This window comes from Glycine max, chromosome 2 (assembly GCF_000004515.6).
Source record: "Glycine max cultivar Williams 82 chromosome 2, Glycine_max_v4.0, whole genome shotgun sequence".
Taxonomy (NCBI): Eukaryota; Viridiplantae; Streptophyta; class Magnoliopsida; order Fabales; family Fabaceae; genus Glycine; species Glycine max.
In genome coordinates this window covers 40966498-41104704 of record NC_016089.4, presented here as the reverse complement: position 1 = coordinate 41104704, position 138207 = coordinate 40966498, and the positions used below count along the sequence as shown (strand labels likewise).

At 32.8% G+C, this 138207-nt stretch overlaps 18 protein-coding genes, 2 long non-coding RNA genes and 1 other non-coding gene across 43 annotated transcripts; 12 read left to right on the top strand and 9 right to left on the bottom strand.

Moving 5' to 3' along the window:
* Positions 1-180: 180 nt before the first annotated feature.
* LOC100798792 (5'-deoxynucleotidase HDDC2) lies at positions 181-4265 on the top strand. Its single transcript, XM_003518185.5, has 8 exons — positions 181-517; positions 808-932; positions 1058-1095; positions 1577-1687; positions 1779-1858; positions 2563-2599; positions 3452-3493; positions 3949-4265. The coding sequence occupies exons 1-8, from the start codon at positions 317-319 to the stop codon at positions 4017-4019; spliced, it is 705 nt and encodes a 234-aa protein (XP_003518233.2). The 5' UTR covers positions 181-316; the 3' UTR covers positions 4020-4265.
* A 3052-nt stretch (positions 4266-7317) lies between these two features.
* LOC100798266 (AFG1-like ATPase family protein) lies at positions 7318-13553 on the bottom strand. Of its 5 annotated transcripts, none has more exons than XM_003518184.5 (15): positions 12918-13553; positions 12342-12642; positions 12161-12240; positions 11881-11975; positions 11637-11759; positions 11376-11445; positions 10903-10989; positions 10745-10810; positions 10545-10637; positions 10280-10336; positions 10063-10191; positions 9881-9971; positions 9485-9573; positions 8652-8845; positions 7318-7799 (listed from the first exon to the last, which is right to left on the bottom strand). In XM_003518184.5, the coding sequence occupies exons 2-15, from the start codon at positions 12574-12576 to the stop codon at positions 7703-7705; spliced, it is 1506 nt and encodes a 501-aa protein (XP_003518232.1). In that variant the 5' UTR covers positions 12577-12642; positions 12918-13553; the 3' UTR covers positions 7318-7702. The 5 variants fall into 5 exon arrangements, with proteins under 5 accessions (XP_003518232.1, XP_006575334.1, XP_006575332.1 ...); XM_006575271.4 differs by having other exon boundaries at positions 13183-13553; XM_006575269.4 differs by having other exon boundaries at positions 13265-13553.
* Positions 13554-14588: 1035 nt separating this feature from the next.
* On the top strand, positions 14589-16758 carry LOC100500677 (uncharacterized). 3 transcript variants are annotated; one of them, XR_005886668.1, is made up of 5 exons: positions 14589-14820; positions 14926-15099; positions 15209-15293; positions 15897-16004; positions 16111-16177. XR_005886668.1 is itself a non-coding variant. In XM_041005796.1 (5 exons), exons 1-5 carry the CDS (start codon positions 14621-14623, stop codon positions 16355-16357), a joined length of 618 nt encoding a protein of 205 aa, XP_040861730.1. In that variant the 5' UTR covers positions 14606-14620; the 3' UTR covers positions 16358-16556. The 3 variants fall into 3 exon arrangements, 2 of the variants coding, with proteins under 2 accessions (XP_040861730.1, NP_001237807.2); XM_041005796.1 differs by lacking the exon at positions 15897-16004 and adding an exon at positions 16265-16556 and having other exon boundaries at positions 14606-14820; positions 16111-16176; NM_001250878.2 differs by lacking the exon at positions 15897-16004 and adding an exon at positions 16265-16758 and having other exon boundaries at positions 14639-14820; positions 14906-15099; positions 16111-16176.
* A 656-nt stretch (positions 16759-17414) lies between these two features.
* On the bottom strand, positions 17415-18755 carry LOC100797737 (probable aspartic protease At2g35615). The gene has a single exon (XM_003518183.5). It carries the CDS (start codon positions 18753-18755, stop codon positions 17415-17417), a length of 1341 nt encoding a protein of 446 aa, XP_003518231.1.
* A 615-nt stretch (positions 18756-19370) lies between these two features.
* TRNAM-CAU (transfer RNA methionine (anticodon CAU)) lies at positions 19371-19442 on the top strand. Its single transcript has one exon. It is a non-coding gene; the product is annotated as a tRNA-Met (tRNA).
* Positions 19443-20279: 837 nt separating this feature from the next.
* Positions 20280-25336, bottom strand: LOC100794908 (autophagy-related protein 18b). 2 transcript variants are annotated; one of them, XM_003519122.5, is made up of 11 exons: positions 25135-25336; positions 24983-25056; positions 24843-24916; positions 24591-24700; positions 24178-24269; positions 23872-23984; positions 23243-23362; positions 22672-22817; positions 22164-22280; positions 21846-21911; positions 20280-20823 (listed from the first exon to the last, which is right to left on the bottom strand). In XM_003519122.5, exons 1-11 carry the CDS (start codon positions 25191-25193, stop codon positions 20688-20690), a joined length of 1107 nt encoding a protein of 368 aa, XP_003519170.1. In that variant the 5' UTR covers positions 25194-25336; the 3' UTR covers positions 20280-20687. The 2 variants fall into 2 exon arrangements, with proteins under 2 accessions (XP_003519170.1, XP_006575330.1); XM_006575267.4 differs by having other exon boundaries at positions 22164-22277.
* A 1659-nt stretch (positions 25337-26995) lies between these two features.
* On the bottom strand, positions 26996-32713 carry LOC100797186 (probable LRR receptor-like serine/threonine-protein kinase At2g23950). Of its 3 annotated transcripts, XR_005887784.1 has the most exons (12): positions 32081-32713; positions 31869-32001; positions 31709-31780; positions 31370-31513; positions 31055-31126; positions 30848-30907; positions 30626-30726; positions 30409-30540; positions 29972-30316; positions 28821-29200; positions 27190-28077; positions 26996-27155 (listed from the first exon to the last, which is right to left on the bottom strand). XR_005887784.1 is itself a non-coding variant. In XM_003518182.5 (11 exons), exons 1-11 carry the CDS (start codon positions 32166-32168, stop codon positions 27688-27690), a joined length of 1917 nt encoding a protein of 638 aa, XP_003518230.1. In that variant the 5' UTR covers positions 32169-32713; the 3' UTR covers positions 26996-27687. The 3 variants fall into 3 exon arrangements, 2 of the variants coding, with proteins under 2 accessions (XP_003518230.1, XP_040863901.1); XM_003518182.5 differs by having other exon boundaries at positions 26996-28077; XM_041007967.1 differs by lacking the exon at positions 31055-31126 and having other exon boundaries at positions 26996-28077.
* Positions 32714-40292: 7579 nt separating this feature from the next.
* LOC102662955 (uncharacterized) lies at positions 40293-41188 on the top strand. The gene is made up of 2 exons (XM_014773292.2): positions 40293-40975; positions 41083-41188. The coding sequence occupies exons 1-2, from the start codon at positions 40402-40404 to the stop codon at positions 41115-41117; spliced, it is 609 nt and encodes a 202-aa protein (XP_014628778.1). The 5' UTR covers positions 40293-40401; the 3' UTR covers positions 41118-41188.
* A 9584-nt stretch (positions 41189-50772) lies between these two features.
* LOC121173288 (uncharacterized) lies at positions 50773-53385 on the bottom strand. Of its 2 annotated transcripts, none has more exons than XR_005887779.1 (3): positions 52367-52849; positions 51726-51892; positions 50773-51434 (listed from the first exon to the last, which is right to left on the bottom strand). It is a non-coding gene; the product is annotated as an uncharacterized lncRNA (long non-coding RNA). The 2 variants fall into 2 exon arrangements; XR_005887778.1 differs by lacking the exon at positions 52367-52849 and adding an exon at positions 52881-53385 and having other exon boundaries at positions 50774-51434.
* A 5596-nt stretch (positions 53386-58981) lies between these two features.
* LOC100795603 (uncharacterized) lies at positions 58982-60377 on the bottom strand. Its single transcript, XM_006575992.1, has 2 exons — positions 59834-60377; positions 58982-59070 (listed from the first exon to the last, which is right to left on the bottom strand). The coding sequence occupies exons 1-2, from the start codon at positions 60375-60377 to the stop codon at positions 58982-58984; spliced, it is 633 nt and encodes a 210-aa protein (XP_006576055.1).
* An 11789-nt stretch (positions 60378-72166) lies between these two features.
* Positions 72167-74765, top strand: LOC102663535 (uncharacterized). Of its 6 annotated transcripts, none has more exons than XR_005887777.1 (5): positions 72167-72452; positions 73019-73078; positions 73236-73310; positions 73423-74466; positions 74590-74765. XR_005887777.1 is itself a non-coding variant. In XM_014768641.3 (4 exons), the coding sequence occupies exons 1-4, from the start codon at positions 72902-72904 to the stop codon at positions 73635-73637; spliced, it is 267 nt and encodes an 88-aa protein (XP_014624127.1). In that variant the 5' UTR covers positions 72486-72901; the 3' UTR covers positions 73638-74074. The 6 variants fall into 6 exon arrangements, 2 of the variants coding, with proteins under 2 accessions (XP_014624127.1, XP_014624124.1); XR_005887775.1 differs by having other exon boundaries at positions 73185-73310; positions 74590-74763; XR_005887773.1 differs by lacking the exon at positions 72167-72452 and adding an exon at positions 72486-72907 and having other exon boundaries at positions 73185-73310; positions 73512-74466; positions 74590-74762.
* Positions 74766-76180: 1415 nt separating this feature from the next.
* On the top strand, positions 76181-77918 carry LOC100793869 (uncharacterized). Of its 6 annotated transcripts, XM_006575264.2 has the most exons (5): positions 76201-76581; positions 76905-76967; positions 77291-77407; positions 77480-77534; positions 77636-77918. In XM_006575264.2, exons 1-5 carry the CDS (start codon positions 76510-76512, stop codon positions 77650-77652), a joined length of 324 nt encoding a protein of 107 aa, XP_006575327.1. In that variant the 5' UTR covers positions 76201-76509; the 3' UTR covers positions 77653-77918. The 6 variants fall into 6 exon arrangements, 5 of the variants coding, with proteins under 5 accessions (XP_006575325.1, XP_006575327.1, XP_006575326.1 ...); XM_006575263.2 differs by having other exon boundaries at positions 77480-77918; XM_006575260.2 differs by having other exon boundaries at positions 77291-77534.
* A 1404-nt stretch (positions 77919-79322) lies between these two features.
* Positions 79323-82452, bottom strand: LOC100793339 (AP2-like ethylene-responsive transcription factor At1g16060). Its single transcript, XM_006575259.4, has 8 exons — positions 82029-82452; positions 81804-81886; positions 81636-81644; positions 81465-81553; positions 81262-81335; positions 81090-81140; positions 80891-80967; positions 79323-80217 (listed from the first exon to the last, which is right to left on the bottom strand). The coding sequence occupies exons 1-8, from the start codon at positions 82190-82192 to the stop codon at positions 79667-79669; spliced, it is 1098 nt and encodes a 365-aa protein (XP_006575322.1). The 5' UTR covers positions 82193-82452; the 3' UTR covers positions 79323-79666.
* Positions 82453-90547: 8095 nt separating this feature from the next.
* LOC100792813 (heptahelical transmembrane protein 2) lies at positions 90548-93620 on the top strand. Of its 2 annotated transcripts, XM_006575258.4 has the most exons (5): positions 90572-91031; positions 91142-91216; positions 91329-91401; positions 92727-93126; positions 93251-93620. In XM_006575258.4, exons 1-5 carry the CDS (start codon positions 90832-90834, stop codon positions 93358-93360), a joined length of 858 nt encoding a protein of 285 aa, XP_006575321.1. In that variant the 5' UTR covers positions 90572-90831; the 3' UTR covers positions 93361-93620. The 2 variants fall into 2 exon arrangements, with proteins under 2 accessions (XP_003519166.1, XP_006575321.1); XM_003519118.5 differs by having other exon boundaries at positions 90548-91031; positions 92727-93620.
* A 2074-nt stretch (positions 93621-95694) lies between these two features.
* Positions 95695-98433, top strand: LOC100795073 (nuclear pore complex protein NUP43). The gene is made up of 5 exons (XM_003518181.5): positions 95695-96504; positions 96661-96730; positions 97355-97580; positions 97930-98003; positions 98140-98433. Exons 1-5 carry the CDS (start codon positions 95888-95890, stop codon positions 98191-98193), a joined length of 1041 nt encoding a protein of 346 aa, XP_003518229.1. The 5' UTR covers positions 95695-95887; the 3' UTR covers positions 98194-98433.
* A 1430-nt stretch (positions 98434-99863) lies between these two features.
* On the top strand, positions 99864-101353 carry LOC100500515 (uncharacterized). The gene is made up of 3 exons (NM_001248540.2): positions 99864-100173; positions 100248-100411; positions 101132-101353. Exons 1-3 carry the CDS (start codon positions 99948-99950, stop codon positions 101183-101185), a joined length of 444 nt encoding a protein of 147 aa, NP_001235469.1. The 5' UTR covers positions 99864-99947; the 3' UTR covers positions 101186-101353.
* Positions 101354-102134: 781 nt separating this feature from the next.
* LOC100305559 (50S ribosomal protein L35) lies at positions 102135-104882 on the top strand. Its single transcript, NM_001250151.2, has 3 exons — positions 102135-102496; positions 102575-102691; positions 104460-104882. The coding sequence occupies exons 1-3, from the start codon at positions 102248-102250 to the stop codon at positions 104535-104537; spliced, it is 444 nt and encodes a 147-aa protein (NP_001237080.2). The 5' UTR covers positions 102135-102247; the 3' UTR covers positions 104538-104882.
* A 1775-nt stretch (positions 104883-106657) lies between these two features.
* Positions 106658-111363, top strand: LOC100794550 (uncharacterized). 2 transcript variants are annotated; one of them, XM_006575257.3, is made up of 6 exons: positions 106676-107343; positions 107779-108063; positions 108154-108327; positions 108438-108544; positions 108870-109201; positions 110514-111363. In XM_006575257.3, the coding sequence occupies exons 1-6, from the start codon at positions 107206-107208 to the stop codon at positions 111083-111085; spliced, it is 1608 nt and encodes a 535-aa protein (XP_006575320.1). In that variant the 5' UTR covers positions 106676-107205; the 3' UTR covers positions 111086-111363. The 2 variants fall into 2 exon arrangements, with proteins under 2 accessions (XP_006575319.1, XP_006575320.1); XM_006575256.4 differs by having other exon boundaries at positions 106658-107343; positions 107779-108327.
* Positions 111364-112386: 1023 nt separating this feature from the next.
* Positions 112387-119053, bottom strand: LOC100794018 (autophagy-related protein 11). Its single transcript, XM_003518179.5, has 5 exons — positions 117004-119053; positions 114865-116551; positions 113861-114081; positions 113142-113355; positions 112387-112973 (listed from the first exon to the last, which is right to left on the bottom strand). The coding sequence occupies exons 1-5, from the start codon at positions 117945-117947 to the stop codon at positions 112575-112577; spliced, it is 3465 nt and encodes a 1154-aa protein (XP_003518227.1). The 5' UTR covers positions 117948-119053; the 3' UTR covers positions 112387-112574.
* A 9907-nt stretch (positions 119054-128960) lies between these two features.
* On the bottom strand, positions 128961-131468 carry LOC102662551 (uncharacterized). The gene is made up of 4 exons (XR_005887763.1): positions 131341-131468; positions 130506-130553; positions 130311-130425; positions 128961-129577 (listed from the first exon to the last, which is right to left on the bottom strand). It is a non-coding gene; the product is annotated as an uncharacterized lncRNA (long non-coding RNA).
* A 1747-nt stretch (positions 131469-133215) lies between these two features.
* LOC102662412 (uncharacterized) lies at positions 133216-134490 on the top strand. The gene has a single exon (XM_006575990.1). It carries the CDS (start codon positions 133216-133218, stop codon positions 134488-134490), a length of 1275 nt encoding a protein of 424 aa, XP_006576053.1.
* The last annotated feature ends 3717 nt before the right edge of the window (positions 134491-138207 follow it).

The following is a 138207-nucleotide window of genomic DNA, read 5'->3' as shown; positions in this document are numbered from 1 at the left end:
TCCTTATACGAGCAGAATAAGGTTATTTATTTATTATCAAGCAAATGAGGTTGGATTTGAAACAAGTAAACATTAGTACTATTTTCTTTGGTATAACTGTGTGAGAAAGGAAGATTTTTCGACACTCATAAATGCGTATCCAACAAAACCATTTACAAATACAATTAATTACATTTGACAAGTGACCTTATCCTAGCCCTGTTTCTTGAGATGCCAAGCACAGACTTAGGTCTCTACTCACTAACCTAGTAGTACATTATTTTACTACTAGCATACTGTTCTAAGTTTGAAGTTTCCACAAAATCCAAAGGAATTAATGCGATTCACTCTTCTATCCCGTGCGCCTGTTCCTTTTCTTTCTGCCGCCTTCCTTAAATTCAAACCCGTTGCACCTTCCACAGCGACTTTCACTAGGGTTTCTTGCATGGCCGCTTCACCTTCTTCCGCGGCGGTTCGCGACGGCGCTCCTTCTGCTTCCTCTGCCATTGATTTCCTCTCAATCTGCCACCGCCTCAAGGTGCTTCTTCGTAAACCAGCTTTGTATTTTGAAGTTATGTACTTATTCGTTTCTCAGAAATGCCGCAGAAGTTAAAGAGATAATAACGGCTGTTTAATTTTGATTGCTAAAATTGTCAGTGCGTGTTAACCCAAGCTTGATTTGAGAATGAAACACAGTTTTATTTGACTGGCGTTGTGTCACACTGATAAAAGCTCGATTGCACTTGTGCTGTTTCGTTTTTTTTCTTCTTCCTGCTTTTAATTTGTAGTGCTGTAACTTGTTTGAATTCTGTTTGGTATCTGAGACAGGCAACAAAGAGAACAGGTTGGGTACGAAAAGATGTTAAGAATCCTGAATCTATAGCCGATCATATGTATCGAATGAGTTTGATGGCTCTGATTGCGTCAGATGTCCCTGGTGTAGACCGAAACAAGTTAATCCACCTTCCTTTTGAATCAGCTGTATATATGTTTTATTAATGACTATTTCTTTTTGCAATGCACCTGTTAACATTAGGATGGGAGGTAGGTTTTCTGAAACTTGTTTTTTATTTTTCAGGTGCATTAAAATGGCTATTGTTCATGACATTGCAGAAGGTATGCTAATATGCTGTTTGCTTTGTGTTATTTGTCTGTGCCTGGTAAAAGTGGTTCTGCATGCCTAAAGTATTGTTTATGAATAATGATATAATATAGTGGACAGGTTTGGCTGAATTCAGCTGGAAAGTAATAATTTGGTGAAATGTAAATAAACCGAAACAATGGATGAGACCGAGTGAGTACAATGGCCAGTTTAGGTTTGAATTTTGAAAATAGACTAGTTATGAATGCCTAAAAGACTAGAAGTTCACAATGAGTGAATTTGAATTACTTAATGCCAGCTGTCGATTTGATGCATGCAAATTTACAATGCTTTTGTATCCCCTATTTTGGTTTTATTATTGAAGCAGATTTTGGGTTTTCAAGTTATTAGGAGCTTTAATACCAGAGTATTATAATATCATCATATATCTCATGCTCTCATGTGAAAGTTCTGATCTACAATTTCATTTGTGCACTTTGGTGCTTTCTTTAATAGCAATTGTTGGGGACATAACTCCATTGGATGGAGTTTCGAAAGCAGAAAAGAATCAACGAGAACAGGAAGCACTAGATCATATGTGTAAAGTACTCGGAGGAGGATCTACAGGTACTTTTTTTCACTCTGTACATGGGTTTGTTAATGAGATAATAACAAAAACTCACATCTCTTGTTTTTTAATTGAATTGTCATATTGAAGCAAAGGAAATAGCTGAGTTGTGGATGGAGTATGAAGCAAATTCTTCTCCAGAAGCTAAATTTGTCAAGGACCTTGACAAGGTTTGTGGCCATACCTTTTGACTTGTGCGTGTGTTTGGTACAATGCCCTGCTATGGCCTAGGGAGGCCCCTTCACTACATTGGTAATGGTGCCTAACAGATCAAGAGGTCCCCACTGGGGGCTGGGTGGGTGGGTTGGGGGGCAGAGAGTGAGGGAGAGAAACTTGGGTAATGGGAAAGGGCTTTTCCATTGGGAGGGAGTATTGAACCTCCTCCCGAGAACTTGCACTGTCCCAACCAAGTGAGCGAGCCTTGGGTTTTTGACTGATAATAATAAGGTATGGTGATTCATGAATTATGGACTTTTGTTTTGGATTTTAGCGATATATTTCCTTGTCTATTTCAGCTTTTTTAAGAACTGTATATCGGTTTATACAGATTAGTTTATCTGTTTCATTAAACGGGAGAAGATGCTATGGTGTGAAGATGCTGTTCAGCTATTGTTTTCCTTTGCTCCGAATCTTTTCACCATCATTTTTAATTTAAATCTAATTATGTAAAATACTTTTGTTTTTCCCTAAGGGGTTGGGATAAATTGCATTTTTGCCTTTGTGTATTTGGCTTATGGTTAAAAGGAATAAACAAAAATAATAAGTAGCTCATTTTTTGTTAATATTCTGTCAGGCAGATGATTTTTGATTCATTTACAACTATTATGTAACATTTTGGCCTGTATTTTGATTCTTTAAATTTTGTTCTATACAGGTGGAGATGATACTCCAAGCTTTGGAATATGAAGATGGTGAGAGAAATTTTCAAATTTTATTTTTCTTCATATCTTCTCATTTTATTATGATCATATACAGTCCTTGTTGAATTGTTTGTCAATTCTTCAAACAAAACATATTACAATATTTGATTGTTAAGGAATTTATGCAAGTGATGTTAAATTTAAAGCATGTTAAACTTTTGGCACCTTGGTCTTCCTGGATTGGATGGGCGGTCTCTATAATTAAGACAAGGTGGGTGGAGGGTCAGAGGTTGTGATAACTGATAAGTTTTAACATCTTTGGCAACAAGTTGACTATTATGTCTAATATTCAAGCTAGGAATTTTATGGAATTTTTTGTGTATAGGGTATGGTTAGTGACAACTGATAAATTATATTACAATAAGGATGATGAGGATAAACAACTACTAAACTGTGCATTCATATTTTTACAGATGTCTCTGTAATCAGTAATTTTATGTCATGTTGTGCCTTTTTGATAGAATGGCAAAAATAACTGCCTTATATGTCTCTTGCACTAGGTTTGTCTCCTCTGCTGTATACTTATATCATATGACAAATATTGATTTTGACCACTCAGTTGTAATAATCTAATTTTGTAAAAGTGAGGTGTGGTATGTTGCAGAATGCAGGATGCATCCTCCTAGTGAAGATTATTAACAAAAATTACCTAAGTACAATGTCATTAAGTGTTTCAAATTCCCGTAAATGATGCATTTAGAGTTTAAAATCTATACTAATAAGCTACAAGCATTGGAATGAGTGGGTATTTTGGTGATTGTCATTTTCGTTTGTAGATTTGTTTCAGTGTAATTATCCATATGGCTTAGATCTTCTGAAATTTGTTCTCCCGTGACTTTGCAGAGCAGGGGAAGGATCTAGATGAATTTTTCCAGTCAACTGCTGGTATGATTTTCTTCAAAGTGTGATTTATTAGTTTGTGTTCTGAAATTGAATGATGGAGGCTGGATATCGTGTTTGTTAACAAAAAGAAATTCCACATTAATGATTTTTTTACCTGCCCCTTATTTTGTATGTGTGGAACAACATGAATAATCCTCAGTAATCAGCAGTACCTGGTTGCTAACATGAGATGGAATGTCACATGACATTTCAAAATATAGCTTTCAAAGTTCGTACTTGATTTGGGGTTTGATCCTATGGATTTGATCTTCTAAATATTTTTTTCAGTTGGTAAAAGTTGAGCACCGAAGAGGTGCCTGGAATTATTTGATCATGTATTGGAGAATTTTTCACTTGTTTTTTGATCCATAATTTTTTTTCCCATTTGTTTACGAATTATCAATTATCTTCTTTTTATGATTTGATAATTTATTGGAGAAAATTGTATCCTTTTGCAGGGAAGTTCCAAACTGAAACTGGCAAAGCCTGGGCATCAGAGATAGTATCGAGAAGGAAGAATACTAAATAAATCTCCCAGTATGGATCTCCTTGTCAATGGGATAGGGATAGGGATAGGTGGGGTTTATTTGGTTTGTTGGTGTGGGTTTTCTGTTCTTTTGGTCACTGGCATGAATGGGAGTAATAGGTGGTAGAGGTATAATAACAGCTGCTAGATGTACGGACCAACAAAAAACAGAGAAATTGAAGCTGTGCATGAAGCAGCGTATAGTGAATTTTACTAGGAGATTTGAACATAATCAAATTTGTTCGACTATGTCTAACCATCATTAGTTGTCTCATTCAAATAAGTGGACTGAAACTATTTTTCAACTTTAAAAAGAGAGATTTGATCTCACCATAATCAAATTTGTTCAACTATGTCTAACCATCAAAATAAGTGGACTGAAACTATTGTTGAACTTTAAAAAGATAGATTCCACGGGCTTCATATAGGTGGATTTTTCTTGCTCTGGACTAAAGCAGAGTAGTCGGGATCATTCTCTTCCCGTGTGCTTCATAGAAGTATTTTTCCCGATATTTATACCCACAGTATCTTTACTTTTATAACATCAGAAAAGTCGAAATGATTCTTTTTTAAAAAAAAAACAGAAAAGTCCAATGATTAAATCAGCAAAATATTAAATAGTAAAGCCATGCTATTCCTTATTACTTCATGTTGAATAATCCCTCTTATTACTTGTCATTTTCAATACTATAGAAAGATTAAATTAGTGCATAATATATGTAATTATTAATATATTTCATAATAAAAATATCTTTATGTTTACCAAGAAAATATTTAAATTTATTATAAAATAACTATATATATATATATATATTATAATTTTGTAAAATAATAATAAAAGTTAATAAAGTATGCTAAAATAATAATGTGTATGAAAAGAGAAATATAAATAGAAAAATATGTATAAAAAGGATATAAAGAAAATCTACTACACAATAAATAGTATAAATTTTCCAAATTTCGCAGTCTTTTAAAACTGTACAGGAAAAGGTTTTGATTAACACTTATCCAATTGGGGATAGATGTCAACTCTATGAAATTTTCTTTCACCCTTTATATATATATATTTATATTCTTTTTCTTGTGAGATAATCGATCATTTAATTTATTAATTTTATCATCATCATGTAAGCATGGCCTCACTTTGCAGTACGTAATTTTATTTTATATTATAAATCATAAAATATAAATTATAATTTTTTTAATTATGAAATTGAAGTTTTTAATTTGAAAAGTGAAGTTCTCATTTTTTTTTTAGATTTTCTTAATTAAAATTCTTATTAATTTTTATTTTTCTTTATTGAAAGATGTATTTTACACATTATTTTATAATTAATTATAAAATATTTTTCTTAATTATATCAAACTTCCTTATTTTCATATTTTATTTTTTCATTTTTATTCAATTTAATTTAAAAATAATTTTATATCATAATTTAAATTATTTATTATCAATATAAATATAATAATATATTAAAAATGTTTATTTATTATAAACAATAATTATAGGTATATAATAAACACCGATCCCGGCTGAAATATTGGTTATATTGTTAATATATATTTATTTATCTTTCATTTCACTTGTTTATATAAATTCTAAAAGAGTCTAACTCAATTATGGTAAATTTCATGGTATGATAATTTAATTTGTATGAATAAAAAAAAAAGAACTCGGTCTATACATACAATTGAATGTATAGCATCATTTTTGTACTTTTCTTTCATGGTGCATTTACGGGTTGAGTCACGAGTTTAGATTTATAGATCCGATCAAAATCGAACTCATCAAATTTTTTAAAGTTATTTGATTTGGTTTTAAATATTAATTGATCATATTTTATTTATTTATTTTAGCAAATTTGATTGAAACAAATCTAGTTGTCACAAATTTGGTTGCAACAAAACTTATTACAATAAATTAATTTGTTGGAAATAATTATGATTCAAACTATTATAGTAAATTTCGTTGAAGAATATTTTATTTTAATTTGTATTAGTCTATTTTAGAATATTATGTTAATGATATTAAATGAATCAATTTTATTACTTTCAGACATTTCATACTATTGTGTTAATTGTATTGAATATTTGGATGAATTATAATATAAAATAATAGTTCTAAGAAAAAAAAATCAAATTTAAATTGGTAACCTTTTGATTTAAACCGAATCAAACCGTTCATGAATGGTTTGAGTTGGGTTTAGTTTAAAAAAAAATTATAAAAACCAAACCGATCAAATTTAGTTGGGTTGGATCTTGAATTTGACCAAAACCGATCCGAGAACACCCCCTATAATTATCAACATAAGCATAGGACAACAAAAAAATCTTTACCTTAATAAGAGTCTTTTTTATCAATGACAGATGAGGTTGATCAATTAATGAGAAAATAAGTGTTGAATCTGCTTTAGTCCAAAAAGACTTTGACAAACCAACATTAGAAAGAGCATGTAACGAACTTTCTCCACTATAGTTCTATTCATTCGTTCTGCAACATCATTTCACTGTGGACTATGGCAACTTGTGTGTTGTTAATAATTCCTTCGACCTTGCATAAAACATCAAACTTCGTAGAACAAAACTCTAAATCATTATTAGTTTATAGGTGTTTTATTTGCCTTCATCTTTGCTTCTCAATCATGATCTCCACTCCTTGAAGGTAGCAAAAATGTCATCCTTTTTCTTCTTCAAGAAAACTGCCCAAACTCATGGAAAATTCATCAATGACAGTCAACATATATCTAGGGCTTCTATTAGATGGTTCCCAAAGATTAAAGTGCAATCAGTCAAATATTCCCGAAGTATTATGAAACCTTTCAATGAATTTGACTCATTTCTTCTTGCCAAAAATACAATGCTCACAAAACTCAAATTATTTGGCACTTTGCCCATTAAGAAGTCTTCTTTTGCTCAATTTAGTCGTGCCATTTTCATTCGTATGTTGAAGACAAAATATGTCATAATATAGTAAAATTGTCATCTCACAGAAATTGCATCTTTGCTTATTGTTGCAAAACATAGTTTTTCTACCCCTTTTACCATTATTAGAGCTCCATTGCTAAACTCTAATATATAAAACCAATGAAGAAAAAAGAGAATATATTCTTAGGTCCATCAAAATTCAGGCTAAATCTGACCAAAACAAGGGCATATGTATGTGCTGGTCTAGGCACCTTTCATCAGCACTTAATCTAAGGTTCCATCTAGCATGTGTCAAGACTAATTTGGCGAGAGGAATATATTTATCAGGACTCTGAATGTAATGATCAAGTCTTGCAAAACATTTATCAACAATAAATGCAGTTAAAAGACCTACATTCTATTTAAATTGTTTGAATTTTTGCATTACATCAAATCAATTATACAATATTTTTGCAAACACTAATAAATATTTGATGCTATCTAACACATCTCTCCCTGAGCTGGTGTCAAATCTAATGCTCTGAAGATGGATGTTTTTTTGTTTGAAATTTTGGTTGTTCACAATATTATTCATTTTGCCCCACTTTCACTCTATGGTACAACAATAGGAGCCAAATTGAGCCAAATCTAATGCTCTGCCGATGGATGGTTTTTTATTTGAAATTTTTGGTTGTTCACAATAATTACTCATTTTACCCCACTTTCACTCTGTGCTACAACAATAGCAACCGAACTGTGATACGAGGTTTTGGATCCTTTCTTCAAGCTTCAACGGCATTCTGATCCACTCTTTCTTTCTTTTCTGCTAACATGGCAGCATGGTGCTGTAAGTATTCCTTGCTGTTAATCTCTGTCAGTCTGCATCAAATTTATGTCATAATCAGTAATTGCAACAAATATATACATTTACATATAGGAATAATGGTGGTTCTCTCTAGGTATCTTGTAAATTATTTTTCCTTGCTATTATTGCTTTTTAGTTCTTAGAAATGCCAAAACAGAATATGTTTTAAGCTTGTTAACCTGGCCCAGTTACCCGACCAATGCCAAAACCTGCTCGACCCCTATTAATCTGCCATAATGATGGAGACATTACCCCCACAAAGCTGTGCGTGCAACCTATGTAACTGAGCCACTAGAGGCCTCTTAGCTACTGACACCATACCACCTTATATAGAGGCTACTCTCCAGGCAAATGCACTTTCAATTCTACACACTCATACACCAGATTCTGAAACTCAGATGCGGGAGTGTCATTTCAGGCACACCCCCTTCTCACTCTGCCAGTTACACTACCATAAATGGTGACCCTTGTCTACCAACACCTTGATATAAGATTCCAGCCATTGGATGTACATCTCAGATTTAGGTAAAAGATTTAATGTTGGAATCTTTCTAAATTCTAAGACAAAAGATACAAAGAATTGTTTTCAATGAATCAAGTGGCTGTTTTCTCCGAGTATTGCACATCAAATAATTATCCAATTCTCTAAGCATTCTCTATTACACAAAATGAAAAACAACTGAGGGAGCAATTTTAATTGCATTGCCAGTACCTCAATCTCTAGAGTTGGTTCCTGATCTTAGATGGTCATATAAATAATATTAAGATGAGAGATTCCAACTTGCATCAGTTGATCAGGCAACACCAAATCAAAATAGTTACAAAAATTTATTACATTAGTTGTTTTGTATGCAGATATATCGTACCTACTAATGGTGCGGTCTTTTGCAAACCCCAATTCATTGTCCACGCAAAGGTTAGAATCATCATTTTTCCTCGATCTTGAAGAGGTTCGGGGTGCCATATTTTTAGCCTCAGATATTGTTAATATTTTTTCAAAGAGATCTTGAGGGCTCCCTTCAGCAGTACATAATAGTCTGGCTTTGTTCTCATACATCACCTGTAATCACAGTGAAACAAAGCATCATACTTATTCTTCTCTCACTGTAGGAAAAACAAATGCAGAGGATAATACAAAAAGCATATGATTATTCATTTCAACATCTCATCACAGTGGCCTAAGCTTCAAGTTCTTAGAAAATCTATAAAATTTCAACTTCAGGTATGAAACTTTCAATCATAAATTTTTTTGGCTGTTGGATGTTTTTGGAAACATATGCAAAATTTTATTCTTCAGTTTTTCTAGTCAAAACTCAACATCCTTAGGCATATTTATAAATAGGAAGAAGCAAGGTAACAAACTCAGTCAGATCAAGAAAAAACTCACTAAGTTATACATATAGCAAACAATTTGCATAATAGATAGCAACATACTTGATACACTTCCAATACATAATTTAGTGGCACCCCCATAAAATACACTCAATAAAAAAGAGTGGGTCGCTAACTTTTAAAATGTGCTTCTAGCATTCATCTTTGTATAGTAGCAGAGGCGACAAGCAAGGGGCTGGCTCATCGCTAGGCCATTCCTTGAGCAGAAAATAATATTAAAATACAAAGGTTTTGATAAAATATGTTAATGAAACTCACAGACAAAGTTTAAACATGGGCAACCCATTTAGAATGGCAAGGGACTTACATCAACTAAAGTGACAAACCTATGTGCAGCTGATTTATTGTGAAGCCCAAAAATTGGAATGCCATCCAAGGCTAGCGTATGAAACTTCCCTGTGAAAACAAAAAAGACATTCTGTGAACATTGATTTATAGATCTTATATACATTAGCAGTTGGGTAAAAGTATGATAAATATCAAATATTTAAAAAACTACCACAATGAGAATAAACGAAGTTTACAGAAAAATGAAATCATTATCTGACTTTTATCACATTCAAAACTTAGTTACTTTTATCATCCCCATATGCAATTCCCAGCAAACAACAGAACTGTATCCTTTGTCTTTAGGATAGACATAAAAGATGTATGTATGCCGTATACATGAATGCATGAGAAAATTCACTCAAAAATGTCTTACTGAATAGCCCAAAATAGTCTGCAGCCCCAACAGGTCTCTCACAAAGTTCCTCAAAAGGAAAATAGGCACATCCGTTAGCTCCCAATGGAACCTGATAAAGAAAATGAACACAACTTTAAATTGATAATAATAGTGATTGTATGCTCAATATGTGTCTGTGTCAGATCAGATTTAACACATACATGCAGTGTCCTTCCCATTACTACTTCTACTTCTTGGGGGGTAGCTGTTCCTTCTCCAATCAACTGTTGAAACTTCTGCTTAAGAAAGCCAGATAAATCAGTGCCAACCAAATAGAATCCTTGCTCACCCTGCAGTCCAAATTTGCAGAAAATAAAATTATAAAACTAACAATTTGATATTAGCGCATTTACAAATATAAGATTTTTTATGTCATACCGATGCCATTTTGCGGTAGTCAACTGATGAACCAATCTCATGTACAACACACCTTTCCTACAGGAATATACTATATTAGGAAATTACAAAGAGCATTAAGAAAAATAAAAATGCATCCTGGAGTCTTTACTTTCTTCTACAGAACACAGATGAAAACATTCCAGAAAGCAGAGGGCATCAACATTCAGTAACGAAATTATTTAACAGTAGAGACTTGAAGCTAATCTAACATTTCTTCCAACTAAGGAAACATCTAGAACTGTACCTTCAATGCTGCAATGAAGGGTAGAAAGAGATCCCTCTGCAATCCACCCTCATATAGGTTATCTGGTGCACGATTTGATGTGGCCACTAGAATCTATACTTGTATCCAAGCACAATGAAGAAAATGAAAATTTGAAATTAATTAGGCAACAATTCCATAATTATTGTTTAGAGAGGCTACTAATCAGTTATATCACTTACAATGCCTTTGTTGAACAAATGTCTAAACAAGCGATTTAGTACCAATGCATCTGCTACATCTGTTACCTATAGAAAAAACAAATAACAAATCTCAAGATCATCAAATAAAATATGCATGATATATTATCAAAAGAAATAATGTTATACTAAAACTTTACCATAAATTCGTCAAGACATAATAAAATTGCATCATCAGAAATCTCCCCTGCAACCACATCAAGTGGATCTGACAACCCCTTATGCTTCTACAAGGATACACAACAGGAAATCTGAGTTAGGCTTCCTCTTATTCTGTTGGCCAATTAAGCATACAAGATAACATCATTCTGGAAACTGCTAACAAACAATTAATGCTAAAAGCATAAGACCCCTTTTATATCGCTTGATTATAAACAAATTCATCCTTCAAAAACATACATAATTATTGGATCTGTCCCCTACGGTATATAATGATTTTCGACTAACAAGATAGTCACAATGCAATTCGATATTAGCTTACTTAGATTTATTATCAGCCGTAACTATATTGGGCAAGCTGCAGTTTAACATGTATTAGAAATACATAGATCGTCCTCTTTTATCTAACAAAAAGAAAAGGAAAAAAAAAATATAACAGGTTTGGTAAACTTACTTGTAACATGCTATGCACATTCAACATAAAGTCATGAAAATGAATCCTCTTTTTCCTCCAATTAGAAGGCCTGATAAGATATAGCCAGTGAAGACAGTCAGAGTATAAATCCTCATAATAACACACTTCCATAGCATATTCTAAAAATGCTTCATATTCTTCCTATATTGAGAGTTGAAAAGGTATGACAACTAAATGGTATAAGACAACAGCAAGTGAGAAAACAAAAATCAATGGAAAAGAAATTCATTTCAAACTCACAATTGATCAAAAAACAGGTCCATCAGCATAGTTTTACCGGTACCCACTCCTCCATAAAGATATAAACCTTTTACAGGTGAGTAAGAAGGATGTGACAAGAGACGAGACCACAGCCACCCACTCCTGCAAAACCAAAAGCCAAATTAAATTCAGAAACCAAACAAGACGTGAATAATAGGCTTCAAGATTTAAGCAGACATATCAGCACGAAGCAGGAGAGATACTGGAAGGAAGAAAAGCATACCTTACAGGTTTTTCAGAGTTGCGGTCCAATTGGCAGGTGTCAGCAGACTCAACAAGCTCATCATACAGTCTCTGAAGTTCTGTCAGAGTGTCTACCTGTTTCAAAAGAAAAGAAAAAATGCTTAAACAGAGGAAAAGAAGATTAAGTGGAACAATGACCAATTAAGTGCCATGAAAAATAATTAAAATAATATTTAACAACATTTTTACCAATAAAACAAGCTAGTAAAATCCATTTCATCAATGAAATTAGGCATTAAAATGAAGTGTAGACACTCTACCTGGCAAGCATCGCCTTCAACAAGTTCACCATTATCAATTCTTCGTTCATACTCAACAAGAGGCCCAGCTTTGCTTGTTTCTGTAACCGAAACCAACAAATTGCAAAACAAATAGACATAAGAGAATGAAGTTTCGAACCCTCCTGAATCTAGCACACTGCGAGCGAAAAAAGGTGAGAACCTCTATTTGTGAGTTTTGCAGCATCATTTGAGAGAGGTTTCGTGGTTGTTGTAAACAAATGGTTTTTAAAGTTGGTCTCAGCATGATCAACAACTCTGAAAGCTGAACTATGGATATGACAGCTCTTTCCAATGTGACATGGAGGTTCTTCTGCAACATTAACACTGATCAATACACAATCTTGCCTCTGAAAGGCTGGTCGCAAATGTCGCAGAGAACGAAGCACGTTTCTCATCTTCAACTACTCCCAACTCCAACAAGCTTCAGACCAATAAACCCCACTAAAAAGTTTCAATTACCCCTGAAATCAGAGACGCTAATCACTCAATTTTGAATCATAAAGATTCCTCAATAACAGAGAAACCAAAATTAAATAAAAAGAAAAAACAACAATCTTGACATGCGATCAATAAGGCCTTTGAGCTTTGACATTCACCAAGAATTATAAATGAAAAAATTTCAAGAAATCGATGAAATCAAAGACACTAATAAATCACAATAATTTCTCAGAAACAAAGAAACCAAAACTAAATTACGAAAATGAAATCATGATGCTAGATTTAAAAGGTCTTTCACTTGTACGAAAATTGAAGCCGGAGAAAGTGTAATTCCGGAACTTAGTGAGAAGATTGAGATAAAACAGTGCATCGTTTTAATCTCCCAACAAATGTGACAGACATGCAACATGCAACAAAAGCAGAACTTGTTAAGTCCAGATAAAACGCCGTACTTCCAATTCGTTCCAATATGTTAGGAAAATTGCGAAAAAGGGACAAAAAAAAATAAAATCTTGACGGCGTTATATTAGCAACAGGATGAAAACAACATAAAGAAAACTCACCCGAATAGGTAAGACCACTCCCACAAAACAGGAACAAGTAAAAAGGAAAAACAAGTTTTGCGTGAACAGAGAAAGAGATTACGATGATATTGATAACAGAGCCCACTTTGTTCACACCTCACAACGTTGGTGTTTCACCTTATCTCGTTGCGATTCCACGTTGTTTTTTTTTTTCTTTTTCCTTCTTGTGCCAGAAAATCACACGTATGCTTGCAGCACCTTTAAAAAAAAAGGAGAAACTGAGAAAAAGAGAAGACGCTGATGATGCAAGTTGCTCAAAGCATGGAACAATGCGGTAATGGGTGATGCGTCGACTTTAATACTATTTTTTGTTTATTAAATGTCTCAACTAATTGTGTTGATCAAATGTGGGAGATATTCACATGCGATGGAACCCATAAGCTAAGGTCAGCACCGTGTTTTTTACTATTGGCATTGTTATTTTGCTATTGGCATTAGGGATCAATATTGTTTCTTTCGTCGCACCTTTTTATTTCTATCCTGGACCCACCTTATTCCCAATTCGCAGGTCCCGCTGCTTTTCTATGTTCTTGTTTATTTTGAATATATTATATTTTTTTCCCTTATGACATTTGTCTTGATTTTATGGAATCTGATTTGGCTTTGGAAAATACTGTAAGATTCATTGTATTTCTTTTTATTTGTTCATTATATATCTCATATGTGAAAAAATGTCTTCTAATACTTGGATGTTGTTAATCATTCTCTTTAGAAAGCTCGTAAAAGATTTAACAATAGATTTTTTTTTTTATTAAATTTTATTAAAGATGCATTTATACTAGATAGCATTTGTTTAAATATTAGAGCCAAAAACTTCTTGCAGGAGGCATCTTTCACGTGGTCCAACTCCAATGAACTTGTTTTCACCATTACCAATAATGCTATTAAATTTATAGGGTAATAATAAAAAACTTTTCATGTTATTCATATATGTATTATACTAGTATTTATTTATGATCAAAATATCACCTTAAAAAATGATCAAGATATGTATTATATTAATTTTAAAGCGCATCATCGTTTCTTAATTTGTTTGAAGAAAATTATAAGGTATGAATATCGTGTGTTTGCAAAGAATGACAAATGAGCAATTCCCGGAAGCAATAAAACATTGAATTGAAAGTGGTGTCCTCATCGATTCCAACCACAAGTCGAGGCACTATTATGAGTAGGAATCCCAGGTTAAGATCAAATTCTCCTCCTGGACCCCAACCCTATTCAGAAAATAGGCAAAATAATAATAATATTACCTACACGTTGCTTTGAATCTTTAATTATTGTTGTTTTGTCATGCATCCGTACTTTTCATTATATTTTAATCCAACACGTAGTTAGTTTAGTAGCACACGCTTACGTGACGTGGATCTATATCACGGAAAGAAAGTCAAAAGTCTATTGGGCTACAATATATGGCCCAATGAAGAATGTTGGTCCTGTTGGCCCATTATCGAAGTTCGGGTGTTCTGTTCCAGCAAGCAGAAGCAGAAGCAGAACTCAGGTAGCGTGCGGTTGTTGGGGGAAAAATAGAAAGCGATGGCGAATCAGGGTGCTAAGAAACGCAAGGAAGAGAACGCTCGTCACATGGCGAGGCTCCGCCAAATCATCATCGCCTGCAACGTACTCTCTCTTCTTCTCTTCAATTGTTTGTGATACTGTGGATTGGTGATCTAATTCTATGGTTTTCTTTTGAATTGATAATTAGGTTATCTATGTTTTGCTTAGAATGTTGGTGTTCCATTCGAGCTTCACCTGGAAGCACTGGATTGGGTTGATTGTGACTTCTTTGGCATATGTTATTCCCTATCAACAGCTCGCGAAGATGGCAACCCCTGCTTACGCTGAAGATGGTGAACTTTTAGATGGTGGATTTGATATGTCTACTGGTGGAGTTTGTGGGTATGTCTTTACTATTGTCTTATTTTTAGATCAGGATTTTTAGTACTCAACTTGTTCCTATGTGATATTTATATTTTGTTCCTCTCTTATTGTGAGTCGTCTTTTGCAGGTATTTACATGATGTTATCTACATAACATGCTTTGTGCAAGTCATGTCCATCGTCTCTGGAAAGTTCTGGTACACATATCTTGTGGTAAGCTGCATAATCTGTTCACAAATGTGGTATGCTTTTAGAATATTGGGTTTGTAATTGTTAATGTTATAGCTTTGCACTAAGGCTACTTCAAATAATGCATAAAGAGGGAAGCTTGGTGGTGTGTATATAGATGGTCCATCTTAGTGAGATGGTAGGAGTACTATCCAAGAAAGAGAGATTGGTCTTGAACTGTTAGCTAAGGGATGATGTCGTTAAACCTGGGAAAATACTTTATGAAATGGATGGGGTACAGAAAATAGCAAGTAACTATCATCCAAAATGCCTATACGAACTCAATTCATTATTTCAGGATGTCCTTGGTACACAGGCACAAAATTAATCACAAGTAACTATTGTTACCCCAACATATTAGTTTGTTAATTCAAGGATTATATTAGATTAGGTATTAGGTATTCCTATGCAAATTCAAGTGTGCTTGGCACTGGACTGCAATCATCTGCAGTCTAAATAGAACTGCACACTATCATGACCCTTATAATTATTCAACTTCATAACCAAAAGAAAATTATAAATTTGGTTTAAAAGTTATAAGCTATTGGATTTGAAACTACAATTGTGTCTGTTCTTTCTGAACTGCAGACCTGTTGGGACTGTGGACTGGTTGAATTTTGACTCTGTGTTGCCCTTTTCTGCCCCAAATATATATACATTTGCGGATAGAGTTTGATGTTGTTGTAATCAGTAACTGTATGTGCTTGACTTAAGGAATTCTGAAACCCTTTAAGCATTAGAAAAAGCGACAAACTACAGATTAAGTCAGTGACACAATTGCCCCTTGCTTGGCATTTGACAGATACCGGCTTTTGGAGCATACAAGTCCTTTGGTTTCATTAAAGGATTTTTGCCAGGGGGTTCAGAGGTACGGTCACCTTTGTTGATTAATGTTTACTTTAAGACCACATATAGAACCATGGTAACGTAAATTTCGTATGTCTTTTGTGAATTAGGAATCATTTGAAGATGAAAAGACCCGGAAGAAGAGGGAAAAGATGGAGAAGAAGGCATCGAGACCCAAGTTTGCCAAGACAAGAACTAGATAGTTTAATGTACGACACCCAGTTACACAATGTATCACAATATTCAAGATTGATGGAGGTTGCCCGGAAACTTTCAACTTTTGCGAACACATGCTACACAAAGTCTGAGATGTATTTCATGTATAACAAATTAATTTACTTTTTTATGCCCTCCAAGAACATGTATACTTACAAAGTTTAGAAAAGTATTTGGATAAGCTAATCTCTAAGGGATATTGAGATTAAGAGTTGTCAATTACGGGAAGATTCATCATCTTTATCAAATGACTCAACGTTAGTGAATGACGTGGAATTGCATAAATGGAGTTTAACCTTGTTGGAAATCTTACGTGGGTGTCAAAAATGAGCATTATGTACGACAGACAGGTAGCTAACAATAGCATATCAAAATCTCATACTATGGCACTTAATGTTAACGCACTATCATCTATTAATTTATTGCTGTACCAAAAAAGCCAAGCATGATATTGTGGGGATGAAATGATAAGACCTCTAATTACCCTTTACGCCTTCTAGGTGTTGAATTAATTCCCATGTAGATGTTACCTTTGCCTAGTTATAAGGTAAAGTGTTTGTGTACCAACGTAAAGTTCAGGCATATTACGTGATAAGAATAAGAAAATTCAATTTACTCAATAAGACATACGTGGCGTTTAGTTGGGCACATTTAAATATTCTTTTTGTTTTAGTATGCATGGTACAAGTATTATCCTCCATGAATCCACTAAGATTACTGGTGATGGTCGTAAATTTTTTATTTTGTAAAAATATATTAGTATAGTGACAAGACTTTGAGTAGTTTTTGTGTGTGTGTATATATATATATATATATATATATATATATAAAGTTCAAACTAGTCATTGCCAAAAAAAAAGTCATCTATGTCCTATGAGTTCTAATCAGAATGGAGGTATGATAAAACTCTCATTCCAAATTCAAAGGAATACATAATTGTTAAATCATACAAAAAATAAAATAAAATAAAATAGGACCTGAAAACTGCTAGAACCTGAAAAATGGACACTGGATAATGGAGACAGAGTTAGCACTAAGTTAAGCTCACCCATCAAGAAGTTCACAGTCAATCCTCTGAAAGTACACACGCATCCTATTTAAGTCATAGCCAACATTATAATTCTGTTGAGCCAACATTCCAATAGAAGAAAAGCTTTCATAGTCATCTCCAAAATAGTTCCCTGGAAGCATAGCCATGCAAAATTCATTCTCTGTGGTCTGAATAAACATACTTGTTACATCCAAGTCCAAAACAGCACCCTCAGCAAAATGAAATGTCACCAACGGAAAGCCACTTAGGTCCTGGCTTACCACACCACTATAGCACAAAGTATAAGGATTGTGCTTATCTTGTTGGGCCAAAACCAAAACCCCTTCAAGAAGATTCTCAACTTCAAAGCTTAGCACTTCAAATCCATATTTTGTAAGCCATGTGTGGTCGGCTCCAGAGTCAATTATCACTCCACTGTTATTATCTGTTATTGATCTTTCAAACAATGTTGGATCAATATCAAGCTTTCTCCCTCCTATACTTATAGCTTCTAGATTAACATAATACAAACCATTGATCACATTCAAAGTAGTTGAGTCACCTTGCATATTTGCTTTGTCCCCCAAGACTAATCTGTTAAACTTATAATTAGTATTTCTTAAGTTACCAATACAATATGAAAATTTCTTACCAAAGCTAGGTAGCAAAGAAAACCTTCCACTACCAAGTCCAAACACCCCATTGATTCCTTGGTAGGGGTATCCATTGGATGATATACTAAACTTACGACCACATCCAAATATCAAACTAGGAACTTTGATTATGCTTTCATCTATGGTCTCTAGTGTTAATTGTTCCCTAGCATAGATCCCTTGTGATGAGCCACTCCCAACATATTCAACACTGTATGGACACTCACCATTCACCACATCACATTTGTTACATTCACTGCATGACAAGTTAGAATATGTGGAAGATTTTGAAGGGTCAAATATTGGAACAGATTGCTGTGAACAAGATGAACAAGGATGACACATAACCCATGTAAGGCTGCTGCCAGTGTCCATGACAGCAAGTTGTGGAATAGGTGGTTCACCTATGGAGAAATTCATCAAGAACACAACATATCTGGGGCTAGGAACAAGATTGGAGATATAATCATTACTAAAAGTTTGCTTCAGAATTTTATGAGAGTAATGATCCCAAATGGTGTCTTTTGAATTGTAGGGAGATAATGATGATTCATGGTGTATGAGCTTAATCACTAGGTTAATAGTTGAGGTTGTGATGGTGGCAGTGGTTAAGGAGAAATGAAATATGAAAGGCAGTGAAACAAGTGTATAAACAAGTGGTGTTGCCATGACTACAGTTTCTTGAGCAAGTTTCAAATCCATTTTATGGAGAAATTGAGCTGCATTGACTAGTTAGTGAGTAGTGACTATTAGCTTAACTCCTTACGTGAAAACAACTTTTTCATGAGATGAAATAGTTGCTGAACTATTTTTACATGACTCGAACGGTTAGTTACTGAATTCTTTTCGCATTGAATTTGTTACCAAATTAGTCTTACTACACTTGTTTAATCTTCACTAAATACATTAGCTTCAATAAGTTTAGACACTAATAAATGAGATTAATGCCCAAACTTATTTTTTTACTTGGTATGTGCTGTTTTTTTTTTTTTACAACTTTTTGTGTATGTTCTCAGAATTTAGAATTTTGATGTTCCTCAGATCAGCTTAATCGGTCAATTTGCAGAACATCATTGTCAGTGTGGGAATTTGATCTCATGATGCGTTACTTTTTGTTTTTAATTCTTAATTTGTTAGATGAGAGAGAATTTCAAATGAAATTTTCTTCGCTTTGACAAAGAAAAACCGAAGGATTTTTTTAATAAACTATTTACCGTATGTTTTCCTTTGGCAGCAAAACATTCGCAACAGGTCACAAAAAGTTATTTCTAAATTCAAAAAGTAATATATTACATGAAAACACTTATATATCAACAAATCAGAGTGGCGCAGCGGAAGCGTGGTGGGCCCATAACCCACAGGTCCCAGGATCGAAACCTGGCTCTGATAAAGAGTGGCTTCCGAAGGCTATTATTTTTAGTTTTAATTGTTTTCCTTTAAATAAAACAAACTTTTTGTTTAGTATTCTTTATATTACTTTGGTTGCATAGTATTTTTTTTTTTACATACACCTGCATTATCTTTAATCCATTTAGATAAAATATAAATCCAAAATTCATCTAAATGCTTAAATTATAAAATTATTTTTTCATTAATTCATTAATTATTTATATTTTCTATTTCATGTGATTATATATAATCATATTATCCTTATTTTATAATATTTATTTAATAAAATTTTATATTATATCAAATCAGTTTTTTCTACAATTATTTGTCTAATAATAAAGATGTTAAACATTTTTAATTATTTTAAATAATATTTATTTATAAATTATAACTTAATAATTATGATCATAACATTCAATCAAACTTCTATAAAAATTATTCAATCAACCTAGATTTATTTTGTATTATAATCAATTCTATTCAAACTTCAAACATTTTTAACATAATACGACTATTTTTTCGTGGATTTTTTTTTTCAATACACAACTCAAATTCAAAATGTTACTTGAATCAATTTCTTTTTGTCGTTGTTTCTTTTTTTTTCATTCTACCTAAATAATTTATGTAACTGTAATAGAGTTTTTATGCATAAATTACAAAACCACACTTGGATTAATTTAATGAATAACTTGATGAATAAACTAATGTGTAAATAATCATATCTATTTACAATTCAAAAAACATTTCAACTTTGTATGTGGTTTTTTTATAACATATTTTCAAAAAAAATATTTCACGAGTAGATCAATTTTGTTTTCATTCCCGAGGAAGGGCATATTTTATCAGAATCTTTTCCCTGCATATATAATGATATAACTGCGAACATATTTATCAGTAATATATAAGACTTTTCCAATTGGTTGACACTACATACTCTATGTATATACTACTCTTTTTTTTTTTTAGTGAAACTACTTTATAAAATAAGAATATTCTATCCCAAATACACCACTAATTTACATTTTTTTTAATTCATTCCAATAATTTACATTTAAATGTTCTCTAATTTGGACTCATTGTTTCCTCCAAATAACACATTCATGTTGGCAGCCTCGACAGCTCTACCAGTTTCTTTGATTAACACTTCAACATTGGCAGCAGTAGTAGGTCTGGAAGTTTAAGTGTAGCATGTGATTCCTCAAGCTTCACAGTTATAGTTGGCGCTCTAAGAACACTTTATGTCACTCATGATGCCTTATCCATGGTCACAGTCAAAAGATTGAACTGGCGTCCTAAAGACCAAGATAATTCATTGTGAGCATCAATGCTTAAGTTGTATTCCTGGAAGTAACCGTTATAAGTTATTACGGACATAATGGCCCTGGAAAATTGAAAAATATAAAATTTTAGCAAACAAATAGATATCAAAAGTTTTCTGAAACATGGGAAGAACATAAGTTATGAAGAGCATTTCTGGAAAAGTTATTTGTGATAAATTGCTAATGCCACACAGCTTACCACATTTCAATGGCCATAGCTTTGAAGGGACCATTTACTTATCTTGTTTATAACGGTTTTGACTTTTGATAATTCTACACCTTTATATTGTACCTTGATTTCTATCAAACCACCCCAATTAATGTTTGGATTAAGATTTAAGAGTACTGTACTTATTTAATCGGAGAAACCTATAGAGACCCTAAGATTGGGCAGTTCTAGTTTCGAAATCTGAGACATGGATATACTGATATCAATGTCAGCAAAGTAGAACATAGTCCAAGTGGAATACAAAAATACAAGGCATGGCATTAAATACAATGACTTGGAGCCAAATTATTTCAAATTTCAATAGCTGCACCTTTAACATCAATAACAGGAAATGTAATTTTTACCCAGTAAAACTCAAATTTAATCCTAAATAAGTAAATATTCGATCCAACAAAAAATAAAGCTTCGATTTACGTAGTCACACTGAGCCTCACTTTGAAGGCAATAATGAAACATTAAAAGTTTATACTACACTCTGAACCCAATATCAGCAGAGGAGGAGATTCCAAAATTTGATCAGTATCCATAGGAAAGAGTCTCCTATCTAGAGCACAATTAATTATGTTCACTATATCATCTTTCATCTATTAATCTACAACATCCATCACCATGTATTTGTTACGGTTTCTTAATTGATTGTTGGCGTGGCTAAACAATGGTAGAATTGCAAAAAAGCATGCATGAACATACAAGCATGAGAAATATTAACTTCGTATTAATAATAGCCAAGAAGACATGTGCAGATGAGGCTTAAATCACATGTGCAGATGAATGGGGTAGAACGGGACATCAAATAAAGAGTTTCCAGTGGACTGTCAAAATCTGAGACCAATAGGTAAATAATGAGGCACTCACCTACAAGCTAGGAGTTCAGATGATGAGGAGTTGGTGACATTTTCAACCTTGCGAATTACAGCATAGCTGTATGACAAACAGCAGATTTAAAAAAATAATTTTAAATATGCAAATATTCTTACCAATATATAATAAAAAGTCCTCAACAAGGTTTGGTTAACACAATAAAATGTCAAGGTAAACAAAGTATTTTAGATTATGGAAATAAAGATCATATGAAATAGTTCCAAGGTTTAAACAGGTCAATATAAAAAAAATAAAAATAAAAAGATCTTAAATAAGTCATGAATCTAGATACATAACATCAAAATACTTCACCTTTTGACCCCTGCAGGGACAGCATTATGTAGTACATGATGATGAGCAGGATCCAGCACATCATGCACAGCATCAGGAATTATTGATCCAAGAAAACCACTTGATCTCTTGCTACTGCTGAAGTCATCAAATATACATAAGCTGACTTCCCAAATCCACTTCAGAGGAATCAAAATAATTAAGGGAAAAAAATATCACATTTTTTTCAAAGAGAAAAGGAAGCTTGTCCAAAATCAAAATTATATGGAAAACTAAAATCAGCTACAGCAAAGGTTGCACTTGTACACATTTATCACACAATAATTAATAGGACATCCACATCTTCCATTCAGTACTATTTGGTGACTAAGTCAAACGCAATAATTAATGTTTGCTTTAAATTTAAATCAGGCTGGCTTTACCTTCAGTAATCCACAGCAACCTAAATTTACATGACATATTAACTTGAGTTGAGTAGAACAATAAAGTAGTCTAATAGATGGGAAAGAGGGGGGGAAATTTTAAATACCTTGGACGTGAAGCAAATCCAAGAGTGAAAAGATGAATAGAACCAGAAGAACTTGAGGCTGCAAGAATATCTGGAAGCCGCTTTGATGGTCCAAATGAAACAGAAAATATAGTAGACGGATATGTCCCCCTTCTAAAGCTATATGACTGCGGAGAAAACATCAGTCTGGTTCTACACTTGATGCAAAATTGAACACAAAATTAAAAGATAAAAAACGGCTACAAGGTATATAATCAATCCATAAAGAATATAACTCATGTATGAATTACTTCAAAGAATGATGATGGAAAACAAAATAATAAAGAGCACTATTGACACAAAAATATTTGGTCCCATGAACAAACAAATTAGGGACTGGATTCTCAAGGTAAAAACTGAGTAAAAGGCCTGTGTGTTTTGACATGATATTAAAGGGACCTGCCAGATAATTGTATCATAATCTGATCTTTTATAACCAAAATCATTTTGTTTTCAATTTTAAGGAGAGAAAACACAGAAAGATGCAAGAAATAATGGCTGATACCATTAATACTCCCTATCAGTATTTACAAAATTGACTCTCATTCATCACCTTTGTTGCATCTGACACCAAATGGACTCTGATTATGGTCCCTTGCTCAGATGCTGTAGCTATGTACATTCCATTAGAAGAAAGAACCATTGCAGCTAATGGTGAACGATGAGCCTCAATCTGTAATTCAGGTTTTATAATAATGTTCATGAATATAAGTAAAAGATATAAACAACCATATATTAGTTCATATGTAGTATTAAAAAGAAAATATTACTGCCAGATAATAAAACAATGAAATAAGTCAATTACGGATGTGCAGTAAAACCCAAAACTTTTTCCTACTGTGCTCCCTAAAGAAGGAAATCCCACAATACCTCAAGTAGGCATTTACAGCATACAGTCCATGTCAATGACGAATATATTAACATAACTAGTTTTTGAAATTCCATAAAATAATGACAATAATTTTCATTCAAATAAACAAGAAATGCCAAATCATGAAAGCATTGAATAATATAAATTATTATTAAAAATTGAAAACCATGAAGCAGAATATTTGTCAGTTTTCATCATCTCACTAGGCTATATGATAGAGAAGGTAAAAAGCAAAAGAATTAGCGAATATTATGGTAACAAAGTCATTTATTTATTATATAAAACTATTCAGAAGGAAATTTATGTATAACCTCACAGTGTAAATGGCATTCCATGACATTATATAGCAATGCAGATCCTTTGGTAGTACTGGCAGGAAGAGCCAAGTAACATGCATCCAAACTAGGGGAAAAAGCGCAAAGTCCTGCAGGGAAAATTGCCTCAGAAAAGTATATGCATAATATAGCTGTTGGTTGGCATAATTAAAAGTTTAATTCACCATGTTTGTCACACTCCAATTGAGAATAGAATAATAATCTAACAAGTAAGAACTGCAAGTCAACAATTAATGTCTCCTTATTGAATGAAATAATATCACATATTGGTTCCAGCCTCACCTTTAATATTTGGCACTGTGTCAATAGTATCCAAGATTGTGAGACTATTTATTTCATATATATATGCTTTGTCTTGTAAAATGACAATGAGTCTGCATTATAGAGAAAACGAGAGATTAGAGTAATCTTAGTGACCAAGAATTTGGCAGTGCTACACTAAGTATTAGGAAAATAGCGTGATGCCCTAATCATAATATATTCATAAATAATCAGAGTGTCAAGCAATCAACTTCATAAAACCACCCCAACCCGAGCTTCATTTCGTTTGATGCCCACTTCATATTCCAATAATAAAAACACAACATAGTTGAAAGTAATGTTGTTTAACATTTTAATAAGGAAGCATTGGTAAACCTAAACCGAGACTAAACTAAAAAGAAGAAAAGTGCACTAGTGAAGATGGGAGGTTTGACCTTTGTCTATTCATGCGAACAGCAAGTATGGAAGTTAGAAAATTCAATTCTCTAAGAGCAGCTCCAGTGGTTGTATTGAATAAACAAAGACGGCGAGGAGACAAAGATGGCTGCACGTGCATCATGCATCAGTCAAAACAACAACACACTATCAGAGCCCGAGCCCGAGCCCAGGCCCAGGCCCAGGCCCAAGCACACACGGTAAGGTAGATAGTAGCCATTAGCAAAGCTAGTTTGATTACAGTACAGTACCTGATGACCAGCTCCAACGATAGCAAGAAGGTTGGAGCTAAACAGCATCTCAGCAATAACAAAAGCTCCAACCGCTACACGAAGGAAGGGGGAAAAAATTAACAAGAAAAAAGGTGATTAATTAAAGGAACTGAATTTACCTCTTTCATAACAAAGCCTTCCTGTATTAGCATCAAATATTCTAACACCATCTCTGGTGCCAACGGCAAAGTAACTGCAGTGAAAAAAGAAAGATATCAAGCGAACTTAAAGGTAAAATCAGGATTCATGATTTGAAAGAGAATTGACCTACCTGTGGTCCTGGTTGAAAGAAGCGCAAAGTAAAGAGGGCGAAGAAGATTGGTTGGTCATTGAATTGAATTTGATTAATAATTAATCATTGGGGTTCAAACAAGTTTTTTTTCACTGCTGCTCATCGATTAGTTTCATCACCTTCCCAATTCTTATGAACTTGTACTTATCCCACCCGACTCTACCCAATTCTTTTTCTTAATGGGGCATTTATAGGAAAATTAAATAAAACTAAATTGGGATTTTTTTATAAAATTATTAAACTCTATTTATTGGTTGTAACTTGCATTTGCATTTATCTTTTAAAACTTATTTTACTCACTTTAAACCAAATAAGTGTTAGTAATAAGTCATCTTTTGAAATCAAATGATAAATCATTTTAAATATGATTTTAATCTTTAAAAATAAGATGATATTTGTTTACTGTATCAAAAAATCATCTTTTAATCTTTTTTTATTTATAATAATGTGATGTATAATTTTTCTATGGTGTCATCCTTTTTGCTCTCTATTCTATTTTATGTTTCCTCTCTCTACTCTTTCTCCCTCTCATCTTTCTCCTTGTATCTTTTTCTCTCTCACTTCTCTCTTTCTTCTCTTTATGCACCATCATTATAAAATATTTTTTGTTGTCAATCAATAAAAATTATTGGTAATATAACTTTTAAAAATTATTATAAAAATTAACAAATTTATTATATTAAAAATTTATAATTAAATAATAATATAAAATATTTTATATTGTCAAAGCATACATCATTTACCAAATACGTGTTAAACATTAAGCAATCTTTAATACTTTGAAGTTAAATATTAAATACTTGTAAAATGTAAATTCTTCTGCCTTTAAATTATCAATAAGGATTAAATTTGGTTTTAATCTTTACAAATAGATGATTTTTTTTATTTCCTTAATAGATGATAAGTATTCAGTTTTAGTGTTTAAAAAAAATCATCTTTTAATCATTTATTTATGATAATGTGATATATGATTTTTATTTTTATAATTTTTTTTAATGCAAGTTAGGGACTCAATTTATGTTTTTTTTCTCGTCATTCTTTTTCTCTCTATTTTCTCTTTCCTGTCTTTCTTTTCTCTCACATCTTTCTCTTCTCCTTATGGTTTCGGCTTCACCTTTAATGAAGGGGATCCATACCACCATACCAGTACCACGCCAACAAAAAAAAAAAAAACTATACCAGTACCACACTGAATTTTAATACGTTCCAAAATTAAATTTTCAGAAACGGTTTGTAAATTACTCTGAAATAATATGTTATGTAATTAATTTTTTTAAATAGTTTGTAAATCACTTCTGAAATTAAAATTTTAGAAATAACTTTTAAATCAATTCCAAAGTTAAACAAACATAATTTTCAAACAACAGTTTAAAAATAGAGGGATGTCACTTAAAAAAGGAAAAAAGAGCAGACAGTGAAAACTTTCATGATGAAGTTGATGTTTGGGTTGGACGGTACTTTAAAGTAAAATCCAGAGGCAGAGATTCTATTATAAGGTTGTGGTTTATATTCTGCATCACGATCTCATTGTAGGTTAGCTTTCCTCGTATCTTCGTTAGTTTTGTATGCTTGTGTTTTTGAGCTCCATTCAAAAAATAAAAAATCTACATTCTCCAAATTCAAACATAAATCCCCACTCAATAATCACACTTAGCATACTTTCATAATTAACCATTTAAACCACTTGTTGTAAACAAAAATCAATTACTTCATCTTAAAAGTATTTCGTAGAAGGTATTACGAGTCAAAGGAAAAGAAGCATAGGGGGAAAAAAGGAAAAATTGCACTATACGAGTAACTAAGACAGAAAGGTAAAAAGAACATAGGAAAAGACACCAAATTGAGAAAAAGAGCAAGCGTGACCCTGCAAAGCTATCAGATCGACAATGACCTCTAACAGCTCAAAAGCTCTCAGACCGTGACCATCACACACTGATGCTTTCAAGTTTGAACATACATATTGAAACTGATGCTTTCAAGTTTGAACATACATATTGAAACTGATGCTTTCAAGTTTGAACATACATATTGAACAAGACAAACTGAGAGGACACTGCAAGATATGCATGCCCATCTTCATCTTCAGTCAAATATCATTCTGTGGAAACACACTCTCTTGCCTCTGCTGCTGCTTCAGCTTCACAATCGATAGGAAAGAATCTGATGATGTTCCCTGTCCACCCTATACAAAGTCTACCGTGCGTATTGCGCACCCACCTACCCCATTTTCTACCATTATACATATTTTCCACCCAAATGCAGCACAACATGAGTACAAATGCACTAATAATACTAAATTGTTTATTTACAATATTACAAACCCAAATGACAAAAATTTTAGAATATATATACATTTGATTTGATTTATATATATATATATATATATATATATATATATATATTAATTATCCTAGAATAAGCAAAGCTAATTAAGAAGAGGAAAAGAAAAGCTAATTAAGATTTATGGCAAAGAAAACTCCTTTCTTTCTTTCTCCTTTTCTATCTTGCTGTTTTCTTTTCCACATTTACTGTTTATCTAGGACCAGAGAGTTCCATTGCATAGGATTCCAAAGACTGTTCATCATCATCATCCATTGTCATGCCAAACATACTGGAACGGTCATGAACGTCATCATCATGTTTTGAAGCAGAGGTAGGGCGGGATGAAGTATTGCTATTGTTGCCGTGGCTGGGGTTCATGTCTTGATTACCGTAATTATGTGAAGATGCCCACTTCTCAGCAAGCCCATCACCTTCAAGCATTCGAACCACTTCAGACATTTTAGGGCGGTGGGCTGTCAAATATTGAGTACACAGTAAAGCAACTTGCAGCATCTCCCCCACCTCTATTCTATCATAATTGTCTCCTAGCTCTTTGTCCACCAACACTGCAACCCTCTTTTCGTGTAGTATTTTCCTAACCTGCCACACAAAAATAGGGACGAATAACGATCTCCAGTCTCTGAAGTGTGAACAATTCTTTAAACCAACCTTCAGATATCTATTTTAAGGATCTGTACTAGCAGGTTATGAATCACCTGCTAAGTATCAACAACTCTCCAACACTCACAGTAGCTTTTTTTTTAGGGGGGGGGGGGGGGACAAGGGGGTTTGGTTTACAGATAACAAAGAAACTATATTCACTGTATATTCCATTAATATCATAGTAAATACTAAAGGAAAAAAAAAAGATTCAAATCATCCTTCATTAGCTGTAGATAGAAAAGCCCCTACTGTAATTTACTAACTGCAGCACCGAAGTCATCCACTGCTCAACAGCAATAACTAATATATTTCGACCCTCCATAGCGCCACATAACTAACCATTCTTATAAGTTATTAAGAGCAATACGAGAACCCATAATGGTTTTAACACAGTTGCTTGTCATCTCAGAGAAAACAAATCCTACAACATTAGAGAACTGATTTTCCTTTCCCCTCTTTCCAATAGGTAAGTATCAAGACAATGAGGTAGAAATTGTAGCCCAGTGCAGATGGGAATATTCAAAATAAATCATGTTCAAAGACAAGTCATGCATGAGGAACTCCTAATGAAGAGTAAAATATTGAATAAGCTAATTACTAGACTAACTACCAGATTATTATGTCATATATATTTTGGAATGCAACAAACAGTTTGTTTCGGTTGCAAAAAGTTGACTTACCCACTCTAGCATAGCACCTTTTTGATTCACTGTTTTCCCAAACTCGAGTGCTGTCATTCCAGTTATGAGCTCTAACAAGAGAATGCCAAATCCAAAGACATCTGTTTTCTCAGATGATTGGCCGGTGGAGAGGTACTCTGGTGCAATGTGTCCAACAGTGCCACGGACAGCAGTTGTGACATGGGAATCAGCATGGTCAAGGAGCTTTGCAAGGCCAAAATCTCCAACAACAGCCTCACAATAGTCATCCAGAAGCACATTGGCAGCCTTAACATCTCTGTGTATTATCTTTGGATCACATTGCTCGTGCAAATACAGAAGACCTCTGGCAGCTCCAATTGCTATCCTCTTTCTTGTGTTCCAATCTAAAGCTGGTTTTCCTATCATACCACATACATGATATATTAAATCACAAGGAAAGTGAAAGTACAAAGATTCAGCAACTAAATCATTCTTGAAATACAGAAAACCTTGAAGGTTAAACAACAAGCAGTTGGCAGTACTCATTAAGAAAAACTTTCAACACTTTCCATTCCTATGCTATTTAAAGGCAAAATCCATTGGCTTTATAGCTACTCTTGCTAGTAGCCACAAAGAGAAACATTTTTTTAAATGCCTAGGATAAACATTTTTTAAAACCAGAAAGAAGTAATCCAATCAGTTTAATTTAATATGTAATGATTAGGATACGAAATTACCAACTACTGTTTGTAGGTGTATGTGTATCCCTGATCTTCAGACGATTCAGACCATTTCTAGCCTATCATTCAAAATTATAACAATTTGCCAAAATTTATTTAATGGAATGCATTAAGATTGTGAACACCAACGAGAAATTGTGAGCATGATTTCATGTTTTAACATTAAAAAGTAGGCTTGACATCACAAATTACTTTTTCAAAAACAAAAGAAAAGAGAAAGGAAATATAAAATGTCCTAGATAATGTCCCACATCCCAAACCATAATATATTAGACTACAATTTGGAACCAGCATCAAGGCCCTTCAACCATGAAAATAAGACAACCAAAACATGACAAATGCAAATCACAAGAATAAAACAGGGTTCAAGTACAATAAGTCAAGGTAGACAATGTTGCACTTAATAAAACATTATCTTATTCTATGATCACATGAAAGAGAGTTACCAACCTCTGAGCCTGGAGGCCACACTGCCATTAGACATATAAGGATAAACCAAAAGTTTCTCATTAGGAGTAGCACAGTATCCAATTAAGCGAAGTAAATTGCGATGAACTGCCAAGCTGATCATCTCCAACTCGGTTTGGAACTGTGATTCACCAGCACTACCATTTACATCTTTCAGCCTTTTCACTGCCACCATTGTGCCATCTCCAAGCTTCCCCCTATAGACATTGCCAAAGCCTCCAGCACCAAGGATATTCTTAGAGCTGAAATTATCCGTTGCATGTAGCAGCTCTCTGAAACTGAAATTTTTCAGATTTCCCAAGCTAAGAACTCCCTCTTCCTTACAATCTGCAACAATACCACAATCATAAATACTAATATCCTAATCATACCAATCCAGTACCATATAATCCAAGAACCTCAGTTACAGTGCTACCCACCGCTGATATAAAGCATGGCTCCGTGCTGTCGTTTCTTTCTATACCACAATAGCCCAAAAAGCAAAAGGATGAGGGAGGCGCAGCTAAGACTGACCCCAAGTGCTATTGCTAGTCTTTTAGACTTGTGTTTTCCTATAAACAGAAATGTAATACATGTTTAAAATGTTGTATAAAGACAAAGATGAGATACCAAGAAGGTGGAGGTAAAAGGACAAACCTTCTGATGACACTTGGGAGAAAGAAATGGGCATGAGGGTTGCTGACCCAGAGCAACCTTCAGTGGTGCTGCTTCCACAAACTAATGGGTTCCCCACAATACTACACAAACAGAAGTAACAGTGAATCAGGACAAAAAAAGCACAATTAAAAACTTTATTAGAATAATAAAACACTACCGTGTCCACAAAACAAGCACAGGAGGAAATAAGAGACAACATACTTGAATGACCTGGCTGGGAACTTGGGCAATGGTCCACTGAGATTGTTATAAGACAAGTCCCTGAGAACAAAGATTTAGCACATCAGATTTTCAGCAGAAGAAATTGACAAATAGCAAGAAATGAACAAGAAGCGTGTTGTTTCGAATTTCAAGACACTGACGTGTGAGAATGGGGAAAAACTGATATATTGATATAACTACACTCACAAGAAAGCAAGCTGTGGGGTTTTGGCCAGTGACACCGGAAAGGATCCGGACAAATTATTGTTGTTGAGTCTCCTGCTCCCGTAGCGTACAAAGAAACAGTGACTTACATTTCATAATTCACACAGCAAGATTTGAAGCAACAATATCCCAAAGCATAAAAAATAAAATATACTTTACACCTCAACGAAAAAAAAGGCAAGTCAACAAGGTAAACAACAGATAGTGGGCATTGGCCAATTGTTGGTTAAATAATTTCCCGCACTTTCTTTAGCAAAAAGAGAACTAACTAAAATCAAGGAAACAATAATTACTCACAAGTACTGGAGACTATTCAATAGACTAAGAGATGCAGGAATCAGCCCTGAGAAACGGTTATTGGAAAGGTCTAATGTCTGAAGCTTGGGAAGGTTTCCAAGTGCCGGTGGTATGTTGCCTGAGATATTGTTGTTCTGCAGTAATCTGCATTCAACCGCTGTTAGAACACACCACAGAACATAAACCACTCCACTCCACGAGAATCATGCTGAAACTATGCCAGGTATCTATCTAGCAGGGAATGACCGTTACAGACACAAAAAAAAAAAAAAACATATAATAAAATACGAAGAAAAAAAAGTAAGAGGAAAAAGGAGAAGTTCCGAAAGATGGTCTCACACTTGTCGAAGATTTGTTAGATTTCCGATAGATGGAGATAAAGTTCCGGAGAGAGATTGGCTAGGCGCTCCACTGCATAGAGAGAAAAGTAAAAGTGAAAGTGAGAAAGGAAATGCAGAAAAAGAGAAAGAGAAAGTGGTGATAATAGTAAAATACTAACAGGCCTATGACAAGGTAATCAGAAGAGCAAGTGATCATGGTCCAGCTGCAAGCGTCGACGGAGTATTCATCCCAGTTGTTGAGGACGCCGTGTGGGTCATGGAGAGCTGCCTTAATGTACATCAAAGCCTCCACTGCACGCACAATTATATATCAATTAAGGGAATCTTAGACTTGGAGAATGAATGTGAAAAATAAGCGTGTTTAGTAGACCTTCGGGGTTGCGAGGCTGGGAAGCGGAAGAGAGAGTGTAGCGTGAGAAGAAGAAGAAGAAGAAGAAGAAGAGAGAGTGGAGAGCCATGAGAGCATGGAACAGGGAGGGAGGGACAGAGGGTGATATGATATTAAGTAATGAGTAAGAGAAGCACGTCAGCAAAGGCCGGGTTGAGATGGAAGAACAAGACTCCTAGACTAGACTGGACCGGTGGTGTCTCTCTCTCCTCTTTTTTCTTTTTTGTGTTGTGTGTGGCTTGCTTTGCTTTTTACTCAGGCAGAAGAACGTGAGGGAGCCCGCCAGAATCAAAACGTCCATCAGATGTGTAGTTCAGTACCTGCCTACTCTATAATATATATTATTTATTACTATTCTTATTGCTTCCTTCTGCCGCTTTTTTCTTTTTTGTTCTATTTACTATTTTTATACAAATATATATATACATGAGAATTTTAATCAATTTTTAATTTTTATATTTTTTTAGCATACTCAAGTATTGATTTTTTATATCAGAAACAACTAATCTTTCACATTTTTAAATTTAATTTTTTTTATTTTTAGTAAACAATTTATCACTGTGTTACAGTTCCATAAGCTAAAATAGATGTTTATCTTTTTTATATGAAAAGTTGTTACTGAATTGTTATTCAACCAATATAACGAGGTTCACGACCCATATATAAGACTTAAAATTTATAAATTAAAACTTCTTATTGTAAAAGATTCTTGTAATATTTAATGTAAAAATCTTGAAATAATTTTTAATTCAGCTATAATTTAATTTCAATTTATATTTTTATTAATTTTCTTGTTTAATTAAAATATGGGTAGCAAATATGATTATAAGTAGGTAACTACTTAATGATTGTTTTATTACTTTTGACATACATTTCACACAATAATTATTTATTTGTTTTCTTAATTTTTGCTTAATTTCATCCCAAATAGCTAGAATTTAATGTTTTCATACAACTATAGTCTTATAAATAAAATTTTAAGCATTTATTAATTTTTATTATGTTTTTATCAGAGTTTTAGAACAGCAAGAGAGAGGAAGTTTGTACATAGAAGAGCACGTGATGGTTGAAGAGTAGAAGCAGATGGCCATGTTAATTTCAATACAATTTGAGAATTAATTTTAAAGAAATAGTGTCAATGAGTTGGGCTCAGCCAGCGAGCAAAGTCGACTATAAAGTGTGTTTTGGATTTTGCAAAACTCACCCATCAAGCAATGCATTAAGTGAAATGACGAGACAAGGACCTTGGATTCAATATAAAAGAACATTATCATGAGATCTAAAGAGTATCAACCTAAAGCTTCGTGTAGAGTGAAAAAACATTGTTGCATTGATTTCTATTTCATTCTTCACTTCATTCCTCTTGTATTTCTTCGTGTAAAGGCTAAACTTTCTATTGGGAGTTTACTTGTCAAAAACTCTTGATATAATTATTTTTATTATTTATTTAATATTATTTCAATGTTATTGTTTCCTTTTAAATAATTTTTTGAAAAAATACGAGTTAATATCCTAATTATTATGTTATATCTATAATCATTAATTGACAAATTAGTGGATACAAAAATATAAGAATAAGTTCTTATGTCAAATAAGTTTGTTTTAAATCAAACAAACTTCTAACCAAGTTAAACTAGCTTGTAACTATTAAAATATTTATTTATATTTTTAGATTAAATATATAATTTAGTACATGTACCTTTCACGCATTTTATTTTGGTTTTTATACATAAAAGTTGGTCTATATACATGCCAATGTTATTGATTTCAATAATTTAGTCCATTTATCATACATTGACAGTAAATTCAAAGAGTGTATTCATTATTTGATCCTTATATTTGTAACTAATTTTTCTCTAAATTGTTACTATTGTGATTGTGTATAGAGTTATTTATACTCTAATATGATTTTTTAAAATTTTATAACATATTTTTTTATTTTTCATTTATTCTACCTTTATGCAATTTTTAAATCTATAATATCGAATAAAAATATTTAAAAAAATATAAATGAATAAACTCTTAATTTATTTTTAAAGTGTTACTCTCTCATTTTTTTTCTTTTTTATAAATTTTTTTTAATTGTCTATTATATTAACTAGTATATTTTAAGAAAACTCTTAATTAATTAAAAATTAATAAATACTAGAAACTTAATGAAATAGTTTTTTGTGTCTATTGTTAGGATGGGAAAAGATGAATAATGATGGACTACATGTACTAATTGATGATTTTTGGATGACATTAAAGAAGAATATAAAACAGTGGTATCCAATTGTGATTAGTGTTTTGAAGCATTTGTGATTGAGATTTGGGAGGTGCAGGGTACTGATCCTCATAAAGTAAAGCTGCTTGTTGATTTGACATAGACTCCCTGCACTGCACTGCGCAGCCAATTGTTCCGTCCAACGACACTCAGTAGTGGGTCCCTGTTTTTTTGTTATGTTCGCTCTTCACACACTCATCATTCTTCCTTTGCTTTAGTTCCCTTTTACCAGACTATTTTTTTTTTAATTATAAAGTATTGTATAAGAGACAAAAATTATTTTGAAATAATTATTATTTTAATTTTTAAATATAATATTAATTATTTCGTTTCACTCATATTCGTTTTTATATTAATAATAAATAATAAATTTTATAATATTGTCATTCTTTTTATAAAACAATGTTGGACATCAATTATTTTAGGAAAAAAAGTACTACTTTTCTTTAAGAGTTAACTTAACTTGCTATTTTAGTTGTAACTTACATACTGGACTATAAAAAAAAATTATATACTAACTAGTCATTACTTTATGGTAATATAGTACAAGTTTATAATTTTTTTCATTTATTATTAATTTTTTCATTGTTTTGTAAATTTATTTATTATTAGTTCTTTTGAAAAAAAGTTAATAACAAATGAACAAAAAATTAAGAAATACATATAAATTTATTAATTTAACAGCAATTAAAATAAAGTGTTAAACACTAAAACTAAAATTATTATTTTATTAAAGATTTAATATAAAAAATAAAAAAAAAATATTTATTAATAATCAAAAATATATTTTAACCTATAAAAATATCAAATCTTCATACTTCATTATAAAATTTATAGTAAAATATAAACTATTAACAATTAATATTTATCTATCAAAACATATACAGTATAAAATTTAAAAATTATTATCTTAAGTTTTCAAATCACATTATTAAATATAAATGCTAACATGTGTGTTGTATGTGTCATCGAGATTATAAGTTAATTGATAATCACATGACCATTTAAAAGGTATGTGTATTTTTTTTAAGCTTGACTATTAAAATATTAATTTGATGATCTATGTTTACAGTACTTGTAATAACCTGATTTTTTTTATTAACTAAATCAGTAATACTCAAAATAATATAATTAAAAAAATTTGGGTGAAAATTAATGATAAACATGCAAAATTTTAGTTATATGCAAATTACGACAATGCAAAAACTCTACAACTAAGCTAATGTCGTAAAAATAAATATAAAAACAAGTAAAAAACTTATGAAAGAAATAAGATATTATCATAAAATAACTAAATTAGAATACTAATTTTTTTTAATATTTTCTAAAAAATAATTAATTATAGTATTTTTCCTTATTTTTATAAATAAAGTTTTTTTTTTATTCAAGTCACTGAAATAAACCGTCCTTCTAACATAAATGTTCCACTTAAATTTGTTTCATTGTTAGACTTATTGCCTATGACGCACTAGTATTAACTTTGATTCTCTAACTTCACAAAATAAATAGTTAATTGTGGTGGTTCTGAGTTCAATTTTATTAAGTTTCAAATTGTATGAATGAAAAAAAATATGATTGATAGAAAAAATTCTATTAAAAATAACTAGTTAGATTTTTTAACAAAAATTAGTTATAAAAAAGCTAGTGGATATTTCAGAATATAAAATTATTTTTTAATAATAAAGTTTTTTATGTTTTCTTCTTTCTTAATACTAATAATGTTTTTATACTTTTAAATTTTATTTAACTTTAAATATCATACTTTTTTTATCAGCAATAATCATAATTTAAATATCATATAATAATAATAATAATAATAATAATAACAAATCTTACTAATTGTTATAAAAATTAAAAGATCTCTCTATATATGTAATTGGGCAAAAATTACGTAAAGTAAACAAAAAGTTAGAGATGTGATTACTAGTCCCAAAAACGCAATTTCAATTATGGGTCCTGAACATTATTACCAATTCTGTTGAAAATCCTGTGCCACCCAAATGCTATTGCATTTTGACACAAACCATGTTAACTTTGCTTTTCATTTCAATTTTCCATTTTAGACAAGCCTGCAACCAATACTGATAGTACTCTTTCATATACTTCGATTAACAACCATTTCAACAATTTGATTTTGTTACATTGCCAACGAGTGCAGATCGAAAAGGAAATTAGCAAATATGAGGGGGCACTACGCTATTTTCTGCCATCACAAATCGATTCATTGAAGGTTATATACAGTGGCTAATTAAAAAAAAAAAGTGTCTTAATTTATGTCAGAAAATATGCTAGCTGGGTATTCAACAGGGAAAATAAAATATCCTTTGTGTCTTTTGAGTTAACCGTACATTCACCGTCTCTGGAATGTGTTTGCAAACATACATGTAATTAAAAAAAAGTTTTAAATATATTTTAATTCTTATAATTTAACTTTTTTTTACTTTTAATATTTATAAAAATATACTTTTTTTCCTTACAAATTATGTTTATTTTATTTTTAATCTTTAAAATATTTTAGATAACACTTTAACTGGTGAAAAAAATTATCTAAAACATCAGGTAAAGATAATTTGCAAGATCTAAAAATAATTTTTTTTACTAAAGATATATTTAAATAAAAAATACCTAAAATAAGCACAAAACATGTGTTGGCCGGGAAGGAATACTTTTTACTCTGGAATGTATAATTTTTGTATAATATTCGTCAAAAAATAGTGTAATAATATTTTGCCACTTAATTGGCTTTGATTGTTCAAAAATAAGATGTAAAATGAGAAAGTAAAGTTGTATTCATTATTAATTTAAAACGATTCATGTTTATAATTTTCTTTAGTTTAAATGAAGAATAAATATAATTTTTTTTACATTCACTTTAATGGTCCATAAACTTTTTTTATACTTTTCTTTTCTTTTAGTCATTGATCTAAATTTTTGACATATTGAAGTTCCTAACCTTTTCTTCCTAACTACTTTTAACTTAAAGGATAGTGTTAACTTAATGGTGCATTGGACTATTAATGTCATTGTTATGTCAACAACTATATTATTAGAGTGGAGTGACTAAAAGTGGTGATCAAGGAAAATTTAAGAATTTTGACTTGTCAAAATTTAAATAAACGACTAAAAATAGAAATAAAAATGTTTAGGGAAAAAAACTAATAAACCCTTAATTATATTAGAGTTTAATGATGATCTACTCGCAGTACGTAATGATTTTATATTATTATTCAAATACAAATTATAATTAGTATAACTTTTAAGATAATTTTATAAAAGTTAACAAATTTATTATAAAATAATAATTTATGATTAAATGAATGTGTAAAATTATTGTATATTTTTTGTTCATATTATTAATTAATTTTAAAAAATTTCAATATTTTAATAAAATTAAAGAAGTATGAGACAACGCTCATTTAATCTACAATTCTCTAAAGATTAAACTAGTGAAATTTAAACCAATCCAATTCAACTCGAAAACATGTAGGCCCTTAGCCAACCTAGACAAAGTATTTTCTATATTTGTTTTAGTATTTTGATATAGGTCTTCTCGTATTAGGAAGGAAGACTCTTGATTTTCTTTATGTTCCGTTTATTATTTTATCATTTTGGGTTTAATATAATTTACATTTTCTCAACAAAAAAAAAGTATTCTCCACATTTGACTGCACTATGTGTAATTCTTTACCCTAATAGTTTATTAAAATAAAATTATAAGATATTTCCTTAAAGGCTAAAGCACGTTTTGAATTTAACTCATGTTGACCCCATGGCGCAAGTTTCTTTGTTGAAGTTTAAAGAGAATAATTTATTTAATGAGAAGATTCTTGTTTATTCTCTTCAAAATTTCCTTGGAAAAAAAAAGAGCAGATTTTGAATTTGATAGCCGATAGCTATGTTACCTATGTATGCGGTTGTGTGTTGAAATTTGATGGTGCAATATGGCGATGTAGCGTGAAAGTGGTAGTGGTAGCGTGGGAATCTCCGCTATTGCAGACACAAAATCTTCGTTGGAGTGCGTTTATTCTTCTTCCATTCCATGCCTGTTGGTGTTGGAACTTGATTCCTTATCTTCCTTGCTTCCACAAATCACAATGCCATGCTTGATTTTGCTTCTTGCCCTCTTGCTAATTTGTTCAAAACACCAAAGCTTTACCAGAGTACTTTGAATTGGGAAAAGCAAAAAAGTGACCCACCCGTGTCATGCATAAGTATGTGAAAATAAAAAAATTAAATAAATTATCAATGGGCATATATATTTAAGTTTTTTCTATCAATATATTGTTGGAAGTGCACGTTCACCTCAACGTTCTTTTAATTAATTAATTTTATTATTTTTGAAAAAATTAGTTATTTTGAATCTGGTCCATTTTCCATCCACATTCATCCCATATCTTTGCAAAATATATTTGCAACCACCTTCAGTAACAAATCACGTAGCCATCATCTCACGTACTGATAACTTCTTATCTCACGTCTGATAACTTCCTATCTCACGTTCTGACAAGTTGAGAGAGCTCTGTGATGGACAGACTCTATAAGTAGGATGGGGTGCTCTCAGTTTTGTATCACCAAACTCACTTCTCTATCCAGAAAAAATACACCATCTATTCAGAGTGGGTAAGGGTCAAGAAGAACAAAACTGTCTTTGGTTCGTGTGTGAGCCGCTTCCCGTTCGATTTGCAATGGCTGGAGGTACGCTTGTAATTCCTTTTAATTTCCGCTGTTTGATCTAAATATGCTATTTAAATTTATTTGCATGTTTAGATCAGTGTATGTATATTTTTACATTTGGTATCAGAGCCTATTTGTACCTCTGTCTTGCTTATTGGGTCGTTTCTATGTGGAGTTTATTTTCTGAGTATATGGGTGTTATGTTTTAAGCCTCCTTAATTCAAAATAACATCAAAATTAGGAATGATGTGAGTTTTTCGAAATTGAGGTAATAATATTTTTTTTTACCACTACTGGAGGTTGAAGACGAAGTCTTGTGGGTTTTGTTTACCTCATTGATGTGATGTGTATTACCTCATTGTTCTGGGTTTGAATCTTGTTGCTGCCTTTTGTTGTTTGTTTTCGTTTTAATTAATTAAAAGGAAGTATAAATGAAACGAAAACGCCTTATGCTGGTTTCGAACCCTCACCCTACAAGCATGAAAGGACTTCCTTTGCCGCTAAGCTATTGCAATTTAATTGTTTATTAACTGCAGTTCACGTGTATTTATAACTTCTGAAGGATAAATCATTTATGCACAAACTGTTTAAAAATTGTCTGTCTCTTAAGTTATGTTGAACATGCAATATTATGTTAAATACTGGTATGCATTGGATTTAATCCTTTAAAGTTTATTACATGTAATTTTTTATGATTCAATATTGAGCACATTTGCATTATTAAGTATGTTTATGCAAGGATTATTTTTGAATGTTAAGTGATTAATATAATTTTATTAAATTAGAGAATAGCCACAGCATCTTTAATTGAGTAAAATTATATACTAAATTTATAATCACATTAGAAATATTAATTGTGATTAATCATATGTAATGTGATGAAATCTACCCACAGGAATTTTGTTATATTTGTATGATTAATTAGGATAAAATATTAAATTATATTTCTTAATTTACCCACAGGAATTAAGGAAAAGAACATGATTTAATAGTTTTATCATAAAGTTGCATGATGAATCTAATTGAGTAGGACTTTAGCCCACAGGCAAGTTTTGTGTCACTATATTCATATATTGAGACATGATTTGCATTGGCAAAACATGACATTTGTTTAGTCTCAAATTTTCTTAATGAGCATGTGTGTTTGTTTGCAGTTTCACAATCTATGAATATTTCTTGTGACCTTCCCATTTTGAAAGGTGATAATTATAAGGTTTGGAAGGAAAGAGTTCTCCTTCATTTGGGCTAGATGGATATTGACTATGCTATAAGGAAGGATGAGCCACCGGCTATTACTGAAACTAGCGAACCTGATGCTGTTGATCTTTATGAAAAGTGGGAGAGATCTAATCGTCTCTCCGTTATGTTCATAAAAACCAACATATCCGCTAGTATCCGGGGTTCAGTTGACCAGTATGATAAGGTCAGAGATCTGTTGAAAGCCATTGATGAACAGTTTACAACCTCTGAGAAGTCACTTGCTAGCACACTCATTATGCAATTCTCTTCCATTAAGCTTACTGGAACGAGAGGTGTGCGTGAACATATCATGCGCTTAAGGGACATAGTGGCTCAGTTGAAAACCTTGGAAGTTACCATGTCTGAATCCTTCCTGGTACATTTCATTTTGTGCACCCTACCTCAACAGTATACACCCTTCAAAATCTCCTACAACACACATAAGGATAAATGGTCTATTAATGAATTGATGACCATGTGTGTTCAAGAAGAGGAGAGATTGATAATGGAAGAGGGTGAGAAGGTAAATTTGACTACTTCTAATTCTGGAAAGGATAGGAAGAAGTCTGTAGGCACCAATAAAGGAAAGATTCCGACTCAACCAACAATTAAAAAGGAGTCAAAGTGTTTCTTCTGTAAAAAGAAAGGACACATGAAGAAGGACTGCCCCAAATTTAAAAGTTGGTTTGAGAAGAAAGGTACACCATTTGCCTTTGTTTGTTATGAATCTAATATGATTAATGTGAATCATAATACATGGTGGATTGACTCTGGTTCTACAATCCATGTTTCTAATACCTTGCAGGGTATGGAAAGCCTAAGGAAGCCAGTGGGAAGTGAGCAGTGCATCTACTCAGGGAGTAGGATGAGCTCACATGTAGAGGCCATTGGAACGTGCGTCTTAGTCTTAAATAGTGGCTTTAAATTACATTTGGAGAAAGTTTTTTATGTTCCTAGTTTCTGTAAAAACTTAATTTCTGTTTCTAAACTTGCACCTTTGGGATTTTATTTTAATTTTACAGACTTTGGTTTTAATTTACTAAATAAATCTGAAATTATTGGTTGTGGTCAATTGGTTGATGGTCTTTATTCGATTGAATTGCAAAATGACGCTACTTCTATGCACGTTTCTGTTGGGTTAAAACGATGTATTGTGAATGAAGAATCCTCTATGTTGTGGCACCGGAGATTAGGACATATCTCTATTGAAAGAATCAAGCGATTAGTAAATGAAGGAGTACTTAGTACTTTGGATTTCGCTGATTTTGAGACTTGTGTAGATTGCATTAAGGGTAAGCAAACTAACAAGTCTAAAAAGGGTGCAAAGAGGAGTTCTAATTTATTAGAAATCATACATACAGACATATGTTGTCCAGACATGGATGCAAATAGTCCGAAATACTTCATAACCTTTATAGATGATTATTCACGATATATGTATCTCTACTTACTTCATTCTAAGAATGAAGCTTTAGATGCCTTTAAAGTTTTTAAGGCTGAAGTTGAGAAACAATGTGGAAAACAAATTAAGATCGTGAGATCAGATAGAGGTGGGGAGTACTATGGTAGATACACAGAGGATGGACAAGCACCAGGTTCATTTGCGAAATTTCTTCAAGAACATGGGATTGTTGCCCAATACACTATGCCTGGTTCTCCGGATCAGAATGGTGTGGCAGAACGAAGAAATCGAACCTTATTAGACATGGTGAGAAGCATGAGGAGTAATGTAAAGCTTCCTCAATTTTTGTGGATTGATGCTCTTAAGACGGCTGCGTATATATTAAACCGAGTTCCAACCAAGGCTGTCTCAAAGACACCTTTTGAATTATTCAAGGGTTGGAAACCAAGTTTGCGACATATACGCGTTTGGGGATGCCCGTCTGAAGTAAGAATCTATAATCCACAAGAGAAGAAACTAGACCCTAAGACTATTACTGGGTATTTCATTGGATATGCCGAAAGGTCTAAAGGGTATAGGTTCTATTGTCCATCCCACAACACTAGGATTGTGGAATCAAGGAATGCAAAGTTTCTTGAAAATGACTTGATCAGTGAGAGTGATCAATTTCAGAACATTTCTTCTGAAAGGGATCACTGTGAAGCTGAACCTTCTGGGACAAGTAATAGGTTGGTAGTCATTCCCACCCCTCAAGTTAAAATGGGTGTTAGACAACCAGTGATTGAAGTTCCACAAGCTGTTGAAAGTGATCATGTAGATCGAGTTGTTTGTGAGGAACAACATGATGATATTGAACAAACTGGTGAAGAACCAGTTGAACAAGTTCCTCAGCAAGATGACCAAACAACATTAAGAAGATCTACTAGAATAAAAAAGACAGCAATTCCTAGTGATTATGTAGTGTACCTACAAGAATCAGACTACAACATTGGAGCCGAAAATGATCCTGAGACGTTTTCACAAGCCATGAGTTCTAAGGAATCAAATTTGTGGTATAATGCTATGAGGGATGAGATGGATTCTATGGCATCTAACCAAGTTTGGGATCTCGTTGAGTTTCCTGTTGGTGTAAAAGCCATCGGATGTAGATGGGTCTTCAAAACAAAGAAAGACTCAGAAGGCAACATTGAGAGACATAAGGCAAGACTTGTTGCTAAAGGATTCACTCAAAGAGAAGGAATCGATTACAGAGAGACCTTTTCCCCTGTATCTAAGAAAGACTCTCTTCGAGTAATTCTGGCATTAGTAGCTCATTTTGATCTTGAGCTGCATCAAATGGATGTGAAAACGACGTTCCTGAATGGTGATCTAGAAGAAGAGGTTTACATGAAACAACCTAAGGGATTCTTATCTAGTGTTGGTGAGCACTTAGTCTGCAAGCTTAATAAGTCCATCTATGGATTGAAACAAGCCTCCTGCCAATGGTATTTAAAATTTCATGAGGTCATTTCTTCATTTAGCTTTGAAGAGAATGTCATGGATCACTGTATATACCAGAAGGTCAGTGGGAGTAAGATTTGTTTCCTTGTATTATACGTAGATGACATTCTGCTTGCGACTAATGATAAGGGTATGCTATATGAGGTGAAACAATTTCTCTCAAAGAACTTTGATATGAAGGATATGGGAGAGGCATCTTATGTCATAGGCATAAAGATCCATAGAGAAAGATCTCGAGGCACTTTAGGCTTGTCTCAAGAAACCTATATCAACAAAGTTTTAGAGAGATTTAATATGAAAGATTGTTCACCAAGTGTAGCTCCCATTGTGAAGGGTGACAAACTTGCTTTGAGTCAATGCCCCAAAAATGATTTTGAGTGGGAACACATGAAAAATATTCCATATGCTTCAGCAGTCGGAAGCCTTATGTATGCTCAGGTTTGCACTAGACCTGATATTGCATTCGCTGTTGGAGTTTTGGGAAGATATCGAAGTAATCCAAGTATTGACCACTGGAAAGCTGCAAAGAAAGTGATAAGATATCTTCAAGGAACAAAAGATTACATGCTCATGTACAGACAAACTGATTGTCTGGAAGTGATTGGCTACTCCGACTCAGACTTTGCTGGTTGCGTTGATTCACGAAGATCAACATCTGGTTATATTTTTATGTTAGCCAGTGGAGCTGTATCTTGGAGAAGTGCCAAACAAACCTTGACTGCTACTTCCACTATGGAGACTGAGTTCATTTCTTGTTTTGAGGCTACCTCGCATGGTGTATGGTTGAAGAGTTTCATATCTGGCCTTAGAGTTGGGGACTCTATTTCTAGGCCATTAAAGTTGTATTGTGACAACTTTGTTGCGGTGTTTATGGCTAAAAATAACAAAAGTGGAAGTCGAAGTAAGCACATCGACATCAAGTACTTAGCCATAAGAGAACGTGTTAAAGAAAAGAAAGTGGTCATTGAACACGTCAACACTGAGTTAATGATTGCTGATCCTTTAACTAAAGGCATGCCACCAAAGAATTTTAAGGATCATGTAGTACGAATGAGACTTGGTTCCATGATGTAATTTCATTGTACGTACATTTGTTATTTTCAATGAAACTCTTATTCAGTTAGATATTTTCTCATATCGTTTTGTGCACATATTTATTTATTTCGAGAAAAATCATTCGGTTTAGATATAGAATAAACATATGGTTTATTCATTAAGTTGAGAGCTAGTGTTGAGAGACTTGATATATTGTGGTACATGGAAGATACTACTCATCATCAGAGGACCTATCGCCATGACTCATATATTATGTTTCTTGTTACGGTTGATGTTGGGTTAAATGGACCAAGTGGGAGAATGTTGGAAGTGCACGTTCACCTCCACGTTCTTTTAATTAATTAATTTTATTATTTTTGAAAAAATTAGTTATTTTGAATCTGGTCCATTTTCCATCCACATTCATCCCATATCTTTGCAAAATATATTTGCAACCACCTTCAGTAACAAATCACGTACCCATCATCTCACGTACTGATAACTTCTTATCTCACGTCTGATAACTTCCTATCTCACGTTCTGATAACAAGTTGAGAGAGCTCTGTGATGGACAGACTCTATAAATAGGATGAGGTGCTCTCAGTTTTGTATCACCAAACCCACTTCTCTATTCAGAAAAAATACACCATCTATTCAGAGTGAGTAAGGGTCAAGAAGAACAAAACTGTCTTTCAGGTTCGTGTGTGAGCCGCTTCCCGTTCGATTTGTAATGGCTGGAGGTACGCTTGTAATTCCTTTTAATTTCCGCTGTTTGATCTAAATATGTTATTTAAATTTATTTGCATGTTTAGATCAGTGTATGTATATTTTTACATATATATATTTTAGTTTAATATGCAGTACAACAATATACATCAAATTAATTTCATTTTGTAGAGAAATGGTAAGTAGAATAAGCTAGAGTGGACACGAGTCTGGATTAATCAGAGGATCCGATCAATATGAACCAAACTAAAGAAAAACATTATTGGTCTGTTCGTTAGAATCATCGGTTTAGTTTGAATGTTAAAACTACGCACATGATGATATTAGTCTGGGTATTGGATTTTAGCATGTAAAACTCAAACCAACTCGAACCCGTATTATTTTAAATTTTATTTTATTTTGTTTAATTTTATATTTTTAAAATTTTATGTTGTGCAATTTTATAATTAAATACTTTTCATATTATTTATGATTTTTCTTTCATTTGGATTGTCATTTAAAAAAACTGATTTCACTCAAACAGATTAGTATTAATTTGGAGATAAAAAAATATTAATTTATTTATATATAAATATTCTCTAAATCTAAACTAATTGGGCCCGTTGTTACTCCTGAGTAGGATGGAGAAAAGACTGGCTGTCAAATTATGCGATCAATAGCTCAAAACTATATAGGCAGTTCACATGAATTAACTGGTGACTATTTTAGGACAAAGAGATAAATCAATTAAACTATAGGACGTGATTTATCTTCCTTTATGATTCCAATATAGCAACACACACTTATACGCCTACTAGGCTACTAATACAAATTAGGTTCTCTATATATACACGTGTGTGTGATAGAAATCTTACTTCCTTATCCACGATCCCATTCATTAGAGCATAAAGAACCTCACTTCCCACAAGCTGCTTCACCCACTTGTTTTCTTTTTTACCATCAAATTGGCTGAGTGGTGCAGGGTCCAATCCCAATTACCGCCAGTTAATCATGCAATAGGTTAAATCATCATAGCACATTAGAGAACAATAATAATCAAGTCAACCAAAAGAAAAAACAAAAACAACAATAATTTGAACGTGCTTTCCATTTTCAATTCCTTTCTAAACCACTACATATTACACTGATGGTATTCTTGAAGTTTTACTGGATTGATTTAACATGATCAAATTTTAATGTGTTACCGTTTTATAATTGGGTGCATATAAATCTCATATGTTGGCCTGTATTTTAAACAATAATTTATCTGCGATGACCGATTATAAATTATTTAATTCTCTTAGCACAGTTTCAATGATAAATTCATTATAGCTTCCTTTGTACCCATTCAATCTTATCAACTTTTTTCTTCTTTTTTTCACCATTTTTTTTCTTTTTTGCTGAGTACCTATCGACTTCAATAATGTGAGATGAGATATCTTCTGTTTTTTTTTTCTACTTTTGGGGCCATACAGTCATAACATGTACTGCTGCTTTTAATTAGTCTGGATCTTGGGATGGACAGCTCTTGAAATTTTGACCCAATACAAGCCCAAACTGAAAACATCAGGTAAGAAGCAAATTCTGTTGTGGGTCTCTCTAATGTAAAGTTGGAGAGCTTGTGTAGTAACACTGTCTAATTCAATGTTTTTATAAAAAGAAATTACATTTTTATTCTTTTTTTTTCATTTTTTCTATAAGGGAAGAGAGATAAGAAGAGAATAAAAAGAAATGTAAAATAAAATAAATGATGTCATGAAGACTGAAAAGAAATAAAAAAAAATTGACCTGTAAATATTATAATTCCATTATAGATTTATAAGTGAAATATCATTTTCTAAAACAAACAATTACAAGGATGGCATGCACAAAATTACAAAATGATATTAATTTATTAGATCCAACTGTCATCATTCTTCATTTTTTCTCTTTCTATTACATTATATCACATTTCTATCTACAATTTTCTTCATCTTTATCTCTTTTAAGTGTCTTTAGAGTTTGGGTGTTTGCCCGTCATTTTTTTATGTGTTCTAGTCTAGACCAGTGTATACAAAACAAAACAAGGTTGATGAAAATTATAACAAAAACATTATTCTAAGCATTGCAATACTAGAAACCTAAAACAATTCGAAGAAATAAGTGTTGATATCACGATGATGAGTTGATGACAAGGATGAATTAGTGTTCAAATGGTGCATACTGCATATGTGAGTCACTCAAGTGACCGGCAATTGAAGGTTTCTATAGGAAGCATTTATTTATTTATGCATAATATTTTATTTTTCAATTTTTAAAATAAGATTTAGTAAATAAGTTGATTTCCTATATTTTAGGCGTAAGGCAGTTTTAATGGATTAGCCTAGAAAAATAAGTTGTTTTTATCTTTAAGAAGCAAGTTACTTTTAATATTCTGTTTTGCTAATATCTTGTTATCTAATTAGTTTATCTTTTGCTATTTATTGTATCGCTGTTGAGAACAATTTGAATTAGAATAGAATAATTTTATTTCCTCTGCATACGCATTGTCTCTCTTCTTTCCTCTGTTTTTTTATAATTTCCTCCACAAAACCAACAATTGGTATCGAGAGCCTTATTCTTACAGGACCTCTACCATGGAAAGTGAAGCAAGTTTTTCCCACATAACTCTTCCAATCTTTGATGGAGAGAATTATGATCTTTGGAAAGTGAAAATGCAATCCTACATGGAGTCTTTGGATTTATGGGATGTTGTGGAAGAGGATTATGAAATATATCCGCTGCCTGAAAATCCCACCATGGCCCAAATTAAAAATCACAAGGAAAGAAAGATGAAGAAGGCAAAGGCGAGGTCATGTTTGTTCACTGGTGTTTCACAAATGATATTCATCAGAATCATGACTCTTAAATCATCCAAAGTAATTTGGGATTATCTGAAAGAGGAATACGCTGGAGATGATAGAATACGAAGCATGCAAGTGCTAAATTTAAGGAGGAAATTTGAGCTTCAAAGGATGAAAGAGTCAGAGACAATCAAAGAATACTCAAACAAATTGTTGGGTATTGCCAACAAGATAAAGTTGTTGGGAAGTGATTTTGCTGATTCAAGAATTGTAGAGAAAATTTTGGTAACGGTGCCGGAGAGGTATGAAGCATCTATAGCTTCATTGGAGAACACAAAGGATCTGTCGAAAATCACATTGGCAGAAGTGCTACATGCCCTGCAAGCTCAAGAGCAGCGAAGGTTGATGAGGCAAGATCGTGTTGTCGAAGGTGCTTTGCCAGCCAAACATCATGAAGTTGATGAAAGCAAAAATGATTTTTTCAAGAAGAATCAACCAGCAAGCAGCGAAAATAGTGCAAACAACCAAAACAAAGATAAGGATAAAAAGAAAAATTATCCACCTTGTCATCATTGTGGCAAAAAAGGTCATGCACCTTTCAGATGTTGGAGGAGACCAGATGCAAAATGTAACAAGTGCAACCAGATAGGACATGAAGCGGTGATCTGCCCCAACAAAAATCACCATGATGAGGGAGCTCAGATTGCTAATCAAGAAGAGGAGGACCAACTGTTTGTGGCCACATGCTTCTTGAGTAGTGAATCAAGTGAAAGTTGGTTGATTGATAGTGGTTATATAAACCACATGACATATGATAAGACTTTATTCAAAGATTTGAAGCCAACTAATGTCTCAAAGGTCAGAATTGGGAATGGTGGCTATATTCCTGTAAAAGGAAAAGGAACTATTGCAATTTCAACGTGTTCAGGTATCAAATTAATATCAGATGTTCTTTATGTACCTAACATTGACCAAAATTTGCTAAGCGTAGGTCAGTTGATTAAAAAGGGATTTAAAGTGTCATTTGAACATCAACATTGCTTTATCTATGACAATTTTGGCCGAGAAGTTCTAAGGGTTAAAATGAAAGGTAAAAGCTTCTCATTTGATCCAGCAGAGGAGAAACATACAACCTATTTCACTCAAGTCACACACACGGAATTCAAGCACAAGAGACTTTATCATTGTCATCTTGAAAGAATGCTAAACATGAAAAAAAGGAAATATGCAAAAGAAAATTTGAAGAAGTTTCAAATGGAGGAATGCAAATTTGCTAGCACACTAATGAATCAAAAGGAGAAGTTCAGAAAAGAAGAAAGCGTTGATAACATTGATGAAGGATATTATGAGAGCTTGATTGGATGTCTAATGTATCTCACTACAACAAGGCCAAACATTCTATTTTATCAAAAGAATAAAATTGGAATTTTTGTTGATAATCAAGTAGTCATTGCTATTGTAAACAATCTTGTGTGTCATGGGAAGACTAAACATTTCAACATCAAAGTTTATTATTTGATAAAGATGCAACAAAGTGGAGAAGTGAACTTGATTTACTACAAGTCTAAAGATCAACTGGCTGACATGTTTACAAAATCACTACCTATCAACAAACTTGAACTCAAAGAATTGGAGTTTGCAGTTCCAAAAGCAAGGAGGAGTGTTGAAGATTTACTTTTGTAACTGCATAATATTTTATTTTTCAGTTTTTAAAATAGGATTTAGTAAATAAGTTGATTTCCTATATTTTAGGAATAAGACAGTTTTAATGGATTAGCCTAGTCAAATAAGTGGTTCTTATCTTTAAGGAGCAAGTTAGTTTTAATATTCTGTTTTGCTAATATCTTGTTATCTAATTAGTTTATCTTTTGTTATTTATTGTATCGCTGCTGAGAACAATTTGAATTAGAATAGAATAATTTTATTTTCTCCGCATACGCATTGTCTCTCTTCTTTCCTCTGTTTTTTATAATTTCCTCCACAAAACCAACATTTATTTTTGCCTGTAACTCCTCAAAATGTTTTTTTGGTTTCAGTTCGTTTCGTCATTTCTACCGCACATTTTCTCCATTCGTGTTCATCGTTTAAGCGTTTTGAGATTAAATCACGTAGAATTTTTAAGAGAGTCCAAATAGAATGAAAGGGTAATACTGGATTTGACAAATGTTATAACTGGCCAATGCTACATATATTATATATGACAAAGCTCGAACTTAAATGCGTCCAAATAGAAGGTCTTAGCTTTGAACTGGATGGATCAAACCAATATTTAAATTGAGACTTTCTTAATACTTGAAACTCCCACTTAAATCTGAGCCCAATAGAAATGGTAGTGTGTAGATCCACTAACTAGTATGTGGTGACTAAGGACAAATCGAAATTGGTATTGCCATTATCATTGCGTGCTAAAGTGAAAAAGAAATGCATGTGTGATAGATCAAACATGCCTTACCCACTTTTGACAGAGTGCTATAGCATCCCCACTTCCTGCTTATATTTTAGATTTGGATATTAAAAATATTCACCATCAGCTTAGCTATCACGTAGAGTCTAGACTTCATGGTTCTGTATGAAAATGTCTAGGCACTCAATTTTACTCTAGTTACTAAAATGTTCATAATTGATACTAACTCGCGTAATTTGAGCTTTCCATGAATTTTATTGGTCTGGATTATCAGACAGTATTAAATCAAGTAGGCCAGATATGGATTTTCATTTCAAGTTTTAAAACTGCATAATTTACACAACGCTCACAAAAACCATTGAATTAAGCTTATATTTGGAATGTTAATGGTCCTATGCTATGGTTCTCTTCAACAAGTGTGACCAGTAGAAATAGTCCATATTAGACTGATGCCCTTTTAAGAACTCTTAATTGTTACAAGAGACAGATTTGGGTACATGCCTGCATATTGTTTTCATCTTAGTCATCACGTGGATATAAAAACTGACATGCCTGCATATTGAAGGACATACGGAATATTTTACACTTACACCTTTCATACGCTTTTATAGTGACACACCATGAGATTTCACTGTCAATGCAGTATGCAACAACAAAACTGTGTAAAAGAAGATATCTTCTTTTCAAGGCACTAATTAATATGGAAGTACTCAGCAAGCAATATGCAGAAAACTTATAAGGCCACTCATATGGTTGTTTGTTGGGCTTGAGGAGTTCAATATATATAATCAACATGACTCTTGTTGATTATTATATTGTTACAAGACTCTTCACAGTCTGAAGCTTAACATCTATAGATATTTATTGTTGGATGCCAAACTACTAGAAGATACTGTTCTATGACATTGAATGATGGATATTGTATTTAGGCAACAATATGTAACATAGCTATTGTATTTAGGTAATAGTATATGTCCAACTATTGTATTTAGCTTAACATTGAATGATGGATATTGCATTTAGTAAATATTGTATGACTATTGTTTCTTTCTTCTTAGTATTGTAATCTTTCTTAGAAGATAAACAGATAGTGTTTCTAAAAACAATTGTTTGATAAATCATTCTCACGCGTTATGAACATACTTGGGTAGATATAGTGCTCTGTTTTATTCTTTTCAGAACCTAGTAGCTCTCAAAACTAACATAAAACTTCTTCGACTAGCAAATAGTGGTGTGATATTTAGAGTGGCTTATATGTCAAAGATTGCCATCCATATTAGTTGCTGTGCCTGAAAAGTAAAACAGAAGAAAAAAACTCAGTACAAAATAGCATGCCAATCATCTAATTGCAAGATTAGAGTAAAAGAAGAACGAGCTTTTAAGTTTTATTCTTGGACAACTAACAGAACCATTTGTCTAGATACAAAATTCAGAACATAATCAATTAGCTCATTATAAATTTACCCCATGAACTAATTTCTTAATGCTGATTTTCTTTTTTACTGCATTACTGCAGAATTTTAAAAAGAAGCAATCACTAGTTATAAATAAAAAAACCTCGCATTCAGTTAAAAGCATACTTATGCAGATGGTGATCCTTATTCTTTCTAGCACCTAGTAGCTCCCAAAACTAACATCAAACTCCTTTTCCTGAAGTGACATGATAATTTGGACTTCAAATATTCAGCTGATCAGTACTTTGCCTTCCAAACCTATTTCGTGATCTTTCTCAGCTTATATCCCCACTCTGCAATTTTCAAATTTTCCAAAACAAATTTCAAGGATCAAAGAGTAAATTTTCCAGCAACCTGCATTACTAAGTCAAGGTAATAAATCTCAGTTGTTTATTCATTCATCAATAGAAGCTACGGTTAAACTACTGTGATTTACTCATGCACCATTCATTAGCTTACTCACGGTAGAGGCTGCCTGATTTCACACAAATAATCATTAGTGTTTGTTTATTTAACTGTTAAGAGCTTAATTCTCGTATTAAAAAAGTACATGTTTAAATAAAAATTATGGTTAATATCAATTTTAACATATGTCCAAAACAGTTTAAGATTAGTTTTTAAAACTTGATTTTAATCAATTAAAAGTAATTTGGCCATTAGAATGATTTGGATTTTGGTAAAAAAAAAAAAAGGGTGGAACAATTCATTCCTATCTTGAGAGGGAAAAGGCAAAGATCCACAAAGAAGCCACTATCATTTCTACGTACCTTCCATAAGGCCCCCCTACCAACAAAAGCTTCCCTGGATAGCAGTCTCAGACAAAGACAAAAAAAGCTTTAAAAACGCCAAATTAAGTCCCAAAGATGGAGAAGTGGGGACTGGGGACAAATGAATGCAACCAGGGTGCATGTAGGCATGCTCTAGTATATATGGTGCTGTTCACATTAATTTCATATAGTTCTGAAATGCTTTTGGTTTTATTTTATTTATTTATCTATCTAGTCTTGAAATTAAAAGGCTTAGTTCAATTTGACACTACTAGATATAGAGTTCAGGTGGCAGTGCTTTCATGGGTTGCAGCTGGCTAGAAAGGACAAGCCACAATAAATTAACGTCTGAACCCTTCTTTTGTAGATACTGATCATTTAGGAGCTGGATTCCTGTAGTCGACGGACTTACGCATTCACACAGTCAGATAATTAAAACTGTTTGATGAAGATCCAATGATTCACAAATTGTTTTAGTAAATTTAACTTAAAAAAACACCTTTAAAATACTAACCGTCTAATCAGATGGTCCACATTCATGACTGCGTGAATGCCTAGACTTGGGTAATCTATTTCCATCATTTTAAGGCCACAAAGAACAGCCATGAAAATGTGGACAGCACCACTTTAATTTGCTCCCTTACCCACAATAGTCAAACCCCTTTTGCTTCTCATTTCACCATTGTATGCTCTTTTGGAGATTGGAGGGAGGGTATAGTAATTAAAACCTTTGAGGAGCCAAATATAATAGTAAAACTAAGATCCAGTGACAAAGTGTCACCTTCTCCAGTAATTATGGTCCACAAAATCTTAGTTCTTCCAAGTTCTTGTTATTTATGCCTGGGCAATCGTCCACGCATGCATGAGCTTCACTTTTAATATTATTCTCTAATAATATCATGAGGCTGAAACTTCATTCTCACGCGCCTTCTAGTCATTCTTTATATCTTTTCTTTTGTCAATATCTATTTTGTTTTTTTATTTCTTATATATAAAATCCACTACTACTACTAATGTTGAGATTTCTCATTAGTAGTCATCGGTTTATATTCTTAGATGAGACATATCATATCCTTTGACTTATAAAAATGTCATTAAAAATGTAGTATTATTTAACCAGCATATCTAACAATTAGCAAATTTATCATTTAGCCTTCGCCGGATAAATATTACCTATAACTACATAAATTTTTAAGTGAACTTAACATTATATTCATCGAAAATCTTAAGACTTAAATTTATAAGTATTTCTTTTATTTATATGATATTTAAATTTTTTATTCCTACACATGAGATTTCATCTCACACTTATCATCCAACAATTTTGTTAAGAATAACAACTAAACATTGTTCCCTTTATTGTTCTTTTATTCGTTTAGCACTACAACGACTCTCCGAAGAGTGTGAAATGAGGTACAAGGACATGCCACCAGTATGTTCCAACCGTTAGCCTCATGGCGAAAAAGAAAAGCTTCAAACGGTATATTTTTTAAGTATAAAATATTTAAGAAAAATGGGATGGCGGAGGGGAGGGGAATCAAATATGCTCAGCCCCAATTTTTTCTTCATAGATTTTAAAAAGAATAATAATATAATAACACCCGAATAATATATACATTTAACTGATATTTTTTTTTCTAAATCATAATCTTGTTTGTTTGAGTGGGATAGTATTATTTTATTTTTTATTCTTATCGCATCATATCTTATTACTAGATTTATACTTTTCTCTTTGTGACTGTCTAGGAACACTTGGGTTTACATTAACCATTTTTGTTTTAGAAATTGCATAAGGTAGGCAAGTGCTTTAAGTTGGTATCAATAATTGAATTATTAATTGACAGGTTTGACCTAGTGAGTCAGGGATACATATATGACTTGCAACAAAGTGAAAGCTAAAAGCCAATGGTAGTTTTGCGCATGAACAATCGATCTGCCTTCTGACGTATCTGATTAACCTGATTTGATTTCAATATGTAAATTATTGGAACGGATATGATTCTATAATCTATACAATGGAGGGTTTTTTTTTTTTTTTCTGGACAATGTCGGGGACAAAGGCATAAGCTAGAATAAAGTACCAGTTTAATTCCAAATTATTATATTTTTTTCTAAATAATCTTAAAGTAATAAACCAATTTAAGTAATTTTCCACGTACTGAATGTTTATCATTTTAATTTTAGGTTAAATTATAATTTTGTTCATTCTATAATTTTAAATTTATAATCAATATAATCAATATTATAAATATTATTTTACATGTATCATTACTCAAGAATTATTAAACTTTTTTGAATTATAAAAATTATAAATTAAAATAAAATATTTAATATTTAGTTTTACATGTATTTAATTTTATTTTAATACAAATTAATAAACTATTATATATAATTTTTTCTTATTTTATTATAATTTTAAAAAATATAAACTAATATGTAGATTATTTTTAGAAATTATTTCATGTAATTTATACAAATTATGCAAATTTAAGTAATCTAAAAAATTAAAATATATTAATTTTTATAATTAAAATAAAAATTTGTATTATTTCCATAATAAAATAAATTTACATAATTTTTATAAATAATTTAGATATTAATTTATGTAATTTTATTAATTTGTGTAATTGGTATTAAAAAATTATTTATTAAAATAATTTTTTATAGTTAAACAAAAATACTAACATGTAAGTTCTCTATAAAAATTAAATATTGAATTTTTATTAATTTATATAATTAAAATAAAAATAATTTAAATATTGAAATAAAATTTGCGTAATTTGTATAATTTACATAGTAATTGATGTAATTATATTGGTTTTCATAATTAGAGTAAAAATAATCTGTATATTAAAATCAATTTATGAAATAATTGATGTAAATAATTTATATATTAATTTATTAAATTTAATTATAAATTGATAAAATAAAATAAAAAATATGTAAACTATTTTTTCAATTTATAAGTTTTTATAAGTAAAAAAAATTAATAATTATTGACTAATGATATTACAAAATAGTGTTTATAAATTAAATAAATAAAACATGCATTTTAATGATTTATTATTTTATGTTTGAGTAAAAGATTATGAATTTAATTCTTACTAAGATTTTTTATTTTATTTTATTTTATTTATTGTTATATAAGCATCATGTCAACAGTTTAAATAAATATTACATTAGCACCAATATGCTACATCAAGATTAATATTTGACTTTAGATGATCAATTGACATAATGATTAAAATTATTTATTCTAAAAAAAATAAGAAGACTAGCTAATTGTCTTGATTTAGAAATAAAGAGACCAAAATCATGAATTCAAAATTAGAATACCAAAATCGCAATTTATCCTAATTTTTAAGTTGATGTATTTCAATAAATTGTGAGACCAAAATCGAAAAGATTTTTTTGGAGCCTATTTAATATGTTTGCTAAGTATTTTTGTTAAATTTGTAAAATGTGAATTTAAGCTTAACTTAATCCTACAAGCTAGTTTAAGGGATAAGAATTGTCCCTCACTTATACACTCTATCTTGATTTTATCTTTAGTCAATATGAGATTTAGGTTTTTTCCAATAATTTGTAAAACTATTCAAATGTTTTTTTTTCAGATACCAAAGAGAAAAAATGATATTTAAAAAAATAAAGTTAATGTTTTTCTTTTTCACATAAACTATCGTATACTTTAGGAGAAGCAATCCTACTTAACTCAAGTAAAACTATTTTTTTTTAAAGGCACTCAAGTAAAATTATGATTAACAACAAAATTCTTTCATTGAATATCTGGTGTAATTACATGTTGAGAACTTAAACTCAAGAAAGACAGAACGTTAAACTGAAATCCTGCGCTAATGTATCTAGACGTTTTGGATAATTAAGACAACAGAATGTAGGATCATGAAATATATATTGATAAAAGTGGATCCTGAATGTAGGACCATATTTAAAATTTTAAAGGCAGGCTGAATCTCTTCAGTTGCCTTTGGTCCTGTCTCTGCTCTGTTGTCCTCTTCTTGTTTCTTTCTTTTTTTAAAAGGCGCCTTTTATATCCTTCAAGTGGGTTCAGTTATGCCAGCTACGAGGCTGTGGAGGGCTATTGTTGAAGCAAGAGTTGCTGTCAGGGAAAGGGTGCTTAGTGTATCGGACTTACTCCGCTAGAGGCAGAGCGGTGCGCACGCCCAAAATAGCCATCGTCAAGTGCAGCAAGGAGATTCAGGAGAAGGAGGAGGTTATGGTTTCTTCGTGTGTCACATCTGCTTAGCATAATAGCCTATTCTAACCTTTTGCTTCCATGCTTCGTGTCGTGTAAGGAGTGGTTTAGTTATGGAGGAGAGTTACTATTCAAATTCAAGGGAATCTTTTTTATTTTTTTCATTCTTTTTTCCTTCTGCAACTAAATCTATCCTAAATGATGTATGGGATTTGTATCTTTGATTATTGGAACTTGAATCCTTTTGGTGTTATGTGACAATCATTTTGTAATGATAAACTGTAATTAATAGAACCTTTTGGTGTTTGGATTGATGTTACATTATATATTTGAATAATTGAGGCTTCCTCATGATTTTGACATTTTCTACAGTAATTTAATATGTAACTCTAATTTTAAATTGTTAGGGATGTGATGATGAATTCAATAATTATATAATAAATTTTTTATTTAATTAAGTTTTTGATACTTAGAATATACTATTTTAAGATTACTGTTTAATATTTTTTTTTACTGAGATATTTGAAAAGTTTTTACGTTTTATTTTACTATTTGCTATTAATTCACATCCGTTAAGTGATGACGTGATAAACAAAATGTCAAGTCATCATGTCTGGTTATTAAACACGTAGGTACAGGTTTCCACTCTTCATAACGATTGCTAGACAAACCGTCTATGTGCACGTTTCGCTGCGGTCACCGTTGCGGTGTTGAAAACCTTACAAGCAAGACAAAGCATCTCTGATTCCTTCTCCTCATCCGTTGAATTCAAGTTTCCTTCATCGAATTTCATCAAATCGAAGGAAATTCCGTTGGATCTTAAGGCCTCGAGCCGCTTCGAAAGCCACTGAAACTTTGTGACCGTAATCGAAACTTTGTCAGCATCAAACGACAAATGTTTCAACACCATCTCGATCTCCGGCGACGACTTCTCCTCTTCAACATCCTCTTTCATCTCAAAAATCTTTGAGATGGAACATCTCTTCAGTGTCTTCAATTTCACCGCCTCATCTGTCGCTACTCCTCCTTCACCGTCTGCACGAGGTAATTGTTGATGTGTGTGTTCACCGCCGTCAACTTTGCAGCATTGAAATCTTAGCACATCGAAAAAACCAGCTCCACCTTCTCCTCTTCCTCCAACATCGAATCCGCTGCACATCCGTCGATAACTAACTTATCCTTTTTCTTCAATTCACTCTCGTGGTAAACCATCCCATTTGCTTGGTTCAACCTTTCTCCCTCTCCGTTGGCACCGACGAGGTTGGATCTCAATCCGACAAGGTCATCGGACCATTGTCGAGACTCCGAAATACTCATCGGAGGTAGCCAAGACTTGGCCTCATCGCAATTGAGTTTAGAGGTGACGAATGATCGACATTTGAAAACGATGATGGACCTCATCTTGGAAGTGTAGTCCCTGCCACATCGAATCATAACCGCACAAAAATTAATGGCGTGGACATCTATGCCTACATGTTTATTGACTAGGGTGTGATGGCGTGACATTTTGTCCACCACGTCATCACTTAACTAATGCGGACTAACGACGAGTAGTAAAATGAAATGCAATTTTTTTTTCAAGTATCTGGGTGAAAAGAAAATAAATGTTAGGTAGTAATTTGAAAACGAGCTATATTCCAGGTATGAAAAACTTAATTAAACCTAACTTTTTTTATATAATTATAATATGAAATAACACTTTGGTTTTGTAAAAATATAGGTCATAATTTGAAGTATGGATGTTTATGTTTTCACTAAGTAAATATTCCTTCTATTAGGGGAATTTGCTTCATTCTGACCAATCTTAACAAGCCCATCTAAGAACTTGAAATTCAATCAATGACACAACATTTGATTCAATCACTCTTTCAAGTAGAAGTACAAGGATGATTCAATCGAAAAAGTGTTGGAATTGTTACTCACTTGAGCATGAGTCTATTACATGTGTAGACTCTTTACGATCAACTTTAATAAATGTTCATGTTTTTTAGTTTTGACACTTAGAGACTTTGGATCATTCAACTAGGCTGATCAATCTTAACAAACATTTACACCTTTTAGGTCCAACATTTTAGTTGTTGTGACTCATTTGTCTAGGGTGGTTGACTTAAAAACATGCTTATGCCTTTCAAGTACGATTTTATAAGAATTGTGATTCGTTGAACCATAGATGACAACTTTAACAAATGTCCACATCTTTTAATTAAATTTGTTGTTTGAGGACTATAAAGTATCAACTATTTGGTTAAGGAGGTTAACTTGACACAAAATGTCTGAGTCCTTTAAAATGACTAAACTAATGAAGGTGACCAAACTTAAGAGTAAATAGAAAATTGATTATCATGTCATGTTGTCGTGACGTCATGAACCTATGCTCGCAAGCTCAAGAGAACTGGGCCTACCTAATGGAATTCTAAAGCCTTTTCTAGCACGTGAGTAGCATGATAAGCAGATGCATGTGCATGTGGGAGGATTGCAATATGCACCCCATCTAACACACATGAAAATGATAAAAGATTGTTAGAGAATATACAACATAAATATATGCGATATCTCTAGTATTACGCCTATATCTATCATGCCTATATCACGCAAAGTAGGGCTTGCTAAGGTTTTTTGAGTCTTTCTGACTTTAAAATTTCTCATGGAGCTGTGACCTCTTACGTAAATAGATAAAATGATGGAGAAAAAAAATATAAGAAGTAAATAAAATGTAAAAGAGGGATGAAAGATAAAGTTTATTGATGATTATATTTACTGTTTTCCATTGATTTACCCACAGTGCTGGACCTTCAGGTGCAGTTTAAGGTGTTGTGAATTCTTTTACTTTTTCTATTTTGTCGTAAGTGGTGTTTGACCAGCTTCTGGGCCTTAGCTTTTGTAGGCTGCAGTCCAATTTCATAGATAAATCACTGTACGATTCACTTCTTCAAATATAGAATACCTTATACCTCAACTTTAATGAGAACGTAAGAACACTTTAACATGGTATGCATTAGGAGTTTAATTTCTGTACACTTTTAGTATATTAATTATCAACTAATTAAAATCATTATTAGTATAACTTTGAAAATAATTATTATATAAGCAAATTAAAGCTGCTGAAAATGTAGGTGTAGATAGTGTACCAATTACTAGTTAGTTTTTGTTGGAAGGCAAGTTAGTTTGACCATAACCATGAATAGGAATTGATTGACCATTACCAACAATGATACCACGATGATTACTCATATTAAAATAAGACGTGAGATTACCTGAGGTGGACGTCATATGAAAGGTGGCATCGGTGTCCATATACCAATTCGGATCCGGAGAAGTAATATCGAGGGTATGCATAGCAGCCTCGATGTCTGTTGGAGTAGGAGTTGTGGCTGTGTATGCCTGCTGAGGTCTGGACCCAAGAACACCGGGCTGTCGGCGTGGAGGTTGTTGATAATTGGGCCTGGCCCATGGAGCAGCTGGGTACGGACAAGGAGGAATAGCCCACTGCATCCATGGCCAAAGCCATTGCTGTCCTACAGGCCAAGGGTTGTTATGGGGCTGTTGTTGTCCACCCTTGCGATTGCTGCCACCGCCACCAGAGCCTCCCTTGCCAGCGCCTGAGTTATCATGACCACTAGTGTTGTTGTGATTCTTTCTAGAATTGCCACGATTTGAATACCGTTTTCCACCATTATTTGTGCAACGTGCTGATGAATGATCAGACATCTCTTGAGATTCATTCGAGTCACGAGCCACCATGGTGGAGGACGAGGTCTGAGCTGCCTTCTTGAGGCCGAATTCTTCGAGAACAAGCATCGATCATGCTTGATAAAACTGAGGCAATGGATCACTTTGACGGATGAGTGTGGCCATTCCCTTGTAGGGTTCAGTGAGATTAGACACCAATTGCAGAACCAACCTACTGTTATCGACCAGAAAGTCAACATTCTTGAGTTGATCTGACAATGACTTGAGATGTTGACAGTTAGCAAAAACACTTGAAAAGGCCTCCATGGTTGTGTGGGTGAAATCATACTCAAGTGTAACAGCACGAGAGTGTTTGTTATCTTGAAATATATCACACAACCTATTCCAAGCCTCCATTGCCGTGGTGTCGGGTTCAAAAATATTATGTAAAAGATCATGAGAAATGGTGGCATAAATCCATTGTAGAACGATGGCGTCTAGTGTCAACCAGAATTCTGTCTCTTATTGCTTAGGAAAAGATTTTTGAACACGCTAAACACTTCCTGGGCTCGGGGCATGAACAACAAATGGTGGGTGTTTGTCACCACAAAACGAGGACTAGCGGAAGCGTGGTCCGAGGATCAGAACTGGCTCTGATATCATCTTAGAATGAATAATGTGAAAGACCTAACTCAACCTCAAAAGCTAGCTTAAGGGGTGAGGGTTGTCTCTCACTTACATATTCTAATGTGGGATTACCTTTAGCCGATGTGAGAGTTAGATTATTTTCAACAGTTTTCTTAATTCATGACAAATAATTGAAAATTGCATCCCCTTAAGCTTTGTCCAACGTTACACTTCCTCAGGTGTTCTTAATTAGAAAAGGTATATTACTAGTTCCAAAACACTTTTTTTTACTGAATGCCATTGTAATTGATCAAATTCTAGTAATGTCATTTAGTATTTTGTTCTCTTAGGCTCTAATGTAGCTAACCCTATTGCGTATGTAGTTATGTACGAGACTGGGCTTAGCGCACTTTGCGTTAGTGATTGGGTCTTGAGCATAGTTTTTTATGCTTTAATTTTTTTGGAAGAGGTTACGCTTTAAATTAATATAATGTAGTTTGTTACTTTTAAGATGGAGACCGCTAAAAAAGGATGTGGTTGGATTTTGAAAATAAAGGTCTCATCCAAGTACCTAGATCCTGTTTATTTTGTGGACTAAGACGACTCTGTTTAGGTTTGCCTTTGCTTTGATGCTGTTCAAATTGTTCTGGCATCCACCTGCAGTTTTTTCATTCAAAAGCAAAAAGTATTTGATTGTTAGTCCCTTTTGTACTCTAAAATTCTCTATGCCATTAACAATGGACAATTTTGCCAAGCATGCTATAGTTCGAAGAAAAATACTTCTATCCTTGTCTGTTCAATTTTACAAATATATGTTCACATTGAATGTACATATTTGATATCCAATCATGATGGTGGTCTCACTATTTTACCTCTATTCTTTTCTCTATCTGCTTTCCTCTTTTGGAACAGTGAAATGGCGGTGGCAATATACTCTTTTTAATTTACTTTTTATTATTTGAGATTCATTAAATTATTTGGATTTCTTTTTATTTAACGAAACTATATTTTATGAAATTTAATAAATTCAACCATTCTTATAAGTATATAAAGTATTTCTATTTAAGGAAAAAGCATGCTAACCCGGACTCCTAGGAAGAGTTAAAAGTAAAAGTAAAAACAAAAATGCATGGGACAGTGTTATTGATGCACCCTATTATTATTTGTAATGTACTCTTACTCTATTTTTCAGTTAAAAATTATTTATTAATTTTTTCATTATTATTCGTAAAACACTCATTAATAAGATCCTTATAAAAGAGCATAGCAAGGATATAAAGGAAACTTTCTTATTGAGAAAAATAAATGTTTTTTGCATTTTAAATACATTAGATTTTTTTAACAAAAACTTCAACCTTTATATGATTACTTTCAACCCTTTTAAAGTTAATACAGGGCACAAAATCCGAAAAAGAAGTTGATATATGATTGATTTCTTTAAGTTTAATTTATTTTTAAAATAAGTAATTTTGTAATTTTATGATGTGTATCTTTAAACTGTTTTTACTTAAAATAATTTTTTTTAAGAAATAAATATATCCACTTCTTAATAAATCACTTGTATAAAAAACATTTTTTTTAATTTTTTTAAAATTTAAATAAACTGGTCCATAATGTTTATCATCTTTCATTTATCTCTGCCATGGTTGAAAAGAAAATTCGTGATTGCCGGTCTTACCAGTTCCCATGCTAGAAGTGGGGTCGTATTTATCATTTGATTTTCATTTCTAAATAATCTATTTTTAAGAAAAATAAGATTCTCAACAATTATTGAAACAACGTCAATTGAACTTTTAGTTACTGAAGTACTTTTTGATTACTCATGTTTCAATTGCTTTTATTAGACTCTTTTAAGTTTTCTCATTTATAATCAAGTTTTTCTATTTTGATTTGATCAAATATTTAAGTCATTAATTTGCTTATAAATTTCCTGATAATGAAAAGGTATTCCATTTCATGGTTAATATTGTAATAAAAACGAGTTTCTAAAAAAATTGTAATAAAAATAAAAGAATTAATCACAAACATTGTTGATACAATAATTAAGTTAATATAATAAAAAAACGTTTTAAAGTCATTTAATTTAAATATTATGTATTTTTCACTCACTTTGTCACGTCAGATAATTTTATTAAATACTGTATAAAATTAGGATGAAGATGTATGATTGTAAATATAGAAAATATGAGAAACTCAATTAGCGCAATTATAATCAAGAAAACAAAATTCGCACAATCGCGGTACCTAATAGTTCAAAAACGCTATCAAGCTTTTTTTTATAGGCAAAGTGAGAAAATGCAATTGAGCCTTGAAAAATTACAAAATATGTTTAGTTATTATTTAATTTTCTTAAGAATGATATGTTATTGTTAACTATCATTAGAAAGTTTATTAACTTTACATTCAATTATGACAAGAATTTTTATTTTTACTTATAAAAGTAGAAAAAATTATTTTCACTTATTTATAAATTGAAATTATTTCCAAAAAATAAAAAAATTTCTTCTACCAAACATAAGAAATAGGAAAACTAGCAAAGTGCATAACTAGTACACTAGAAGCATGCATGATTTGCAAAGTATAAATTCATCCCTCCCTTGGAGACAAATGCTTTATTGGTTTCCTCTCATTGTATGCTATGTTTGATTTGTAGTTGGAAATGTTGTTTTGCATGTTTCAATACAAATTCAACGGATAAAAATAAAATATACACAAAAATAAAAGTCCCAATCCATTGATAAAATGACTTTTGTCTCTAACATAATTTTACAACGATTTCCAAATATGCTCTGTGTATTCTAAGGATAAGAATGCTTTACTTCTTCAAGTCTCTTTCTTTCTTTTTTTTTTTTTTTTGGTTGTATATGCACATCGCCTAAACTTCGAAATAAGAACACTGTTACTGGTAACTTCCAATTAATCTGGCAAATTTTATTTTGTTGGTTTCATGCTACGTGGCCAAACTGAGTCCAAAATTCAAACTTGCTAAGACAACATGGATCTTTGTTACATGTCCTAAATGGAAACAAAAAGAGAAGCAGGGAACGAGCTCATTATGAAGACAATGTACAAAGTACATCATCTAAATTATCGTTGATGGGATCATGCGACCGACCGTACCCACTTGCTTCCTTACAATCACATTATTCTAATTATTATTCAGACAAAGGGTTAAAAGAGTTAGGGTACAAAATTTTAAGTAAATTCACAGGTTACGGGATTTAATTACGATCTCTGACTAATCAATTTAGTTACTCCTTTTTGGAAATATTTCTACCAATGTGTTAGATATGGTTCTTATTTTTTATTAAATAAATTGTTTCATTGTGATATCTTATTTATGCCACAGCGCCCTCATTACTTAACACTCCTTTTGTACGGCATTTTCATTGATATTGAAGAAGGTGTTTCTTTGGGTATGTTCCTTGACTATTTTGATTTGGAGCCTTCTCATTTTGTTTTGCTTTGAACTTTTATTTGCGTGTCTTCTTAAACATATGAGTTCTATGATTCAGATTTTAGATCCATCATTTTGGCTTTAACGATATCTAGTCAGTGGTCACGTTGTGACCCCTTTTTGGCTCAATCTTGTTTGGTTAAGATGTTTATTTTAAATTCTTGGTTTGGTATATGATAGCTACTCTGCTACTGACTTAAAAATGGAAATGGTAAGGCTTGTATGGAAAGTAGTTGTAGTTCATGTGCAAAGTTGTATGCTGGTTTCAACTTTCAACAGCTGCATGTGATTTTTTATTTTATTTTTTTGTCTTTTGTTGCTTCTATTGTGTCAACAAATTCATATGTGAGGAGAGGTTTAAAGTGCATCAATGCTATGTTAAAAGAGCTGCACACGACCCAAGAGTACTTGGATGGCAGGTGATGAGAAAAATGGATCTGAACGAACCAAAATTAATAAAATACAAACTTATAAAATCGAAATCAAAAAATAAGAATTTTATTATGAATTAAATTAAATGGATGAACCTTTATGGCAAGATTGTATACATACCAGGGTGATGAGGTGGACTTGTTAGCCACATCATCAATTTACCAAAGAATTTTAACATTAAGGACTAAAATGAAAAGAAAAAAAAAATAGTAGGAAAGACGTACAACAGAGATCAAAACAAATATATACCATACATTAGAGACAATTTTTTATTTAAATCTAACAATAGACGTCTCACATTATAGATATGCAAATTAGGGAAGAGGGAAGGAATCGGTTAGGTGTTGTTTACTTTGACACTAAACACTGCTTATAGTAATTGAAGTTGAGGCGTAAAAGGCAACTACAAACAGCTCATATATATTCTTTTCCTTCAAAGAAAGTAATTGTTCGGGTATGCTAAAAATAGTCTCACATCAATTAAGAAGAGTCAAAATCATAAAAAAAATTATAAACAATCTCCTCTCTTAACCCATTGAAATACCTTTTATAAATAAAATCCTAATAAATCACTAAACACTAAAACAAACAACACCTCAAGCAAGACCCTAACGATGCCTCACAAGCATATTCCAATAAAGTCCCAGAGCCCAAGGAGTTTTTAAATAAAATAACGTAATTGAGTTAAGGCTAAATTATCAATGTATGGTTTAATTGAACGCTTAGGATCCGTGGTTAAAACAAGAGAAGTCCCCTTCCGAGGAAGAATCATGTTCCTTTTTAATTTTAACCTTTATTCCTTTTAATGGTGCACTGCACAATCCCCACTTTCACGTGCATACTAAAACTAAAAGGATTGAGAGAAAAGAGGAGCTTCGGAGCACAGTTGATAGGACACTTGCAAATAGACTAAAGAAGCATTCGTCACCCGTAGTTCAACTTTCTTTGTCTTTGTGTCTGTTTTTGTGTTTCTAGCCCAGTTAATTCGATTAAAATTAAAAAATGCTCTATGATTGTGCTCAAACACAGGCTCCTTTGGACTGCAAGTTTCAGTATTTTGCAACCCAAGACCCTACTTGCGCTGTTGCATTGTCACCTCACCCACCCTCAACTACACCCATAAACACTGATTGGACAATATATATATAAAACCCACAATATATTAAGAGCCGAAATAATCATACAACCACTACATAAAACGTGATATTGAAAACGAAATTCCATAACAAATTCAGATAGTACCTACTTATTCAAAGATAGATAGATGATGAGTCTTTATGGATTTTCAATTTTTCATTATGGTGGAAGTGGAAGATGTTCAAGCTTGGAAGGCCTGAATGAATAGATAGATGATTAACTAATAATTTATTAGTCTAAAGTTTAGACATAATTGGGTTGGGCACAGTACTAATAGTAATGTATTTAAAATGAGTCTGCTTTTTGACCCCCTTATTAATTTGAGGAGCCCCACATTGCCCAAGAAAAATCAATAAAATTTGCTAAAGAGACAGAAGCAAAGACTGACATTAAATTTGAAACGGTAATAAAAGAGTGTTTGGATGTTGAAGGGTCTGTAGTCTGTACCTTAAGGGACCCCCAAAATTTAAAGCATCACTGACTAAAATCCTACAGGATTAGGTGCATCCCCATTTACTGCAAAATGTAGCAACCCAAAGCTGAAACGAAGAAACGTCTACTTCCTTCCTTGCTTGGCTTTCCCAGGACTTCAATTCAAAACACACAAACAACACAAAGCCATTTTTTTTTTCCTTTTCACCAAATCCAAAAGATCAGTCAGCAAACACAGATCATAAGAAATTAAAAAAAAAAAAAGAAGAAAAAAACCTGTGGCAAAGCAACATAACATTTTGCTTTGAAGGAAATATTCACTCCTTGCATATTAACATTGGTTACAAAGAGAGTAAGTAAACAAAAATAATAATAGCAATGCTAAATGCTAATACCACTAAGCTAACATAGATTGAGCCATCTAGCCAATATCACCACCAGGAGCAAGATACTAACAATCAAGAGAATAGGAAGCACAACATAGTGACAGGCAAGAATTGGAGTTCACTGAAACCCTTTTGCCTCACAAGGATATTTGTTGAGTGAAAGACAAAGCATGGTTGGATCCCATAATCTGTGGCCATATTCCGGTGCTGCTGGTGTTGCTGTTGCTGTTGCTGCTTCAGCCGCCACCAAAGCCAAAAGCACCCTCCCATCAGTGGTGCCATGAGTATCACTCAGAAAACAATGGGAGAGAGTGGATGGTGGGTTGGGTGCAGCAAAAGGGTGAAAAGGGGGTGCATGTGTTGAAGGGAGGGAATAATTGTGGGGGAAAGGTAGAAGTGAGGTAACTAAACTAGCTAAGGACATGAAGGAGTGCCTAGTTGGTTCTGTGGCACTGCGATTGTCTGTGGAAACATAATGTGGGATAGTAAATGTGGGCAAAAGGAAATGAATGGTTGGTGTGCTTTATTGTGTAGTACGGTTTTGGGCATGGCATGGTGGGAGAGTTCTCTTCTTCTGTTTTGTGTGTGTTTAACCTCTTCTTTCTCTTTCTCTTTCTCTTTCTCTCAAATCTCAATCTCAATCCTTTTACTTTCTCTACTGGTTGTCCCAGAAAGCCCAGATTAGCTAGATTTGCGCAAGCAACCTCTGTCCTCTTTTTCCCTTCCTCGCCTAACCTTCCTCAATCACCATAATTCCAACAATGTCCTTCTTCAAAAGTTGTCCTTCTTCAAAAGTTGCCCTTCCATTCCTTTTTTTTTAATGTTTGGATTGTAGTTGGTTAGTTGGTAATGGTACATCTCAAAATACATTTGGAAAAGTATAGACGTTAAATATGTTTTTCTTATGTAACATAATTTATTTTAATTTTGCTATCAAAATTTTACTTTTTTATTATTTTACTATGTGAAATTTTTTATTTAATACCTGTCATTGGTTAGGTCTGTTTAATTTAATAATAACATGACATTTTATTAGTGTTTCATGTCATCACTTAATATTTTATTATATATCATATCATTAATTAAAAGTTTCTGATAAAAAATATTAAAATCAAATATAAAAAAATTAGATAGTAAAACAAAAAAAAATTTAGACAGTAATATTAAAATGAATAATATAAATATAAAAAATATATTTAAGTTAAATGTAAAACTATAATTTGAGTTTCATTTGCCGATAATATATTTAATAAAACCACGGTTGCATTATATTTAAATATGGATTCAAATATCAAGGTATGGTTTAAATAAAGAGAATATTGATTAAAATATGTTTTTTTTTATTACTTTTTGTACTTTTAGCATAACTTTTTAATTATTAGTTTTTATAAGTTTAGGATTTTAATTATTGTATGTTACTCTAAAATGATTTTATAATAAAAAATCAAAAAGGAAGTTTAATTCAATAAAAGTGTACAAAAAGACATGTTAATAGAACTAGTGTAATAGAACCATAAGAGCAGTAGTAAATATCATAACATTATTTAAAAGAAAATAAAACAATAATAATTATATTCTGTCTAAATTTTAGTGTGATGTTGCAATAATTCAGACTAATTTAACTAATTGGGGTCAGTCTAGTGCTAGATGGTTGTGATAAATATATGAGGCCTTAAATTTGATAAGAGAAAAAGTGTATTAAAGCATAAAAAAGTGGGTTAATAATAGAGAGAGACAGAGGGGATGGAGAAAATGAGTGAGGGAAATGATCCAAATTAAAATAGCCAAGTCACAATCTTTTGATTTTAATGATATTTGACCTGTACTATTAAGCAACTATAATCACTTAACTGACGGATCAATATCCGAAGTTGAACTCATAATTGACGAGTCAATCAATTTCAAAGCTAATATAGATTACTCTTGACTTTTCCTGTACATGATAGCAAATAGAATAGTTAGCCTTCCTTATTTTATAGAATTGATTGTCATTAAAGTTGATTAATGAGGTTGCTTCCATAACATACTCAGATAACATTTTATAGGAAAAGAATATAATATTTATACTTAGAGTCGCAGTCCACCCTTTCATTATAATTATCCTTCTAAGTTTATTTATACACACAAAATCAATAAATAAATAAAAGAGAATAATTTTTTTACAAAATTAACCTTCCTATCATTAATTTATTTTTAATTTTTTAAACTCATATCATTAACAATACACTGTCCCAAATATAAGGAAAAAAATTAATTCATATTAATTAAGAAAGTTAATTAATCATATTTAATTGCATTAATCTCAATTGAAAATTATTTTTTCTCAAACTTACCTTTCATTAGAACTTGGTATTAGGAATAAAAAAAATAGTTAAAACTAAAACCTCAATTAAATGAAAAGATATTTTAGAAATAGTAACATTAAATAGAATAAAATTAGTTGAAATTTTCTTATATTTGAGATTATGAAAAATGTGTTTTTTATTATATCTGAGACAAGAGAAAGTATTACATAAGGAATATAAGTAGAAAAAAATAATTAATGCTGTATTGAAAAATTAAAATAAAAACTATTTTATGATAATTTTTTTACACGATAATTATAATAAAATGGAAAAAATATTGCTATGCCTAAAATACCACTAGCAATAAATACACCAAAGCACTTGTGGATGGCCATTTCTTTTTACATAACTATTAATTAAAATTGAAAAAATATAATACATGTTCTAACACAAGAGGAATTCTATGCGAACCCACCAAAATAGTGATTTTTAATAAATATTAATCAAGATGAAAAAGTTAAAAAAAGAAGATAATATTAAAGAGAGGGTTATTAATACTCCTCCCTAATACAAAAAATTATTTGTGCAAATTTGTTGAAATAGTAGTTTTACATATTAACATTTTTTTGTTATACTTCACTTATGAATGTTTTCATTTATTCTTAACTTTGATTTTTTTTATTAAAAATAAAATATATTTTAGTCTCCTTAATATGTTTGTTCATTAAAAACTACAGAATATTGAGTGAAACCCATTAAATAAAACATTAACTTACAAATTTCTTTAATTTTAATGATTTTCAATCAACAGTGTGTTACTCATAATATACCCCATTTGTTTCAAAATAATAGTTTTTCTAAGTTGTTTTATATGGATAGGGAAAAAAATGAAAGAAAATAATACTTTTACAAAATTAACATTATATTATCATTAATTTATTTATAGATTTTATTGTTTATCATTAAGATTATAAGAGATATATAAGTAAAAAAGCGTAATAAATGTTAAAAATAACAATTATTTTATAATATTTTTTCTCTCTTACATAACAATTATAATGGAAAAAAAGAAATATATAAAAGAGTACCAAGACAAATGACACATTTCATCTTTTACAATCAAGTTATGTTTGGATAAAAGTTGGGAATGTACTTTTTTAAATTTCAAGACACAAAATAAAGAAAAAATGTATTACTTTATAATAAAAGTGTTTTTAAGCTTCAATTGATGTCCAAATATGCAAATCTTAGAGCTTGATATATATGGAGTAAGAGATATAATACTTATACAATAATTCTTATTATAATTTATAAAACACCAACTATTTTATGTGTCTATCTCTCTTTATCATATCATGCTTTACATTTCAAAATTTTCTCTCTTTTCTCACTTTTTTCCATTTCTCTCTTTGTTGTAAGATTTATTATACAAGTTGTCATACAAGTATCATTTCTCTTATGTTTTCAAGACCTATATATTGTTAACATATGAGATGGTTTTCCGGGAGCCTGAAAAGTTGGATGTATTCACTGTTTTTCCCCATAGTGCTTAGGTTTTATAGCAACAATTTTCAAAGGTTCGTTTTCCATACCTCACTAAACAGGCACCTAAGCATCATAATACTCTTGTCTATTTATTAATAAAGCATAGAAGAAAGTTGGAGTGGGGTTGAGAGTGTGCGTTTGGTGTTCTAAATTTACGAAAAGAAGTTCTAAAATGGGGAAGGCCCAAACTAGCTATATAGGAAATGTTTCAGTTCTGGTCAAAAGAAGAAAAGGGAGGCCCGAGAAATCAATCACTTTACACCCTAGACTGGCCTTCATGTCCGAATTATATTATATGAATGATGAATCATTAATTTGTAGGAAGAGAGATGGGAGGAGTGAACAAGATCTTAGTTTTCTTTTTTGTGCAATTCTAACATGCACCATATATATTAGGTGCATCTATGTGTATCTATACAGCTTATATGTGCAATCCTTGGATCTAAACAGCATGGATATGCACCTCACTCAAAAGGTGCATTGTATAGAATCCCTCTTCTTTGTTTGTCTTTAATCCAAGGAGGTATTGGTGGGAGTAGCAGTTGATCAATCGACCATGAAAGTGAAAACAACAATTATCTAAGCCAATATAGAAGCCCATTAAAATCACACCAGTGGTATCCGATGGTATAAGCTCAAAAATAAGAGATTCGAGCTTTCTAAAATTAGAATGAGATAATTAAGGATCAAAATTAACATATTTTATTAGATATTTTTGTTCTTTTTAGAAATTAAATATTTTTATTCTTTTTTATATTCCCCCCCCCCCCCCCCCCCCCCCCCCCCCACAAAAAAAAAGTTAAACAAAATACACCAAAAAGTAAAGATGCTTTTTATGTAGATTTTAAAAAAATGAAGCTAAAACAAACAAAAGAATTTCCTTTCCCGTGTGATTCTTCGTTACTGGTAGTTTGATTTGATAGTAGCACAACAAAATGGACAAACGCTCAAACACATCGGCACTCAGCATCTCTCCAAGAGTGCACGTCATAGAAACCTAATGTGTGGACCTTAACAAATCAATTATAATTTCCTAATGTTCTTAATAGTATTAATCTTAGCCATAACTTAAAAAAGTAATAAATTCCATCTGCTTCCATTTGCTTTTAAGATGCCTAAACATATTTGTTCTCGATTCTTTTCAGACGCTTTAATCCTGAAAGAGAGTTTTCCAACATCATTTGAACAGAATCTAAGCTTGGTTATCAATGTTGAAATCACCTTCATGACGCCATCATTAATTTATAATCAATTGGTTATGACATATGAGAGATTTCTTATTATTGACTCTTCAAATATATGTTGTAAAAAATACTCTTCAAATATATAAGAGTAATAATAAACATACATCTACCTTAAAATGATATGAAATATTTTTAATAATTAATTTTATCATATTAAATATTTTTTTCTCAAAAAAAAATATGAAATAATTTTTAATAATTAATTTACTATATCAATATAACATTTTTTGTATAAAAATTACAAGTATTTTATATTTGAGAGAATTCTTCTTAAGTTAGATAATTAAATTACTGTAAACTATTAAACGCTCATTTTACAAAATTAACACAACAATCGTCGAAGAGTTGACAATGACCTTGATTTTATAGGTGCTATGCAGGGCTTTGGGTGGAAGAGTTGGTAAATCGAACAGAGGGTGGGATATTGGCTTTAGACAAGTGCATTTCATGAAAGATCTAGCTCGATCTTATAGCTACCTAGAGGACCATGAAATGATGACAGAATCGCTTTCCATCGTTGAGGTACACCAATATGTGGTTTTTGAGGTTCCTCTGGGTGCACAAGTGATTGGATCGTCAGACAAAACTGGAGTGGAAATGTTTGCGATTGCAGACCACACATTCTTGGAATTCAGGGTCATCCTGAGTATAGCATAGAGGTAACGTTATAACATTGTTAATTATATTTATTGTTTATTTCACGTGGCAAGGAACGAGCTAATACCCCAAAATGACGTGGGTTCGATTATTCTTACTAGTGTGAGAACTTTATTGGTGAACAATTTATAAGTATCTCTATAAGTATTCTTTGAGCCTTGAAGTTTGTCCTAATCCTAGTAAGCCCCCGGGATCCAACTCACCTAAATTTTCAATTACAAAAAGAAAGAATAAGAATATAAATGATTGATGTTGTTAGTGAGTTAGTGATATTTCATAAGATTAAATGAGGTATTCTGTCACAGGGTTCTATATAGTAGTCACCTTTTATGTGTATGTGTAATACATATTACTATTGTATAACTGAATTGAGTTACAGCTTTGACAAATTCTGCCGTCTCTTTTCCTTTGTACCAATAACAAAGCAATTTGATGAGGAACTTTGGTGGTTATGAAGGTTATTCTATTTTGGTCTCATTTCAAATGCTGACAATTAGTTTCATATCTTATTAATCTGTTACTACTTACTAGCCTCATTTCTAATTCTGTTCTTTTGGGACGGCTGCAGTCTATGATTGAAGCTCTTGCAAATCTTTCACAAAATTCTAATTCTGTTCTTTATTCAATCGTAAGCAAATGTCCTAATTCCCTTCCACTTCTCAGTTGTCAGTTTTTTTCCCTTGCACTATATCTTCTGTTTTTTGTTTTAATATGAAATTAATGGCTTATTCCAGTGTCTACTTTAGAAGGGTGCAATCGGGTATTCATGTAGAACTTATGTGCAGATTGACACTGGCAGTGATGTTCCCTGGGTCTGTTGCAGCTCCTGCAATGGTTGTCCCCAGACAAGTGGGCTTAAGGTGAATTCAATTCTCTCCATTAATTCAATATCTTGTTTAAGTATAAAACAGTAAAGTCAATGTACCCCAGAATTTGTCAATATCATGTTTTGTTTGCTGGATTTTGTTACAGATTCAGCTCAATTTTCTTGACCCCATCAATATCTTTATTAAATCTATTGTTCTGACCAAAGGTGCTATAATTGAATACACAATCATCAGATGCCAGCTGTTCCGGTCAGAACAACCAGTGTTCTTACACTATCCAGTATGTATGAAGATGGTAGTGGGACATTACTCATTAGGCTATATATGATGCATTTGGATGTATTTTTGAGGGATCTGTGACAACGAATTCTTGGGCCTGTATTTTTCATTAGCCTGAAATGGTAGATACCATCCCTATTTTTTCATGATTGTTGGTTTAATCTTGGAAAACATTACTTTGTAAATGGGGCAGTTGCAGTTGTAAATCAGCAGACTAGCTAGGGACTTGACAGTTTGATGGAGCAGCTGATGATATGTTTGAATATGGGCAAGGAAATGCTTGTCATCTCCCAACTCTCCCATTGTCTGAAAGGAGATAGTTTCTTGGTGTGATTGTGGAGCCAATTAACATAGTTGCTCTACTTGTTCCATCGCACTTAGTTCTTTCATCAGAATAAAAACGCTATATTAATATTCTTCTGTCAATTAAACTTTATATTTTTTAGTGGTTTTTAGGTAAACAAATATATGCTGAGGGTAATCTGAATTCTTTGGTGAATATAGCAGGGAGATTTGTACCTTTGTCCTTTGTTCTTCAGAGCCTAGTAAAATGTTTGGTTAAATGTTTCCTTTGGTCATGACAAGTGCTTAGTACTGGAAGCCATTCACTATTCAGTGTTCTGGGCTACTAATGAATTATCTAAGCAAGACGTTAAAATGATATTGTCTGTCAATCTTGAATGTTGAAATCAGTTCATAATTTCTAACGTATAGATTATGAATGTGATTGTGAAGACTGGAGTGCCTAAATGAAGATTTGAATTTGGCACCAAATTACAGCTATGTGTCGTATGTTCCGGGTTTGTCATCATCTGCTTAAGAGTTTATTTTGGAACAGTGCCTTGAGCAAGACCAAATTAATAATCGGCCCTTCGAACCAGAAGTAGATACTACTATATTCTTACAATGAGTAAGATGTATTCATTAGTATTCTAAAAAAATTTGTACCTCAATAGATATTGGTCCTAAAGTGGCTTGAAAGAATGTCCACTGTGAACGTTTAGACTAACTGCTTCCTTTGCAAATATTTCAGGCTTCATTACGATTTAAATCTGTAAGGCATTTCTGTCAACGGCCAGGCATTGCTAATTGACTCATCAGTTTTCGCAACATTGAACAGCAAGTAATGTGTTACGATTTAAGAATATTTTTTTTTTAAGAAACATGCTAGTAACACATTTTCTAGTATATTTTTTGTTCATTCAGTTAAATTTATCAGAAGTTACAAAGTTCTATATATCCTTTTAATGAGCTTAACGCATGATTTTATAGTTTTTTATATTATTATTATTATTAATAATAATGTATAAATTTGTTAAAAATGTATATTGTTAACACTTTTTTTTTCAATATAATAATTTTATTGCCCAACATAAATGAGTAATTTTTCCTTAGGAAGGTAGGAGTAATGTCTCCCATGCAAAATTGAATTTTCCGTGCTTCAAAATCTATTTTAGTTCAATTTGGCTCTTGTAAACTGTAAAGTGCGCAACTTACTTTATTCTCTAAAATGAGTAGTTCAATTTAGAGGAATTGAATCCATTATATATATATATATATATATATATATATATATATATATATATATATATATATATATATATATATATATATATTTCTGGGGATCATTTTTATTATTTTGTTTACAGTTAAGTTAAAAAAGTATACTGATTTTTTTAATTGATGAATACCTTAAAAAATATAAAAAGTTTTTTTTTAAGGAAACAATATAAAAAGAGGTTGTCTATTGCGTGTATATACGGGCACACGAGGTGATTTCTTAAATATAGTCGATTAAATGTTTTACATTACATAACAACAATTATTGTTTTTTTTAATGTTTTTAATATAATAAATACTTTTAATGAAAGAATTTTCTTAGCACTTACTATTAGAAATTTGCTAATTTCCTGTTGAATTTTTTTGGACAAAAAATCTGCAGCTATTTGCTGTGGTTTTTTATGTGGATTTCCTGTAGATTTTTTTGTGAAAAATAATCCGCAAGTATTTCCTGTGATTTTTTATGCGGATAAAAATTCGCAGGTATTTCCTGCAGATTTTGCTGCAAAACAAAATCAACATATATTTTCCTATGAATTTTCCTGCGAATTTTTCTATCAATTTTACTTCGTAGGAATTATTACTTTTAAAATAATTTTCTAAAGAAATTAGTTTTTACTAAATTTTTTGATGATTTAAAATAATCAAAAATAATTTTCTAAACAAATTACTATTTTAGTGAATATTTTATGATGATTAAAAATAATTAAAAATATTATGATTGTTTGTTTATTTGTTTTTATGTATTTCTCATTACTTTGAACTTATATGCATAAATAAAATATTTTTTTTATCATTTTAATTTTAATTATACTAAAAATAAAACAATATTTTGTCTCGAGATTTAAAAATAAAAAGTATTCATATGTAGGGTCAATTGTAAACCCACAAAATTTTGTTAAACACTCATTTTAAAAATCTTAGCATTGAAATAGATTTTTTATTTATTTATAGTGCTTAAATCTGTGAAATTACAAGTAAATTATATTTTCTCATTATATTTAAAATGAAAAAATTAGGTAAATTATATATTTATTTTAATTAAAAAAGTTATTTTGAAAATGAACCGAGAGTTACGCTCCACCTTTCTCCCTAATCCTAGGGCCCTAGTCCATCTCAAAATAGAAAGAAAGAAGAATGGGTGAGTGAGTGTAAAAACTGCGCTCTCACAATTGCGGCCATGGAAGAAGCTTCTTCGAGCGAATATTCCATTTTCAAAAAAAGAAAAACCACTGCATTCCATATTCCGTGCGATCGGAGAAGAGGAACAGACTCTGAAGTACACTTTCGCTTGAAGAATTTTGTTGTGAAGGCTCACTCTCGTGTTCATCGCTCACTCACTCATGCTCGTGTTTTCTGAACTCCGGGATCCATTCTACGATCAATTTCGTTCATGTTCCGTTCTCTCTTTCTCTCCTATGCTCGTGTTCTTCTCGGAATTGGTTTCACTCTGACTGAACTGAAGGTAGTGTTCAATTTCTGTTTCATTTTTATAGATTATCGAATTATAGATGTTTGAAGATTTGATTTAGTGTGTAACAGAATCAAATCGTATTCATCTCGATTGGAATTTTTGGAATTGAGGAAGGAAGGAAGTTAGGGTTGGGGTAATGGTTGAGAAGGCATAGGCATCAAATCTAATTCATCTCGATTTGATTTAGTGCGTAACAAAATCAAATCAAATTCCTGACGTTGAAATGAAGTGATCAAAGTGTAATAGTTTCATAATGCTTGTATACGAGTTTTACAATTATGAGTTGGTTTAATTAATTGTGTGTTCCTTTACAGGGGTTAACATTCTTTGCAGGAGTTCTACTAGAGAAGCATATAGTTGTTGTCTGTTCTAATTTGGTATGTCTGCACTCTGCAATTTTTGTCACTGCCTGCTTATGTGTTTCTATGAAATAGATGTGCATTGAAAGTGTGTGTGGGTATGTTTGCATCTGATAAGTTGCCTTTGATACTTCAAATTTTTGCTAAATGTCAAGGTGTAAATCTTAGTGCATGTTTTGATTATAACTTATTTAGGGGAAATAATCCTTTTTTTTTATTTGAAGTTTTCTGAGATTTCTTTCTCTTTTTTGTGTGTAAGCATTTGTTTTCAAGAATTAATCTGTATCCAAAATTCCTTAGTTTCTGATATGATGTGACGATTGAACAAGATCTTCATGTAGGATGACATAGAGAAGTTGGTATCTAAGTTAGAAGACAAGGTTTGTGCTCCCGAGGAAGGTTCTTGCATGGATGCTATAATCCTTCACCTACATGGTTGTTTGCCGCCTGAATTGCAGGCAAGTAGTTTTGATTGGATACAATTTTCAGATATAGATGCTCTCATAATACTCACAAGTGCAGTGCCACAGATAAAGCATGGGTTTGATCCAACCAAAGGACCAAGATCAGAGTTCTATTTTGATGGTTTGACTAAGTTATACTTTATACATATTATCTTGAAAACAGGTTAGGAAGTACCTGCTTTGTGTTTTGATTTTGATTTTTTTTCTTTTTAATCTTTGCAGCTAAAGGATTTAGCTGAGTACGTTGATTATTGTAGCTTGTATATCCACCATTGCTGATGCTCCATTCTCTTCCTTTCACTGCATAGTGTCATGGATAATATGTACATTATTGTCTAGTTTCTTATGTGCAGTGGTGTATTGTCACAAATGGGGAGTATATAAACTACAAGTTCTCAGCTGTATCCTACAAATGTTTATGGCTATAGTTTTAGCTTGTTTTCTTTTTGTGTTAATTGTCATTTGGAGTTGATTCATTCAATAATGTCAGTTCTGCATTCTTACTTTTTCATTCTTCTATGTCAGTTCTGAATTTATTGCATTCAATTTCAATATCCATTACAATTGGTTGCTTGTTAAATTTAATTGTTTCATTCATTTTGCTTCTAATGAAGGATTCACTTAAATTAGTTTTAAAAATAGTAATCTAAAATAGTGATTCTAAAAAAGAATAGAAAAAACACAAGAATGATTTGAATGAAATTTATTGAATTGAAATAAGAAAAACAAGCAGATAAATTGATATTACTCGAGTTTCAATTTGTTTAATTTTTGCATAAAAAAGTATGAATTTAATCATTTTCAATGTAGATCTTAACTCTTTAAGTATCAACACCCAATTTCGTCCAGATAATTAAATAAAATACTAAAAAAATATACAAGGAAAATGAAAAAACAAATTTAATCAACTAAAGTTATTTTACGTTATTCTGATTTAATCTAAAAATTCAAAATTTTGTTACCTCTTTTATCTTGAGTTTATAACCCAATTTCAAAAATGACAAACAAAAAGAGAAGTAAATTTTTTTTCAAATTAACACAATAATTTTTTGTTATTCTTTTAGTAATCTACACGTTCTCTCCTTCTCAAGTAATAAATTAGCACGAAAATATCATAAATAAAAATATGACCATACAGAAAGCGGGAGTAGAAGATACTGACATAAGCCATTCTTTGATTTGCGAGAATAAGCAAACAGTTCAAAGCAATAACTTCTTGAGTAGCAATAGTGATCAGGAAAAGGAGAAGTATAGAGTCTCACGTCGTTAATATATATATATATATATATATATATATATATATATATATATATATATATATATATATATATATATATATATATATTTCAACAATATTTAAAAAGTTCCAGACTAAATAAATAATAATATTAGTAAAAACTATTAAGACAATAATTCTAGTTATTAATAACAAAATAATATTTTTTAATATTATTAAAAATATAAATATTTTAAAATTATACATTTTAAATTATAAAATATTACAAATCTAGATATGTTTAAAATTTGCAGGAAAGTTACCTGCGCTGATTTTAAATCGGCAAGAAAATTCGCAGCTAATTTCCTAAAGATTTTGAAATTCACAAGAAGTTTGCTGCAGAATTTCATGTGATTATTTTTTTAAGGAAAGTTTCCTGCAAAAAAATTTGCAAGAAATTTCGCAGCAAAATTTCTACAAATTTTAAAATCCCAAGAAACTAGTATGTATGAAGGGTTTACCTGTGAATATTTCGCAGGAAAATCCGCAGCTAAGGTGTTTCCTGCAAATTTTTATGAAAAAATACACAGCAAAATCCACACCTAATAGCCATATTTCTAGTAGTGACTTGTCCATGAGTATATAATAAAAAAGTATTCAATTTGCCAATGAATCCTGTTTGTGGCATGCACGAACCACAGTCGTGTCACTGATCAAAGCTTTCATATGTAATGCATATAATGTAAAATTTTCCTTGTACATGTACATAAAAGTGAGATCAATGTCCCCAAAGCCGCATTAATATTCATTTTTATCTGATTAATGACGTCGTCCCTATATAAGCAGATTAAATTTTCATATTCACATATTGAAAACAAGTCCACTTATTATAATATTAGTGAAAGACATGATCTCTCTTCTAAAAACTTAAATCTTAGCTAAAGATTTGTGAATATGGTCTTTAACATAATCAACAAATTAAATAATAAACAAACATATCGGACTTTCTTTTTTCCATGCATTATATAAACCTCACTTCAACTCTCGAACTCGTCACAATGGTAAAACGGCACAATGGAGCTGAACTCGCTGAACTTGAACAGGAGATCATCCCCTTCCTCATATTTATTGGAATCTTCATACTCAAAGTATGTCTGAATGTGATCAGGAAATGTGCACTGTGGCAACTGATCAGATTCCATCTGTGTTGAAAGATTGGCCACGGATGTCATTTCCACCATTTCCTTGAACTTGGATGACTGAAGTAGAAGCTCCAATGCTAACGTGGCACTTGCTGGACGAGGCTGATGTGGCACCAACGTGGCTTCCTCTACAATAGTATTATTGAGTGAATCCTGGTTGTGGAAGAAACTAACTTCTTGTTCTTGATCAGGGTTTGGGATGAAGTTGTTAGTGCAATTATTATTTATGTTAGTGAGATTAATACTAATCTGGTCATTGTTGCTGTTGGTGTTGTTGGGCTTAAGCCACTTAATGTAACGGCTGAGATCGAAATTGGTGACAGCATTGAGTCCACGGTATTCTATAGCTGCCAGGTCATAGGCAGTAGCAGCTTCTTCTTGGGTAGCTGCGAAAATTAGAAAGATAGTCGATTTGAGATTTTTATAATGGATAACATTATATGATCAATATATATAAGTTTTTGTATTGATGATAATGACATATTATTATATAGTTCTTAAAGAGAAAAAGGTTAAGTTAACAAATCAGTTAAGAGTTGGTGGCTTTCCCTGCCACATTGAATACGACGACTGATAAGTAATGAATGGAACTATGGAACTGGAAGCAATTTATTAAAGTAGTACTTCTGGATGGTTTTGGTTTACAATAATTTGCAAAAGTGCTTTCATTTAAGTTTGAAATATAAAGAAGTTTATATTGACCTGTACCAATTAAAAGGATTGATCACTTACACTAGTTAGAGTTGTGCCATTTGTACATTATTAAAGGACAAAGTATAGATGCAAATAACTATTTCTAGTGCTATTCTATAATCCAGATAAAAGCTTTCTCTTGAGAAGTCACACATTATAGATCTATAATGATTATTTTGATAAAACTTCAATTTTTATTAAACAGCACCCAAAACTATTTAAGGTTCTGTACTTGAGTGTTGCCACTACTGCTAAAAAATAAGAACAAAGAACACGTTTTATATTAATTACTATTTACTAATATTAATTTATTTTCTTATTAATTATTTCATTACCAGGTAAAAGTATATTATAATGAGAACTTACCGTAAGTTCCGAGATAAAGATATTTATTGCCAAAAACTTTGCCAATCCGAGCCTCCCACCTTCCGTTATGATGATGCCTGAGATCATTGAAAAGCAAGTAATGAAAAATGGATCACAAGATTATGCCTACAACTGGTGTTTGGTTGAATTCAAAGAGTGAATCAACCCGTATGCATAGGATCGATATATATATATATACCTTGCAACACCTCTGTATTTAGAAATCCCCCTAGAAAAACCACTGCTTTTCCTGCAATTTAATTTTTAATGAATATGTCTCAGTATAAGCCACGGTTTTTTTTTTTTGCTTTTTTTTTCTTCTGAAAATCATGTTGATTATCATAAAAGAAGCTTGCTAGCTAGAGCTTTACCTCCTCAGCGATCCGATATACTCTTCCCGTGATTGACCCTCCATTTCTTTCAGTTCATTCAGGTAGTTTGATAACTGCATGCAACACAAATTTGATGTGTTTTATTCTAAGTTAATCTCACACGCACGATGCGTATAGTATGAAAAATCACACCCCATATAATCATACATTAATAGAAAGTTCTTTAGAATACAATTAAGTACCGGAAAATTAAGAATGGTATCTTGACCCCAGTATTTCAGTGCTGCTAGATCATAAGCATGTGCTGCTGCCTCTTCATTATCATAAGCGCCTGGATGGTATAAAACTTGCTTAATAACCATAAACTTGGATATGACCACTCTTGTAATCAATATATAATCTAATATACGTACCAAGATAGACTGAACCAATTATAAGTGAAGAACCCCCACAAGATTGAGAACACCACAGTACATGGAAGGAAATTAAATTAGAAATATTAGCTAACTTCATCAAACATTCAAACTACATATATAATTAAATTGATGCAAACTATTGATACAATGGTAAAGAGCATGAACCTTGTCGTCCTTTTTTATTCTGTGATTCATTCCAGCAATGCTTGTCCCACAAATGAGCTTCGTATCGGCCAGTCCATCGGTGCCTGATGGTGAATGCCAATTTAATTAAATTAGCTAACTATAGGAATGATTAAAATTAAAATGATAAATTGAAGAAGTTGAGAGACAGAGAGAGGCAATAAATTGAATTAACATGGAATCAATTAATTAAAGATATATATCGACCTAGTGACTCCTCGGTATATTGAGCTGCGTTGAGGTGGGGAGTCTCTAGGGACACTTCTCCTTGTTCGTTTCACCTTGGTGATTACAGTGTTGGTTGCGTTAAGATTAATATCGTCATTAGTAGCATTGTTTTTCTGGGTACGCAGCTGTGATTTTTTGGCCATAGAGAAGGTTGCACCATGCACGAGAAAGAACAAAGATGGATGGTGATGATATTAATGGTGCATACAAAATAAGTTTATATATATGAATGAATTATGAAGTAGTGAATGAAGTGAAGAGGTTTATAAAGGAATGGGCAAAAGGACAGGGGTAGAATAGATTGTGCTGGCAAACATGGGGATAGCCGGCTCTAAGATGATTGTTTCTGGCCGTCTGTAAAATCGGCTGTGTTAAATTCTTTCTCCCTTGTCTTCACTCCAACTTTGTGTGATGTAGCGTTCAATACTTTGATGTCTCTTGATTTGTTAATTTTAATAGGTTTATCCTTTGTTTTGTACCTCATAAACAAGTATTTTCTGTTTACATTATTTTCATGTATGTAGAGGGTATGATTCTATCTCTATCTTTTTTAATTTGAGACATAATGATTCACAAATAATTTTATCCAAGTATATAATTAAAGGCTCGACTTTTAAGTTCAATTACATAAAAAAGTGTTAATATTTTAAGAAATTAATCATTAACTCTTACCTAAGAATATCCTAGATTCACACAAATAATAAAATTTGAAATAATTCATAGATACTAACATCGACGGATATTTGGGGGGGGGGGGGGGGCATAGGGCTAATCCCCTCCTTTTTCTCAAATCATATCCAAAAAAAAAAAAAGGAGAGACATAAAAATAAAAAAAAATAAAAAAATAGACTATATGACCTATTAGGTTGTGAAGGAAAGTCCATTAGGTCAAGAGGAAGGATCACACTGCATAAAAAAGAAAGGAAGATTATGCATTAATGCACAAAGAAGACAACACAGATCGTCAATGCTGTCAGAGAAGAGAGAGGGGTCACTAGATAATCCCTTATTTTCTCATTCTTTCACGTTTTCCTCTCATCTCTTCTTCTCCCCATTATTTCTCCTTTCTTTTTGTTTTTGTGATCTGCATTCTATCTCACTGGGGCACCTTGTCCCCCAACGAGGTTCATGTGGATTGGACTGCGATATATAGTTTGTTATTACATTTTCTTTTTGTTATTCATGCATTTCTAAAGGCATTTTCGTTTTCTTTAGCTCTGGGACCACGCCACCACTGTGCCACTATCACCGCCTCATCGGCCTCGCCTCGTGTCATCGAGCCCTACACCGGTGGTGCCATAGAGGCGTACCACCCTTCATGGTAGTGGCCTTCTTTCTCGAGCCGTTTTGAGGTTAGGCAATTAAGATTTTTTCAACCTTGTTGCTTAATTACGAGTTGGGTTGGGTTGTCCTGACCCGATTCCAATCCTAGCCCAAAAAGAGAAAATATATATAAAAAATAGAATTTATTCACACCTCCCCTCTTACATTTACACCCATTGTCTAAAATAAAATAAAAACTTCTATTTACACATGTTTTTCATTTGCGCATACACCTTTTTTGCTTCCAGGGCCTAGCAAGTACTTTACACATATCTTTAATTTGAATTGTTATCATTAATTTACATATCTAGTTGATTGTTTGATTACCTACATTGAGAAAAAAATTACTGAAAAATTTGATATAGATTCTATTATTGATGAATTTTATGATATAAAAAAACGTTGTACACGACTTAAACAAAAGATACAATGTATTTTATTTGTTATAATTTACTGTTTTTAACATTTAACAATTGACTTTTTGGCCCCTAAATTAAATCCTGGATCCATCCCTCGATACTAACACAAGTGAAAATATGTTAGACTTTGAACCCAATAGCTAGGTTATTAGATTAATGAAGGAGATTTAGATCATTTGAAGGAGCTTTTAGATTCAAATCTTCTTGTCCTCGTTATAATTAATATGCTGGAGTTTACTAATTAAAAGTGTGTTTTATGTTGGCTTAAAGTAAGATTGTTATCCATCTTCAGGCTTTTGTTTAAAAAAAAAGTTGAAGATCTAGCAAGCTGTCATCTTTTTAAAAAAAATAAAACCCATAAAACATCTTTTTTTTCCACATTAAAAGTGTAGTGTACATAAATATTTTACAAGAGAACTTTTAAACTTAATAATTAATAAAAAAAACTAAGGCTATACATATAATTTTAAAATAAGTACAAATATTAACGAAAAAAAAATATATTATATATATTATTGTAAATCAATCATTTGTATAAGTTATAAAGTTTTAATCATAAGATTAAATGATTTATCAATATAAATTTTTATTCAACAATTGTGTTTTTTTTATCTTAATTATATTTGGGTATTTCCATTCATTTATTCATACAACAAATTAGTTTTATTAATGCCGATAAACTTATATATGCATATTTCGCGCTATAAAATTTGTAAATTGAGGCTCAAATTCGAGACGAGACTGTTCGTGTGTATGGTAAGGCTGAGAGGAATTGAAGTAAAAACTGTTAATCAGTTAATAATATAATGCGTGGGAGGATTGGGGATTTAACGGTTAAGAATAAGCTAATTCACACTTGGACAAAAATCATTATACTAGTACTCTAATCTAAACTTTTAGCAAGATCAATTTTGACTTTTGTAGGCGTGGTTGAACAATATATTCCATATTTTTTAAAGAGAAATTCCAAATGAAATATACTTACTAAGTTACCTAATGTTGTTGTCTGCTTAGACAAGTAATTTAACGCAGAGCAGTTTCACCATGTTACCCATGTAGGTGTAACTACCCATGTGGACGATTAAAAGGGTTATACAGTTTTTGGGTTTAAGGGGTGCCCCACTTTTCCACCATTTCTGAATTTGCGTGTTCTATAATATCTTTAATGTTTGTGGGGCCTAAGAATTAGATCATGGTTGCAGTAACTATTTGCTTCTTATAGTGGATGGAGATATACATGGATTGCCATGCACACTGATTATGAATTGTTAATGAGTAAAACGACACATGCACTTTAGCACTCAAAAAGGATATGCATTAATTAGTCATGCTTCGGTGTTTAGTAGAAATTTGGTAAACAAACCATTGCTCATTTTCAAACACTGACTCTCACTGCCACTCACTGAGGGTCACCTAAATTGCACCTACTAGCCAAAAGTCATTTACCAGTCTCAAGTTCTTATTTGGTTTGTTATATTGAAATGTTTGTGTTTTTTTTAAAAAAAAATAAAAAATAAATGTTAAATGGTGTACCTTGGAGACTGATTAAGAAGTCAAAATTATAAAGTTTTCATTGAAAAGTATGTGATTTCTAACGCAAATTAAAATTAAATGTTTTTCATTTATTTATTTCTTAATTAGTTAGTATAAGACTTTTTGTTTGTGAATCGGATTATGTTGTTGATCCGCGTGATTCACATTCTTTAGATGTATAGTTTTATAGCTATTTATGCATTATATTATGGGTTTGATGTGATCTTTTTTTTTTGTGTGTGTGTTAGACGTGGTCTTTAGACATCATCGTTCCAAACATGTATTGAATTGTAGTTTGATTTGATTTCTCTGGTTCAAAATCTGAAGAAAAAAAACATGGAAGTATGTAGTGGAAGTGAAAGGTTCACACAATCATTTCTCATCTTATGTTCATTATTAATTATTTTTTATTCATAAATAAATGTTAAAGTTTAATTCCTATATAAAAGTTGTATACTGTTTATTGATAAAATCTTGTGATAAATATGACTTATAAATTAAGTAATTATTATCAAAGTTAATAAAAAAATTTATTATCAAATTTAATTTTTTTACGCAAATCAAAGTCAATAAACTTATTTTACGTTATAATTTATGTTTGAACAAGATTGTAAAATCATTTTTAAATTATCCCAACATAAATATTTATTTTCTCATACCTTTTGGCATCTTGATATAGAATCGAGAATGATTAAAGATGTTGAACAATGTGCGTCTTTTTTCCCCTACATATTTTATTCTCGTCTTTGTTGTAACAAAAGGAACAATTGTTTAATCTATAATGTTACTATTTTGAAAGCCAAATAATTACTTATGAGAAATAAACTGTACCCAAACATTCCTGAATTATTATTAACGAAATAAATATTTTTCTGTGTTACATGTTTGTGCTAACTTTAAAGCTTCCTCACTAGCTCATGCTAGTCCATCTATCTTTTATCATTTTCGTAGTTGTATTTCTGACATTATTCGTATGAAATGCTACTATGAGTTGGTTTACGTAAAAAAAGAAAAAACAAAACAAAAAACTTTGAAGCTTCCTCTCACGCATATTCTTTATAATTCATACTTCTTAAAGGTCTTAGTGGAACGGAAAATTTGTGAGAAATGAACAAAAGATTATTATAACTTATAAATAAGAATTAGGATTACACAGGTCTATCTGATGAGATGAGAGAATGAAGGTAAGTACGTGAAAATTGAAAAAGAAACTGGTTCGACATTTCATTCCTTTACAAAGCAAAGCCTTTTATATACCCTTTAGATAAAATTTAGATAAACTAGACGTTAAAATTTATTATAAATTATAAATGATTTCACTAGTTCATTTTTGCATATTAAAACATTGCTCTCAATATAATAATTAATAAACACCAAGATTATGATATTAAATTTTTCATATTTTTTCTGTTTTATCCTGAGCTAACCAGCACTATACACATATGCGAAATGTCACATTAGCTATTCATTTATGTATATCACGGCATTAGCTATTCATTTGTGGAACACTTCAATGCCATATTTTTATCAAATTAATTATTAAATAATGAAAACATTAACTAGAAAAGCCAATCCGACTTCACCGTAAACAAAAGCCCAAAGAAAGCAGACACCCCTGACAGCAATTAGCAAAGCCCAAAAAGAAACCTTATCAGGACTTCAAACCCAGTAAGAAGAGGCCCAATACAACGTGGTCTATCTGAGTACAGCTTACCCACACATACAGTATTGTTGCTTTCATACTTAAATTTAAATAAAAATAACAAGAAAATCCATTTACCTAGAAATAATTTTTAAAGTATTATTTTTATCTTTCAATACTTAATCTATTATTTTCTCCGAGAGAATAACATATTGTTCACATTTGAGTTAATTTTATTTATATAAAAAACTTTTAGTCCATTTTTTGGTACATGTTATTAGTCCATTTTAGTAGCAACACAAATGTTTAGCTAAGTTTTTGAAAAATTAAAATAGCCATTGAATTGGTGAAGGAATCAATTCATAATTTATTGATGAAAGATCACAGTTGAAATTTGCTTCAATAGAACGTAAGTCCGTGAATGAATAAGAGTAGTCTAATTTATACTTTAAGAAATAAATAATGTCCTCTGATTAAGCCTTGCACCCATATTTATTTGGGCACGGGTTCATTTATTAGCTTTTGATTTGACGTACGTAACGCGAGATTCCCCCTTTTATTAATATCATACCAGTACGATCCGACAAAAGTAGAAAACCTCGGTCTACGATTCATGCATCTGATGAAAAAATCTCAACTTGTTTTAGGAAGATGTAAAAAATATCGTTATTAATTTCCAACTATTTTATTTAATACTACCTCCAACTACAGTGAAAACACTTTGTTTTGGCTGTATATAATCAAGAATTTAATCTAGGAAAAAAAATGCAGAGCATCTTAAAGATATTAATGAAAAAAATAGGCTTGATTAGATGTTTTGTTGTGTGTAGTTAAGTATTTGTAAAATTAATTTTGATTAAATTAAGTTTGAAGTAATGTGAGCGGCATGTTTGGCCATGTCATCTGGCGCGACAGCATTGATGGGAAGAAGATGAATTGGTCGTCATGGTCGAAGGAATTGTTGTCTTGGTTATGGAGATGGAAGGCCACGGAGACGGAGGAGATCAAAGAGAGAGTATTCACATTAAAACAATAAATAAATGTAATTAATTGTTAATTATTTAATTATTTTAAATTTAATTTAATAATTAATAAAAATATACATTAACCGGTCACCTTAACCTCCTATTATTATAGGTAAAACCAACTTATTCATTGGTGCACTGGTTAAAAACTGGTCCACCCTGGACAGACCCAATCTATAAGTACACGATTTTTTTTTATGAGATTTTAACATGATTTTTTATAACGTAACATAAAAGAATTTTATTATTTTAAAATGTTACGAGGCTAAGCTCAAAAACCAATAAGTTAACTCAGGTCAAGTTCATTCAAATACACATTTATAATCATGATTATCAATTTTTCAAATTAATTTTCTAATTTTTAAGAGATTACGAATTCACTTGTCCCTTTTGAGTTAACTCAGGTGTAAATTCTCTTTAGTAGATTTTGTGTAAATTCAAACTCTCAAATTTAAGTTAACAATCATTGTTAACAAGTTAAAAAAAATTAGACAAAAATACAAGTTATTTTGAGTTGTTTAGTGTTCAACACATCATTTGATGTGTTGTTCCCAAATTGAAAAAGTTCCAACTCTAATATATTACTCTTTTTTTTAACAATATCAAACTCTAAATAGAAATGTTGTACCACTATTATAACATCACATTATTTAGTAATGATGTATTATTAGACTTAATTATTTAAGTATTATATCATTTATTATTTTGTATTATTATTGTTATATTATTTATAAATATTTTATTATTATTTTTATATAAAATTAATTTTTATGAATTTACGAGTTAAATCGATAAGTTAAATCTATAAAACTCACGAATATACATAAATTATAAGTACACATTAGTTTTGTGCATTTTCACTCATTGAATAAATATCATGCTTGTATATTTTGTTGCCCAGAGTCCGAAATAACAATTCAAAGATTATTCTTCTTCCTCTTTTATCCCACAATTCATATTTTCAAAAATAAATACGAACACTTCTTTTCACAAGATTAAAAATAGTATTGTAATTTATATTATATTATATTTATAGTATCTAATATCTAATCTGTCTTAAACATAAAATTAAATTAATATATTATTTAACATAATATGCATTAAATATTAAATAGGATACATATTATCTTGCTTTTATTTTAACTTAATTTAGTAGACTATTATTTCTTTTTATATTTTATCTCATACAAATTTTTATTTTAAAAAATAATTTTTTAAAATAAATTCTATCAAAATATTTTTTTTATTTGCTTCTAAAATAAATGCATACATTTTTTCTAGCTCAAAATAACTGAATACAACTAGAACAATAATAATGGAATATATTATTTTGTTATTTTATTAGACACTTCTATTAGACAAGTGATATCAATAACTTAAGAGCGAGTGAATTAAATTTTAAAATTTTCCTAATAACAATTTGTTATTCCCATTTTAAATGATATATGATAGACTCAAAATGTAGAAGAATGAACAACAATTAAATTAACCAATGTACAAAGACAAAATTAGTTGCGATAAAATAAATGAGATAAGGGAATACATAATTACAAACTCGATTTATACTGGTTCAACCACTTCTCGTACCTATGTCCAATCCTCAAGTAACCTACGTGAGATTTTCCACTATCTCTTTACAGACTTCGAACACATCTTGGGATCTCTTACCCTTGTGTTCAAGATTCTCACAATCCAAAAGATAAACAGTTTCTTGATTACAACTAAGTTTATGAGATGAATAGAAAGATTTATCTTCTTTAGAGTAGATGATACAAATTGAATTTGCTAAAAGAATTCTCAATAAATTTGCAAGTGGTTGACTATGAGTTATTTAGAGAGGATTTGATAATTAAGTTCTCTTTAAAACTTTATTCTTTTTGAAGTCAGACACACACACATATATATTCTGATAATGGATTACACAATCATATTTTGAAGGGTCATGACTTTTTAAAGTTTTGTTTGAAGTGTCATTACTGGTAACTGCTGGAAATCGATTACAAGATTCAAATTCAAATTTCAAAACAAAACCCTTTTTGAAAAGCCCATTTGTAATTTGTCTTGGTTCGATTATATGGTAATCGATTACTAGTGCCTTGAGTTGTTGAAAATAATTTGTTTGAAGCAAAAATTGATCAACCAATTAGATTCTTTTAACAAATAAACTAAGGTCTTATCTTTTTCTTGATCTTGTTTACTTGACCTTGAATTAATCTTGAAGTAATCTCTCATTGCTTAACCTTAAATATTTATTGAAACAATCTTATTTGATTATTCTTTGGTATCATCAACACCAGTATTCATACATTTACATTTTCTTCCTTTTTAATAATGATCAAATAAATTATTTTTACCATCCTCAAAATCATGCTACGCTTACTTCTAACTTCTTGTATTAAGTAACTATTATATTTTTTATACTTTATTTTTATTTAACATTTTTGCCTCTTTTATTTATGGGTAAAAATGGAATTCAAAGTACTAAAAAGTTTATAAAACAACTCTGTTCAACCAATTGTTATATCCTCATACTCATTTCTTATTTGAGTTTCAAAATATTCTCCTTTTATTTTAAAAAATGAAGATAGTGTCTCTCTTTTGCCTGGTATTCGTTTTTGGGAAGCGTGGTCGGTGGACAATTATTTATTTATTCTAGAAAGCGCGAATACCGTGACAATCGATATTTTACCGCGGTTCTATAAGTATTTGCAAGACAAGATATCGTAGAAACTGAAGTGTGGAGGTGCGTGCTTTTGTGGGGGCAAATAGTAGATAGTAGATCTGTCGCAGAGCAAAGAATCGTCGGCGACGGCGAGGCTGCACTATAACCGCGATTAACTATGATTAGCCTTCGCCGGAGCGTAAACAAGATCCCGGCGAAATCGAAGCGATTCAAATGCCGATTGGTGAAGTTCGAGGAGCTGCCGGAGTACTTAAAGGACAGCGAGTTCATATTGGACTATTACCGCTCTGAATGGCCCGTGAAGGAAGCCTTGTGGAGCATCTTCGCGTGGCACAACGAAACCCTAAACATTTGGACGTACGATTCAATTCCAAGTTCCAACACTCTCATTTCAAACATTTCAATTTGGTGTGCGATTGCTTCGTTTGCTTGATTGATGATTAATTACTCGCGTTTGGTGAGTGCAGGCATATAGGAGGATTTCTCATATTCGCCGTGTTGGCGGCGATGAGCACCACCTCGGAACTCTGGAATTTGCTCAGGTATGCTAAACGCAGGATCGTCGCGTCGTTTTGATGTTTCTGTATAGTATTGTTGTTCGGTATGAGAGAGAATGAATGAACTGATTTTGTGAATGTGACAATGGAACGCCAGATCGTCCACGGCGCTCGGGTTGTCGACGACCACGGCGGCGGAGATGAACGGGTCTAACAGTGACGCCTTCCCGGTAATGTTTTATTAAATTTATTTTTAAGTTCATTGTTTCGCATAATAATAGTGAGTAGTGATTATTGTTGCAAAAAAAGAAGCTATAGTAGTGCGATTATGACTAATTTGTTTAATTGTTAAAAAAATATTTATTTAATAAAATAAGTAATTTATTCTTTCATATAATATGTTTGTTTAAATAGTTTATGTTTTAAAAAACAATTTTTTACTGATTGTAATAAGCAAATCTTATCTGATTATTAAAAAAAGATTTTTTTAAACACTTATTTTAAAATTGTTTTTATAAGTTTAAACAAACTGGATTATGCATATCGCCCAATCAATTCAAATTTATTGGGAAGTCTATTAATGAGATGTCAATATTTTCATGAAAGTTAATACACTTATTGAGTTATTAATAATATAAATCATTCTCATTGGCCTAAAAATTATTTCTTAAATTATGAGTAGTGTCATTATATATCATTACTACTTAAATCAATTAATTTTATGAATATTTTTATAATGAAATTGAAGTTTCTGATAATATTAATTAAAATCAATTAATTTAATTATTTTTATTTGTCTTACGAATTAGGTATTTATGGTAGTACTACATAAATAATTAAAGAAACATAATTTCAATTTATAATACTAAAAACTAAAACTAAAACATAATTTCAATTTATAATACTAAAAACTAAAACTAAAACATAATTTCATAGGCTATTACCATTTAAAGTGCATACAAGAGTTCAAGTCAAAAAGTGAAAGTTTCAACAATACACATCAACATTTATTAATAATAACAAGTTTACATCTGGAATAAAAAAAATGATAATTATTTTAGGTTGATTTAAATTTTTTTTTTATGAAAACAAGTCAAAATAATGTTGTATTAAGCATTTTTTTTTTATGAAAACAAGTCAAAATAATGTTGTATTAAGCATTTTTTTGTTGACTCACTATAAATTGTTTTTTTCTCGATTTTTTTATTGGGTTTCTCTATTGTTAACCAGTTTTTGGGTTCTTTGACCGGTTTTCCTTCGGGCTGGATTTTGTGTTTTATTTGAACCAATCACCTGGTCGGTTTTCCCGTCCGATCGGCCAGTTCATCTGATTTTGGAACACAAGTATATTGCATTATAGAGGATAATGTGAGTTTAATCATCCTCTTGTAGGACTTGGTCTGAGGAATTTTAGATCATGGTCTAATCACGTTTTTACATCTTTACTTGGCTATTATTATTGTGATGGAGTGTGTGCCCTAAACATAAGATAACTATAGTATTAATTAGTTATTTTTATCAATTGTTGGTTCTGTTTTTATGTATTGTTTTTCAGGATTTGCATTTTAGACATGTTCTGGACCCTTCCATCCTTGGTGAGATGAAAGGATCTGGGGTAGAAACAGTTCCTCGATGGCCATGGTTCGTTTTCTTAGCTGGAGGAATGGGATGCTTAGCTTGCAGTTCTCTTTCCCATCTTCTGGCGTGCCACTCCAAAGGCTTTAACCTATTTTTCTGGCGTCTAGATTATGCTGGCATTTCTCTTATGATTGTCTCTTCCTTCTTTGCTCCAATTTATTATGCTTTTTTCTGCAATCCTAACGCAAGGTTATTCTATTTAGCATCAATATCTGTGCTTGGAGTCCTTGCCATTATTACCCTACTCGCACCTTCACTTTCTACACCTCGATTTCGACCCCTCAGGGCGTCATTATTCCTCTCAATGGGCTTTTCAGGTATAATTCCTGCAGCTCATGCTGTTGCCCTATATTGGGGTCAGCCGCATATATTTGTTGCACTTGGATATGAGCTTGTTATGGCCATTCTGTATGCTACTGGAGCTGGATTTTATGTTGCTAGAGTACCAGAGCGATGGAAGCCAGGAGCATTTGATATCGCAGGGCACAGCCATCAAATTTTTCATGTTTTTGTTGTTCTTGGCGCACTTGCCCATAGTGTTGCCACACTAGTCATATTGGATTTCCGACTGGGATCACCTACTTGTGCAAATTAGCCAACTAATTATGTGTCTTAAAACTCTTGAGAGAGAAATAACTAGAATTATATTATGTCGGTTTTTCCATTGCATGAATTGCAATATGATTGGAGTGAGAAATGGCTAGGTAATTGATAGAGATGAGAGTGCATTTCAACTTTCTCTCTTAACTTAGCAGAGTAACAGTAATGTTGTGTTATAGCAAAAAAAAAATTGACAACTTATTCATTCAAATCTTTAGATAGAAGATGTAATCACAGAAAAGATCACAAGACCATATTAGCATTTAATGACTTTGTGAAGAGAGTCATATTGGATGTCTCTAAGAATGGTCACTTATGCTGCACGTGAACATAGTCATTTTCACATTTTGTCTAGATTGAATGAGCCTTGTTTAGATTACAATCATATAAACATATGCCAAAGGAAAAATCTCAAGACCATCAAAAGCATCTCGCACTACTAATGTCTCGTACCCGAATTATGCCGTAGCTTAGTCATATAACCCGCATATTGGTTACCAATACGTAAAGAAAATTCAACCTCCCCCAATGAGCTCTCTAATTGTCGAAGTTCATCATAATTTGGATATTTTTTAAAAAACAGATAGTCCACATTACCATTTTTAGCCAGGATAGGTATTTATTTGTACATAATTAAATTCATTATAAATAAAAATAATTTTGACGCTAAGGACAAAAGACAGTTGAAAGTGATTCCTTACCTTGCTTCATAAAGTCTTGAGGGATTACAAGTTATAACACACGGCTAAAACTTAATATCTGACATGTAGGAGGTAATGCATATTTATAATTACATATAACATGTGAGTTAACTAATAATTTTTAAATATAATGAGGATGAAATAATAGTAAGTGATTGAATTTAGGATCCAAGTTAAATGTGATATACATTGTAACGTTATGAGTCCTAATGAAGTCAAATTATTTTAGTCTAATTAATTTGATTATCATGTGTGATTTCATGTGTATATCATTAGTTGTCACATGTGCAGATAATGTGTTACCTATGTAGGAATGTTAATATTAGCGGGAAAAAAACTAATGGTTGAACTAACGTAATAAATAGAATCCAATTTCAAAGACTTCTTGATTTTACTTTATTTTTAATCCAAAAGACTAATATTTTTTTATGAGTGAATATTAGTTGTTAATTTTTATTAATGAGAGGATTCAAATTCATAATCTTCTCCCTCCCTTCTCCCTTCATCAACGAGCTAATCTAATAATTCATATTCAAAGGCTAGCGCAACAATGTCCTAAAACAAAAAGTATGTGTTTTGATTCAAGGTGAGAAAACCCTAAAATACTTTTACTTTGGAAGCAATAGTTTTTTACTTTTCATTTAATGTATTGATGTTTATTATTATATTATCAATTCACCAAAAAAAAATATTTATTACTATATGCATTAGAATTCACAGAGAATACTTTCAAAACTTTAGATCACACATTATTCAAAATGTATTTCTAATATTTCTCCGGTGGTTATTCAAGTAACATCCTTAGTAGCATGTTTAGTTCTTGTTAGTTGACTTTCCATTGCAACGCGTAAAATCAACAAATCAGTTAATCGGAAGCAATATATAGTGGATTGGCGTTGAAGGATCTAAGTGAACTACAACTTCTAGTCTTATCCTAACTACATGATTTTGAGATTTAGATCACTACTGCAATCCATTAAATTTTAAACCTTCAGTATACAAGATATTCAACCAAACTCACAATCCATTCCATACCCCAGTTGAAAATTTCAAGAATTAGTTGGCTCGGTGAGCAAAAAAAGAAAAATACACAAGGGGACCACGAGAAAAGCTGCAAGCTTAAGCAAATCCTCACTCTGCGGTGTTATAACTCCGATCCTCGACCAGTCTCCGCTGTACCTGAAATAACGTTTGAACTTGAAGCATTCCCATGAACCAGAACCAATAATGTTTCCTATGAACTCAACAAAGGCATCGATGAAGCCCAACCCAAACAGTCCAATGGCACCGCGAGCGAGAATTGACTTGGAAACCTTCAGTGGGAAAGAGGGTCACCTTAAAAGAGAAGGGCAACCTCGTAATTTGGTTCTAGGTAATGTTTTTTCTTGGTAAATAAAAATACAATCCTAGCATGGGAAATTATAAGCGACGGATCACCATGTGTATCCCAACCAATTTTTACTTAATAGTATCAAGTAATTTTTTTCTATTTTGATTGTCATTTTACAATATCATTAAATATTAAATATATTTTTATGTCCTGAAGCGTTTATTATAAAGTAAAAAAAATAAATCAAAGTGATCAAACAGAATAAGATGGAGCGAATACAAAGATGAATCTCACCAAATTTCATAATTTTCGATAAATTTGAACGAATTCATTAATTTTTCTCTTAAGTTAACACTTATGCTGAGGGATATTTAGGTCATAGATTCTTTTTTTGGTTTCGAAAACCGGCGCTGATTAGTTGCATTGCATCAAACCCTGGCAGTGGCAATGGCAGCTGCGACGACGGCAATACAGAGGTTCCCCCAACACAGATACGTCGACGCAGTTCGCTGGCTTCCTCTACAATCCGCATTCGACCGATTCGCAGTTCTGGCTCTCTTCGACTTCGATTCCGATGCTTCCTCCATCGAAATCCACGCTCTCAACCAAAACCCCTTCTCCTTGGAGCCCCACTCTTCCTGGTCCTCTCCTTCCCGCGTTTCCTCCCTCAAGCCTTCTCACTTCCTTCAGAAGCCCCTCATCGTCGCTTCCACCTCCTCCGGCTCCCTCCACTTCCTCTTCTCCGATTCCTCCGATGCCTCGCTCCTATCCGAGGTTTCTCTTCCCGAGGGCGCGCTGCATTCGCTTCCCGCTTCTTGCGTTGACCTAATGGACGGTGGCGTTGAGTGCGTCTCCGTTGGGGAAGATGGCAAGGTCAACTTGGTTGGTATCGGGGATTCCAATTTGAATTACCGGAGGTTGTTTGATAGCGCCGGGTTGGTTTCATACACCGCAGTGAGGTGGGCGTCGCCGATGGAGTTCGCCACCGGTGGGTTCGGCTTCGGTCTTCAGTGGTGGGACCAACGTAAACCGGGAGGACCGGTTTCCCAGTTTAAGGGTAACTGGTAAGAAGAAGAAAAAAAATGTTAGGGCAGTGACTGTGAGTGAGTAATTATTTTAGTGTCATAAAATTTATAACATTTCTAATGCATACCACATAGAAAGCTTATTATGTTGTGTCTGAAATCTGCTTGATGGTTGCTATGTAATTATGTTTGCAGGGATAAGAAATTGACATCTGGGATTGTGCACTCTATTGACATTCATCCCTCGCGCAAGCACACTTGCCTGGTAAGATGCCACTTTGTGAATGTTCTTCTTGTAAAGAGCTGGGAGCATAGTTGTGTTTAGATTTTAGTTTTACTCCTTAGTGGTTGACAAAGTTTTAACTTTTAAATTGAGGCTGTGGGAAATTGTGGACAAATGCAACCGATGCAGTCACAATTGCGGTTGCAAATACCCCCAAGAACCGTGACATTGTTGCCGATGTCATGGCTGCAGGCCATCTTTTTTTAAACCTTGATGGTTGATGCTGCAACATGCGGAAATGTTTGTTTGTGATGTTGATGCTTGCTGTTGTTTCTTTATGTTCAGCAGTAGACTGCTAGTTGAATATATGCAACTCTATTGGTCAATAACCTACTAAAGTTTATAAAATATGAATGTGGCATGATGCCAGCACAACCAAAAAGTACATCTATGCCATGCTGCTAATTAAGGCTAGTTTAATGACATTACAGGAGCTGTTAGCTGCTTTTCACTAATGCATTAACAACTGCTTTGACATCAGTACTAGATGAATGATTATTGATTTTCTTTTGTAAGACTTGAATGAATCAAACTGGTGGTTTGAAGATGCTTTGTGCTTTTTCTTGTATGCTGCTGCTGATGTTTCTGTGATTATTATGTACTTAGGCTGGTGGTTCCTTAGGTACGGTTTTTGCCTGGGATCTTAGGTGGCAGCAACAACCAATTATACTTTCAGGTGCTGGAGCTGCCAACACTGCGGTTCAGTCCATATCTGAAAGTGAGGTTTGGGAGGTTCAGTATGATCGTTGCATAAAATCAAACACTTCATCTACCCGGATCTTACCTTCCATGATATGCTCAGAGGATGGAATTCTCGGTGTGATTGAGCAAGGTATATAGTTCGTTGCAATTTGCATCATGTTAAAGTGTCAATTCATAATGAATTGGACTTTATATTGTCTATTTACAAGCTAGTGGAATCTCCATTTATGTCTATCGTGGAACAAGAAAATTTTAAGGCCTGTTTATTTTGGAAAAATATTCTGTTTTCTTTTACTCATTTTCACTTTTAATTGCTAAAATGTCACTTTATTTTCATTTTGTTTTATGTTTTCAAAGATTTATAATTAAAAGGGAATACGTAAAACATTTTCTCAAACCAAGTTCCCCTTTAATTGAACTACATTGTGGATTGATTTGGTGCGTCTTCGAATTTAATGTTGTATTCTTACATTGTATAGGTGAGGAACCTATTGAGCTGCTGGCTGAACCTTGTGCCATCAATAGCTTTGATATTGATCGACATAATCCATCTGTAAGTGGAGGCAGTTAGTATTGTTTGTATTACTATTATGAAGAAAAGATCGATGGTATTTTTTAGCTCATTTTTTTTATTATAAAAAAACAGATAAAATTTATTTCTGATGGTTTACTACTTGACTGCTATGCAGGATGTGATATGTAGTTTAGAATGGGAAGCAGTAGCCATATTGACAAGACAATAACATTCAGGATTTTTACTTTTTGGTGGCTTGAATTTCCGAAAGGATATAGCTTGTAACTGATAGAAGGAGTGGAGGTTTTAACGGACAATTTGTGTTTGATGTACTCCGCAATGTTCTATTCCTTTTCTAAAGTCATTTGCATGCAAATGGATTTTGGGATGGTACAATATGTAGCATGCGTATAATTGACTTTAAAGAGGCACATTGGATCAATACTACTATCATCCGTTTTTCCTAAAATGCACTGCCTAGTGGTTAATGCTGGTGGGCTCTGTATCCTGGATATTTATCTATCAACTATTTGATTCCTGTGTTGTTTTAACCTGATCACGTAAAAGTTAAAACAACAGAGTTGATACTGCAGTCGACCTTGATATATTATTCATTTGACATGCCCTACTAAGTTAATTACAATCTTTGTAAATAATTGAAGAGTATTGGTTCGGATTTGTTTTTAAATTTTAATTTCCATTTTTATTTTTTGGTTTTAAAAGAGAAAAATGAGAATGAGAGTAGGAATGCCAGGTCTTTTTCTTGAAATGATTTAGGGGTATTAGAATTTGATTTCTCCAAAATGATTAAGGATAAAACATGATAAATAGTCATTTTTATCCCTGAAAGTGTAATTTGCTGATAAATGTGTCCTGAAAGATATAAATGTAAAATTTAATTCTCAACGTTAAAAATGCGACAAAAATATTCTGTTGTAAATTTTCGTCTGTTACGATTAAAAAAGTTGTTTACATAACACAGAATAATAAATGTCAGTAAAAAAATTATCTATGTGGCTATCAATGTGAGGATATATTTGTCATATACAAATTTAGTGACTTTTATTTTCCTAAACTGTGAGAAAAAGGATTCTTTGGGTGCTTGGTCATTTTCTTTATTCCCACTTTATACATACCACATTAACAACTAGCTGGACTCCTAACAGTAGTTAGAGAAGATTCAATTAGGCGACGGTATCCTTGTTCAGGAGCTATTAGATGAGGTTGATACCCATCAACTTCCGTAATAAGTTTTCTAATATTTTCCATCTAAAGCTATTTATCAAACTGCAGCCTTTTTAAGGCAGCAGGCACCAAAGCGTGAAAGATGAAGAAAAATGAAAAACGTACAAGAATAAATAGTTACTTTTGGGAATAGGTGTTATATTGTGTAAAAAAAAAACTTTTGTAAATAAAGAAAATGAACAAATGTCAAAAAGAATAATTTTTAATCACAGAAAATCAAAAGTCACTAAATTTGCATATGATAAATATGTCCCACATTCATAACTATGTAGGTAATTTTTTTAGTGATAAATTTGTCCCTTATATGTCATTTTGATAACGTTCTGAACGATAACAGTAAGAAAGACCGCAATATATTTTTATTGTAGTTATAAAAGGACTAAATTTTATATTTATATTTTTCAGTGCACGTGTCAGTGAATTACGCTTTCAAAAATAAAAGTGACTATTTATTCAATAAAATAAATAATTTTAGTTGAAAATAATTGATATTGACATTTTACACTTCCATGATTTTTTGTTAATATATTTTGTTTTTGTAATTTTTAATAACCTCATTTTATTTTCTTAAAGCAACGCATCATTCATTAATTTTTTGTTTAACGGGAGTGTTTGGGAGCTAATAAAATTAGGAGGGAAAAGGAAAGAATGTTTACAAAGCTTGGTGGATTGAGTTTAGAGCCAAAATCCGTGCCTCCTCCAAAGCGAACAGGGTGGATTGGAAGAGGAAATTGTCACATGGAAAAGGCCACCATAGATCTGAAGCGCGATGGAAAGGATCTGAGCGGTCGCGTTCATCAACTCCCCTGCTGCGTCAAGCACGACGGTCCCGCCTCCGTTTCCCACTATTTCAAACCCAAACACAAAGGTGTTGGGGAAGACGAGGGTTTACCGTTACAAGAGGCTCATTTTAGAGGCAGGTTACTCCAAGGAACAACACTCCCTCTTCCGCACGGTTACTCTGGTACGCTATTCCTCTCTCAACACACGCATGTCAGTGAATGTTTTCTGTTCCTATGTATATGTGTGTGTCTGCAGGTTTTGTCTTGAGTAAGAGTTCGCCTCCCACCTCCGACGAAAACTCTCACTCTTGGGACACCAAAGCAACGTTTCAGGACATCACGTATTGGAACCATGACTACTCCCCTTCCCAGAATGATGAATTATTCCGAGCTTTTCATTGGCTTACTGTCGCAAAAGCTGTAAGTCATTTCTGCATTACTGATTTAGGGCTTGGGTTTAGAGAATTAAATTACATTCTTTGGAAGGGGGATAACTTGATTGTTGCACGTTTTGTTTAGAAAAAAACTCAGTATTTACACAACCATGAATTTGTCAGTGTCACGGACTATTAATCTAGTAATAAATTATGCGTGTTGACCTAAATCTTGTTGAGTTGTAACTTGTGTAAATGTTGAGAGTGTGCATCTTGGGTGTCATTTGTGGAGGCTTGTTGCTTAGATTTGGAATTTGTTCACCTGATTAATTTCCTGTTGTTAAAGTTTTTCCTCTCTGTTTAGACACTTAATTTGTTTCCTTGTTAGGAATTAGGAGTTAGGAGGGAGGTAACAAGGTAGCCCATCTATTACCTGCTTCGTCTCTTACGCATGGCAGTTCTTGTTGAGTAGAGGATGCTCTGCTAGAAGCAAAAATTCTGGCCCTTCTTTATGCACTGGCTTCGGATTTCAGCAAATTCATTCAAAATTTTAAAGTAAAAAAGAAATGTTGATGGGAACAAAGCAACTAGTGTTTGAATGATTCTGCTGATTTGTGTGTCAATTATAGTGTCTACGTCCCATTCATTGAATCTAATAGTAGCATATGACAAATAAATTCATTCAAATAATTCTAAAGGATATGTCAGTTAATGTTTACTTCCAGTTTTGAAGCTTACCTTACTAGATATTTGCTTTTGGGTGCAGCTGCATAATCCCGTGACACCTGAGGAGTTAGCTTCGTCTTCTGTTACACTCTAGAGATGGGACTACTCTGCAGTTGAAATGCTGTATCTGTGAAATTTACAGTTATCTTTTTTGCTGTAATATTTATGTTTTTGTTGTACGCTGTTTCCAACAGTTCCTATGGACTTTACTTCTCTCTCTTTTCCTCCCCAGTGTGATCTAGTTGCTTTCTGTGTAGTGGGATAAGGTCTGGTGTAGTCTCTTCTAATTTGAGTAAAAATGTCAAGTCTGACACATCATGGCTTTGGTCTTTGGAAGAATTATCAATGAGGATTCACCATTGAAGTTTTTTACACAAAAAATGGATCTATTAGCATCATAATGTAGCTGGGTAGTTCAATATTTTAACTGACTAAAAACATATTTTGATTATTGAGTATGGATATCGAGTGTACCTTTAATCCTTTTTATAAATCTTAATCTCGATTCTTTTTATAAAATTTATTTTAAATTGGCAACTAAATTATTTTCTTTTGCCCAAGTATACGTGATTTGATTTTGGAAGTTGAAATGCTAATCATCCATATACATCACGAAACTCGAACAAAAATATCAAATGCACCGCACTTGAGGAAAACAAATAACAGTAGAAGAGTGAAGGTAAGGTAAGTAGAAAAGAAAAATAAAATAAAAGAATTGTCAAAAGCGGGGTTTGAACCCACCCCCCTAAGTAGGACCAGAACTTAAGGCTAGCACCTTCGACCATTCGGCCATTCTGACTATTGATTAAGGTGTTAGAGCTAAATATATTAGACATTAAAAACTTTAACATGGCCAAGCCACCCTGCTCACAAGTTCAGGGCTAAGGTTGTGTTTGGTAAAGGATGAAAGGGAGAAATAAAAAGAAAAAATTTTCATTTTTCATATGCAAATTTACATCTTTACACGAATCTTTTTCCCATTACATTTGGGTCACCTCCCAAGTAAAACAATAGAAATTGTCAAGACGTGAAATGACGGAAATGTAATGGGGGAAAAAATTGAGGACAAAAGAGTAGCTCTCTGCCTTAGCACCTCACTCAGCTTTATCCATAAAGCACAATTTTTTTGCTTCAACGGGCCTTACCTTACCTGAAGATGGCTTCGGTGTCCTTTGCCGTGGGATTATTACCTTGCTCTTCTTCTTCTTGCTATACCCGCGTCTCTTATGGTTCAGTTCGATTTCCCGTATTGAACAACGCCAACTCACTGAAACTCAGCTCCTCAGCTAACATCTCCAGTCCAATTCTTCACCAAAAGCTTTGCACTGTTCCTTCTCCCCTTGCTCTAAGGCCTCGCCCTCTCACCATTGTATCCGCTAAGGGCTACAAAATGAAAACCCACAAGGTCCCTCTCTCTCTCTCTCTCTCATTTGTTTTTGTGAATTGGGGTTCATGCAATTTGAATGTGTATTTAATGCTATAGGCATCTGCAAAGCGGTTTAGGGTGACGGGGCGAGGCAAGATAGTGCGTAGGAGAGCTGGCAAGCAGCATTTGCTCGTTAAGAAGAATACCAAGCGCAAATCCCGACTCTCCAAAATGGTCAGATTCACATAATCATATTCAAATTATCTGTTTATTTTTATCATCCTCACAACTTTCTTATTGCTTAATCTAATCAAATGTTCTTAGGAGGTTATTCATACCCCTTTTTTAATGAATTATCTAAAATTGCGCATTTAGGAGTTTAGATAATGATGGATTTTGTGATGGGCAATGGCTGATTAGGTTTTTCTACGTGCAGTTGGTTATGCAGTATGTTAGATTTGCTTGTCTAAATGCCTTTTCATTTGAATTTTAGGGTCTTAATGTGTTTGTTAATTTCCTTGCTTTGGGTTTGATTGTGACTTGTGAGATTAGAGGAATGGGGGTTACTTTGGGGCATGAAAGCAAAAATTGGAATATAAATTCTCTCTTCCAATCTGCTCTCTCATTGAAGATTATGATATTAAAACATCTGCACTTATGTATTAGAAATAGAATGTATAATATAAGATTAAGTGACTCGGGTATCAGATGTGTCTGGTAGTTTGCTTCTTTTTGTGTTTGTATGTTGATACCTGAAAGCAATCTTGATCTTATGCCTGTGTCCATTTTTAGGGGAATGATTTGTAATGGGTTCACCTACTGCCTTCCTTTCCTAAGAAACAGTAACTATCATATGGTTTAATTTCGTCCTCAATCTAGTTAAAAGTCTCTTGAGTGATTTCTCATTTTGGGCCATACTGCCGTTAATTAATATTTCTCTAAGTACCAAGCAAGAATTCTCACTTCTTGTTTCTTAGAAGGAGACTTTGTTTCTTTGCTATGGGTTTCTTCTGTCAGCTAATTATTGAAGAGTCCTACTAATGAGTACTCTATGGCCATTGGTTAAGGAATTAATAAATAGAATTTTTTTTTTAGAAATTGTGATGGGAGTCAGTGCATTGGAAATCATTGTTTATGGGGGTGCATTGGTAACACTTCTCCATAAAACTTTCCTCTTTTATTTCCTTAACTAGTGTCATTCTATTGTGTTAGCATTCCCTGTATGAGAATCTGAAATTTAATCATTGTAGCAAGCAGTAGGGGATGCTGTGTAAAACTCTGTATAAGGTGCCATTCTATTAAGTAGCTATTTGATTTTGAGGATTCCGTGTATCATGTAAATTAAATTGATAGAATTGAACATTGGTTTGAATTTGATATGTATGATAAGCAGCATTTTGAGTGATCTGTATTCCAACCTTATCATTTATAAGAACTTGCACAGCCAAAATAACACTCTCATATGTCACTGAAATGCCTTTAGCAGTGTATTCTAAGTTGCACATTTTTTGTGGTCATTTCAAAATCTTAATTTAACAAAACATCCACATTTGACTTGTCCAATATCAACAAATATCTGATAAATCAATGTGAAGAGCTAAAATACAGCTATTTATGATATGCATGCATCAAAGTGTCAAGCTGATTGAAATTATCGATGAAACTAATATCACCATAGTTCATTTCAATTGATTGCTTTGTAAGAGATAAAATGAATATTACACTCATTCGGGAAATCCAGTTGTTGAGTATGTCTCATTATCCACATCCATCCATCCCTCCCGACAGCAATTGGATTTCTAGAATGATGCTGCTGGATTCAGCTGAAAGGTTGCATTTGCTGACCTGAAGTTATTACATTGGAAATTCTTCCTCTCAGAAATTTTCTTATTCTGGTCTAAAGCAGTTTGAATGAATAAAGTTTTGGCTAGGACTTGAACTGTTGTATTAAATTACGGGATTGGTTTTCTCATCTCTAACTTCTTTTTATTTTCATGCACAGCATGCGGTCAGCAGGAGCGACTATGACAATGTAATTGGAGCCTTGCCATATCTGAAAGTAAACAGAAATGCTACATAGATGTTGTGTTTGCAAGACTGAGTCATAAGCCTAGCCGTGTTTAGTCTAGTGATTTGTGACGTCTCAAATCTGCTTTCAAATGATTATAGTTAGTTTTTGCTAATTGAGATATCAGTACCTCAAGATAATGGTACACCTTCCTGTATCATGTAACAGTTGGTATCTATTGACATTACTGTTTTGCAATTTGTTTACCATCTTCCAGTTTATCTTCGCAATTGATTAGCAAGCTATGATGAATCATGTGATCATCATAATCTATTTGGTGAAGTTTTTAGGGGTTTAATCATCTTAACTTTTTTATACACGAAGTTCGAATTCACCTTATTGCTTAAGGGAAATTAAGCTTGCTCCTTGCCTATATCTTGATTTTTTTTCCTTTCTTTTTACCGTTTAAAGAAGGATGTTTTAAAAGATGGATAATTGATAATCATTAATGAGGAATATTAACAAAATACTTTATAATACATTCTTCTAAAAATATTATTTACTGTTAAGTGGAATTTACAGATGAATTTTATCTAATAATGAAGAGTATGTTAAAATTGTCTAGCTAGCATTTTTTTTAAGTGGAATTTAGGGTACATAGTTAATAATATTGTTTTTTAAGAACATAGCTGATAACTTGAAACTGGGTGTTTCAGGTTTTCCTGTAAAGTATCAAATTATGCAAAAACAAATATTATTATCTTGTTAATTATTAATATTCTGCAACTTCTCTAAAAAAATATTCTGCAACTCAGTGTCTTCTTTATCCTAGACTTTTTCTAATTAGAAGTTACTTTAAACTTTAATTAGCCCGAGTTAAAGATATGTGAATTCGTTTAAGGGGTATAATTTTGTTATCATTCATACACAAAATTCGATCTGAAGATATTGCTTAAGGGAAATTAAGCTTTCTTGCCCACATCTTAATTTTCTTTTCTTTTTATCATCTAAAGTGTGATACTTTAAAATGTAAAATACATCGTTAATAAGCATTAATTAAAAGGATGGGTTAAATTTTATAGTGCACGACTCACGTATCGTTCCTTAATTAGAAAAAAGCATGGAACAATTTTGTACGTGAAACAACACTCAAAAACATAATAATTTTATTTTCTAATTATGTATACAAAATAAAAATTTTCCATTCACATATTTTTTCATTTAAATTTTTTAAATAATTCGTAATATTGTTTACAAAAAAACTATTTTTGCCAAACTAATATCGCTTTCAATACTAGTATTTTTGGTTGAAGATATTTTTACAAAGCAAAAGAAAAATAATCCAAAAGGAATACGCTTGATAGTTGATAGTTGATATTTCTCAAGATGTGATTGGAAAACACGCATTTTTTTTTTCCTTTCCCATTTCTCTTCCCATTAGATCTAAACACCCTACTTGATTAGTTTATTTCTTTGGTTAAAATTCGTACAAAATATAACACTGAACTTGATGTTAAATGCGATTATAGTTGAATTATCACACGACACACTTTTATAATTAGTTTGAAGGCGGCTTTTAGCGTGTGTGACCTTCATAGGTCTCGCACGGTGCGAAAGTGAGTTTGGGTCGTGCGATTAAAATGAACGACTGTATGAGTGAGGGTGCATCGAACGGAAAAAGTACCATGTTCATAGGCCTCATTCCTCTTTCTCCTTCTGGAACCCTCGACAATTCACGCCGTTCTTTGTCAAATCCACTTCGGAAAAACCAAGATTGAAAGACTCCGTTTCTGTTTCGAAAATGGGGATTTCTTCAAATTGGAATTCCAATGTAGTTTTATGCGTTGATTCATTGGAATCGAAATGTTATTCTGTCAATATTCAGTTCTATGTCATGAGATTGGTTATTTCTGTTATGAAAATCTTGATCTGGATTGTGTTTTTTTGTATTGTATACTACTTTTAACAGTTTTCACAATGGTAGCCCAATGAAAATTTGATGTTTCAGTTGTGAATCCTGAATATATATATATAATTTTATTTTTGCTTCTTTTTAGAAAGTATTTTTTTGGGTCATTTTGAGATGAATTTTGAAGTAACCATTGAATTAGTTACGGATGAATATGTGGAAACCCATGGAGTGGATGGGTTTTGTGTGGTTGGGATCGGAGAATATGGTACCCAAAAAAAAAAAACGTAGGAAAACGTTGATAACGCAATCTAACAAAGTGTAATTAATTAACAAAAAAAAAAAAAAGGTAAAATTAAGAATGCAAAGCATTAGGAGGTGAAAGGCTGAAAGCATTCCGCGTATGTTATCCATTTGGTCGTTGAATGGAAAGAGTCCACTTGTCAAAAGTTGAACCATTGGCATCAAAAGCTGCCGTCACTTAAAAGCGCAAAAAGAAGGGGCCCACATTATCCATAACCTCAATTTGTTTCATACGTGTCTGCCAGCACACGCGCTGACAACAACAAAGAATTGCTCTGTTTTAGACAATTGAAAGTTTCGCACGCGCCACTCGGCACGTGCACGCGCAGCACCTCGGAAGCATCGAACAATGTTTTGTTTCCGCCAATTGCCAACCCAACCAAAACAAAAAGTGGTCTTTCTCATTGGTCTTCTCCTCTCTGCGTTGCTGCTGCTTTTCTTTTTTATTTTTTTATTTATTTTTAAGGGTTTTTGTTATATCCGAATTTGTCATCGGTTTGAGCATTTTGAACTTCACTGGAAAATTTGATGGTTCAGGTGATGGGTTTCAGGAAGCTCCGTTCAGACCTTGAAACGGTGCCGTTCAAGTTGGAGATCGAGGAACCGCTACAAGAAGAGCATGCTCCTCTCAACAAGCGCTTCAAATCTTCATCCACTTCACAAGAGGTTTGTCATCATTTTTGATAGATACATACACTTGTACCAGGGGGTGTAACAGTTTTAATTTTTGAATTAGGGGTGTCTTGAATGATGTAATATAAAGCTGAGATCATTGAACATGCATTTTTTTTTTTTTTATCACAAGCACAGTTTGAAAAAGAAATGCTTGTATTGCATTTTTACTGTTTTTCTGGGTAAACCACCGTTTTAATCTGTCAATCACATTTGTCCGAAATTCAAAAAAAAAATGTGACTTAGTGATAGAAATTTATTTGGAATTTCCTTAGTTTCAAAGACTAATGTGACAGTGGTATATACTTATGGGGACTAAAATGGTGATTTACTCATGTTTTTATACTCATTCTTTATGAGTTGTATCTTAATAATGTTCACTTTGATAAGTTCCTGCTCTCCTTTTGCATGGTTTTAAAAATCGTTTAGCAATGGAATGCTTCAAACAGTGCATCTTCCAGTTCTCCTTCCCAGTACAATATACTTGATGAGCCTAGCCCTCTGGGTTTACGTCTGAGGAAGAGCCCTTCGCTTTTAGATTTAATAGAAATGAAGCTTTCTCAAGGGAATGTGATTATTGCAAATACACAAAATGAAAACTTTTTAAGCTCTGGATTGAAAAAGGAGAGTCGGGGTGCTGCTGCATCGGATTCTGTTGAGAAGCTTAAGGCTTCAAATTTCCCAGCTTCACTTTTAAGAATTGGTTCATGGGAGGTATATCCAAGATTACTACATGTCACTAGTATTTTGGGGAAAATTATTTTTCACCGAGTTTTACTTGGCTTAAGGTTCTCTTTGTGGCAGTATAAATCAAAACATGAGGGTGACTTAGTGGCAAAATGTTACTTTGCTAAACATAAGCTTGTTTGGGAAGTTCTTGAAGGTGAACTAAAGAACAAAATGGAAATCCAATGGTCAGATATCATGGCACTTAAGGCAAATTGTCCTGATACTGGACCTAGCTCATTGACTGTAGTGGTAATTTATTCTCATATTTTTCTCTATATATAGCTGATATAATACCTATGCATGGGTAACTGTTCAGTTTCATTTCCATTGAATTATTGGTGAGTTTCTGCATATTGCAGCTCGCTAGACAACCTCTTTTCTTCAAGGAGACTAATCCTCAGCCTAGAAAGCATACAATATGGCAAGCAACATCAGATTTTACTGAAGGAGAGGCTTGCAAACACAGGTATATTCTTTTCACAGTCCTCTGATATGTGGATGTGGTCTCAACTGTTTTGCATTGGTATAGATTGAAAAATACTATGGTTTTGTTGATTTATAGTTAGCTGGGCAGGAGAACCAGCATTCAATAAAAACCTTTGTCTGAGTATACTGTCAGAATAGAGCAAGATAGCTTATTGAAATAATTGAGGAAGAGAGGTTGAGTTGCATTTGATGTAGTATTTGCTGGCTTTAGAGGGCTCTTAAATGTACATTTTAGAGCATTTCTTCCAATGATCCTATATGTACTAGGCCATGATGTTCGAGAACTTCATCTTGTGGTTTTGTAGGCAGCATTTTTTGGAATTTCCACAAGGCTTGTTAGCCAAGCATTTTGAAAAGCTTATCCAGTGTGACACACATCTTAATTTCTTAAGCCAACAACCTGAGATAATCTTGGATTCACCTCATTTTGATACACGACCAGCTGCTTTTGAGAACCTTGACAATCCAGAAGATCTTGATTTGCATCTTGTTAATTGTAAAGGATCTACCACATCTTGTTTGCAGGACATAGGATCACCTCATTCATCCCTGTCACCATCATTTAAGATTGAACACAATGATCTTCTTGGCATTGCCTCGGATAATCTACCTTGTGAAGCACCTTTCCCCAGTTCAGGTACTGTAAGAACTTAACTCTTGTTTTGATTTCCCTCTGGACATTGGGCCTTTTGAAACACCCACCCATTCCCTAAGGTTATGTTTGTATTTTGTATATCTAATGTTCTAATGGTGAGTAGAGTGGAATGAAATGGAAAGGAATAAAATATAATATCTTTCCATTGTTTGAATGCTTGTGTGATGAATGGAAAAAAGGCTGCTTGCATCCCATACAACCCCGCACCACCACCACACGAAAAAAAGGGAAGAAAAAGAGGGGTATTGGACAGAACTAAAATGGAATCCATTCCAACAATTCTTATTCCATTTCATTCTATTTTTAACATTTCAAACAATAAAAAAAAAAAAAAACTTCGTACCCCATTGCCCAGAGGCTCTTCGCTATGCGAAGGTATGGGGGAGGGATGTTGTACGCAGCCTTACCCTTGCATATGCAAAGAGGCTGTTTCCGGATTCGAACCCATGACCAACAAGTCACCAAGGCACAACTTTACCGCTGCACCAGGGCTCGCCCTCTAACATTTCAAACAATGGAACCTTGTATTATTTCATCCCTTGCCATCAATCCAAACATAGACTAAGAAATATGTGTGTTTCGATTCGTGAGAGAGAGAGAGAGAGGTTCATGCGTACACAGTTTTCACATATATCTCATGATTACAGATTTCTTTCAAACATGTTTGTTTTCTTGGTGTTCAATTCAATTTTTTAAAAATTACCAATAAAAGGATGAGATGTAACCTTGAAAATTAAGTAGTAGGAGGTGGAGAACAAGATGCTCTGTTTGTTGACAGATTATGAAACAAATCTCCAACATTTGTCAATTGCATGGTTATAAAATATCAATGACGGCTCACAAATCTATCAATGTTATTTTAACATGTCAATTTCATCATTAGTTCAATATGTTGAACTTGCTGAATAGCATCATTGTCAGTTTGTCACATATATACTGGGATCAGGGTAGAGATTTGTGTAGCATTTATAATGTGAAATAATATTGGGCATTGGATCGGACTTACCATATTCTGTGCTGGATGTTTTCCATTCCTAAGGGGGCTTCATATTTTTTTATCTTACATACTTACAATTTATCTCTGTCTAAGCAATTTATGTCTATGTTGCATGTACACAACTACATAATGAACTTCAATTAACTGGTCATTTGTATGGCTTATTTATTAATCCGTGTGGGTGGCCTTAGATATCTAAAGCTGACTTTTATCTGCATGTAGTGTGCTTTGTATTATTGTATTAACTTGCTGTTTTTTGCTTTTACATAAAATTCATGGATTGTTGTGCAACTGAAGGTAGTACAAGTTCTGAAACTGATTTCAAGGGACCAAGAAACTGGGATCAGATAAAATTGCCTGGACTCCGGCCTTCTATGGCAGTGAGTGATTTTATCGGCCACATTGAACATTGCCTTTCTGAACAAATAACTTCCGGAAATCCATCCTTTTGTGGTGGAAGACCAGAGTTTCAGGAAATGCTAGAGGAAATTGCACAGCATCTTCTCAATGACAATAAGGTTATAACAACTTCTGATGAAAAATCACTCATGACAAGGGTCAATTCTCTCTGCTGTCTTCTACAGAAGGACCCTGCAGCATTGCAGAGTTCACATGACAAGGAAAGTGCTGATGAAGGACCTGCTGATGGAAAAAGTATTCAACTTAGCCATGATCTTGAATCAATGCAGAACAACAAAATTAAAATGGATGTCAAGGCTTCTGAAGAGGAATTCAGAGATGTTTCTCGGGGCAAGCAAACACTAGGCATGCCGAGGAAAGACTCATTAGGAGAGTTGCTTCTTCAACTTCCCCGAATTGCATCACTTTCAAAGTTCTTGTTTGACATATCAGAAGATAGTGACAACTAAGCCCAATAGTTATTTTGATGTTTGAAATTCAAAATGGCCCAGATCAAGGTGCATATAGGACATATTGTCTTAGTGGACATGAAAAGTTTAATTTTTACGATAGGAACTTCAAGGATTTGGAAACATTTTAATGAAGAATCCTGGTGGAGCCCGTGAAAAGAACTGTTACATTTGCTCTGGCACAATTTACTAATCTTTCCTTCCGGTTCTTGTACACAGTTGACTGCATGTAAGTAAACAATGTGTTACCTAATAAAATATCGGGCTTATAGTTTAAATACTTTTATGGCTTTGTCAAGGATGCCTCTTTTTTCTTGGGTGTATTTATTCTTGATCCAGATGTTGCTTCAGTTTGACTCTAAGGTTGAGGGGCCTTGCTCTTAACAAGTTATCTTATTTTTGTGGTCTTAAGGGAGGGGAGATACACGTCCCTGTAGCTCAACCACCAAACAATAGATAAGGGACAAGAAGTTAATTCTTCAATTATTGTTCACACTTGTCAGGGTTTCCCAAGAAACCGTATTGTTCTTAAGTGTTAAGAGTGTCGTTAAGTAACTTTGGACCTTACAGCATGGAAGCAGTAAGACGAGTGTGAGAGAAATTATGAGAGCTTTTATAACGTAGTTAATGGAGAATTAATTTTAGTATATGGAGAAACTTTTTTTTTTTAATTTTTTTTTAGAAGTGCTTCTAAAAAAAACTTATCCAAATAAACCCTAAATAAGAAAAATCAAATCCCACTTACAGGGACAGTCTACTAATGAGACCCATTAGTTGAAGCAACTTTTAGTCACTTTTACGTCAAAATTAACATTAATCAAGAACGTTAAACCAAACATACAATATGTGTATCCGAGATATAAGAATCCTGGGTCGAGAGATATAGAAGAATCCGGGATTGACTATTTTTCTGTTTTTTGCCCCCCTAATCCCACGAAATAAAATATGGAATTTACTTCTGTGGAAAAGTCTTGCTTCTCTAAATACCCACGTCTTTTCAAGGTTTAATTGTTCTACAATGTTTTATAGACAAGTTGGATACCCTAGTACCTAACATATTAAAGGGATGTTACTTTCCTGTTTGATCAGATTGACGAGCGTGCACAGCCACGTATATTTATTTGGCAGTAAGTTAGGTGGGGGGGAACTCTGACCTAAGACCATATCTGACTTTATGAAGCTTTATGATTTCTGATTCTATTACAGCCACTTGAATCAAGTAGATTTGGACAATATTGGTTGCCAAATATTAGAACTTGATAAGATGAAAATATCAAACGTGCAAATAAACAAGTTGTAAATAATATTCACAATTTATACATTATCATAAAGGGTAGAAATATGTACACGAGGAAGATTGAAACTAAATTGGTTCATCAGCTGTACAAATGGTTAACCGACCATAAGAAAAGAGCATTTGGATTTTGAATGTAGTTTATGTACAATTAAATTCTTCCATCACGTCTAATCTGCCAGGGATGAAGCAGGATCAGGAAGGAGAGGATGAATGAATGGTGGTATCAGGTAACATGGCTACTGTCACTAGGAAATATTCACAGCCAACAGGGAGACCGTAAGGGTTTGGAGTTGAGCCTGAATTCAAGGTCAACCAGTCAGTCCCCTTGTCAGGGGTAAATTTATCAGCCCCACCGTGCTCAGGCCGAGGCGTCGGCATCTTCACAATTTGGCGTTCAATATGCACAATTTGTCCAACAATGTAGTTAGGTCTGGTAGGAAGACGGTCTGCAAACAGGGCTACAGATTCATCAGATAAGTAGTAGTTAGAGCAGTTCCTAGTAATTGCCTCGTAGTGACCAGCTGGAGTGAGCACAAAGGCAGCTATATCGTGAACTTCCAGGCAACCAAAACAAATCTTCTCTTTATTTGCCTGTACCAAAATCACAAGCAAGATATAACTCAGTCCAGAGCTTAAAATGGGTCTCAACTAAAACCATTCATGCTAAAAACTAGCACATCTCAAAGGAAGACACAATTTATTGTCACATGTTAAAAAATAAAGCTAATAACTATCATCAACATAAGGACAATAAATTACCTGCTTTTCAAGTTGATGCTTATTGTAATAAGTTTTGACCTGGTCGATTTTCTCCTCCAATTCTTTCCGCAGCTGTTCGTTAGCAGCTTCTGTTCTTGTGTTCTTCTCATGCAGCTCTTCCCGGTGCTTAGATATGAAACCAACTCTATCAGCCAATACATGAATGCATTTTCGGAATTCAGCAATATCGTCATCATCTCTGTCATTAGCAGAACTGAAAAGAGAAAAGAATTTCAATCATCCTTGTCACAATTCATTAAGAATAAATGTAAAAATATCACTGGAAAGCACATCAGTCTAAAACAATAGCCTAGAATCTTCTCTTTTTCATGACAAACAGCAAGGAGCTTTGTCGGAAATTATTTTATATTAGATGACACATGTCTTTCTCTCCAAGCAAGAGAAAATACAAAAGGAGCAAGAACTGTTTACTCAATTGTATAAAATCTCAGGTCTCAACATAACAAAGTGATTGCAAAATGAATTCATTTACTATAGATGGCCTCATTGACACCAAACTTCATGAATGAATATCCCTACTACTAAAATGTGTGCCATATTTCATGTAAAGAATAAGTGAGGAAATTACTTTTATCACTACTACTCTACCACCATAGAACATTTTTTTCTTCTCAGTGGTAATGGGTGCTATATTGGGGGAAGGATATAAAATTTTCCAAGAAACCTCATGAAACAAGTGACTAGCGTAAGAAAATTACTTGGCCAAAGATTGCGCCAAATTACGCAGGGAATCTGCAAAACCAGCCACACCACCAGGAGAATAAACACAGGTCTTGAGTCTTTCAAAAAAGCTGTGCGTTTTAATAACCGATGCACGCAGTAAACTATACTCAGAGGCCCTCCTGTCAGCAGAACTTTTTTGTGTCTGAGCTTCCTCTCTTGCCTCATGCAAACAATTTTCCAGGTGAGCACAATTCATCTGTAGTGAAAAAGGAAAAGTACATTAGAATATAAAAGGCAAGCACAATACTGAACCGACAATGAGTAAGAAATTAATGAAGCTTTGCCTTTGAGGCAAAAAAAAAAATCAACTATGTATAGTTCATCTCATATTCCTTCTGATCCTACACAAGTCTTTGACACCAAATTCTTAATCAACTATATCAATTCAACTTCATCTCACAACTCAATCCAATATATAAAAGAATTAATTAAGAATCTCAAGTCTAGTTGGATTTTTTGACAAAGAAGCATGTTGTTCATATCTACAGAATACTATGCCTTTATGAGCCTAACTTACCTACTGTACACTTACCAACTGCCAAGAGTAAACTAAAACTCTGCTTGGCATGGTTTTATAGAATATCAAAATGAATGCATGGATGCTTAAGAAATTTGCTATTAGTAATACATCTAGTATCATTTGAATAGATCTATAGTAGAAACTAAAATACAAGAATAAGGGTGTTTGAAGGCAGAGGCTACATAGGACGATGAAAGAAATGACAAATTTCACTTTTGCTTTTTTGACAAAATAATTTGAACACTTTTCAGAAGAATTACCAGTAGAATGCATGCTAGTGTAATGTAAGAAAGGGATGAAGAAAACAAGGACAGAGATTGGAAAATGAAATTAAAATAGTAAACTGAGAATAAACAGAGACAAAATATGAAATAGTTTAGGTGAATTAGGCAACAGATTTTTAGAAAAATAAATTGCAACCTAAAACGATATGTGTCTGATTCAACTCCACAGGGTTACCTGAGATTCATCAAGTAGTTTTTGACTTGCTTCTAACTCCCTTCTGATCACAGCAACCTCCTCCATAACAGTTTTAAGCTTGGTTTCAGTTTCATTCAATTGATTTGACTTATCTGCAAGTGCACTTTGTAGCTCCAACACTTTTTCATCGTTTACTTTGGATTCCAAGTCTTGACAAACTGCTGAGTCACAAGGTACAAGATCATGTGACACAGGCATGTTCTCACCAGTAGAACTGTTTGTCAGTGACATGCCCAATTGTACTATTATCTTGCCTTTTTTATCTTTATCAGCACTCTGTGCTTCTTCGCGATGCGGCTCCATCATAGATGAATCCAACTGCGGGTTCTGAACTCCAGAGGAATCCAGCATGTTTTCATCCACCCCATCTAACGCTTTACCAGTATGTTCTGTGAACAAACCAAGTTTTGCATCCAAGGAACTTGAGATGCATGAAACCTCATCCATGGGCTCAGAAGTAGATATGCAAGGCATGTTGGCTTCACCACTGATAGATTCTGATTTGTAATTATCTGTCTTCCCAGCCACAAGAGGAAAGTCAGCCGTATCATTTACACTGGACATCTTCTGCCCCTGCACATACTGATCAGACAATTTCTGCTCCAACTCTTGAATACGTTTCTCGTATGACACACATTGCATCTGCTTCATCTTAAGCATGGATTGAACATGTTTAATATATTCATCTTTCAAATGCAAGGCTTCTTCAGTTTTCTCTGTGGCATTCTTCAATATATTATTCACCCTTTCATCATCCAGTGACTCATACTCCAACTCAGGACAGAGAGAACATATCAAAGCTATTCTACCAGCAAGTTCAGCTTTCAGTTTTGCATTCTCAACTTCCATCTTGCAGGTTCCAGCAATTTCAATCAACTCACTGCCATCAAGCAAGTCCTCAGAATCATATCTCTCAATTGAGTCACCAGTAATATCTACAGCCTCAGCCAAGTGAGAGCTATCACTACTCAAAGCAGATGAACTTTTAACGCTTCCTTGCTTCTCCAGCTTGGAAGTTACTCCTGTTAGATATTCAGGAGCATAATGATCCACATCTGATATGTCAATATTAAGCAAACCACCATCAAATGGAGCTATATTGACATCGCATTGATTAGGAGTGTCAAACAATCCCATAGATGCTAATACTTCTTTAGGAATGCATGAACTATGAACTCTCAAAAACTCCTCCCGTCTCCTGAGCTCAGCCTCCCGTTTTATAGCAAGCCTTTCAGCCATTTGCCCAGCCATGCCCATGTACAGCTTCATAGAAGCCTTTCGTCTCACTATTTCTGCAAGGCAAGCTCTGTATGCAGGACCAATACCATGGAACAACTTTAGATCCACAAATAAGCCATCCTGACGAGCCATTGCCTCTTTAAAAACAGGGAACTGTAGCTTCTGATCTTTGATGAGATAAGAAACATAAGTTATGTTTTGCATGTAATTGTGAACAAAAAGATTCATTTCATTCTTGTTTTCCTTGCAAAACTCGACTAGCTTTGAAATAGCACGATCACAAGTCTGCATTTTAGGCAAGTGATTTTTGTCATGAACATCATACATAGGACCCAAGGCGGAAACTGCATCATGAGGACGGAGTGAGGAGGACAATTGGGAGGATAGACAATCATCTACCAGTTTCTTTACAGTGTTAACATCCTTGCTGCAGAAATCCCATGAAAATATAATTTATAAGCTGTATGGATAATATTTGCTATTATGAAAATATCACAGAAGACAAAAGAAATATAATTTGAATTACAACATTCAATAAGTACAGCAAGTGATATCTGGAATCAAGTATTATACCATGCTGATTCTCCTCTAGTAAACTGTTAAGTACTCCACTACTCCTAAAAACTAGAAAGAAAAGTCTCAGATGTACAAGTTTCACAATCAACATGGAATGGTGCATAATTATTTAAGATCAGGCCTGATAACACAACATATGATAAGTTAAGAATCAGAATTTGAATATTAAACTCATGAAACAAGTAAAAAAGTTACAAAAGAGGTTAGCAGCACAAAGTCAGGATAAACATTAACCTTAGACTCTTCGTCAATAATAAAGCACCCAAAAAATAGTTGAAAATGAAAGAGAAGTAGAGAACTAACCTCAGAGATTGCATGATACTCTTTTGTTCATTTATATATCTCTGGTGTTCTTTAATTACTTGTTCTAAATTCTTGATGGGCAAGAAAGCCCTGCTGGACAACAGTTCCTCAGCCCGCCGCTTCACTTCCCCAAAAGTCTGCTTAAATTGTGTCACTTTATTCTCAAACTGCCTGTGGGAGCAGGTGCAATTCTCCACTGACTTCCTCAAGTTTTCTTCCTTGACCAAATCCAGTAAGCATTTGCGATTAGCAGTTTGTAAAGCAGGGTGAAGTTTGATAGATCTTAGTTTCTCAACATCCTTCCCAAAATTCACCAATAGATCAGAATGCATCCTGTGTTGTTGCATATAACGTTTCATGAAGTCCACATAGTTTTGGTTAATCATTCGATAGTACTGATCCAAATTACCCCTTGCAACCTCCACCGCTCTTTCTTGGACCATCTGTTCCCTCAAAAGCCTCTCACAATGCTCATATTTCATCATGGTACCAGTATAAATCACATGACCCTGATGATAATGGTACCTGAATTGCCGCTCGTAAGAAGGTAAAGCCTTCAAAGCAGGATCCGAAGCATCATCAAGGGGGTGAGGATCATGGGAGGAGGCTGGCAGTGGAGGCTCCAAATGACTGGGAATATCAACTTGCTCCGGCGGTGGAACAGGCGAGTTGTTCTGAAGCCTTGTTTTATTGAATATGAACACTTCCCTGTCATCAGATGGAAGCTTGTATGCAGACAACTGCCGCTGCGACTCAAGCTTCATATCCAAACAAAGAACAAGCTGATCACTGAAATTAATCCCAGTAACAGATTCAATAGACCGCATAACTGACTCAACTAGTGTGTTCTCATTGCAATCCAACTCAAAGGAGTGTCCATTCTCAGCAATATGAACAAGCAACTGGCCCTGATGGACTAAACTTCCAGTCACACAGGAATTCATCTTATCCACCAATCAACACAAGAATCACAACCCCTTCTTCCACCCCAAAAGGAAACAAATCAATAGCAAACAGAGTTCAAATCAAACCCTAACCAATAGCTGCAACACAAAACACCACCAAAGCAAATGCAACACCCTTACTTTCACCACACAATCTTTCACACTTCACCGGAGAAAATATATAGAACAAGAACAAGGACGCGATTCTCGATTAGGAACCTAATAAATCCTCAGATTACGGAATCCGGAAAAGAGTTCAACCAACCGCAGAAGAAAACAAACAAACAAATTTTTACGCAAAAATTTCAAATCAATAAATTCAACCCTTAAGATTGCAACAACAGCTCAACTTTGCACGTACCCAACAGAGATATTCGTGGAAAGACACGAACTTTAACCTCGGATCCCCTCGAAAACCCTAGTTAAAAGCAACCATACCCACGTGAGCAACAACCAATGAGACCGAGACTAAAACACCCCTTATCATTATTAAGAGGCGACAATGAAGAAAATGCCCCAAAAGAGACGAAACTATCAAAACCCAAAAACGACGTCGAAGAAAAAATAAACCCAAATTACGCCCCCACCCAGAACCCGGTTCGTCAAGGGAAGCAAGAACCCAACACGAGACAACGCATATTTAACAAAAAATTGAGAAGCAAACAACAGTTTTTTTTTTTTTTTTTTTGAGGGAAAAGGGTAAGGCGAAAATCTTGGAGAAGAAGATGGTTACAAGTAGATTACGTGGAGATTTTGATTTTCCAGAATCTCGGCTAAGCAGAAGAACAAGGATGTCACGAAACCCCCTTTGATGATTTCTTAGAAATCAATCACTAATCACTAATAATTTAAAATTAAACCGTTTCTCTTTCTTCCTCTCTCTCTTTCTATAGTATTTTTTTTTCTCCTTTCCCCATCTTTGTTTTATAGATTCCACACAGAACCTTCTGCGGGAAGTAACTCTCTCTCTCGCTCTCTCTGGTGAACGTTTGGAAGGATTGAAAAAGCAGGCAGTGTAGTGAATTCTTATATCACGAATTATAGAACGTTTGGAAGGATTGAAAACTTTTTTAACTTTTTCGATGATAATCATTTAAGATTGTTATGTATGGAGCGATTAAGATTATATTGCACCGAATTTAGTATTATTGGTTCTTTTTTCCCGAAACGTAAAGGTAAAAACACAATTTTGTTTGGATATCTTCGTATAGCAAATAACTCTTATCTGTTATGTATTCGGAAAAAAAGAAATTCTGTTAATATTTTGTAAGAAAAAAACTCACTATCAACTTAAGCACAACGTAATACCTAAATTGTCGTTCTAGCTGGTGCTAACTCATAAATTAGAATAATTCACTGCATTTAACGTAATTATACATTATAAATTACCTAAAGATGAACTTTTTTAAATAGCTATTATAAAAGTTAGGGATTTATTTCAAAAAAAAAAAGTTAGGGATTTTTAATTATAGAAGGATTTATGATTAAAAATGAGAAAATATCTATACTATATTGTCATTTAAGTATATATTAGTAACATATACTAAGTTTGACTTTTTACAATAATTAATAATTATGCCTTAAAAAATTACCTAATATTATTTTTAACTTATTTACATTGATATATGAAAAATTTGTTTATTGGTTTCAAAATTAGGGTGATTGTTCCATCATTGTTGACACATTCAAGGAATTGGGTTTTAATAACCATTTTTTTATATGTTGTTTCAATGTATTTCAACTTTCTTTTTAGGTTTATGTCAATAGTGATAAAGCTTAGACTTTCCAGTCAAAGAGGGAAATCCTGCAAGGGGATCCCCTATCCCATTATATCTTTGGGTTGTGTTTAGAAATATTCTCTCACATAATCTAGTCTAAGGTGAATCAAGGGATTTGGAGACAGATTTAGCTCGCTAAAGAGGGGCAAAGTTTGTCTCATTTGTTTTTTGTGAACAATCTCTTGCTTTTTATCGAGACATTTACTAACCAAATGCATTATGGAGTGCTTGAATGTTTTTGGTGATTTGTTTGGGACTATTGTGAGCAAGGACAAAATCAAAGTATTTTTCTCCAAGTTTGTCAATCACAATGTCAGAATAGAATCCTACAGCTAGAGGGATTTTCAATCACCTCAGATTTAGGGAGATATTTAGGGATTCCCCTACTTCATTTGTGAAAGAAAAAGGCTCATTATCAGTATATTATTGACCGTGTGAAAACTCGTCTCTTATATTGGAAGACTTAGCATATTTCCTATGTTGATAGTGTTACTTTAGTTAAAACTGTTGTTCAAGTCATGCATGTGTATACTATGCAGTCTACCCTTATTCCTAAAGGGCTTTGTGATTCTCTTGAGCAAATCCAACATAGGTTCATTTGGAATGATATGGACCAAGGAAGGGGATAGCATACCATTTATTGGGAAGTTCTTTGTAAGCAAAAGTCGTAGGGGTGGGATTCAAGAATCTCCACACTTTTAACAAGGTCTTTCTGATGAAAATGGCGAGGGAGTTGATATCAAAATTGGATGACTTGTGGGTCAAGGGGCTTAGGGTTAAGTATAGAGTGGAAATTGTATCATCCCTAATGTTGTCCAGTGGACAAATGACTCTTAAACTTGGAAGGGTATTTGTTCGATCTGGAAAGATGTTTACATAACATGCGTTGGATAATTGGTAATGGTTAGACAATATCTTTCTGAACGGGTTCATGGCTTCCTTTAGTACGATTCTGTTGGTTGTTGCTTCTATGCATCCCCCTTTGTATGATCAATTCAAGAAAGTTGTAGATTATGTGAGCCTATGGGGATGAGAGGTTGATCCTTTTTAGCACTTCTTGCCTAGCTGGGCTATTCATGAGGTGTTAGCCTACTTTTTTCCTTCTCTGATTAATGGTGTTGATCTCCCCAGATACGATCTTTACTATTAAGTTGGCCTATAGCTTTCTTTGTAATGATCATAATTCTTAAGTTGATTCCTATTTCCAATGGATGTGGCAGTGGAAGGGTCTACATAGAGTTAGAACCTTCTGTTGTTAATGCTTCATAAGGAGTTAAAGACTAATGTTAGAAAGGTCAATTGTGGGATTGCTCAGGATCATACTTTCCCTCTTTGTCTAACCCATGTAGAAACGAATTTCCATGTGTTGAGAGATTTTTCGGTGGTGAGACCTATATGGGAAGCTTTCAACAACAATTGGAATGACAAGTTAAGCCTTTTCTTCTCCTTTTATATGAAAGAATGGATTTTCATGTCCATGTTGTCGAGGAGGCAGAAAGGGAGGATAACTTTTGGCCTTGCCTTAGCAACTATTTGGTATGCCGAGAATGATTTCATTTTCAATAGCCAGAATTGGAATGTGCAGAGTATTGCGTTTACTTCTCTTGATGTTGATCAGACTATGAGGCTTAATATTAATTGTCTTCTGGTTCGTCATGAGTCTATGGTGACTTGGAAATTTCCTCCAGGTGGTTTGGTTAAGTTCAATGTGGATGGTTTGGTCAGGAACTCAAGAACTTTGGCAGGCTATGGTGGTGTTTTGAGGAATGATGAGGGTTAATGCATCTTGGATTTTTGCAGGATGTTGGGAGATTGCTCTATTATGGCAACAAATTTTGTGTGTGTTATATTTGCTTTGGAGATAGCTTGGAATCATAGGGATTAGTCTGTCCTCATTGAAACAAATTCGTTGGTTGCTGCTAATTTTGTCAATCAATGAGTTTTGCCTTTCCATTCGTATTTTTGGCTCTTTAGAACCTATCAATCCATGATTCAACATGATTGGAATGTGACGATCATGCATGTGTTTAGAGAAATGAATAGTGTGGCTAATTACCTTACTAATTAGGTTCATCATGTTTTACAAGAGTTTATTGTGTTTAATCAACCTCTTATGGCTTGTATGGACTTGCTTTGGCAGGATTTCATTAGGTTAGTTTTACCCGGTGTTATTTCTTTATAATGGATTTTACTTTCTTTTTTATAAAAAAAAAAGGAATGATTGTGGTGAAAAAAAATCACTTAGGGTGACTTTTTTTTATCATGATTATTTTAAGTATAATTAGTTTTTCAACTACATAATGGATTTGATTAAGATGTGAGTTTTATCAAATTAATAATAATAATAATAATAATGAAACTGGAAATTGCCTATAAAAATTGTTTATGTAAAGTAAGATAACATGTGTGTATACACATGATGAATATTAGCGTATCTACCAAATTTTATAGGGATGAGTTTGAGTATGAGGATTTTAATATCCATCTTGTCCTATAGGTATATACACACATATTTAGTTAGAATAATAAATTAAAAATGAAATTTATGAAAACTAATATGCATTCATTTTTACTCCTTTTATGAAAACTTATTTATTTTAAAAATATAAAATTAATGAAAAAATATTCGAATGATAATATGTGTCACCTATTACCATTTTATCTCATTTGTAGTCCAAATAAATAAAAATACAAAAAATACATATTTGATATTTTTAACTTTTGAAAAAAAATATGAAACTCATTATATTAATAAAAAAATATTTTAATGATAATATGGGTCACCTATTTCTCTTTCTTTTATATTTGTATATTTTGTGAACAATTAAATTTGGTGTTTGAATCTCATTAGTAGTCTAAAACCTTCTAAACACAAGGTAACATAATTTGTTAGTGTAAATTAGTCAAGCTTTCATCATGTTGTTCGACATGATTTTTTAAAATGCAAATGAAACATTTATTTTGAATTTCAAAAATATATTTTCAACATTCTTTGTACTGGATTCTGAATTATTCTCTTAGGAACATGGGCAATTTCTTTAAGGAAAATTGTATCCCTTCACAACTTCGCTGGAACCTAAAAGTTATCTTGCCATGAGATGGTGTGAATGTTAATGAGTATTTTTTTTTTTTTTTGTATGATTCTTGTTGATATCATTTATTAGTGTCTATTTTTTTTTCAAAATCTAAAAGGTACCTTAATTTTTTGATTTCCTCCTTTTCAAAATATGTTTTTATAAATTTTTGTCTTCTTTTATACGGCATCATTTGTACTTATTAAATATAAATATAAATTTGATCAGCTATTATAATTTATGCCCAAAATAAAAAGACACATCGCATGAGTAAAAAGAATAGTTCTAAATATACTAATTAAGTAAAAACACACTCTCTGCAATCGTTCATTATAATTCGTCGAATCTTAAGGTAATTTTCATCGTGAGATATTATGAATCAAACAATGTATAATCAGAAATGTAAGTAGACATAAAGTATACACTCCAAAGTTGATAATGAATGAAAGCATAAATAATGTCTTCATACATTGCTTTTCTAAGGAAATAAATACATTTGTAGATATATAAAATTACCTTTAAACAATATGATACTTGGGCCCTTTTTCTTTATTAAATGATAATTACATTTACCACGTGTGCCATTCACCCACCTATCAGAGCTACTTCATTGCCATAACAAAAAAAAAATAAGGAGCCACTTCATTCATTTCTGGTTACTGGTTAGTGTAGAAGATACTAGTATTACAGAGGGTACCGTGAGGATCGAGGAACAAATTAATTAATAGCCACTACTTCTAGTTTTCCTCCGAAATTCTTAATTATATAATTGTAAAATATAAGCTTTATATTGTAATATTGTGATTATCATCATAATCAATCATCATTAGAGTGTTTTCTACTTTGATGTAGTATATATTTAGAGAGTAATTCGAATTAAAAAATTACTTTTGCATTTAAAATTTATAGAGACTAATATCAAAATAAATTGTCAATTGACCGGAATAAATCTTTCAGTGTAAGTTTTACTTTTTAAGCTGGATAAATCAAAGTATATTTGTCTTTTAAATTTCAATGAGTTAAAGTTATTGTACATATTAAATTAATATATTCATATTTTTTTTTTAAAAAAAATATGTTTATCGTTTTAAAAAATTGTTGTTATAATATAGTATAATTAAGGAAATTATTCTACACTTTCACACTTGTTTGCAACAACAATATTTACATATCTATATGTCTTTTGTTTTATTTTTCTATCTCTTTTCATATTATTTATTATATTACATTTTTTATGATGTGAATACACCTTTCAAGTGCATGTTTATAAAATGATCTCCATCCTTATTTCTCCATTCATTTGTGGTTGGAACACACGTGGTAGTATTTTTAACGGTAAAATAAACATGTTCTTAATGTATAATAACATTTTAAGAAAATTTTATAGATTTTGTCAATTTTTTTATTTATAAATATAGTGTTTCCACTCGGGCAGCGTTAGCTGATGGTATGGGTGAGGTGTCACACCTTGATTTTTTTTAATTAGAAGTTCATTTTTTACTTTTACAGATTTAAAAAAAATTAAATGGGGCTTTGGGCTCCTCTATAATGATTTCATTTTTCTAATGCCCCGTTTAACATATTTGTCAAGCCCCTCACTTCAATCTTTGACCTTTTCTCTCTTTTTTTCGGCTGATTAGTGACAAACAATGATGTTGTGCTATTTATCTGCTAGTTGTTTGTTTGTGGCTCACGATGAAACTTTAGGGTAAGTTCCTGGAAACTCCACTAAGACCAAAACAAGTAAATTCTATATTCAAAGTTTTGTTAATTTGTGCCAACGAATCTGATTCGGATAGAATGAGAAATCAGAGCATAAGGATCACTAGAAGCTGGAAGAGGGGCTGTTTTTTCCATAGAGTTGCACTCCCACTTCTCTTTTTCTTGTCCAAATATTCATTATTCGGCACGTGGTCCTCTTTTTTTTTTTTTTAAAAAAAAATATAAATTATATTAAATCCAAAATGATACAATAATAAACGGGACATATTCGTAGTTAAAAAAAATCAAAAATATCTCTAATACAAGAATACCTATATCAAGATGCTAAAACAAATGTAACAGGTGCGCTTGTCTATGCATAAGGAGTAATGTGGTCCCCTTTTATTTTATCTTTGGTTAACAAATAAGGAGTAACGTGTACAATAAAACCAAAAATTTAATTGCCAATAGTTTCAATTAATCCATGCATGTTGCAATGAGTTGGGCAAAGTTAATTGATTTGAATGGTCGTTGTCTCGATGAGGAACATATGAAGGTCAATGTTGGCAACGATATCGTTTTCGACCAAGTTGCGAACGAAACAACCTAAAAGTGAAATGTTTGATAATTAACAGAGCATTCAAAAACGAGTTTGTTTTTGAAGAAACGTCAATATCCTAGATAACGGATGAAGAATGCATTCTTAATTTTGTGCAAGAGTAGTGTCATTTTACTAACTTGACTTGATAGATATTTTTATTAAATATAGGAAAATAAACGGCTAACTAATATTTAAAAATACAACTGAAAATGAAAATATTTACCATCCGGTACGGTGAACTTTATATAGTACTAGTAAATGTCTCGTATATTATATGGATATTTTTTCATTTAAATAATATTTAAAAGTATAACTGAAAATGGAAATATTTAAAATTATAATAAAAATATGTACAAACAATTTTTAAAAAAGTATAAACAGCTAATATTTAAAGAGAAAAGAGAAAAAGTCAAAATGAAAATTTAAAAATTAAATTAAAAGATAAAAAACTAATACTACCCTGGATATTATGGTTGTGCAATTTAATTTGGTCTCTCAGGTTTCAATTGTGTTGATTGAGTCTCTCAATTTTTCTCCTATTTATAACAAGGTCCTTCTATTATGATTTCATTTGATATTTAAGTCATTAATTAACTTAAAATAGAAAAAAAAACATTTTTTTATTGTTTATTATTGTCATAAAGTCAATAATTTTACCTGCAAGATGGTCAACCTGACAATTAAGTCAATACTATTTTTGTACCTATTTTGTCTATTTAGTTCAAATATTCTGTATTTTTTTAGCTGATAAATTGTATTTTTACTCACTGTAATGTCATGTCTAGTTTGTCACATGTCAATTTTTTTTGTTAAATATTGCATGAAATTGAAATGGAGGTAAAACTTGATAAACTAAAATCACACAAGTGTATTACTTGAGAAACTAAAAATGCAGTTAACCCAAACAGATAATTTAATATAAAAAGTTTTAAAAATTAAAGGGAAAGATGAGATCTTAACATAAAGAAATTTTATAAAATTAATTAATAGATTCATAAGGTTTAAAAATATAAAAGTACTTTCCATAAAAAATATAAAAGTACTAAATATTGGTGAAATTAATTATTAGGTATTACAACACGCAAGGAGAAAAAAAAAGACACTAAAATCCTCTCATTTAACATGAATAACGACCCAAATTTATAATATAAAAGTTGACTTTTATCTTCATGAATTTGAAAATGGCATAAAAAATTAAAACCGTTGATATATATTAATAGTTTTAAAAATATATTCTAGAAGTAGAATATATGATAAGTATCCTTTATATTTACTTTAAAACTTCAAATTTGTCTTAATTTTTTAGTTGCTGAAAAATATTATTTTAATTTACTTAAAAAATAAAAATGACACCTATAACATCAACGCACAAGTTTCATTCAGAAGGATCGTGCATTCGCTCATCCTATGTGACTTAGAGTAAGGTCGATTGAGGATATATATAATGTCAAGTCTCGCTATGGTCGTTTGAACGTTGATTTGCATGATGTTCATCCGAATAATTATGGAATAATTCCAATGAATGATGATATGGTTAGAGTTAGTAATTCCTTTAATGAGGCTTTGGCCATCTCATGTATCCGAGAGTGAATAGAAACAACAAAAGACAAAGATATGATCACACACACGCATATCTAGCTACATCAGCATATCCTATCAAATATTTAGTTAGACTAGAAAAATATTTCAATCTACGTTTCTAAATTATATAATGGTCATATTACATTTATGTAATCTAAAAAGAATCCCTCCTTGATTCAAATAGCATATTTCGTGTCGCCATATCATATTCCGTTAATTTCCCTCGAAACTTATCCTAAATGCTTATCTTCAAATAAGTGGCTCCTTCTTTTTTTGTTGATTGTCGGGGGTAATCATGAAATTTATTAACTTTTATACTCCTTTCAAACTTTAGAGTAAAATAGTATAACCAACGAATTCAGACACCCGCTCCTAACGTGCTGCGACATTTCATGTGGTTCCTAATTGCTCTACTGATTCTTGTTAATTTTCTACCAGCAAAAACAATGGTGATAGTTGATTTTGCTTGAAGAAAAAAAAATATATATAAGAATTGAGGTTATGGATGTTGTTCCATGGCATGACAAAACTAAAAAGCCAAGAGAGTCGTTCACAAGGAGTTAGTAGCATCAATATATATAAGGGGTGCTATGGGCAAACACATTGGCATATAAGACAGTGATGTCTCACCTTAAAAGGAGCGACATTGAGATTGAGATTGAGATTGAGAAGAGAAGGACCACCACATATATCATCAACTAGTAAGCATGGTCATGTGTCTGGCAGAGGCACATAGATATATTCTGCTGCAGCCCACATACTTTCTCTCTATGTGATATGGAATCAAAATCATACATGTGGTGGATAATTATAGTGACACAAGCTCACATTAGATTCCTTTCGTTGATTTTTTGAGATTCAACTCTTCTTAATCACTCATCCAGAGGTTCTTCATTATTAATACCTTCTATGCTCATATTTTTATCTCAGAGATAACAGTAATGAGTTTGTAATTATTAAAAGGAAACTTATTCAATATTAATTATAAAGTTTATAATGACTTGAGGTTCCTTTCATTGAAATGTTATAATAATGATATATTTATAAATTGTTTACTAACTAAGCACACGTATTTGGCTGGATAAATTTAAGAAAGAAAAGTTATAGAAAAAAAGGGGTGAAATATTAATTGTTCAGATGAGAGTAAATTATTGTTGGAAACGGTGATGCTGAGGATCACCCAAATCCCCCAGGATAACTGAACGAAAAAGAGAAGAGGAGGAATATTTCGGTGTGTCTAAAACAATAGTTTTCGGAATTCTGAAAAAAATTTAATTAATTAAAACCCACTAGAGAAATTTCTCTCCCCTTACACTGAGATCTTTGTACGGTGCAAAGAAAAGAAACTAGATTAGTCAGTAGTGATACATTTTGCCCCTATTAGGAGGATGGTACATGTGTTGTCTCCAAATGCTGTTACTTGTAACTAGGTGATTTGTGGTCTATGTAGCACAATGGGTGGTTTTTGTTTCTTTTTCCCGTTCACTAAAAATAATGCCAAAGGGTGTGATTTCTCTGTCTCCCTTGACAGGCCTGATTAATATGAAAATGTTTGAAAAAAAAACTCCAATACACATGTCTCCATCACCAGTGTTTATGAAAAAAATGTTTTTCTTATAAAAACTAAAATTGAAAATAAGAGAAAACAAAACATTTTGATAAAAAACTTATAAGCAGTCCTAACTCAAGTCTTTCACCGAGTAATCGACTCCAACTCCAACGGCCCAATAGTATGTAAACAGTCCAGTACTAGCAATAGTAAGAGGGTAGTTCTTTTCACACCCATTTTATTATTATAAGGATCTCATTTTTAGTCACCTAAAACCAAGACAAAGATTATCAATTTAGGCTGGTCCACTGCAAATTAATGCATTTTTTAGTAGCTTGGACTGAACCAATAATTGTTAGTACAAAAGAGTAGTTGCAGAATTGCAGGATAAAAACTAGTACTGTCATTTTGCCCCCATTTCCACACCATGTTTTTTTTTTTTTTGAGTTTTGACCACTTTTAAGGATAGATTGGTATTCAACTCTATTATGTGTCAAAGTTTAAAAGCAAAAAGTTATTGCAAGATAGTAACAAAATAAGATGATGTGACCATAATAATTCTGTTTGCAGCCTTATAAATGAAATTACATCTGATTCATAGTATCTACTGGATATGTCTAATGCAAAGCTGACATAACATGAATTAACTCTGCCATTCATATCAAAATTTTCTCGATACAATTAAAATTTATAACTGAAGTCAATGAAAATGAATAATTCTATGTACAAATTACAAAATGAATAATTCTATGCCTAGCTATCTATCTTTCAATCGTAGATATAATACATCAATTCATACATTGTAATAGATCTAAACAGAAAAAAGATGGTTTACATCATCAAAATCAGCTACGGTCTGTAGCTCTGCATTAAATAGAAAGACTTTCTGCAAGCTCAATTTGAGAGAAGGAAATCGCCAACATTAAATATTTCATGGGGAATTTCCATCCCAGCAAGTTGATTATAAATGTAAAGGATGATCAAAGCTTATCTCCCCTTAAACCAGCCAAGTAGTGTTCTGAGCATTCTAGTAACAGGAGACTTCCTTCCAGGCCTTTCCCCGAATGCAAGCTGGGGTCTTTCTTTGAATCACAACTTCTGCGACAAGACGAAGTATTTCAGAAGTTTCTTAATGATTTTGCATTGGAAGTGAAGGTAATAATGCTTCCATATAAAGAAGCATGGAGATTCCATATAAAGAAGCCTGGAGATTCAAGAACCTTCTGCAATGTTCAGTTAAAGAAGTATGGAGACTCAAGAACCTTCTGCAAGTCAAAATCACCTCTTCTCTCTGGCAGTGGAGGGAAAGCTAATCCTGGGTATGATGTCTCAAAGCCTTCCAGCAACTGTTAACATATCAAAATGATCAAATAATGACTTTTATTTTTCTCCCTCCATTGGTCTAAAAGGCAAAAAGATTTGCACTAAGTAAGGACGTGAAAGTTGAGTGTAAATATATTAACAGAGCCAGATAATTAGAATACAGATTTAACTGCAGAGTGATTGCTATCATAGATGCACCTTGAGCATTACTATCAAAGCCTCCAACATGATATTGTAAAACATTCAAATGTAAATTGATCCAAAGCAATAGTTTAAGGATGTGTTTTTTGCCTTCTGAACTTTGCAAAATAGGTCCTAAAATTTTTAGGGTGCAAATTGCAATATTCAACATACGAATTCAATGAAACTAAATAACACATCTGAAAGAAGGCAGGCCTCAAAATGAACTTCACTTTCCCTTAAACTTGTGATAAACTTTCATAATTTTAAAGTGATTCTATTTGAATCCCTACATCTTCCAGTTTCAGAAACAATTAAGAAAAGATGCCAAGGAGAAAATTGCTGGCTTTCAAAAATAGACAAATCCTCTATGCTTTTAGAAGTCTTAAAGTGCCCAATGACAAAAGAGCTCAAGTGGCAACGGCATCAGACTTTTATGTCCTGAATTCCTAGGTCTACACAGCCTCCCTTGGAACCAGAAAAAAGCAATTAAACTAACATTGTATACTTTTATGACTTTAGATGGAAATTTTGAATATGCTTTAGGATTTTGATAGTAAAAGGAGGTCTTAAAACCTGCAAAACATAAGCCAGCATCCCTACAGGCAAGAACAGTCATCATCATGTGTGAACCATCCAGTGAATGTACGAAGTTTGGAGGAAACGCAGATCTCTGTTTCTTGGCATCTACCTGGAATAAGAGTAGTTTTAATAATGAATATAGTTCAGAAAGAAAGGAAAGCTGCAAAAAAGAGGACTATGTACACTTACTGCATTACCCTCTCATCTCGAAGCCAAAAATTGAAGAGATGTTCCGATCTGCAGGTCAATGGTGAGATTCATAAGCATTGTGCTTTTAGATGGTAAAAAAGTTCTGAAACTATATGTTTTGATTAAAATGTATAATTATTGGCACCTGTCACGGGTTTTTACTGCTAATTCTACAATTGAAATACATAACACCTACAAATCTATGTTGCTTAAAACTAGTGCTTTGAAATATTTGGCCTGTGCTCTGAGAAGCAGACGAGCACATGGTCTAGACATTATGAGGAAATATCAGGTGTTCATACCAAAATAGTTCTAAATGCAATGGAGTCCTACAGCCACCGTCATTAATTTATTATTACATATTCTGCAGGTAATTGACTGGTGTATGTCCATTGCATTGCCTAATAGCAGGACATTGTTCAGGTGTCTCACAATTAAAAGACTATTGGATATTTAGATTAAACAAATTACCAAACATCATAAAAGCTTTCACACTCCAGTGATGAGCCACCAAAAAGGAAGTAATACAAGACATGTTGTTTATAGAGAATAATGGTTACGAATCTTAGTATCACAACTGCTCAAGAAAATGGTGAAACACGTTAAAGAAGGATCCACAGCTCCACACTTATATGTTAATACATCAATCCATTGCATCACGTCACATAATTTACCTATTTTAATGGGATTGCTATAGAAGTCATTCTTTTAAGCATTTAGGTGGATATCATACAGTGTACATTTAGTATGTCGGTTTTAACTTGGCATTATTGAGTAAATTAATATCTATAAAATAAAAGAAAAGGGGGAAAATCATTTCTATATAAAATCTTACCAGATGCCGTTCAGTTTTACAGTATGGTTGTACAGCTGGAAGACCAAGAGGAGTGGTCCAACAAACAGGCATGTTTTCAGAAACAATTACCTATAAAATTTTTAAGATGCCACCATTCAGGAATAGAAAGAAAGCTTGCAAACATGCAGGCACACACATATACAACAGTGTTAAAACCAATAGGATTTTAGTATCATTTGAAGTCCAACATGCTATCAGACCAAACCTTTGCACAATCACCAAGCCAACCCATAATGACACGTGCAGCACCAAAAATTTCTCCAAGGGCAGTTAATGTTACCTATAGAATGATAAGAGTATAAAATATAAGACAAGAAAGCAGATTTATTGTATAAGCATGCCTTTGCATGTTGATTCACATGTATTTCCACTCATATTACGGGGATAGATTTAATCAAACCAAATCCATTAAGATTGTACTAAATATACAACACCGTCAAATAACCAACTTGATCTAAAAACCTGATCTAGGTTTGATCGGGTCTAAAAAGGAATATTTTCTTTAATATAAGTATTCCAGCAGGTAATAATCTCCTGCTGATGCAATGATAAGAAATGCACATCAAGTCAGACATTGCAGTTTCTAACCGCTAATATAGGTTCGTACAACATGGCTGAAACTTACTTTAGCAGCATAGCAAGCTGCAGCAAATAAAGGTTTTTCATCAGTAATAAGGCCTTTCTCCTCTAATTTTCTCTTTATTTGCTCTCGTGCCTCAACATAAGTAACACCATAAACTGAAGTCATCACTGTCTGTTTGACCAGTTTCCTGTCAATCTAAAAGCTTCCAAGAGTTGGGTGAGTGAAAAGAAGAGATTATAGCTAGCTGCAGGAGCATACATTTTAATCAGTATTGACCTGATCAATTAAAGCTTTTGCTAACAAAGCATTTGGATAGGCAGCTGGGTCTTTGTTACAGTCCTTTCTCATAATTTCATGAACCCTGCTCAAACATACCATTCAAGTGAAAATTAAATATTGATTATGCATAGTAAAGTTGACGAAATCATTTGTATTGTACACCTAGTACTATGGGGTGTAGATCATGAAAATCTGTAAATGCAAGATAATGTAGTAAATATACTCAAGCAAAGTAGGTCATGAGGTAACAGATTTTAACCAAAAAGTAACTATTTGAGTGATATTACTATTTCAATGCAGTTGTGAAAGCAATGCATTTTGCATTCAAACTTCAGCAAGGCAGTAAGGTAATGATGTGAAAGGCTTTGAGCTTGAAATAACGTAGCATGAAACAGAGGTTTGAACGTAAAGTGTATAAGCTGTTGATAAAGGATTTAACTGCAGCAGCCTCCGAGTAAACATCAGTGGGTTTCTCACTAGTGGCCAAGTTAACTGTAGCAGCCTCCAACTGACAAATCACATTTATTCCAGTAAATTAAGAATAGTATATACAGGAATTTTCCAGCAACAGAAAATATTATAGAATAATTAATTGGATTAATTACCCTACCTTTCTCATTTGAACTTTGAAGGCATGTGGCATCTGTTTGTCTATCAGAATGCATGTGTGTGGGTGGGTCGGGGGGCAGAATTATAAATAAGCATATTACATGATGTAAATAGTAACTCTAGTTAGTCTTAGTTAATCATAGTTGTAACTGAATTAGTTTAGCCAAGTTAAGAGTTTGTTAGTTAGCTAGTTTACTATATATATTAATTACTCTTATGCATTGTAAGATGTTCTTTTGACAATGAATATATTCCATTTCATAATTTCTCTCCTTTGGTATTCCAAAGTTAACATGATATCAGTTTGAAACCGTTTTCGCAATTTTTTCGCGCCTTCATCTTCTTCGCGTTCTACAATTCTTTCTTGCTGAATCATCTCAACAATGGTGATTTCTTACTCTGATTTTGCTACCAATCCCTCTAATCCATACTACATGCATCCGAATGAGAATCCTTCTCTTATTCTCGTTCAACCTGTGCTTGATAACAAAAACTACCAGATCTGGTGCAGATCGATGAAGGTGGCTCTTATCTCCAAGAACAAGGTCAAATTTGTTGATGGCACTCTTTCTCCTCCCCCTATCTCTGATCCTCTCTATGAACCCTGGCTTCGCTGTAATAACCTCGTTCTCTCATGGCTTCAACGTTCAACCTCTGAAGAAATCGCGAAATCTCTCCTCTGGTGTGATCGCGCTTCTTTTGTATGGAAAAGTTTGGAGAATCGGTTCTCTCAGGGTGATATTTTTCGCGTTGCTGATATTCAAGAGGAAGTAGCTTGTCTTCAACAAGGAACTCTTGACATCTCTTCGTATTTCACCAAATTGATGACGCTTTGGGAAGAAATTGAGAATTTTCGTCCAATTCGTGATTGTACTTGTGCTATACCGTGTTCTTGTGGTGCTGCTACAGATTTACGCAAATTCAAGGAGCAAGATAAGGTAATCAAGTTCTTGAAAGGTCTTGGTGATCAATATTCTCATGTTCGCTCGCAGATTATGCTGATGTCTCCACTTCCAACCCTAGACAATGCGTTCAATTTGATTCTTCAACAAGAACGCCAGTTCAATCTTCCTTCAACCACTGATTCTTCAATTGAGAATCAATCGTCGGTGAATCACTTCTCTCAAACGCCTTCTCGTCCTTCTAATAATTCCGGTTGTGGTCGTGGTCGTGGATATTCCTCCGGTGGCCGTGGCAACCGGCTATGCACTCACTGTAATCGCACCAATCACACTGTTGAGACTTGCTTCATCAAGCACGGGTATCCTCCTGGTTTTCAACATCGTAAGTCCAATTCCTCTGGAAATGCCTCTGTGGTGAACTCTGTTCAAGATGCTGGTTCTGCTCACATTTCCTCATCATCATCTGCTTCCACATCAACAAATGGATCAAGTGCTTCTTTGTCCACGATTCAAGAGCAATATACTCAGATTTTACAGCTACTCCAACAATCCAACTTGCAATCTACTTCACCTTCTTCAGTTAATTCTGTTTTTGCTACAAATTCTGTCTCTCATACCTCTCCCTCTCCTTCATCTGGTAAGAATCTCTCAAACAATACCAGTCACTGGTGGATTGTTGACACCGGTGCCACTGATCACATTACTCATATCTTTGACAGTTTTTCTTCCACATATCACATTGCACCAAAACTATGACCATGCCTAATGGTGACACTGTCACTACCACAATAGCTGGTTCAGTTTTGTTATATGACTCCCTTGTTCTTCATAATGTTTACTACTTTCCTTCGTTTCATGCCAATATTATCTCTGTTACTACTCTATTTGATTCCACCTTATATGATGTGAAACTCTACCCTAATTGTTGTAAAATTGTGCAGCTACTTCATCCCAAGATGACTGGATTTACAACTAGGAGGATTGGCAAATTGTATGTGCTTGACACCACCTCACCTCTGGTTTTCTCTCCCACAACTGGTTTTGTCAACACCTCCATCTCTCATGATCCTGCCACCATTTGGCATTTTAGACTAGGACATTTAAGTTCTCATATACACAAATGTATTTCATCTTACTTTCCCTTTGTCACTTTCAATGACAATCATAAACCTTGTAATACTTGCCATTTGGCTAAACAAAGAAATTTACCTTTTGCTCATAGTACTACTAAATTTGTTGCCATTTTTGATTTAATTCATGCTGATATATGGGGACCTCTTTCCAGCCCTTCCATATTTGGCCATAAGTATTTTCTAACACTTGTAGATGATTACAGCAGGTTTACTTGGACAATTTTCATGAGAAATAAAAGTGAAACTAGAACTCACTTAGTTAATTTCATTTCCTTCATAGAAACTCAATTCAATAAGAAACTCAAATGTATTCGTAGTGATAATGGGCCTGAGTTTCTCATGACTAGTTTTTACCTTTCTAAAGGTATCATCCATCATAGGTCATGTGTTGAAACACCTCAACAAAATGGCATCGTGGAAAGAAAGCATCAACACATTTTGAATGTAGCACGTGCTCTTTCTTTTCACTCTCATCTCCCTCATAACCTTTGGCACCTCTCTACACAACAAGCTATCCACATTATCAACAGACTTCCCACCCCTCTTTTGAACAACCTCACCCCTTATCAAATGCTTCATTCTACTCCTCCCAGCCTTCATCATTTAAGAGTTTTTGGATGTCTTGCATACTCCTCGACCTTACATAACCATAGAACCAAATTTGCACCAAGGGCAAGAAAATCCATATTTCTTGGATATAGGGAAGGCACCAAAGGCTACCTTCTTTATGATCCTATCACCCATGAGTTCTATGTTTCAAGGAATGTAATCTTCCATGAAATTGTCTTTCCTTTTGCCTCACCTCCACCTGCCAATAATCCTGTCAGTGTCAACCTTGATATTACTACCTTAGACACATCTGACATTCTCCTAGATCTTCCACTATCCTTACCTCCACCAAATGAACCTACCTCCCCTCCTGCACCAACCAGAAAATCACATAGACTAACAAAACCTCCTGCTTATCTCTCTGAATACCACTGCAATTTGCTATCCTCAATGCTGCCAGCATCTAATCCAGGTAAATCTCCTTACCCTCTTTCTTCTGTACTGTCATATGACAAATGTAGTCCATGTCACAAACGTTTTTGTCTGTCCATTAGTTCCCTTACAGAACCCAAAACTTATAAACAAGCTTGTAAGTTTGATTGTTGGAATCTTGCTATGAAATCTGAGTTAGATGCTCTTGCATCCACAAACACTTGGTTTGTTGTTGATCTGCCTGAAGGTAAGCAACCAATTGGTTGCAAATGGGTTTACAAGATCAAGCATCATGCTGATGGATCCATTGAACGATACAAGGCCCGTTTGGTGGCAAAGGGATACACTCAACTAGAGGGTGTGGATTATTTTGACACTTTTTCACCAGTTGCTAAGCTTACCACAATTCGCACCCTTCTATCTGTGGCTGCTATTAAGGATTGGCACTTAGAACAACTTGACGTCAACAATGCTTTCCTTCATGGTGATCTGCATGAGGAAGTATATATGGATCTGCCTCCTGGGTTCTTGCTGCCTGGTTCTTCTTCTAATAAAGTCTGCAAATTACATAAGTCCTTATATGGACTGAAACAGGCTAGCAGACAATGGTTCTCCAAGTTATCCACTGCTCTTATCTCCCTTGGATACTCACCTTCATCTGCTGACCATTCTTTGTTCACAAAACTACATAATTCTCATTTCACTGCTCTTCTAGTCTATGTTGACGATATTGTCTTGACATGTGATGATTTGCAGGAAATACAATCTGTCAAACAATTCCTTGACTCCACATTCAAAATCAAGGACCTTGGCAAGCTTAAATACTTTCTTGGATTGGAAATTGCAAGATCTATGCAAGGCATCTTTCTCAATAAAAGGAAGTATGCATTGGAATTGCTTGAGGACAGTGGTTTATTGGCTACTAAGCCTAGTACAACTCCCTTTGATTGCTCCTTGAAGCTTCATGACAGTGACTCACCCCCTTATGAAGAAGAAATAACCTATAGGAGACTTGTTGGCAGACTTTTATATTTAACTACAACCAGGCCTGACATTGCTTTCATTGTTCAGCAAATTAGTCAATTCATCTCTCAGCCATTACAAGTTCATCACTCAGCAGCAATTAGAGTCCTCAAATATCTCAAAAGTGCTCCTGCCAAGGGATTGTTCTATTCTTCCTCCTCCACACTCAAACTCTCTGGTTTTGCAGACTCAGATTGGGCAAGTTGCCCTGTTACTCGCAGATCAGTGACTGGTTACTGTGTCTTTCTTGGCACATCTATGCTGTCTTGGAAATCTAAAAAGCATTCCACAGTATCCAGGTCAAGTTCAGAAGCAGAATATAGAGCTTTGGCTAGCTTAACTTGTGAATTACAATGGCTGCAGTATTTGTTCAAGGATCTTCACATCTCTCTTGATCAACCTATCTCAGTCTACTGTGATAATAAGAGTGCTATCTATCTTGCTCACAACCCCATCTTCCATGAGAGGACAAAACATATTGAAATTGACTGTCATGTCATTCGTGAGAAAATACAAACTGGCCTCATTCATCTCCTGCCGGTTTCTTCTGCTGCACAATTGGCAGATGTACTTACCAAGCCATTGCCTGCTCCCTCCTTCAATTCATTAATTTCCAAGCTTGGCCTATTAGACATTCATAGTCCAGCTTGTGGGGGGCTATTACATGATGTAAATAGTAACTCTAGTTAGTCTTAGTTAATCATAGTTGTAACTGAATTAGTTTAGCCAAGTTAAGAGTTTGTTAGTTAGCTAGTTTACTATATATATTAATTACTCTTATGCATTGTAAGATGTTCTTTTGACAATGAATATATTCCATTTCATAATTTCTCTCCTTTGGTATTCCAAAGTTAACAAAACATCACATCGAGGCAGTCCCTAAAATAATAATTATTGATTCCTAGTATCATAATATTCAGATAAACAGCCAATAGCTACTTTCTCTAATCTGATAGTGTCATTTAGTTGCTAAGGATCAAGGCCTAAACTATTGAACCAATCATAATATTGATTTAATTTTTTTTTTAAAAAGGTGAAGCCTCACTCTGGATTCTTTGATATGGCTTTAAATCTATGACTGAATGCTGGTCGAATATCAGGTGGAGTATCAGCAGACTGATTAACTGGAGAGTGTACAAATGCTGTTTCAATTAATAATTCTATTAATCGACTTCCCAGCTGCATAGATTCATAGAGTTCACTCATTAGATTCCAGTTTAAAAAATTAAGTTAACGATAATTACACTCAGACATTAAAACCAACCTTAGCCTGGATATCACGACCCCAAGGGCCAGATTCTTCCTCTTTCAGTAGCTTCTGAACCTGTTTCAGTCT

Coding starts and splice junctions, on each gene's coding strand:
- LOC100798792 (XM_003518185.5), top strand. CDS start 317: ATGCGATTCACTCTTCTATCCCGTGCGCCTGTTCCTTTTCTTTCTGCC. Junction 1,688..1,778: donor ACTCGGAGGAGGATCTACAG/GTACTTTTTTTC, acceptor GTCATATTGAAG/CAAAGGAAATAGCTGAGTTG. Junction 3,494..3,948: donor ATTTTTCCAGTCAACTGCTG/GTATGATTTTCT, acceptor ATCCTTTTGCAG/GGAAGTTCCAAACTGAAACT.
- LOC100798266 (XM_003518184.5), bottom strand. CDS start 12,576: ATGAGAAACGTGCTTCGTTCTCTGCGACATTTGCGACCAGCCTTTCAG. Junction 11,760..11,880: donor AACTCTGAAAAACCTGTAAG/GTATGCTTTTCT, acceptor TTGGTTTTGCAG/GAGTGGGTGGCTGTGGTCTC. Junction 10,990..11,375: donor ATGTGCATAGCATGTTACAA/GTAAGTTTACCA, acceptor GTATCCTTGTAG/AAGCATAAGGGGTTGTCAGA.
- LOC100500677 (XM_041005796.1), top strand. CDS start 14,621: ATGAAGAATGTTGGTCCTGTTGGCCCATTATCGAAGTTCGGGTGTTCT. Junction 15,294..16,110: donor TCTGGTACACATATCTTGTG/GTAAGCTGCATA, acceptor GGCATTTGACAG/ATACCGGCTTTTGGAGCATA. Junction 16,177..16,264: donor TTTTGCCAGGGGGTTCAGAG/GTACGGTCACCT, acceptor TTTGTGAATTAG/GAATCATTTGAAGATGAAAA.
- LOC100797737 (XM_003518183.5), bottom strand. CDS start 18,755: ATGGATTTGAAACTTGCTCAAGAAACTGTAGTCATGGCAACACCACTT.
- LOC100794908 (XM_003519122.5), bottom strand. CDS start 25,193: ATGACCAACCAATCTTCTTCGCCCTCTTTACTTTGCGCTTCTTTCAAC. Junction 24,917..24,982: donor AAGGCTTTGTTATGAAAGAG/GTAAATTCAGTT, acceptor TCCTTCGTGTAG/CGGTTGGAGCTTTTGTTATT. Junction 23,363..23,871: donor AATGCCATTTACACTGTGAG/GTTATACATAAA, acceptor CCTGAATTACAG/ATTGAGGCTCATCGTTCACC.
- LOC100797186 (XM_003518182.5), bottom strand. CDS start 32,168: ATGGCTCTCCACTCTCTCTTCTTCTTCTTCTTCTTCTTCTTCTCACGC. Junction 32,002..32,080: donor CCAGCCTCGCAACCCCGAAG/GTCTACTAAACA, acceptor TTGTGCGTGCAG/TGGAGGCTTTGATGTACATT. Junction 31,514..31,708: donor CTAACAAATCTTCGACAAGT/GTGAGACCATCT, acceptor GGTTGAATGCAG/ATTACTGCAGAACAACAATA.
- LOC102662955 (XM_014773292.2), top strand. CDS start 40,402: ATGTTCATAAAAACCAACATATCCGCTAGTATCCGGGGTTCAGTTGAC. Junction 40,976..41,082: donor AAGTTGGTTTGAGAAGAAAG/GTACACCATTTG, acceptor AATACCTTGCAG/GGTATGGAAAGCCTAAGGAA.
- LOC100795603 (XM_006575992.1), bottom strand. CDS start 60,377: ATGCTTGTTCTCGAAGAATTCGGCCTCAAGAAGGCAGCTCAGACCTCG. Junction 59,071..59,833: donor TCATATGACGTCCACCTCAG/GTAATCTCACGT, acceptor CATGTGTGTTAG/ATGGGGTGCATATTGCAATC.
- LOC102663535 (XM_014768638.3), top strand. Junction 73,079..73,235: donor ATTCTGTTCTTTATTCAATC/GTAAGCAAATGT, acceptor ACTTATGTGCAG/ATTGACACTGGCAGTGATGT. Junction 73,311..73,422: donor CCCAGACAAGTGGGCTTAAG/GTGAATTCAATT, acceptor ATTTTGTTACAG/ATTCAGCTCAATTTTCTTGA.
- LOC100793869 (XM_003519120.3), top strand. CDS start 76,510: ATGTTCCGTTCTCTCTTTCTCTCCTATGCTCGTGTTCTTCTCGGAATT. Junction 76,582..76,904: donor TCACTCTGACTGAACTGAAG/GTAGTGTTCAAT, acceptor GTTCCTTTACAG/GGGTTAACATTCTTTGCAGG. Junction 76,968..77,290: donor TTGTTGTCTGTTCTAATTTG/GTATGTCTGCAC, acceptor ATCTTCATGTAG/GATGACATAGAGAAGTTGGT.
- LOC100793339 (XM_006575259.4), bottom strand. CDS start 82,192: ATGGCCAAAAAATCACAGCTGCGTACCCAGAAAAACAATGCTACTAAT. Junction 81,336..81,464: donor ATACCATTCTTAATTTTCCG/GTACTTAATTGT, acceptor TGTTGCATGCAG/TTATCAAACTACCTGAATGA. Junction 81,141..81,261: donor TATATCGGATCGCTGAGGAG/GTAAAGCTCTAG, acceptor ATTAAATTGCAG/GAAAAGCAGTGGTTTTTCTA.
- LOC100792813 (XM_003519118.5), top strand. CDS start 90,832: ATGATTAGCCTTCGCCGGAGCGTAAACAAGATCCCGGCGAAATCGAAG. Junction 91,032..91,141: donor GAAACCCTAAACATTTGGAC/GTACGATTCAAT, acceptor TGGTGAGTGCAG/GCATATAGGAGGATTTCTCA. Junction 91,217..91,328: donor GAACTCTGGAATTTGCTCAG/GTATGCTAAACG, acceptor ATGGAACGCCAG/ATCGTCCACGGCGCTCGGGT.
- LOC100795073 (XM_003518181.5), top strand. CDS start 95,888: ATGGCAGCTGCGACGACGGCAATACAGAGGTTCCCCCAACACAGATAC. Junction 96,505..96,660: donor TCCCAGTTTAAGGGTAACTG/GTAAGAAGAAGA, acceptor TTATGTTTGCAG/GGATAAGAAATTGACATCTG. Junction 97,581..97,929: donor TCTCGGTGTGATTGAGCAAG/GTATATAGTTCG, acceptor TACATTGTATAG/GTGAGGAACCTATTGAGCTG.
- LOC100500515 (NM_001248540.2), top strand. CDS start 99,948: ATGGAAAAGGCCACCATAGATCTGAAGCGCGATGGAAAGGATCTGAGC. Junction 100,174..100,247: donor TCTTCCGCACGGTTACTCTG/GTACGCTATTCC, acceptor GTGTGTCTGCAG/GTTTTGTCTTGAGTAAGAGT. Junction 100,412..101,131: donor GGCTTACTGTCGCAAAAGCT/GTAAGTCATTTC, acceptor TTTTGGGTGCAG/CTGCATAATCCCGTGACACC.
- LOC100305559 (NM_001250151.2), top strand. CDS start 102,248: ATGGCTTCGGTGTCCTTTGCCGTGGGATTATTACCTTGCTCTTCTTCT. Junction 102,497..102,574: donor ACAAAATGAAAACCCACAAG/GTCCCTCTCTCT, acceptor TTAATGCTATAG/GCATCTGCAAAGCGGTTTAG. Junction 102,692..104,459: donor AATCCCGACTCTCCAAAATG/GTCAGATTCACA, acceptor TTTCATGCACAG/CATGCGGTCAGCAGGAGCGA.
- LOC100794550 (XM_006575256.4), top strand. CDS start 107,206: ATGGTTCAGGTGATGGGTTTCAGGAAGCTCCGTTCAGACCTTGAAACG. Junction 107,344..107,778: donor CTTCATCCACTTCACAAGAG/GTTTGTCATCAT, acceptor AAAATCGTTTAG/CAATGGAATGCTTCAAACAG. Junction 108,545..108,869: donor GGAGAGGCTTGCAAACACAG/GTATATTCTTTT, acceptor GTGGTTTTGTAG/GCAGCATTTTTTGGAATTTC.
- LOC100794018 (XM_003518179.5), bottom strand. CDS start 117,947: ATGAATTCCTGTGTGACTGGAAGTTTAGTCCATCAGGGCCAGTTGCTT. Junction 116,552..117,003: donor AGTATCATGCAATCTCTGAG/GTTAGTTCTCTA, acceptor GGATTTCTGCAG/CAAGGATGTTAACACTGTAA. Junction 113,356..113,860: donor TTGGCGCAATCTTTGGCCAA/GTAATTTTCTTA, acceptor TTCTCTTTTCAG/TTCTGCTAATGACAGAGATG.
- LOC102662412 (XM_006575990.1), top strand. CDS start 133,216: ATGGTGATTTCTTACTCTGATTTTGCTACCAATCCCTCTAATCCATAC.